Source organism: Microcebus murinus, chromosome 14 (assembly GCF_040939455.1).
Source record: "Microcebus murinus isolate Inina chromosome 14, M.murinus_Inina_mat1.0, whole genome shotgun sequence".
Classification (NCBI taxonomy): Eukaryota; Metazoa; Chordata; class Mammalia; order Primates; family Cheirogaleidae; genus Microcebus; species Microcebus murinus.
This window is the reverse complement of record NC_134117.1, coordinates 26248031-26375079: the sequence shown is the minus strand read 5'-3', so window position 1 is coordinate 26375079 and position 127049 is coordinate 26248031. Positions and strand designations below refer to the sequence as shown.

At 42.0% G+C, this 127049-nt stretch overlaps 1 protein-coding gene and 2 pseudogenes across 5 annotated transcripts; 1 reads left to right on the top strand and 2 right to left on the bottom strand.

Moving 5' to 3' along the window:
• Window positions 1–11288: 11288 nt before the first annotated feature.
• Window positions 11289–117373, bottom strand: DNMBP (dynamin binding protein). Of its 5 annotated transcripts, none has more exons than XM_012768350.3 (17): window positions 117245–117373; window positions 85537–85691; window positions 80898–81020; window positions 71922–73931; window positions 36686–36879; window positions 35748–35847; window positions 30535–30682; window positions 29940–29957; window positions 29349–29548; window positions 27459–27589; window positions 26390–26494; window positions 21342–21470; window positions 19884–20216; window positions 19303–19482; window positions 17083–17281; window positions 14011–14537; window positions 11289–12843 (listed from the first exon to the last, which is right to left on the bottom strand). In XM_012768350.3, exons 2-17 carry the CDS (start codon window positions 85679–85681, stop codon window positions 12658–12660), a joined length of 4728 nt encoding a protein of 1575 aa, XP_012623804.1. In that variant the 5' UTR covers window positions 85682–85691; window positions 117245–117373; the 3' UTR covers window positions 11289–12657. The 5 variants fall into 5 exon arrangements, with proteins under 5 accessions (XP_012623804.1, XP_012623812.1, XP_020136210.1 ...); XM_012768358.2 differs by lacking the exon at window positions 117245–117373 and adding an exon at window positions 107003–107654; XM_020280621.2 differs by lacking the exons at window positions 71922–73931; window positions 80898–81020; window positions 85537–85691; window positions 117245–117373 and adding an exon at window positions 54942–64076.
• On the bottom strand, window positions 22845–26377 carry LOC105873435 (Y-box-binding protein 1 pseudogene; annotated as a pseudogene).
• LOC142875491 (ATP synthase peripheral stalk subunit d, mitochondrial pseudogene) lies at window positions 70234–70711 on the top strand (annotated as a pseudogene).
• Window positions 117374–127049: the final 9676 nt, after the last annotated feature.

The window sequence follows — 127049 nt, the reverse complement described above, 5'->3', positions numbered from 1 at the left end:
CACCATGTCTGGCTAATTTTTTATATTTTTAGTTGTTTGGCTAATTTCTGGCTATTTATAGTAGAGATGGGGTCTCGCTCTTGCTCAGGCTGGTCTCGAACTCCTGAGCTCAAGCAATCCTCCCGCCTCAGCCTCCCAGAGTGCTAGGATTACAGGCATGAGCCACCACTCCTGGCCTGTAAAATAATAAATTTTAAGCCACTGAATTTGTGGTAATTTGTTATATCAGCAATAAGAAACTAATAATGGTTATTATTTATTATTTCCAAGTAGCTCTGATAAAATTAACAATGTTGTTCAACTAAAGTTAGTTTAATAACAATGCACTGACCTTCTTTAAATCCCCCTGTAGTTCGAATTTGTAGAAAATCATGCCTTTTAAGCCCAGCTTTTTAGTTGGTTGCAATACTCAAGCCTGGCACCCTTTGTATGAAACTGCAAAGATCTTACTCAGTTTGATCACAGTTGGAGGTAATCTTCTCTTGGTCTCAGCTGAAAGGCTATAGTAAGGGCTCTTGTCAAACTGAGCTGGGTTGATTTCAATGGCAGCAGAGTGAGAGTCTCTCACCCTCTGCTTCCCTAATCCTTGGCCTTTGGGCTGGGTGCCATGGGACATGATTGGAGTGTGACTCCTCTTGCGTGTCCCAGAGATGCCTAGGCATAGTGGTGCCCAGGCATTGCTTTGTGACATGGTCCTGCTTAGTCTGCAGGCATGCCTGGGCTCGGCCTGCTCCCAGTGAATGTTTCCTGAACGAACATGTTGCTGCTACTCTAACCGGAGGCTCTGCTCCCTCCCACCAGCACCCCACAACTGACCTCTGGGAAAACACTAAATCTACTCTTCTTCTTGAGGGCCATCTCTTGAATGGTATTAAGGCACACACACCTAATGTAGCATGCAAAATTTACAATTCACTGCGGACAACCCCCTTTTGAAATATGTAAAACACTTGATCTTCACTAACAATTGCAGAAACTTCCAGTGGGTGGTGTGAAATAAGCCAGGGGCTCAGACAGATTGGAGACTGCTAGCCCCGCTCTGCGGCACACCTAGCAAAAGCAAGACAGTAAAAACTTCATCATGTGATGTATCAGTAGGTGAGAGAGTTTAAAATCCTGTGCGTTCTATGGTGACTAGAGAGGATTTAGGATGAAGTATTTAAAGCTTGAGGTTTCTTGGTCCACAGGCATAAGATTCTGCAAGGGAAACACAATTCAGAGCACAACTGTTTTCTACTAGGGCCTGTTCATGTCCCTGACTGTGAAATAAAACCCTTATAAACAGAATCCCAGCTTCGCAATTATTTAAAACAGAATGAAACAAAATCCAATCGTTATTGAAACTGTGCTCCTAGAGCTCACATTTCACAAATTTGCAGACCATCTCATCTGATTCTCACAATCTTGAGAGGAAGGGAGGCCAGGTGCCTGCATTTTGCACACGAAAGATTTCCACTGTCAGTCGCGGTTCTAGGACGTGTGGATGACAGCACAAATGAAGAGCCACTTCCAGACGGAAGGGGAGAAAAGTCGTGAGAGCAAGTAGGTGGGCAAAGTGGATTTGGACATTTTTTTCAATGTTTCCTTCTATTGTATCTGAAACATTTGACACCTCTCCTTCCTTGGATTTTGTAAATCCTATTTTTCTCCCAGTAAAAAATTCCACTTAAAAAAATTGCCTAGGCTGGGAGCAGTGGCTCAAGCCTGTAATCCTAACACTCTGGGAGGCTGAGGATTGCTCAATCTCAAGAGTTTGAGACAAGTTTGAGCAAAAGTGAGACCCTGTCTCTACAAAAAAAAAAAATATATATATCAAAAAATCATCTAGGCATGGTGGCACATGCCTACAGTCCCAGCTACTAGGAAGACCGAGGCAGGAGGATCACTTGAACCCAGGTGTACAAAGCTGCAGTGAGCTATGATCATGACACTGCACTCTAGCCTGGGTGACAGAGGGAGACTTTGTCTCTTAAGAAAAAAGGCAAGGGCCTAGAAGGCATCTAGTATTTAAAACAAAAAACCAAAACTCATCTTTTCAGAAACTTGCTCCCATCCCAACTATCTCGTTTGCCATCATTCCATTATTTCTTTAATGTCATATTCTTTTTTTTTTTTTTTTTTTTTTTTTTTTTTTTTTTTTTTTGAGACATAGTCTAGCTCTGTTGCCTGGGCTAGAGTGCCGTGGCGTCAGCCTAGCTCACAGCAACCTCAAACTCCTGGGCTCAAGCAATCCTCGGCCTCCTACTTTGTAAGATGCTTTTTTCCATTCTCAAGCAATCTTAGGCCCAAATCAGCTGATCTTATTTTTCCCAGGAATTGGCTTTTCTTGCCCTTGTCTGTTCTGCCTCCAAACCACCCTGTTGCCATTTAGCTTTCCTAACTCAGGCGGTCCCATTAAGAGCCCACAGATGGTTCTCATAAACTACTCTTCAAACCTAAATCCCTTGATTTGGATTTCATGCCTCTCCAATTTGTTTGTGTCAGGCAATGCTCTAGCATTCTATTTTTTAATTGACCAAAAAGTGTATGTTGTGCACATGTTTTAAAATATATAAATTGTGGAGTGGCTAAATTGAGCTAATTAACATGCATTACTTCATATGCTTGGATTATTGAGTCCTTTTATATTCAGTGTTGATAAGTAAGGACTTACTATTGCCTTTTTGTGGCTTGTTGTCTAGTTGTTCTGTAACTCTTTTCTACTTTGTGGTGAAATGATTTTCTCTGGTAGTATGTTTTAATTCATTCTTATTTTTAGTGAATCTATCACAGGTTTCTACATTGTGGCTACCATGAGGCTTATAAAAAAAAAAGCCATATAGATATAACAAGTTACTTTAAAGAAATGACAACTTACCTTAAATCATAAAGAATAGAAACAAAGAGGCCGGGCGAGGTGGCTCAAGCTTGTAATCCTAGCACTCTGGGAGGCCAAGGCTGGCGGATCCCTCGAGGTCAGGAGTTCGAAACCAGCCTGAGCAAGAGTGAGACCCCCGTCTCTACTATAAATAGAAAGAAATTAATTGGCCAACTAATACATATAGAAAAAAGTAGCCGGGCATGGTGGCGCATGCCTGTAGTCCCAGCTACTTGGGAGGCTGAGGCAGCAGGATTGCTTGAGCTCAGGAGTTTGAGGTTGCTGTGAGCTAGGTTGATGCCACAGCACTCACTCTAGCCTGGGAGACAAAGCGAGACTCTGTCTCAAAGAAAAAAAAAAAAAAGAATAGAAACAAAGAAAAAATGAGACCGTATGCTTTAACTCCACCCCCTTCAATTTTCACTTTGTCTCAATTTACATAGTTTTATATGACCTCTTAACAGGTTGCTGTAGCTAATACTGTTTTTGATTTTTCCTTTGGCCTTTGTACTATAGTTATGAGTTAATTATACATCACAATTACAGAATTAGAATATTCTGGGTTTGTGTATTTAATGTCACCAGTGGGTTTTATACCTTCAAATGTTTTCTTTTTGCATGTATTTTCTTTGAGATTAAAGAACTCCCTTTAGCATATCTTGTAAAATGAATCTGGTGATGAATTCTCTCATCTTTTGCTTGTCTGAGAAAGACTTTCTCTCTCCTTTATATTTGAAGGATAGCTTTGCTGGATAAAGTTTCTTGGATGGCAGTATGTTTACATTAGCACTTTGAAAATGTCCCACTCCCTCTTGACCTGTATGGTTTCCATTGAGAAGTCTGTTGCCAGATGAATTGAAGCCCCTTTATATGTTGTTCACTTCTTTTCTCTTGCTGCTTTAGAATCTTCTTTGTCCTTGACCTTTGAGGATTTTATTATATGCCTTGGGGCAGTCTTATTTGGATCAACTCTGTTTGGCATTTTTGGACCTTGCTGTAGCTAGATATTTATCTCTTTTTCAAGTTTTAGAAACTTTTCTGTTATTTCTCTGAATAAGTTTTCTACCCCTTGCTCTTGTTTCAACTCCCTCTTAAACACCAATAATTCTTAAATTTGGTCCTTTGAGGTAATACTATTTATTCTTTCCCCTTCTTGTCTTTTTTCACCTCTGTGTGTTTTCCAAGGGCCTGTATTCGAGCTCATTGATTCTTTCCTCTGCTTGACCCATTTTGTTATTGAGACCCTCTAATGGCCTTTTCAAATTCATCAAATGTTTTTTTTCAGTTTTGAGACTTCTGTGTTTTTTTATTATTTTAATATCTTTGTTTAACTTTGTTAAACTTCTGAATTGTTTTTTGGTGTTTTCGTGGAGATGACTGAGTTTCCTTAAAACTACTATTTTGAGCCGGGCGCGGTGGCTCACGCCTGTAATCCTAGCTCTTGGGAGGCCGAGGCGGGCGGATTGCTCAAGGTCAGGAGTTCAAAACCAGCCTGAGCAAGAGCGAGACCCCGTCTCTACTATAAATAGAAAGAAATTAATTGGCCAACTGATATATATATAAAAAATTAGCCGGGCATGGTGGCTCATGCCTGTAGTCCCAGCTACTCGGGAGGCTGAGGCAGAAGGATCGCTCGAGCCCAGGAGTTTGAGGTTGCTGTGAGCTAGGCTGATGCCACGGCACTCACTCTAGCCTGGACAACAAAGCGAGACTCTGTCTCAAAAAAAAAACAAAAAAAAACCAAAAACTACTATTTTGAATTCTTGCCATCTTGTTAGTCAGCAACTGGTTCCTTGCTGTGTCTTTTTGGGGAGGTCATGGTTCCCTGTTTGCTGCTGTTTCTTGTGGATGTACATATGTCTGTGTCTTTTCATTGAAGGGTTAGTTAGTTGTTCCAGTCTTCTCTATCTGGCTTGATTTTGCTTCCATTGGAAATGTTTGCTATGAGACTCTATAACTTACCTGTTTTCTTTATCTGCTTGGTCACTGGCTACTTTTTAGCACTAGATGGCACCTTACGCCCAGATTTGCTTTGGCTCTAGTAAACAAGCGTGCCACCCATTCCAAATGGGGGAGGTCTCAAAAAGGATATCCCAGTACTGTGGGAAGGCTGGCTAGGGGTTTGTGCCCAGGGAACCTGTGGAATCGGACCTCTCACAGTGTGGTGCTGTTGAACAGCCACTCTGATTTGGTGTCTCCTTTGGTTGAGTTATATTTTTATTTATTTAATTTAATTAATTAATTTATTTTGAGACAGAGTCTCACTCTGTTGCCCAGGCTAAAGTGCCATGGTGTTAGTCTAGCTCACAGCAACCTCAAATTCCTGGGTTCAAGAGATCCTTCTGCCTCAGCCTCCTGAGTAGCTGGGACTACAGGCATGTGCCACCATGTGTGGTTAATTTATATATATATATACATATATATTATTTTTTTTTAGTTGTCCAGCTAATTTCTATTTTTCTTTTTAGTAGAGATAGGGTCTCACTCTTGTTCAGGCTGGTCTCAAACAATCTGCCCACCTTGGCCTCCCAGAGTGCTAGGATTATAGGCGTGAACCACCACGCCCAGCTTGGTCTAGTTATATATCAGTTTTTAGGGCTGAGGATGGTAGTGCCACCTCCCCTCTTTGGCTCTGGCTGTCCTCGGTGTTATTTCTCCTTTTGGGCACTCCTGATGCTTCATGTGGGTTGTGGCAGGGACAGGTTTCCTGCCAGGGAAACCATGATGGTGGCGAAGCTGATTTTCCACTTTGATATTACTTTTTTCCAGTTTATAGACCATGAGTTGAGGGGCATTTTCTGCATACTTGGTGCCAGGCAGATGGGGAGGAGGAGTATTGTAGTTGTGGAAGTCATATTCTCTTACCATCTGCTCAGAGTTGTTTCATTTTAGAAAGCTTTCTGCTATTTCTTTTAACAAGCTTTCTATCCCTTTGTTTTTTTTTTTGAACGATGTCTCAAATATTTGATCTTTGTATGATATCCCATAAATCTCATGAGCTTTCTTCATCCCTTTTATTCTTTTTTTTTCCTCTGTATATTTCCAATCAACCTGTTTTCAACTTCAGATTCTTTCTTCTGCCTGATCAAGTCTGCTATTAATGTTCTTTGTTGCATTTTTATCTCAGCCATTGTATTTTTTAGTTCCAGAATTAAAAAATATATATATATATAATTTTAATCTGTTAAATTTATCATTTTGGTCACTTATTGTTTTCCTCATTTCATTGAATTCTCTATATTCTTGAAGTTCACTGAACTTTCCTAAAGGTCCATCAGAACAGGCCTGGAAGATGACACTAGTGCTTGCCTAGAGCCTGTGAGGGGCAGTGCTGTGCATACAGATGTGGGCCCTGGATGTGTGGTGGTGGGCTTGGGCCCCACTGGGTCTAGCTCACAGCAACCTCAAACTCCTGGGCTCAAGCAATCCTGCTGCCTCAGCTTCTCAAGTAGCTGGGACTACAGGCATACGCCACCATACCTGGCTAATTTTTTCTCTATATATTAGTTGGCCAATTAATTTCTTTCTATTTATAGTAGAGATGGGATCTCACTCTTGCTCAGGCTGGTTTTGAACTCCTGACCTTGAGCAATCCACCCGCGTCAGGCTCCCAGAGAGCTAGTATTATAGGCATGAGCCACCTCTCCCGACCAAGATCGTACTAATTTGCAGTCCCACCAATGGTATGTAAGCATTCCTTTCTCTGCATCCATGCCAGCATCTGTTTTCGACTTTTTAATAGTGGCCTTCTGACAGGTGTAAGGTGGTGGTATCTCATTGTGGTTTTAATTTGCATTTCCCTGACGATTAATGACAGTTGAGCATTTCTTAATTTTTTGGCCATTTGTCATGTTTTGATAAACTTCTGTTCATGTCTTTGTCCACTTTTCAGTGTTGTTTTTTTTTTCTTGATGCTTTGTTTTGAGTATCTTGTAGATTCCGGATATTAGTCCTTTATCAGATGCATAGTTTGTGACTATTTACTCCTATTCTGTAGGTTGTCTATTCTGTTGATTCTTCTGCTGTACAGAAGCTTTTTAAAATAATCAGGTCCCATTTATTTTTGTTGCTGTATTTGCCTTTGGGTTCTTAGCCATAAATTCTTTGCTTAGGCCCATGCCTAAAAGAGTTTTTCATACATTTTCTTCTAGAAATTTTATGGTTTCATGCCTTACATTTAAAAGTCTAGGCCGGGCGCTGTGGCTCACGCCTGTAATCCTAGCTCTTGGGAGGCCGAGGCGGGCGGATTGCTCAAGGTCAGGAGTTCAAAACCAGCCTGAGCAAGAGCGAGACCCCGTCTCTACTATAAATCGAAAGAAATTAATTGGCCAACTGATATATATATATAAAAAATTAGCCGGGCATGGTGGCGCATGCCTGTAGTCCCAGCTACTCGGGAGGCTGAGGCAGAAGGATCACTCAAACCCAGGAGTTTGAGGTTGCTGTGAGTTAGGCTGACGCCACGGCACTCACTCTAGCCTGGACAACAAAGTGAGACTCTGTCTCAAAAAAAAAAAAAAAAAAGTCTTTTATTCATCTTGAATTAATTTTTGTAAGTGGTGACAGATAGGAGTCTTCTATTCTGCATGTAGCTATCCATTTAGTGAATAGGGCTTCCCTTCCCCAGTGTATGTTGTTGTCTGCCTTGTTGAATACAAGGCTATAGTAACCAAAACAACATAATACTGATATAAAAGTAGAGACATAGACCAAGGGAGCAGAATAGGGAACCCAGATATAAAACCATATATTTACAATACCAATATCTACAATATTCAACTTAAAATTTTTATCTTAACCATACTAGTAGATATGAATTCATATCTCATATCTCATTGTGGTTTTATTTGCATTTCCCTGATGACTAATGATCTTGAGTCTTTTCATGTGTTTATTGACGGTTTGTATATCTTTGCAAAATTTCAAATCCTTTGCCCATTTTAAAATTTGCTTTTTGTCTTTTTATTGCTGAGTTATAAGTTTTCTTTATATGTTCTGGATACAAGTCCCTTATTAGATTTATGACTTGCAATTTTTTTTTTTTTTTTTTTTGAGACAGGGTCTCACTCTGTCACCTAGGCTAGAGTACAGTGGTGTTGTCATAGCTTACTACAACCTCAAACTCCTGGGCTCAAGCAATCCTCCTGCCTTGCCTGCCCAAGTACCTGTGACTACAAGCTCATACCACCATGCCCCGCTAATTTTTCTATTTTTTTGTAGAGATGAGGTCTCACTATGTTGCTCAGACTGGTCTCAAACTCTTGGCCTAAGTGATCCTCTCGCCTTGGCCTCCTAAAGTGCTGGGATTATAGGCTTGAGACACTGTGCCTGGCTGTCTTTTTACTTTGGTGTTCATTTAAGCACAAAAGTTTTCAATTTTGATCAAGCCCAATTTATCCAGTTTGTTTTTTTCCCCCCAATTACTGTAGTTTTATAGTTCTTTTAAGATTGTTTTGGCTATTCTGGGTATCTTGCATTTCCATAGGAAGTTTAGGATCAGTGTGTGTATCTTCTTAGCTTGGAGTAGATGCCACAGAAGGCTCCCAGGAGTGAACTGAGGACCAACATTATCTAGAATCCTCTACATGGTTGAGAGATGGATTAAGGAACTAGGCAGGTTATTTATTGGTAGTAGGCGCATTTTGGAAATTTCCTAAAAAAGTTACTACCTCCTTTGGGGCTGGGTGGGAGGGAACTCTCTACTGGCATGCAGGCCCCAGTCAGTCAAAAGATTGGATTTAGGGGATTAAAGTTCCAAGAAAACCAAAGGTTCAGGAACAGAGCCAGTAGGGTCAGGTCTCCACACAGCTCTACGCAGACCAGGGTTTGAAGGAGAGCTGGAGGTTACATAGCGCTTCCACGTGACCTAAGGCAATGGAGACTGGCTTAGTCTCTTATTTCTATTCAATTCTTCAAGATTTAAAGGACCAGTGTCTTCTGCTTTATTTTTTTTCATTTTTTATTTCCTTTGTTGTTTAGTGTCTTCTGCTTTAGACGAGGGATCCCATGGAACCAAGCTAGGGAGGATCAATCAGTGGTTTAGGCCAGAGTCATTTTGGTTGTGTATACACGAACTGGTGTGTTCAAGTGGGTTGTACAGCAGACGGGTTAAATAGGTGAGTTTGCTGTCAGAGACTAGGATTTGGATCTGAACTTTCCTATTTCTATCTGGGCAAACTTGGTCACGTTTTTAACCTCTGTATTGTTTGGGGGATAGAAATAAGATAATACAACACTTGGCACAGTACCTAGTTAAGTGAGTGGAAGATGATATTTTTGACAGACCCAGAGCTTCCCTGGCATAGAAAACTTTCTGAATCTCTTGAAGACTTAACATTGTGTACCATGGCATAGTCCTTGGAACCAAGGCACTCATATTAGCATCATAAAATACACAAAACTCAGTATATATAAATGACTGTCCCTCTCATATCCTAAGGGTTTTCCGTGTGCACTGCTTGGCCATTAGGCCTCTGTTCTGGTGCACTGATGTTACTGTGTAATTGGGGTGGATGCCAATGCAAGAAATGAAATTGTTTGACCTAATAAAAAAGTGAGGGGGGGGGAACAAGGGAGGAGGAGAAGGAAAGCTTGGCAGTTAGGGAAGTGGTGAGAGGGAATTTGAATCAGGGAAAGAGAGTAGGGCTTGACCCAAAACTTCAACTTCCTCCAGCATCAGTTCAAGAAAGGAATTTTTAAAGGAAGTTTTGCTTTGTGATATGTAGAGTTATCTTCTTCTTCCATATACTTAAGGAATCTTCAGTAAAGGTCTCTACTACTCCTGAATGCTTCGAAGTAGGTTTTGCCCTGTTTTGGATGCATGGAGGTATTGAAATAGGACAGAAGGCAAGAAAAGGAGGGTGGCTTGCTAAGGCCTTGATCTCGTTTGCTTCCTTGCATCTAATTTGATTCATTTACTCTAATCTCCTGCCAGATCTGCAGAGGTGGACAAGGAGTCTGATGGTGGCTGCTTTGGGTGGGGAGGCCGCTGTGGGAGCGGCAGCGACTGGCTAGACATAACCAGCTGTCCTGGGTGGTGCGTTCTCCATCCAGGACTGCGTTTCTGGGTTTCTCTTCCCCATGGTTTGAATTAAGAGTAGAACATAAGAAGGATCACAGAGTTGACTCTTGTAACACAGTACTAAGCACAAGGCCATATGTTTAAACCCTTTTCATACTTTAATTTCTTTCTACTTTCCAATAAGATGGCCTGTTGGCACTCACTTTCCTGTTCTCTTCTTTGCTTTTCCCAAGCTAGAAACCTGGGAACTATATATGCCAGAACTTCTGGCCGGTGGGACCAAAAGGGATGCAGAAGCTGTTATATTCACCTTGCAAGGGTGGGCAGGTGTGTGGTCTTGAGCAAGACATGAGTGTTTGTGGTGGTCTCTAGACATTACTCCATGTACTACACTACAGATAGGCCTGGAGCCTGGGGCTCACTTCTCTCCCCACACTGTGCTGCTTAGGGTTGGGGCAGGGGTGATGCATGTAATGCCAAACTGTCTTTCCTGTCCTTTTCAATGTGTCGTTTCTGACTTGTGCTGTAATCTCTCACCTGGTTTCCTTGGCTCTTATGAAGGTATTTGCACATGTGCATAGTTGTTCAAAATGTTTCTGTGGGAGGATGAGGGCTAGAAAGTCCTATTCCACGATCTTGCTGACACGCTGTTCTTGCACCCTGCATGTACTAACTCACTGAATCCTAACGACTCTGCGGTGGACGGTATCACCATTTCTGCTGCAGATGAGGAAAACTGCAGTGTAGTTTAGGCAAGTTGCCACACTCAGAATGTTAGGTGTTGGAAACCAGTCAGGCTTCAGAGCAAGGGGTACTGGCTGAGACAGCCTGCAGGCCCAAGTTTAAATTCACAATCCATCAGAAACTTGATGTACGACTTGGGCAAGTCAGAGTGTCTTTGGATCCCACTTTCCTAGTCCATAAAATTAAAGAGTTGGCCTGGATGGACCTACAAGCTGCTTCTTCACAGGCCATCTACTCAACTGTTTTCCATTCCTTAATAATGCTGGGTAATGGCTTCACTGTCACCCAGGTGTGGTCCTCAGTCCCACCTCTGCCACTTGTCCTGCCATTCCCTTCCCTGCCCTCAACCTGCCTGAACTGCTACTGAGTTGACCTTGTTTAATCTCTAGTGTTTCCACGTCTGTAATACTGGGAAAATTCTTGTCCCTTAGAGATTCCAGCTCTTCTATTATTAGAATTTTATAGTGCAAGATGGCTTAAAATAGTGTGGTTTTTACCATACAACAGGCAACCACCTGCAGCATGGACATGGTCTGAGAATATGGAAATTCTATCAAAATATTTGACAAAATGAATTCTGACCTGTTTCTTCAGTTGGCTTCTCCCATTTCCCCAGAATCGGGGGGTCACAATGGTCTGGGTAGACATGGAGGGAAATCAAGACACTTGTGGCCATTAGAAATGCTTTTATTTATAAAATAACTACTTAAATGTAAACATCTCTAAATATAAACACTCTCACAAGACTCTTGCACTGCTGCCTTCTGACCACGCTCAGCAGACACTGTGGATGGAGGAGCTCATGGGTGTCTCCCCAACTAGCCAGGAATTTAAGGCCAAATGTGCACCTGGAGGAGCAGGGCCTGGATCTTAAAGACAACATTCACAGTTCCCAGGTAGCCTTTGTATTTGGTGAAGATCTTAAAAATAGCAACCCTGCTAAAACAGAACTTCCAGGGGGAGATTCTCAGTGTAAGGGGTTACCTCGTATCTTCCCCAGACTGGCAGGAGGTGTGACAAGGCACTTTAGACTCTATTTGACCTTGAATGTTGTATCCGAAGTGTAGAGGTTGTGGTGAAATAGACAATCTTTTTTCCAAGTCTAGGATAAACTATAACACTTCTAGAATGGCTTATCCTAATCCAGATAAGTCACGTGTTATGTTTTCTGCATCTGTGGATGTGACTAAATGGATGATGGAGAAAGGCATCCATTTGCTCGTTGCAGCGCTGGTACTTTCAATGGACTGGCTAGAGCACTCATCAGTTACTGAGTCCAGGGCTAGGGGGCTACACAACGTCACCCACAGACTATAGAAAGGAAAGTTAATTGTCAGAAAAGTGTTGGTGACTGTGCCTAACAAAGACAGCTGAGCCTTTCAGATGAAGGGTCAAAGGAAAATCAAGACCCTAACCACTTCTGAAAAGCAGCGAGCAGCTGAATATTGTATAACCAATCTGGGAATGCAGTGAAAGAATATAGACAGTAGTATTTTAGGGACCTTAGAAATTGGGTAGTGTGACTGTGCTGGACACTGGAGGTGGCCCAGAAGCTCTGATCCACCAGGTTTGGCACAGTCCTGACAAACTCCTTCCCACATGCAGAAGCACAGCCCAGAAGGGCTCCCAGAGCCACAATTCCTCTCTTCATCCAAGTCAGCTGATCATGGAGCACCGGCCACCCCAAACTCAGTATGGTATAACCAATACCAACATGTTCTAATGCTATAGCACGAGGTCTTCCGATTGGAAATTTCTCACTTCCAAAGGCTGACTGCAGGGCTCACCTCTCTTCTCATGGTCACTAAATCATGTGCAAAGCCCCAGGGTCCATTTCAGCTTCTAGGAATTCTAGTGAGCATCAAGGTTGACAACCCAATCAGGGAGAGCAAGGCTCGTCCCGTGCCCCACTGTGCCGTGGTTAAGCGGATGTGGACAGGGCCTGTGTCTCAGGAGCAGGTACCCTCTCGGGAACCATTGGACCCCTGCAGACTGAAAGCAAAGGCAGCGAGGTAGGGTGGAAGGCAAAACAGGCTCAGGTGTATTCAGTTTTGCAGATATAACTGGATGGGACGTAGCCCTTCTTCCCATTAACTTCGGCCAGCCACCACTCTGTATTTCCTGTAATGTCTTTAAACTCGAGGATCTTGAGTTTCTGATTGGCTGACACACTCAGCTCATTTGGGTTTCGTGCCTTGAAGGTATAGACAGCAAAATAGACCTGTGCAAGGGAGAGAAAGTGAGTTAGGAAACAGAAAACCATTGAGAGCAACACTGTCCAAGAGAACTGTGGTGATGGGACAGAACGTTCTGCATTTGCCCTGACCACTGAGCCCTTGAAATCCAGCTAACTAGACAGAGGAACTGAGTTTTTAATTTTAACTAACTTAAATAGCTACCTATGGCTGGTGGCTACCACAATGGACAGGGCAGAAAGACAAAATTCACAACTTTTCAGTCTTTCAGATTTGCCTAAAGGGTGGAAGAAAGAATCTTCAGTTAACACAGAAGTTATGAATTAAAAAAACAAAAAACCCCAAACTATCTTCAAAGCAAGAAAGGATGTGCTGTTGGTGCCACAAAGATATGCCAAGTGCTCAGTGACAAAGGGAAGGGCAGGGACAGGAGGTGATGAGGCTAAACTGCATTCTCTGCTCAAAGTCAGGATCTAAGAAAGGTCCATTTTTCTCCCCCAACATGTCTATAACCTTTCTGGTTGGCAGGTGCAGAACTAGGAAGCCTGGGCTGTGAGCATAAGGGTCACCAGGGAAGCAAGTGTGCGCCAAGCTCCGCTGAGGATCTAGGGGAAAACTGGCTTCTGGAATCCAGATCTCAGCTAAGGCAACACTTTGACAACCCAAGATGTGACCAAGTCTTTCTCCAGGTAACTCCTCTGGAGATGAACTTAGACAAATCTTGTAACAAAACACACAAGGAAACTCACTGCTGTAAGAACAACAAATGGGTGAAGCAGAGGCGCCTCAGCTGTGAATCTGAAAGTGGCTTTAAAACATGTAGGTTTCAAATATTCAAGATAGAAAGGCTATACTCAAATCCACAAGACGGGAATAGGCCATTACAAAAAGAATGGGAAAATCAGGCAGAATTTCATTTCTAAATTCTAGAAACAAAAATAGTTATTTGAATAAAATACTAGGTTAAATAGTAGACTGAAGAATTAGCGAGTCAGAAGAATGGGAAAAGTTTTCATCAGAAATGTCCAATGACAAACCAGAAGGGGTCCAGGAATCGATGTGCAGGGTCAGCCATAGAAGGTGCCAAGGTGCTCACTCGTACAGCAGGAGTTTCCCTGTGTTCGATGACACCTGTCTGCACTCATCTCCAGGTCACCCCCCCGCCACCTGTGGCAGGCCCGGGATACACTCACCTGGTTGCCTTCTGCCTCACTGCTTTCTGGCTCATTTTTGTCTTCCAAGGCCTGGGGTGCTCTTGTACATCCTTTTATGAGGTCTTTGCCTTGCCCGTTTCGCCCTGGTATGGGGTAACCACCCATTTCTAGATGCCTAGAGTTTCGGTAGCTCCTCAGGGCGGCAGCGGGTTGGTTTGTGTCTCTGGCTGGATCTGCAGCGTCCCCTGGCATGGGCTGAGAGGCGGAGTCCAGCTCTGAAGGGCCACCCTCTGAATTACCCAGGTTCAAGGATGTGCTGAGAGTTCCTGGGTCGCATTCCCTCAGTGAGGATGCATCCTGAGGCTGCTGCTGGCAAGGCCCCGAGCTAAAGGACACGGCCATGCTGCCGGGGTTGAAGGTCAAGGTGCTGTTGCTGTTCTGCCGCAGGAACCTGGGCGAGGAGCTGCTGTGCTCTGACTCGGTGGAGGAGTGGCTGCCCACGGAGGCGTCGGAGCGGCGAGGGTTGTAGGGCTTTAGGAAGGAGCTGTACACGAAGCCTTTGGTGACTACGGGAAGGAAAAACCAACATCAAGAACTCTTAGAAGGATGGAGCGAGTGGGGAAGCAAAGCTAGGTCCTGAAAGGGCTTTAAACGTCCAATCCCAGGATTCGATGTGTGGGCAGATGAAAAGCTGAAGCTACCTGCCAGGTCCTTCTTGTTACAGCCTCGGAACACGCGTGACAAAGGGGCCTTGTGGGCAACTGAGAGGACGGTAGTAAAATCAACTGCATGCCTGGGAATGGGCATGTGAAGCAAACTTCCTACAAACTTCCTAGGATGTCACGTCACAGCTAAGGGGAAGATGTGACCAAAGTTTATGTTCAAGTACACCAAGGGTGGCCAGAGGGACTTACTGTGAGAACTCTACAGCAGGAAGCTGTCTATACTGGTAAGAATATACACATAGCGTGTGTATAGCATATGTTCACTTTATTAAATTGCCCAAGAGGATGGAGAAGGCCCTCCAGCTAAAACTGTTAAGTCACGTTGGGGACTGAGACAGTAGCCACAGGACAATTTTTTATAATTGTAACAGGCACATCTCTGTTTCCCTTGATCTCCAACGTATCTCCTGTACTCCCTGCGGCACACAGTAGCCCCTGCATAAATATCTGCCCAATGACTGGGAACCTCCTGGGCACATGGGGAGGCGAGAGGGTCTTATTACTTTACCTCTCAGGATTGAGCAGATAAAAACCCCAAGGACGGAGCAGCTTCTCAAACAGCTTGGAACTTTAAGAAGGATGTGTCTGACCCCGTCAGTGGCCGTCACCTACTATCACCCTGGGAAGCTCTATCCTCGCCCTTCCTTTCCCACTTCCAACCTCTACTATTCCAGGTAAGCAGAAGTGGGGAGAGGACAAAAAAATCCACAAGAAGCTTTTAAAGAAACCAAGAAATGCTAAAATCTTCAGTAATAAGTGGTGTGTCTGTAGATGTACAGACCCCTGTTATTTAAATTGTTTGGATTTGGGGGAGGCAGTCAAGTACATATATACCTCCCAATAGGGTTAGCACCCTATAAATAAACCCATAAATGTTTCTATAAGAAAATAGATGAGGCCGGGCGCTGTGGCTCACGCCTGTAATCCTAGCTCTTGGGAGGCCGAGGCGGGCGGATTGCTCAAGGTCAGGAGTTCAAAACCAGCCTGAGCAAGAGCGAGACCCCGTCTCTACTATAAATAGAAAGAAATTAATTGGCCAACTGATATATATATAAAAAATTAGCCGGGCATGGTGGCGCATGCCTGTAGTCCCAGCTACTCGGGAGGCTGAGGCAGAAGGATCACTGGAGCCCAGGAGTTTGAGGTTGCTGTGAGCTAGGCTGACGCCATGGCACTCACTCTAGCCTGGACAACAAAGGGAGACTCTGTCTCAAAAAAAAAAAAAAAAAAAAAAAAAAAAAAAAGAAAATAGATGAGTATGCAGAAAGAAATCCTATGATCTGCCCCAACATGGATGACCTTGGAGGACATTAAGTTAAGTGAAATAAGCCAGGCACAGAGAAACAAATACTGCATGAGCTCATTTATGTGGAATCTAAAAAAGTTGATCTCATACAAGCAGAGTAGAATAGTGGTTATCAGAAGCTGAGGAGGGGAGAGGTTAGTCAATGGGTACAAAGTTAGCTAGGAAGAATAAGTTCTAGTGTTCTATTACACAAACGGGCGACTAATAAAGTATATATTTCAAGACAGCTAGAGGAGATGATTCTGATATTACCACCATGAAGAAATGATAAATATTTGATGGATGTGGTAATTACCTTGATCATCATACAACATATATGTGTATCTGGCCATCCTATATACCCCACAGATATGTATAAATATTTCACATCATTGACAAACAAGGAACGTTCTAATGTCTTTGTATCATTCCTCCTAAAATTGACTCATCAACTTCTTTGACTCAGATAATCAAGCACTTAAAAATACACACGGCTAGTCACACCAGAAAGGATAAGCTATAATCATAAATAGTCTCAAAGCACTTTTGTCCAGGTTTTAGCAAACAAGTTCTAAAAAAATAACCTTGTTTTTCAGAGGTTTCTGGATTTTGGAACAAGGATCAATACTGAATTCTTTAAAACACATCTTTTTAAAATTGATTCCCTAAATTAGTCCTGAGATATACTGTTGTGGGGAGAAAACTAAAAAAGCAAACAAAAACCTATAGGTTTTTAATTCACACACGAAAATTTATAGAAGCTGGGAGAGGGCAGATTATTCTACGGTTTACTCAGAACAGGCTGAGAAGGACCAGGATCCCAGCAGGCAGGATTTACTGCCTGTAAGAGCTATAAAACACAGCAAGATACGTAATGAAAGCTCCTCTGGAATTTTTCAAAACAAAATACAACCCAAAACAGGTTTTGTTTCAGTAATGACCTGGGCATTACACTCACCAGAGACAGATAAAACTTTTAAGGTTACTTTTCCCTTTAATCAAAGACTCTCATGTTTTTTTCTGGCCTGGACAGGATTCAGGTATAGCCAAAACCATTCGTTCTTCATTTAGTTACATTCACCTGACAATTAAAATTCTTACCTCCATTGTCAATCAGCCAGCGGTTCTGACTGCCCATGGGGTCCTTCTTTTTGATGACACCCACCAGGTCACCTTCCAAAAGTGACACGTCCAGGTCTTGAGCAGCATTGAAGTTCCGTTCCGCCTGGAAGAGCTTCTCAGGGGGATACCTTGCCAGAAGGGAAGCCCGGAGTTCTTCTGACTGTAGCATGTAACTCGGCTGAAAGGAGATGAGAGAGGTGCCACCAACAAAAAGCCTGCCCTGGCCATTACCCCAGTGGCCGTATCTAATCCCAACATGTAGTCAGAGCCTCGGAAACAAGGCGATGACAATTAGTCATGAAACATCTAATGTGGGTAGAAGGTGGCTGAGTCAGCCCATGGGGCTAGGTAAAAATCATGGTCTCTTAGGCAATGTTTTGGTGCCTTTGGAGCTACAAGAAAACTGAACAGTCTTGCATCTGTTATCTCGTGACAAAAAATGATTAAAATGCTCCCTAAATAATCAAAACATCTAAGTAATATTACTAGGTTGGTCTTGTTTTGTTAGATGAACCTAAACAATTATCTTGACCCATCTATAAAGGTGGTAACATAAATGTCTATGTGATTATATGGAGCAAACAGCAGCAGTCTTATAGATTATGAGCCCATATAATCTGGTGCATCTTACTCTAACTTTTAAAATATAAAAGAATTGAGCTCAAAAAGAATATAAATTCAGGTAAAAAAGCAGCCAGCCATTAACTGTTTGGCTGTATTACTTTTTTCAATACATGAACAAAATTAGAGAGGCCTGACAAAACCAATATACCCTTAAATACTAACTAATCAATGTATTAATATATATTTTTTTGAGAGAGTCTCACTCTGGTACCATGGTGTCAGCCAAGATCACAGCAGCCTCAAACTCCTGGGTTCAAGCAATCCTACTGCCTCAGCCTCCCGGCATGTGCCAGCATGCCCGGCTAATTTTTGCTATATATTTTTAGTTGGCCAATTTTTTTTTTTATTATTTTTAGTAGAGATGGGGTCTGGCTCAGGCTGGTTTCAAACTCCTGACCTTGAGCGATCCTGTCTCCCAGAGTGCTAGGATTACAGGTGTGAGCCACCATGCCTGGCCAATGTATTAACCCTTTGCACTCTCTTGCTTTTTTCTCATTATCCACTCGACACTAACCACACTCAACATCCGTGTGCAAAGGGTTAATATTTTTTTTTTTTTTTTGAGACAGAGTCTCACTTTGTTGCACAGGCTAGAGTGAGTGCTGTGGCGTCAGCCTAGCTCACAGCAACCTCAAACTCCTGGGCTCAAGCGATCCTTCTGCCTCAGCCTCCCGAGTAGCTGGGACTACAGGCATGCGCCACCATGCCCGGCTAATTTTATATATATATATTAGTTGGCCAATGTATTTCTTTCTATTTATAGTAGAGACGGGGTCTTGCTCTTGCTCAGGCTGGTTTCGAACTCCTGACCTCGAGCAATCCGCCCGCCTCGGCCTCCCAGAGTGCTAGGATTACAGGCTTGAGCCACCGCGCCCGGCCCAAAGGGTTAATATTAACACTTCACTAACTCCTTTAACTGTGTGGGACTAAGATCCAAGAATACTTTTCAGAGGGCAGCTTGAAGGACATATCAAGTGTGAGAACACTACAGGTGGTCGCCATCACAGGTCAGTGGGCACGTCAGTGATGCCCAGTAAATGAGCATCTCTATTTATTATTCCCCATTTATTATGAAACACTTATATGGAGAGACAGAGCCAGGTCCTTCAATGTTGATGATGACACATTACTTGTACAGTGCTTCCTATGTGCCAGGTCATTTCTAAGTGCCTTTTATATATTAACTCATTTAAACCTCATAATAACTCTATGATGTAGGTATAATTAGCATCTGCATCTTAGAGATGGAGGAACCAAGGCACAAATGTCAGCGAGTTGTTCAAGGATACACAATAAGTGTCAGATGCCGGATGTGGTGGCACATGCCTATAGTCCCAGCTACTTGGGAGGCTGAGACAGGAGGATCCCTTGAGCCCAGGAGTTTGAGGTTGCTGTGAGCTAGGCTGACACTACAGCATTCTAGGCCCAAGCAACAGAGCAAGACTCTGTCTCAAAAACAAAAAAAAAAACCCAAAACCAGTAAATGTCAGTACCAGATTCAACCCAGGGTTCTGGCTCCAGCGTGCCCACTCGTAGCCACTAGGCCGTACTGCCCATCTCTAATTCCCTACTCACCAGGCCCAGGAGCGGCTTTCGAGCAGACTGGCGGTCAATGGCTTTCCTCTCAAATGGCTTTTTGGTAGCTGGAAGGGACTCTGGGAAGAAGGTGAAGACCTGGAGCTGCTGCAGCACTCTGCTGTGCTCCTCGTGGAAGATGGCAATAAGGTTCCCCTCCTTGCCGGCCTCTTTAAGTAACTGGAGTCCATGGGAAGAGCCGAGATAGAGGAAAGAAGAGAACACAGGTGAGAGATGCCCAGGACTGACAAAGTCTCTTAGAACCACCTGGAAGTTCCAGTTCAGCTGCAGTTTGCGGTGTGAGCTGCCAGCACGGCAGCAAGAGACAAAGCTCCCTGGGGCACTGCCAGGGCCGAGTTGGCTGGCTCTTCTAGGACTTGCTCCAGAGGGAAAGAGATGTTTAAAAAGCCACAGATTTCATGGCACCATCAAGGGATCAAGAATTCCTGACAGGCTTGTCCTAATGACACATTTAATCTATCTAGTTTGGATAATTTCTCAAACAGTGTTACTATGCATTCCCAGAAAGATACCAGGAGAGCTTCAGAGATGGCTTTCCTGAGGCGGAGTAAGGGACTCACTGAAAGCAGGGGCTTCAGCTGCTCCAGAGCCTGGTGCACGAAGTCGCAGTGGGCCTCGGCGTAGCCGTGGACGCAGCTGGTGAAGAGGCCCTGGGCGTACTGGTGGAACTTGGGCAGCTCGTCCAGCAGCTGCGCGTTCAGGGCCTCGTAGTTGTTCCGGGCAGACTGCAGCTCCTCCAGGGTCTTCTTGTCCTTCAACTTCTCTGCCCGCTCTGTGCAGTTGTAGAAGTCCAGGAGCTTGTCGAAGCGTTTCTGGACCAGCTTGTGGGGCCCTGTAAACATGCTCAGTAACTGATTTAAGGGAGAGATGACAAGCCGCTCTGTCCTCTCCTTCTGTAGGGATGAGAAAGGCACGTTGCTCAGTATCCTGTACTTGTGATTCTCCAAAACACTCCTAAGGCTGATTTTATTGTGCCAGTACCAGCTGCTTTGCTCCCAGCGTACATGCTAAGCCCATGCGTTTCCACGATGGTGTTCTACTGACCCAGCACTAGACTCGATGCTACTTACGTATTCCACAGAACTTTCCAATTGATACTTTCCACCAATTCCCACACACCAAAGAGTCTGCAAAATATGCTAATCCCAGTTTAACTCCTTAATTGTTAAATGCTAAACTGCACATTGATATGATGTGTGCATTACAAACCAGATGTAAGTTTATCTGGTAACATCTGTTACATGTAATAGGCATCTATACAGGTTGAATTTAACATAAATCTGCGGTATAGTAACTTTCACACACCCATAAAACCATTTTTAATCATAACTACTTGGTAATACTTTTCACTTTTCAAAAAAAAATTTTTTTTTTAAGACTGTCACCCAGGCTGGAGTGCAGTGGCACAATCATAGCTCACCGCAACCTCAAACTCCTGGGCTCAAGCAATCCTCCTGCCTCAGCCTCCCAAATAGCTTGAGACCACAGGTGTGTGCCACCATGCCCAGCTAATTTTTCTGTACTTGCAGAGATAGGGTCTTGTTATATTGCTCAGGCTGGTCTCAAACTCCTGGCCTCAAGTGATCCCCTTGCCTCAGCCTCCCAACGTGCTGGGATTACAGGTGTGAGCTACCATGGCTGGCTGAATTTTTCTTTCTATAGGGACAGATATTGAGGGTAGGGTATTGAACATGTAAAGAACATAAACAAGTACTTAGTAGCAACTCATTAAAAATAATTTCCTGTTAGAACACCTGTGAGCTCCCCAAGTATGCATGTCTCTAGCCTCAAGCCATCCAGAGAACTCTAAGAAACTGTCAAACCCTACCCATTTCTTTCAACTAGCAATTAAACAATCCCATATACATCTATCTACAATTTCCCAAGCAATTTGGCCCTAAAACACAACTAGTACTCCTGGTGCACAGGGCGTGTTTCTGTGGAACTGACTTTCACACGAGCTGATGTGTGAGATGACCTCGGGAAGGAGGCCAACCTTTGAAGAAAAAGTCACTTACAAAGTTTGTGAAGAGCTGGTCGCTGATGTAGCGATGCACCTTCTCAAACTGCTCCAGGTCTCGGTGTCCCCTCTCCATGCACACGTCCCACATACTCACGGCAGCCACCACTTTCACACACGCCGACTCCTGAAGCCAGTTAGAACAGACATGAGTGAGAACAAACAGAACATTCCAGCCTTTGTCATTTATCCTGTCTAGTAGGCTGGGACAAAAGGGTTGCATAATTCAAAATTTCCTCCCCAGTATAGTATTTTTGCTTTGAAACAAGCATACTCTCACAAACCATGATTTATGGGGGCACAGAAAAGTCCAAGACTTTAAATTACAGAAAAACTGGTGAGGGCTTTTGCCATCTCTTTAGCATTTCCCTATGTCCCTAAGGTGAGGGTTTCTTCATTCACCCCAAAATAAATAATCGCATTAGAACCAAGATGATTCCTACAGGATTATGACTGATGACCTCTCCTTGCTCAAGTCTTGGCTCACGCCATCACGTTCTCAGAGACGATGGCCCCAGCACCCCTGATTGGTCACCCGACTCTGGCACTCCCGAGGGTTCTTTCCTCTCTGCTGCTGCTGAATATGTGAGTGGCTACACAGTCAGCCCCTCCTGATTCATCACGACAGCTTTTTGCCTTTTTTAGTTTAAGTTTAGGGAATGTCCGTTATTTTGATATTAACACAAATAAAACCTAGAGACTAAATATTGAATTAGTATAAAGGGTAAACAAAGTCCCTAAGCTAAAACCATCAGTGCCTCATATATTGGTGTGATTTTCATTTTTATAACATTTTTAGACCTTTGTCCTTAAGTCTTGTATCTGTACATTTAAAGCCTGTGCTTTGTCAGAAAGATAAACTGGGGAATGTTCCTAATTTCTCTCCAGGGGGTGACCTAACGTGAAACATGATGTCCTCTTAATAAATTTAAAGGAATGTTGTAAAGTCCCAAAATACTCCATGCCAATGTAGATACCAGATTATTCAGTTGATGTCCCTCACTTATGTTCTTGCTGGTACTCTATTACTCAATCTATCTAACTGTATTATTTGGCAGGGCTTTTCATTTTATGTCAGTGACAAAACTGTACAACATATTCTCTTAATTTTTAATGTCAGCAGTCAGAACCAAACTGACCCATCCATAAGATGGCTGTCAATGTTACTTACATATGTCCCACCTTGAAATGCTATCCACTGTTGTTACAGAGATGAGCCTTTTAAGGGTTGGTAGCTCAGGTATTTGCTATGCATTGAGAAACACAGGGAGAAAATAGCCAACAGAGGTTATCGGAATTAGAGGGATTGTGGGAGAAAGTCTTAACAAGTGGCAAGGGAATATACTTGATAGTTGTCCCAATATTCGATTTTTTGTTTTTAGAGATGGGGTCTTGCTATGTTGCCCAGGCTGACCTCCTGGGCTCAGGTGATCCTCCTGCCTCTGCCTCCTGAGTAGCTGGGACTATAAGTGCATGTCACCACACCTGGCTCATGCCCCAATTTTTTTTTTAAATATTTAAGACCTTTATTCACAGGTGCTTTATAGTTAGTAGACTTTTTTTTTTTTTTTTTAGAAAAATCAAGTTGTAAACATATCAATTAAAAATGAAGTTCTTAAAAATCTCAACTTGAGGGAGGGGCTTGCCCGCCGCAAATGGGAATATGAACAGCAAGCAGGTTGGTTTGAGTCTTGGTTTAACAGTTCCCCCTGGTTAACAATGCTACTATCTACCTTACTAGGCCCACTCATTATGCTAATCTTAGTCCTTACTTTCGGGCCTTGTGTAATTAATAGACTAGTAGCTTTTGTGAAAGAACAGATAAACACTGTCCAGCTACTAGTATTGCAACAACAACATCAGCAGCTATGGTAAGTGCTATAGAACTAGAGCACCTAAGAGACCTTGAGGACAAGCAGGAGTGCTCGTCTGCTACCTAGAGAAAGGGGGGAATGTAGGGCAGAGGAATTTTTCCAATTGTCGGGAATGTGCTTAGGTGGGGCAATGAGAGCTAACTGCAAACTTTTGCTTCTGGTCATTGCTTGCTTGCTACACCGCTGTATGGGGAATTATGGGATGAGGTCATTGAAGCACGGGCGACTGGCCCATCAGGCAATAGAGGGCAACCAATCATTTTAAAGCTCAACGCATGATCCATGCGTGATCAGCTTGTGCGCAGCTTGTGCACCATGGGGATAAAAGGCATGCCGTTGTTCTGGTCGGGGTCCTTGCCTGTGAGAGTGGCCACTGCGTTGGTGCTCTGGGGCTTGGACCCTGGCTAGCCAGAAAATAAACCTCCTCTTGTGTGATAGCAAAAAAATAAATAAATAAATAAAATCTCAACTTGACTAGATGGGAAACAATTTAAAAACCCTTAAAGGCATATTGAGAAAAACCAGGCTTTTAAAAAAAAACATGTTAATTATTACCAAAAAAAGATGTACGTAGGTAAAAATAATAAAACCCCCATGCTGCACAGATTATGCAGATAGTTCTAGTTATCTGGTCAACGGGCAAACAGCAAGCACTTAAGGTCTTCAGCTCCAATCTTCAGTTCATTTCTCATTGCTGGAATTTCATACTCATTTCTTGTTATTGGATGACTAAATTAGATGACGTCGGGATGGTAAGCCAGCATTTGCTCAGCCTTGCCTGCTCAGCCTCGGGAGCAGATGAATTCTCAACTCTCGGGTCGGCTACTTTTGTCTTTTTCGCATCTTATGGTTTCGAGTTTTCTGGGCGTCTGCGCTGGTAACTGGTTATGGCGGTACCACACTGAGCCCTTGAAATCCAGCTAGGCAGCTGCTGACCTTGGGTCTCGTCTCCTTGATTCTCTTTATCCTCTTCACTGCTGTCCTCTCTGGGCTGTCTCTGGCGAGGAGGGCCCATGCAGAATCGTGGTCTGATACATGTTCTATCTTACTGATCTACCTTGTTCTCCTGCACCCTGGTTGTAAGGACTCTATACCACTTCTCCCTGCGCAGGATGGTTGGAAGACTGTGGTCAATGCCCACAGGGTCTCTGCACTTAGTAAGGTGGGAACCTTCGCCTGCAGTAGGGCCGGCGTTGTTGGGTCTGGCCTTGAGCATTCTCTGATTCCTCGTTCTTTTCCTCACTCTCACTATTCTGGTAAATCTGCTGGTAATTGCATGGAGGACCCCTGGCAACATGGATGGCATCCAAAATGGTCATGGTCTGCCACATATTTACTGCCCTGAACTGGAACTCCACCAGCACCTGTAATATTTGCTGCCTCTACACCTTTTCTCCTTCAACAACAGCAAACTCCACAGTCTGTCCATGTGTTACCCTGAGAAGGTACTTCCTGGGGTTATTCTTATGTGACATGTGGTTGAATGTTGCCTTGCAAGAGGACTGGCCTATCTCTAGTGACCAATCTCAGCTGCTTAATCACAAGCATCCTCATCATTTTATCCAATTGCTTGCAGCAGACACCCGCTGTAATCCACTGACCAGGTTTCATGAAGCTGTAGGGGCTAACACTAGTGCTGGACCACCACACAGACACCACTAGCTTTTTTTGATGAATATTTGGTTTTGGACTCCGTTTCAGCACTTCATCTTTATCCAACTCTTGTGCCAAATGCTTGTGATTGCAAAAAGAATCCATTTTTTTATCACATGACAATACGCTGTAGAAATGGTTTGCCTTTATGTCGTGACAGCAAAGAAATGCAAGCTTCAAGACAATTTCTCTTCTGGTGCTTATTTAACTCATGTGGTACCCCACCTGTCCAGCTTTTGGGTTTTTTTTTGGAGACAGAGTCTTGCTGTTCTGCTGCCCAGGCTAGAGTGAGTGTCGTGGCACTAGCCTAGCTCACAGCAACCTCAAACTCCTGGGCTCAAGCAATCCTTCTGCCTTACCTTCCTGAGTGGCTGGGACTACTGGTGTTCACCACCATGCCTGGCTAATTTTTTCTATATAGTTTTAGTTGTCCAGCTAATTTCTTTCTATTTTTAGTAGAGATGGGTCTCACTCTTGCTCCAGCTGTTCTCGAACTCCTGACCTAGAATGATCCTCCTGCCTCGACCTCACAGAGTGCTAGGATTACAGGCATGAGCCACAGCGCCCAGCCCAAAAGATCTCTTTTAAAGAAAGTTATTTTGTAAGATCAGATTTTCATGTGTAAGGGACGGGAGAATAGCATAGGCTTATATCATTCTATTAAATTAACAGACAAATCAGAGATAAGAATAGAAAGGATTCTAATCCTAGTTCTGACTTCATGAAGACAGCACCACCTGAAGCCAGGAAAGACCCAGGCCTACCTTATCTTCTTGGCTTCTCCAGTTCTCCAAAGCTACTTATAGTTCTAATACCTTTAGAAACCTTATATATAGCAACTTAATAAAATTGGGAGCTAAAACAATCAGAAAGCACTTCCACTAGAATATTCTCTTACTCTTACCATCTTACCCACTGCTTATTACTCTTTTTCTCTTTCCTGCTATATTCAACACTCAATCTTCAAACTGGTTTGGACAAAACAAGTGCTTCTTATATAACTAGATAGAGGAGACTTCAAGGTGTGTGTGGGAAAGGTGATGAAGACTGAAAGGAGGGTGGAAAGAGCTGGGCCACTGTAAAATTAATACAACAGGGCTGATCTTCTAAATGTTAACACACTGACCACCACGTGACTTAGGTTGGTTTTGAGCCCAGGGCGTCATGAAGCAAAACTCTGCAGTTCTTATTGTTACAGTTAATATTGACAATTTAATTCTAAAAATGTGGACTGTGCTGCATATAACTCATGCACAGAAAACAATAAAAAATAACAAATTAGAAATGATTGTTCTGTTTTAATAAAACACCATGGCCCAGGGAAAAACTTTTTGTCTAGTGTGGCAGTTAATGTGTTAACTTTAAAATAACCTCTAGGAATCCTAAAAAGGAGTGTGTGGTGGAATGACGAATCTGAGTTCAGATTACTCAGCACTAATTAAACAACACAACAGATGAACAGGACAAGGGGCAGAATTACACCCTACGTGATTCTAAGGAGGGTGACGTAGACTCTCACCCGGATATGCTGGAGGTAGAGAGACAGGTCTCGGATAAAAGACTTGATCAATCTTTCTTGCATTCGGAAGTTCTTTTCTGTTTCTTCGAATGCTTCATCTTTTATCTGTTTCAAAGTAAACAAACGCTGTTAGCAAATTTGGACTCTCCCTCAATCTATCTTATTGGCAAAAGTAGCTTTCTTAAAAGCATCTTCAATTCCAATTTTAAATCTCTGATGTTTCCCTGGATTGTACTGAATTGAGTTTAAACACCTCTAGGTGGCTTTGAAACATCTCCAAAATACATACAGGCCCTCCCACCTTCAAACTTTCTTTCCCTCTGCTCCTGAAGCAGACCCTCTGCTCTGGCCCTGCACCCTCTTTGCCATTCCCGGCACAGCTAAGTCTGCTGACCTCAGGAACCTTGAGAGGTTCCCCTGCCTGGCCCTCCCCTCTCCCTGTGCCAAACCTGTCCTCTTCCTGAAAGGCTCAGATTAAATCTCAGGCCAACATGAGCTCACTCTCATGGAGCTCTTGGTTTTCTAAATGTAACAGCATTTAGAGAAAAAAGTGCAAAACTTAGCAACTGACTATTTTCTGGCTCATATTTTCCATTAATCGTATCGTGTATGCATGGTATAGAATGACGTCTGGAGGCTTCAGGTCAACTCTCAGCATTGCTGATAAACTATCTGTTTTTCAAATCAATCTTACATTTATTTGTAACAGAAGGTATCCAATTAGGTGATCTCTTAAATCCCTTCTAGCTTAATATGTCTACAATTTTAGTTTTGTCTTCCCAAATAAATTTTAAGCTTCTTAAGTGTGTTGGAAACCACAATAATTATTTATGTCAACTAATGTGGCCTCCTAATTTGCCTTTGTACATGTTGCAAGCAGCTCACCGAGGCCCAAAGGGAGGGCTGGGGATGGACTCGCACTGTCAGTGGCTGCAGGCCCCACGTCCACCAGCTGAACAAAACCAGAGGCCCACGAGGGAACCACACCCACGGACACCAGGCGGGCTGCCCAGTGGAGCCCTGAAAAGCTGTCATACACACGCGGGGCCTTACAGTGCAGGGGTCTCACCTGCGGCGCAAAGCCAGTGAGGTGCTTCAGGTGACTGCTAACTCGGTTGGATTTCTTGATGATGGAGTGGATGTTCAGTTTGGAAATCTTCTCCATGAGGCTATCTTCATCACCCTTCCGGTACTTGAGGACTAGGGTGAGAATGGAAAAAGCACTGTCTTGAGAGTGAATCCACTAAAAAGTGAACACGAAAAGAGACTATCAACCCACACTGGGGCTGGCGCTTGTCTTCAATGAGCTTACGACTGAGCAGACAAAACATTAACCCAAATAATAATCTGCGGACAGACAGGACACCTGAGGCACAGTGGAGAGACACCGTGAGCAGCTGGGAGGAGGGCTAGGGCCAAGGAGGGAAGGTGGCAGAGCTGCGAGGGAAAGAACCTAAGATTCAGAGTCAAGGACTTCTGAGTCCAGAGCCTGGTGGGTCTGCCGCTTCATCAAGGCATGGCCTTAGATAAGCCATGTTACTTCTTTGAGCCTCATTTTCCTCTTCAGTAAAAAATAGAAAGATACTTGCCTCATAAGACCATCTTAAAAAGTTTCATATAGAAATAAGATACTCATACCCAATGGTCTCTCTCACACAGTAAAATGCTGTACAGCAGTGTTTGATTAACTTCCATGCTACCCATTAGACACCCTCTGCAGAACAGTCCAGAGATAAAGGTATAAGGGCACCAAGGGGCAGACTGGGTCGCAGCAAAAAGGCACATTCTGCTGTAGAAGAACCAACAGAAAGGGCTGGATGGCCAGAGAGCTTTAGGAGCCACAGGCAACATCTCATACTGATGTGGGTACAGGGCTGAAGTAAAGACAAAGGTAATGGTAACTTTAGATGGAAGTGGAAAGGAGCAGAAAGACAAAGAGGCTATACTATATTACAGATTCTTGAGGCCATGAATAAGTCAGGTTAGCACAGTCTCCACGCATAACTCACTGAGTGCTCAAATAGGGCCTTGAAAAGAGATTTGATGAAAGAGGAAAAAAGGCTCAGTTCATTCTGTGTTGTAAAGAAGGAGGGGTGGACAGGCAACAGATTGTACAGCATTGGGAGGGCATGTGAGGAAGGGCTCGTGCCAGGGAGGCAGGTCACGGGGGTAGGCAGGAATGGTAGGAGCCAGACAGATGGGCAAACTAGGGTTTTCTAAAAAAACACAGAAAGTGCTAACTCTAGTGGAGGCAGTAAGACATGGAGAAAACAAATCTGAGCGTGGACTGGAAAGCAGAGCCCTAAAGGATCTGACAAGGAAATCCCCCAAGCTGGAACTCTTCTGATTCATCAAGCATTTTCAAACCTGCCTTCCTCTCTCTCCAGCAAGACTCTGACTGCTACAAGCTTTATTACAGACGCCTATTTCCAATAGTCCACAGTTGTGCTTTTGTTATCATTTCTCCCCTTTTTTTCATATCACATTCCCCCAAATTCTACCACCATTTCTTCATTTCAGCCCTACTCTACCTAACATCTTGTCCAACTCTAGAGAAGTAATTCCTTTATTTATTAATTTATTTTTATTTTTTTGAGACAGGGTCTCGACTCTATCACCCTGGGTAGAGTGCAGTGGTGTGATCACAGCTCACTGCAACCTTGAATTGCTGGGCCCAAGTGACCCTTCTGCCTGGGCCTCCCAAGTAGCTAGGACTATAGGTGAGTACCACCACACTCAGCTCATTCTTTAATTATTTTTTTGTAGAAATGTGGTCTTACTGTGTTGCCCGGGATAGTCTTGAACTCCTGGACTCAAGTGACCCTCCTGCCTTGGCCTCCCAAAGTGCTGGGATTACAGGCGTGAGCCACCACGCCCAGCCTAATTATTAAGAATTCTTTTGAGAAGGAAAGCATTCTCAAAGGGCATACCTCCTTTTCAGCAATTATACTTTTCTTACCCAGATCCTTTCGACGTTTATATTCATTAATGTTAACGTTGATTTCCTTGACTGCAAGGACTGCATTGGTTAAAGGCACTTTATCTGGGTGGGATTCTGGGGTGGAATTCAGCAGCTCCATCAGCAACAGTGGGTAACGCATTACCCTCTGTACTGGTTTGATGAGGAAGGAGCCCAGGTTAATATAATTTGTGCATCCCCTATAAAAGAAGGAAAAAAAGACTCCAGTAGCTATCAATAATACAGTGCCTGTGGGTAGTATTGTTATTCTTAAGTATAGTTCTGTTCTTTTACCCTACTTTCTAATTTCATTCATTCAATAAATATTCATTCAACAAATATGTACTGGGCATCTAGTAAACAGCAGGTGCTGTCCTAGGTGCTGGGGATCTAACTGTGACTGTAAAAAGTCCCTGCTGTGGTGGAAGAGACAGGCAACAAACAAACACAGTGGTAAGTGCTATGAAAAAAATACAGCAAGGTGAGCCTACATCTAGGTTTATCTACAAAGAAAGAAAATACAGTCTTTTAAGGGTTAGGAAAAATCCTCTGAAGAAACAAGTTCCTACATCAAGTAGCAATGGAACTTACCATTCGTTGTACAGGCTCCTACAGGGCAGCGGGCAGGAAAAGAAAAGAGACAGCTTATTAGAGACATGTTGATTTTCACATTCTTCTCAGAACATACCTATTAGTTAGGGAAACAAAAATCACATGGGATAAAAAGGAAATTATGTTGATGGTGACATATCTAAAAAAACTTAGTAAGCCTCAAACTTTACTTTGATCTGCTTATCCGCACATTATACCTTTAGAGCTTGCCTCCCTAAGACCAGAAGAATCACACCCGGTGTCAAGAATGATTGTACTTTGTCTTCTCATCTGTGCTCTTATTCATTTGGCCCAGACTATCTTCCTGGCTGCTGCTTACCTGAAAATGCTAACTTAATATTTTGTATACACAGATAAAAGTGATTTAAAGAGACAAAAATAAAAGCAGGAAGCACTTAAGATGGCCATGATACATAATGGGAAAAGGATAAGTTACATAACAGGACATATATCATTTATGTTCAAAATAAGGCAGATAGATGTCATAGAAAATCAAAACGTATGCACAGGGTGACTTCTAAAAGGCAGAACTAAAGAGCTACTTCGATGGAAATGAAGTGTAGGAAACGCATACTTAAGATCTGCCAAGGAGTCCTGAAGATGCTTCTGGATCTTCTCATCCTTCTCATAGATCTCCAGCAGTGAAATGGCCTCATCGTGATTCTGGCAATAAACCTTGTACGTGCCCTCAAGCTCATCCCGGTGATCAAGAAACACAGGTCCTTTGGAATGTGCACAAACATACAGTGTTCTTAGTAACTGTCTTCTCAGTAGCCTAAATGCAAGGTACGTAGCCAAACTTTAGTAGCAATTAAATCCTATTTATTATAAGAAATAAGGGTATCCATCAAATTAATAAGAAATTTCCATGCAATAGCTTAAAGTTATAATCACATAAAAGCAAAATTTAGGGAACCATGTTATCCATGTGTTTATTTTTTAGAACACAAACACACACACACAGCCGGTGCCTGAAACAGTCTCCAGTCCCTTCCTAGTTAGGCAGAGCAAGGCATCTGCAAGCGCTGGCCCTGTAGGCATGTGGTCAGGAATCCATAGGGATCACCTTACTTTCTCATCTCCAGGGAAAATTAAAGAAGGCTCCTTCTACATACAACAGCAGTTTCTAAGTTTTTCTTTATGCATAAATTTAATACATATGACTATAAATAAAATTTATTATACTGAAATATCCATAACATAAAAAAATCCCCAATCTGTGATTTAATAACATGTACTTCCTTATAAGTCACTAAGTAACCAAATGCAACAATGAATCCAATAATCCCAATGTGTGAAAGCACACTTTCACAGTATGATGAGTGACATACACTGGTAACATTGTTTGCTTCTGGTTGAGTATTATTGAAATTACTGAACTTTCAAGATATCTGCAACAACTTAAGGTGATAGGAACATGTGACTTCAGTCGGTGACAGTCACAGGTACTGCTAATACTATGTGATTTATTCCCTATAATAAGTGTTAAGTTGTAGTTAGAAATTAGTAAAATGGGCCAGGTACGGTAGCTCATTCCTGTAATCCCAGCACTTTGGGAGGTTGAGGTAGGAGAATTGCTTAAGGCCAGGAGTTTGAGACCAGCCTGAGCAACATAGCAAGACTCCATCTCTACAAAAAATAAATCAGGTATTAACTGAGCAGCACCTAAGTGGACACATAGGTACTACAGTAATAGGGTATTGGGCAGGGGGGAGGGGGACCAGGTATGTACATACAGAATGAGTGAGATGTGTACCATCTGGGGGATGGTCATGCTGGAAACTTAGACTTGTGTGGGGAGGGGGGAAAGGGCATTTATTGAAACCTTAAAATCTGTACCCCTATAATATGCCAAAATAAATAAAAAGAAAGAAAATAAATAAATAAATAAATAAACCAGCCAGGCATGGTGGCATGTGCCTGCAGTCCCAGCTACTGGGGAGGGTGAGGCGGAAGGATTGCTTGAGCCCAGCCTGGGCAACAGAGTGAGGCCCTATCTCAAACAAACAAATAAATGGTTCTTCCTCTTGCCCTTCCTTCCTTCCCTCAGTAGACTGCATCCTTTCTCCTTCACCTCGTGGGCTCCCAGAAAAGTCCTCTCATCCTGGTTCCCCCTCAAATACGAGTTTGCTCACAGCTTGCTCTGCAACTACTCTCACCAGCTGTGCTGCACACGGCCCTCACGGAACCCCATCCCTTCCTGCCTCTGTGGTGTCGCCTGTTCTCTCTGCTGTGTCCTACAGAGGTCCCTATTCTTGCGAAGATAAGTTTCCATTTAATTTCCTTAATTACAGTTTCTTTCTGTAAGAAAGACTTGATTTTTTCCATAAACATCACCTCACGCCACCTCGTCTGCTCCTGCAGCCTGACAGACACAGCAGCGGGAGTGGGCTGGCTCCTTTTTGATCTTCACAGCCACTGCGGAGTCACTGAGCCACCAATGTCTTTGTTTTTTTGGAGACAAGAGTCTCACTCTGTTGCCTGGGCTACAGTGCCGTGGTGTCAGCCTAGCCCACAGCAACCTCAAACTTCTGGGCTCAAGCAATCCTTCTGCCTCAGCCTCCCGAGTAGCTGGGACTACAGGCATATGACATCACAGCCAGCCAATTTTTTTCTATTTTTAGTAGAGACAAGGTCCCGCTCTTGATCAGGTTGGTCTCGAACTCCTAAGCTCAAGCTACCCTCCTGCCTCAGCCTCCCAGAGTGCTAGGGTTACAAGCATGAGCCACTGCACCACCCGGCCTCATCATCTTCTTTACCTTGTTTCACCATCCTACATTGGTCTGCCTTGTTTTCTTTCATTTTCCTGTTCCTTACCTGCATTCTCAGAATGTTCTCTATCAGACAGACGATCTTTCATACCCCTCAATTCGCTGCTCTTAACCCACCCCGATGGTGACTATTCTACATCAACTATAAACTAGCCAAGCTACACCTTAATCTCCAGTGTTTTCCAAACTGTGGGCCATGAAATTTACTTGATGGGCCATGATCAGAACTTTTTTTATGAAACAAAATGGAATAGAAAACACGGGACATAGTAAAACTAAGCACAGGCATACATACAAACACATATCCTGAGTCACTGTGTAGAACATCTCTTTCTGTGGGACGTGCTCACAATAACGTAAAAGCCAGCCCTTTCCACCTCGTTACTGCATACCCAGAGCCCCCGGTGCTTCCTGCTCATCCTCTAACTCAGTGGTTCCACAAAGCTTTAACTTGCCTTTCTTTAACTTCTCAGAACCTTATCAGATGTCCAAAATCTCGTCCTTTATTAATTCCCCACTGAATGCACTGCCCGGCCTTTTGCTGGAGACGGGAGCCACCCCGCACAGAGTGCTCGAGTGGCCTCAGCTTCCCCCAACACTCACCGCACCGCCTGCCTCCCTCCTCTGTGGCGCTCGCTAGTCCCTGCCTCGGTTCTGGGCCTTTCCATTCCTAGAACTCGCCACCACTTTTCTGTAAGTGTTTTCGACACACCTAAGTCTGCTACCCAATTCCTTGTTTCACATAGGACAGGAAGAGAAGAAGAAAACATAAACACAGATCTTACGGGGATGGGATTATGGATATAAGATCAACGGTAGGAGGCGGCCCACTGCAACGCCTTGCAAGGCCAAGGCTATGTCACTTAGCAGTGTGATGTGACGTGGCGGGCTTCTGTTTCCAGGAGACAAGACCACCTCAGCGCTGAGCAACTCTCACAAACCTTGAAACAAAGCTGACTTTTATAAGGACAGCTCAAACTCCCTTTGTGAAACAGATACTTGATGACTGACCCAGACTGGATGCTGGTATGAAAAAGGGGGAAGGATCTCCCCAAACTCTGAGAATGGTCTCTGGACGGACACCCTCCCAGTGAGGTGGTCACCTGACCCCTGACGGTATCCGGCCCATGCCACCAGCCGGTTCCCACTATCCGCCTTCTACGAGTGCTACGAGAATAAACCTGCTTGAATGTCAGATGGCGTCTAAGACTCATCCCTGACAGGAACTGGGCTGAAGAGAAGTCACCCCTGGGGAAACTGAGAGCCCCGAACATGACAACACATAATAAGCTGGAAGAAAAATGAGTAATTGCTTGATTAATAATTAACTCCTTTTAGATACCAGTCAAATTTCTCCCATTTCTTTCATATTTCAAATAACAGATCTACACATACTCATCTCAAATGACTTATAAAATCTTATAAATTGGCTTTTATGCTTTATCATTATATTAAAACTGGGTCACCATGACTTCCTTCAGCTCAACTCAATGTCTGCTTCTCCTTCTTCGACCTGCCTGACCTCTCCAGCTAGGCCGAGAGCAAGGACCCCAGGCTTCGCTTTCTCTAGCCATTCCGGAAAGTGTGAGACACACAGCTCCACTCTGTACGTAGGCTCATGATGCAAGACTAGACGGCAGAAAGATCCAAATTTGAACATAGTCCCATCGATTATTAGCCACGAGACCTCGGGCAAATTACCTTCTAAGTCTCAGCTGCCTCATCTGAGAAATAAGATTAAGAGCAGCTAGACCTCAGAGGGCAGTTGTAGGGAACACCTGAGATCCAGCTTGGCATATCCCGGGAGAGTGTGCAGAAACACTGACCGTGCTGTACTGCCCCTTCCTGCAGGAGGGCAGCGCTCTGTTTTGTTGCTCTGTCTATTCTTCTCCCAGGTGAGTCGGGTAAACACTGCCTATTCTAAACCAACGTCTCCCCCATTCCCTCTTCTAGCTATCAATGTAGGCTATGTGACCTCAGTATCTATGTGACCAGTTCTGGCCAATGAGACATAAAAGGAAAAATCTGATGGAGGAATTCTGGAAAAGGTTTGCAAAGCCTTAAAATGACACTGGGGTCACTTTTTCCTTCAGCTGGATGTGTAGTGTGGTGGCTGGAACTGTGGCAGCGTCTTGTAACTATGATTCCAATAAAATAGCAAAATAATAGGCCACCGCCTCCCATGCTGTACCAGGGCTGGCATCATGACAGTAGAATATGGCAGACCTGATGCTCTGTCACTTCTGACACCAGGTTGTAGAAGACGCTGCAGCTCCTGCCTCAGGCTTGCTCTCTCTCTGGCCGCTCACTCTGGGTGGCTCGTGACTCATGCCATGTTCTGAGGAGCGTCCGCAGAGAGGCTCGCATGAGAAGGCACTGAGGCCTGAAGAGCTGAGTGAGCTTTCTTGGAGGTGGATCCCTGAGCCCAGGCCAACAGCCTCACTCCAGCCTCATGAGAGCCCCGGAGCCAGAACCACCCAGCTAAGGCGCTTCCAGATTCCTGACCAAAAGAATCTGTGAAGTAATGTGTGTTTAACCTTTTAAGCTTCTAAGTTTCAGTGTAATTGTTACTCAGCAAGAGAGAGCTAGTAAGTTTCCTTGTGCATAAGAACTAGATGAATGTTTTAAAAATATTCTTGACAATGATCCACATAAATACATTTTAAATCATGACTTGGTGTGTGTGTGTGTGTATGGAATGGAAATAAAAGTTTCAAAAAACAGTAAACTTATTGCTTACGATACATTCTGACATTTTCTATTTTATTGAAAAATATGTATGGGGTGCAAACCACTAAATTGATCTCATGACCCAGGAACAGGCTGCAACCATCAGTCTGAAAAACGTACTACTGCCAACGTCCTATACCATCTCAAAGCAATGTGAGATACAAGAAGCAGGGGCTCAAATAACCTCTGAACTAAGTAACTAAAACTGCATTTTCCTAGCATAACTACTCAGTATCAGGAAGGCCCCTTCCCCCCACCCCTCTGAAACAACGGCAGGGGCTCATACCTACAGCATCGCTGACTTCCAGAGCAGCCAATAATTGCTTTGAGACTTTAATCACCATCTGCATATTTCCAAAAAGTCCTTCAAAGTCAATGTTTGGTAGCTGAGAAAGGGAAATAAAACACAAAAATGCATGGAAATGAAACCAATGGCATATCATTCATGCTAGGAATATCTCAAGGATTGTATAAAAAATGCTCAAGATCATTTTCTTCACTCACTTTCTCAAAGTTTCTAGAATACAAACATCCAACATTAGTGTCACCCTTTGTCCTTGATCCAAGTACTCTCTGCTCTCCCGACCAGCATGTTAGTAAAGTAGTGACTATGGAACCAATTTGGTTTATAAATACACTGGGAGACAAACTGCCCCCAGCACCCATCTGATGGCACTGCCCACTGGCTACAGAAGTACTTGGGTGTGAAGGCTCCAAGAGTATAACCCAAGCCAAGCCCAGGTGGTCAAGTAACAAGCAATAAAGGCTGTAAATTCCTGAGATACTGTTACCCTTTCCTTACCATCTAGCACCTAGAAAAGCCCAAGCACATGTCGGTAAGGGTTTCCCAAACAAACTCTGTATGATCAGATACTAGAGCCAGGGAACCCTTACCCTGACACTTTGTTATATTATCACACGACCTTCCCAGTAGAGCCACGATTTGGACTCCCTGGAACCATTTTCAGGAGCCATAGAAATAGGAAATGTCCTGGGAGTTACTGCAGTAAGGCTGGTAGGTTAACAGCAGACTTGACAAGTGACAGGATGCTTAGCTGATGACGGCACGTATTTTGGGGCCTTTGATTAAGAGCAGCAGCAGCCACAATCACAGCCTTCATTTCAAACTCAATAAATCTCTGTAGTGAAAGCTCCCACATCCTAGTGCTCCCGGCTTGGAGGGCCACATTCCAAGTCAAGCTAACTGTCCCCCACAGCTCCCACCTGTGCCTGCTGCAGGGGTACCATGATCCGCTCAATACACATGTCCAGATCCCGAATGTAGTCTCTTTCCGTCTGAAGAAGTTCTTCCACCACCTTGGCTCTCTTCTCCAGCATCCTCTGCTCTGGGTTTTCAGTGGACACTGACCCGGGAGGGGCCACCAGTGATGAAGACTGGGAGGAGAGGAGCGTCATTTCTAGAAAGGAAAAGAGAACCGGTCAGCAGTTCTGGGTGTGCAAGTAGGAGTTTCCAACAGTTTGAGTCACAAGAACACATTCCTTGAGAACGAAAGATCTCACTATTGCCGACCACCAGGAAATCTGATCGCATGGGGCAGTTCTAAACAGGAACAGCTGAAGCACTTAGGAAGCCATTCCTACAGAGAGTACTTTCCCGACATGTACAATACCATTTTGAGAGTTTGTCCTAAAAAGGAGTAGCTGGCCCATTTTAGGAGGACAAATCAGTGTTTACAAGCTCCTTACAAGAGAGGTTGAAAGGGGTCTGGCTTTACCAAGACTTGCTTTCCCATCAAGCAGATATAAAACCTGTTCTGTGATATCAAGTAGCAGAAATAACAAGCTAAAAACTAGAAATATAGATATAGCATTTAAACGAAATATTATGGAGAACATAAAATAATGCCAACTAAGCATAAACCAAGAATTAGGGATTATCTGAGAACTAGGTAACTGTAGGGTCTATCATTTTCCAGTCACTCCAATGGTGGATTAACATTAGTATATAAAGAAATAGGTAAAAATTGTTTAGATTCTCCCTATGAAAACCTTAATCAAGGCCAGGCATGGTGGCTCATGCCTGTAACCCTAGCGGAGCTCAGGAGTTCAAGACCGGCCTGAGCAAGAACAAGACCTCGTCTCTACTAAAAATAGTAAAATTAGCTGGGCAGTCCCAGCTACTTCGGAGACTGAGGCAGGAGGATTATTTGAGCCCAGGAATTTGAGGTTACAATGAGCTATGATGATGCCACTGCACTCTACCCAGAGTGACAGAGCAAGACACTGTCTCAAAAAAAAAAAAAATCCTTAAAGACTCACAAAGCAGGTTTTGCTACTTAAAATGTCCTAGAAGACAGATACAAACCTACTATACACATGAAGTTCTTTAATGGTATTTTCAATTAAAAGAACCTCTAAGAACTAGACTACATGATTCTAAAAATGAAAACAAATATGTATCTTGTCACTAACTTTTACAGTTACTTAGATATATGAGAGAGTTATTTATAAACATGGGACAGCATTTGTTCATTTAAAATGAACATTAAACACCAAAGTAAGAAATCAGAAAAAAAAATTAACACTGAAGCAATCTCTGCTTAGTTTCTATCAAATTCCTTAAGATCCTGGCCGGGCACAGTGGCTCATGCCTGTAATCCTAGCACTCTGAAAAGCCAAGGCGGGTGGGTCACTCAAGGTCAGGAGTTCGAGACCAGCCTGAGCAAGAGCGAGACCCTGTCTCTACTAAAAATAGAAAGAAATTAATTGGCCAACTAACAATATATAGAAAAAATTAGCCGAGCATGGTGGTGCATGCCTATAGTCCCAGCTACTTAGGAGGCTGAGGCAGTAGAACCACTTGAGCCCAGGAATCTGAGGTTGTTGTGAGCTAGGCTGATGCCACAGCACTCTAGCCCAGGCAACAGAGAGAGACTCTAAAAAAAAAAAAAAAAATTCCTTAAGATGCACATAAGCAATTACAAATTTGGTAAGTAAATACACTAGTAAGTCTGAATACAATCAAAAGAACATATTTTCCCCAGATTTAAGCAAAAATACAAATGTTCAAACTACTTATGGAAAGTTATACTTTCACAGATTTTATTCTCCAAAAATTTTTCCACTGCCCCTTCCCTCAAAATTTGGGAATTCCAGTGCAACCCAGATTCTGTTTTCTAAAAATCATTCTCCACTAAAAGGAAGCAGGGTTCTTTGCAGAAATGGCTAATTCCAGGGCTGGGGCAAAGAAAGTATAGATGAGCCTGAAGGGGCAGAAAGGAAAGAAGTGCTCAATAACATGATGGGGACATGTCAAAAGGACATGGGAGGCAGCCTGAAGGCTCCCACTGGCCAAATCTGAGTATCAAATTAAACATTCTTTTTTTTTTTTTCTGAGACAGTCTCACTCTGTTGCCTAGGCTAGAGTGCTGTGGCATCAACCAAGCTCACAGCAACCTCAAACTCCTGGGCTCAAGTGATCCTCCTGCCTCAGCCTCCCCAGTAGCTAGGACCACAGGCATGCACCACCATGCCCAACTAATTTTTTCTATATATTTTTAGTTGTCTGACTAATTTCTTTCTATTTTTAGTAGAGACGGGGTCTCGTTCTTGCTCAGGCTGGTCTTGAACTCCTGACCTTGAGCAATTCTCCTGTCTTAGCCTCCTAGAATGCTAGGATTACAGGCATGAGCCACTGTGCCCAGCCTAAACATTCTTATTTTATTCAGTGGAAATATTCAATTCTACTGAATAAAATAAGAATCTGTAAGTACATAAATAATTAGAGTGAAGAGAAACCTCTTTCTTATGGAAGAATGTCAACTCCTAAAGAATAGAAGAAATGAGAGTTAGAAAATCACTATTTTGCAACCATCAGAATAAAATTTGGTTCAGGCAGGAATCATCAATGGATGATTCTGGTGCTGGGGTCTGATAATGATCAGAATATCTGCATAGTTTTGAAATACATATTACAAATTACTTATTAATTACAAAAATAAAAAAAATAGTCATTATGTATTAGAAGTGGATAACATTATAACTGAGTAATAGAAATTAACCACACCAATAAGGGGCAAACAGACATCATGTGTTTCCAAACGTCATGTCTGGAAACAACATGATATCCCTTATGTAGTATCCTAGTCAAAAATGTATAATCTGAGACGAATCCTGAGGCAACATCAGACAAACTGAGGATTTGTGTACTTCAAAATGTCAATGTTGGCCGGGTGTGGTGGCTCACGCCTGTAATCCTAGCACTCTGGAAGGCCAAGGCAGACGGACTGCTCGAGGTCAGTAGTTTGAAACCAGCTTAGATGAGACCCTGTCTCTACTAAAAATAGAAAGAAATTAATTGACCAACTAAAAATATATATACAAAAAATTAGCCGGGCATGGTGGTGCATGCCTATAGTCCCAGCTACTCAGGAGTCTGAGGTAGTAGGATTGCTTGAGCCCAGGAGTTTAAGGTTGTTGTGAGCTAGGCTGACGCCATGGCACTCACTCTAGCCTGGGCAACAAAGTGAGATTCTGCCTCAAAAAAAAAAAAAAGTCCGTGTCACAACAGACAAAGGTGGCCTGAGAAACCATTCCCAATTAAAGATAACTAAACAGATGACAACTAAATGCAATGTGTGATTCTGAACTGGATCCTGATTTTGGGGGGAGGGGGGATGACACAAAGGACTTAACTAGGACAACTGATAAAACTGGAATATAGATTGTTAGATAAATGAGTAAATCAATTTTAAATTTCCCAAAATGGCAAATCTATCATGGTCATGTAGAGAATACCCATGGTCATACAAAATACACACCAAAGTTTACTAAGGGGCATGATATATACAACATATTCTTAGATAGTTCAGGAAAAAAAAGAAAAACTATACAGGGGGAAGTTTGGGGGAGAAAAAAGGGAATGAAATTAAATACTGGTGAATATGAGTAAAATGTATACAGGAAGTTCTTTGTCCTATTGCAATTTTCTGTATATTTGACATTATTCAAAATAAAGGTTTTTTGTTTTTTTAAGACAAGGTCTCACCCTGTTGCCCAGGCTGAAGTGCAGTGGCATCATCATAGCTCACTGCAGACTCCAACTCCTGGACTCAAGCAATCTTCCCGCCTCAGCCTACCAAAGTGCTAGGAATATAGGCGTGAGCCACTGCACCCAGCCCAAAATAAAGTTTAAAAAGACATAATGGAAATATATTTTGAGTTTTTTGGTAGAATGGCAAAATTTCAAGCATTACTCTCATTTTACCACAGTGTTAAATTATAAGTTAATTATAATATATGTAAATTTTATTTTTAATGGCCTTGTTTTAAATTTTCTTTGTGAGTTCAAAACAATAGACTTCCAGTCCTAAATATGGTCCCATTTTGGCAAGTTGAGAAAAGAAACAAATTTTAAGTATAAGATTAAAAAGCTCTGGAAAGGGAGAACATTTATTGAATTCCAATAACATGCCAGATGCTTTAATAGATCACATCCCTGAACTTATTTAATACACCAAAATTTTAAAGCAGGTATTACTGTCATTTAATAGATAAGAAAACCAAGGCCTTGAGGTTGACCAACTTGTCTGAAGTTAGGTAGGAGTAAATGGCAATTCTGGAATTAGAACCTAAATATATTTAAATCCAAATCCTATATACTTAATCCTGCACCATTTTGTTACCCTAGCCTGGAATCTCAACCAGAAAAGGTCAGGGGCTTGTTTGCTTCAAATCTGAAAAACTCCCTGGAAATGACTGCATTCTCTCCTGTGAGTTCTATTAATTATAGCAGCTGAAAGCATAAAGCACCAGCAAGCACTTACTCATCAATTGGAAGCCAGATTGAGAGACTGAAAAATAAATGGTAATGATTCTTATAAACTATCAGCATGCCTTTTTTTTTTCCCAGACGGGGCTTAGAAGCTCTTGAACAGCCTTCAAAAAACAAAATCCAGAACACTTTAGTGGGATTAAAAACCCCTGTGGGATGTTTTCACTAAATTCCAGTTTCCAGGGCACCAATCCTGAGATTCTGATTCAGCAAATCTGGGTGGGACCTGGGTATCTGCAATTTTAACAAAACCTGAGATGTTTCTGAAGATAACAGGCGAACTTCGGGTTCTACAAACATATTAATACTCAAAAGAGTTTTCAAAGATTAATAAAGAATATCTGGTTCGAAATGACTCCAAGTGTAAAACTGTTTTTCCCTTATTCCATATATTTTCTAAGAAAAAAGTCTGCTCTAAAATTTTAGGCGGCCTTCAGCCTCAGCCAGCGGCAGTGGAACCAGGTTTTGAATCTTGCACTTCCCCACCACGTAGCTGAGGAGCCCTGGAAAAGTCCATTTTTACCTCTGGGCCTCAATTTCCTCATCTGTAAAATAAGGATAATAATATATGCTTTGCAGAGTAGTTGAGTAAATTAAACAAGGTTAATGACCCAACAAAAGTTAGTTCTTTTCCCACCATGGGCCAGAAAATGCCGGCTGCACCAGATTAAGGTAAAATGCACTAAGTAGAAAATGCCCTGTGGAGATTCTAAAATTCTACTTTTCTATAAGAACAATAACATCTGGGGATGAGCAAGCTCATGGAGGAAACTGAGGCCCGGTATCGACCAATCAATAAAGCGTGTAGACGAGCTCTCACTTTCAGCCTAGGAAGGCCCTGCAGGTGTTCAGCAGCTGGGGCTACTGCACAAATTGACTTTCCGTGCTAAAACAATTAGCTGTGGACATTTTTTTTTCCAGTGGTTGCTCCTCTCCCCCCAGTCCCGATTCCATCCGTCCTTCTCAAGACGCCCCCACCCCTTTCTGGTTCGTGCATTGTCGCCGGGCTCACTTCCCCAGTCTATCACACACTTCAAAGCAGAGTTAAAGAGCAAAGCCACGCACGCTTCCCTCGCCCCGGAGAGCTGCGGGCTCTGCCGCTGGCGGGGAGAATCCCGAGGTCCCAGCCGGCCGCAAGTGCCCCGGCGCGGGCACCGGAGGCCGCGAGTCCCGCCCCACGCCCGGGACGTACCTGCAGCGCCCGAGCCGGCGGCCAGCGGACGTGTGGGTCCCGGCGTGAGCAGGGGGCGCAGACCCTTCCCAGGGCCCTGGAATGCTCCTCAACCCCTCAATCCTTTGTATAGGACAGGCATTTCCCCCAGGCTTCCCATATTTACATATGAATCGCCCGAGTCAGCCGGGCTATCTCCGCGGGGCTCGCGCTAAAGGACGGAGCTGGAACCCGCCGCTCGCGGGAGCGACTTGCGGGCCGGCCCACTCTGCTCTTGGCTCCTCTCCTCGGCCTGCACCCTCGAAATCAGATTACTGTCTTTTACCCTTTCGACCCTCTGCTAAAGTGTGTGTGGGGTTTTGTTTGGGGATGGGGAAAGAAGCCCTTTTCAGGGATGAATTCCAAAGGCCGATTGGTCTCTACTGATGAGAGGCCAAACTGAAAAGTGGCAGCACTTGCCCACCTTGTCCGCCCCAAGGCCCCCCTTTCCGGGGTCTCTCCCCCAGGGCTTTGCCGAGGGACCCCGGACCTCCTCCTTTGGGCACCGAAGCGGATCTGAGCCGGGCGGGTCCTCGTAGGTCAGCTGGCAGAAAGATGGCAAGAGTGAGGATTAAGAGAAGGAAAGAAAAAAGAGAAGGAAAAAGGAAAGGAAAACCTGCAAAACCCCATACACACTTCTATATAAACGTATAATAGGTAAGTGCACAGAAAGGTCTGGAAGCAGAACACACCAAATTTGTCACAGAGTGTGCCTCAGGGGAGGACCTGGAATTTGGGGTAGAAGTGGCCATCAATGGGGCCTTGAGCCCAACCATCTCCCAAGAGCATAGTAATTAAAAAAAAAAAAAAAACCTGTCGTGCTAACTCAGATACCTTTCTACTGGTGGAATTTTAAGCGACCTGAGAGAAGACAAATTTTGGTAATAAGCCCTTCCCACTGCTTCTAAAATCCCACCACTAACTGGTGAGGCTTTATTGGATGGCAGGCTCCAGGGTTGTAGCCTCCCTCCATGACCTAATGGGGATACTTTTAAATTTATTTTAACAAGTATTTATATGGCACTTATTATGTATGTCATACACTGTTCTAAGCACCTTATGAATCCTCAAAATATCCCCATTTTGCTGATGAGGAAGAGTAACTGGCCCAGTTAGGCAGAAGAGCTGGATTTGAGCCTCTCCCAGCTCCAGAGTCTATGCTCTTGACCAATAGCTATTCTGCCTCCAGTTCTTTTCCCAAGCACCAAATCATGTGAGTTATTACCTAGAATTCCACTTCTGGGTTTTTGCAGCTATCTGGTTGCTAATGACGGATTGGTGCAATTTTAAAACACAATTTAAGCTAATCTTCAGAGCCACAGTTCACACACAGTAAGACTGTGAACAATAACGTATATGAGCACATGTGCACATGTATTCACATGATTTATCTATAAAACCCCTCTCAATATAACATAAATTATAAATCCCCAGACAGAATCGAATCTAGTCATGTCATACATAGTAAATACTCAGCAGTATTCCAGAAAATTTATGGAAGAAATTGTGTGAAATTAAAGGAAAGGCCTATTTTATCATGTCATTTGATTTTAAAAATTAAAATAGAGGGACAAAGAGGCATAAGGGAGTAGATAAAAACTTTAATACTTCCTTTACTTTTTAAAAAAATCAAATCTTTTAACCTAGAAGCCCACTTTTGGGAATTTATTCTAGGTAAATAATAGGACAACTGCACAAATATGTTCTTACAGGGAGGTTCACTGAGATTTTTAAAACTTTAGAAACAACCTAAACAGAAACCACCAAATTTCCTCAAAAGGGCCTGGGTAAATAAATGATGGCATATCCACAGAATAAAATACTATTATAACCATTAAGATAGAGATTTATGTTTATTAATAGAAAGAGATCTAATAGTGTGTTGCTGAAAAAAAGCAAGTTACCAAACAATTTATCAAAGAATTGTAGTTTTGTTAGCAGGGGAAAAATATTTTAAACGTACATTTTTGAAAAGGAAAAAGTGTTGAGGGGATAGAAACTCTGATTTTTCTCCCTTTCTTTTCACTTATTCCCTTTTCTAGTATTTCTATGGTGAACATGTAATATTGATATGACAAAATAGTAAAGTGGGAAAAAAAACATTTGCTATAAAATGATGTTCTAATACGCGGTCAGTTCCCAATGACCCTGTTAATCCATTTCAAACTCTTTCTTCACTTTTTAATAACCTGAGGTTTCTTTCCTGACCTATCAATCCCTTTAAATAGGTGAAGAAAATAGGTAATAAAACACTGTTGAAATACAAATTTGTGAAAGACAGACAGACAGACCACAATTGCATGCTAGCAGTCTCTAGAAGCAGCTCTTTTGTAGCAAAGCCTGAGAGGAAGCAATCTTCCTGTAAATTGCTCATCCTCCCTCTCCCCCAGCCCTGCCTGCAGAAATCCTAAGCCCTGGTTTTCTGTGTCACCACATCAGCCAGCCCACCCAGCCCCCTTTGCTTTTCCTTTATCACCTACTTTCGGTCTATTTGGAGAAATTTTATCAGCTCTATGTAAAGCATCCAGTGCTGTGGCCACTCTCTTTTCTGCAGGCTCACAGCAGACTCTTCCTGGACCCCCAAACTTCAGGGGTGAATGTATTTAGGTCCTAAATCTCAACAGCAACCAAAAAAACTTTCCCGGTGGCTTTTGCTCAGTAACGCCTGCCGCTTTTGGCAAGCAGCCTCTACTAAATCCCTGCTAGAAGGGACGCCACCTCTGGAGACCTAGCTCAAAGCTTCCCATTTCCCCTCTCTTTTCCAGGTCCCCATCTAGGCAGTCAGAACACGAACGGGAGCCAAGGGCCCACATTCCAAGAGCCCACAACTTCTTATCCTCCAGTACAGTGAGTTTAACACCAGGAGCACCTGAAATACCATTTTTGAACACTCACCTAATACATATAACTTCTGGAGAGGCGTGATGTGGGTGTGCTTAAAACTGTGAGATTATTATTTTTTCATCTTTAGGTTGCACAAGTAAAATAATCAAGGGGCAAAGATAGTTTTTGTAAAACAATAAGAAATGGATTATCACAGTTTAACCAGCAATTTTGAGTATGATGTCAGCCAACAAAACTTTACATGAAAAGTGTTCTTTTTTATTTACTTATTTTTCTGTTTTGATTGATTGATCGAGACAGGCTCTCACTCTGTCACCCAGGCTGGAGTGCAGTGCAAGTGGCATGATCATAGCTCACTACAGCCTCCAACTCCTGTGCTCAAGCAATCCTCCTGCCTCAGCCTCCTGAGTAGCTAGGACTACAGGCACAGGCCAACAGTGCCCAGCTAATTTTTAAATTTTTTTGTAGAGATGGGGGTCTCACTATCTTGCGCAGGCTGGTCTTGTATGTCTTCTCTAGATGAGTGTGGCCGTTTCCATTCTTAATATGACAGTGATGTTTCAAAATTCACTCGTCTACACAACACTGGCTATTTTTCTATCCTACTCTATAAAATCAGACTTTCTTCAGTTTCTTTCTATAAGGTGGTTTACTTTTTATTCCATCGACTTGCTCTCATAACATTTTATGTATCCTTTATAACTGTTCACCCTCTACCCCAAAAAACTGGTTGATCTAAATTATATACTTAAGTTTTAATTGTAAAAAAATGTAAGAATATTTAATAGAAAGCTACCAAGCAAAGTGCTGGGAGATGAGGCAAAGGTACAGAAAGTTGAAATGCCTGCAAAGCTTTCTTTAGTTTCAGGCAAGTCACTTTATGTGTCTAAACTTGAGCAGCAGGACAAGTGGGGTTAAACTAGATGGTCTTTAAAGTTATTTCCATTGGAGTGAATGACTCTAGTTGAACAGGCAGGACATAAATTCATGAAACAGAATAATATGAAATGGAATAAACTTAAGTGTTTAGGTTATATTTATTTAAAAGGGTGAATTCAATCTCTCAACATAAAGATTACTGTTATTTCTAATATTTTGATGGTAAAATCTAATTAAACCTAAGATATGGGTGCAATCACTTCATTTCCCCCTCCTCCCCCACTGGTTTTGACTTCTGGGAAATAACTGCAGTTGCTACCAGATCTGGAAAGGGCAGCAGGTGCAGTGGATACAGCACTCAGTAAGTCAAAAGACTCAGCTCTGGTCCTGCCTTCCCCTCCCAGCTGTGTTGATCTCGGATGTGTTACACAACTTCGCTGGGCTGCTGTTTTCACGTGTGTATATAACAAAAGAATTGGGCCTCTTTTGGTCACTTCCAGCTCTAAATTCTTATATGACTTCCCACTCTTTTACATCATTTACCCCTTTCAGCTTGGTATCAGCACAGTAGCCTCTAAATGGTTCCACAAGGAACATGCTTACTATGTGAGGCCTCTTTTTGGAGGCCAGTTAGTCATTTCCTCTCAGAGAGCCAAGAAATGGCCACTTGCTGCTATTATGAAACCTGTAACAACAAGGTTTATTTGTTTCCTTATCATTCCTTGAACATGACAAGCCCAGCTTGCCTCTGAGCCTTTTCCATCCTTGCTGCTCAGCCACTGTCTTCTAAGGCTCAACTGCCAGCTTCTCCATGAGGGCTTCTCTACTGCTCGGATTATTCTGTGCTCTAAATGTCACCTCTCAAGTGGCAATAGAAAATAACCCTTGCTAGTTATCTTTTTTTTTTTTTTCCAGACAGAGTCTCACTCTGTTTCCCCGGGCTAGAGTGCCATGGTGTCAGCCTAGCTCACAGCAACCTCAAACTCCTGGGCTCAAGCAATCCTTCTGCCTCAGCCTCCCGAGAAGCTGGGACCACAGGCATGTGCCACCATGCCGGCTAATTTTTTCTATATATTTTTAGTTGGAAAATTAATTTGTTTCTATTTTTAGTAGAGACAGGGTCTCGCTCTTGCTCAGGCTGGTTTCGAACTCCTGACCTCGTGCGATTCGCCTACCTCGGCCTCCCAGAGTGCTAGGATTACAGGCGTGAGCCACCGCGCCCAGCCTACCTTTTTTTTTTTTTTTTTGAGACAGAGTCTCATTCTGTTTCCCCGGGCTAGAGTGCCATGGCATCAGCCTCGATCACAGCAACCTCAAACTCCTGGGCTCAAGAGATCCTCCTGCCTCAACCTCCCAAGTAGCTGGGACTACAGGCATGCACCACCATGCCCGGCTAATTTTTTCTATATATATTAGTTGGCCAATTAATTTCTTTCTATTTTTAGTAGAGATGGGGTCTTGCTCTTGCGCAGGCTGGTTTTGAACTCCTGACCTTGAGCAATCCACCTGCCTTGGCCTCCCAGAGTGCTAGGATTACAGGTGTGAGCCACTGCGCCTGGCCGCTAGTTGTCTTTTGATATATGAGTTCTGGTACCCCAAATAGAATACCTCACTTGACAACAAATATTTACTAAGCACTTATTAGATGCCAAGTACTATGTTAGATTCTGTAAACACCATTTTCATTCACTGTCATAATAGAGCTTAGACTCTACTGGACTGTCCCACATACCTGAGATATACCTAATCTACAGCGTGTAGCACAGTGACTGGCACTTAATAAATGGCAGCAATTAGTGTTACTTAGCAGAATGCCCCAGACATTGCTTTGCTATGATTATGATGTTTCAGATTCAATGAAATGCAATATATTTCATCTATTTGTCTCAGCTTATGATCACAAGAAAAGAGTTTCTTTTTTTTTTTTTTTTTTTTTTTTGAGATAGAGTCTTGCTTTGTTGTCCAGGCTAGAGTGAGTGCCGTGGTGTCAGCCTGGCTCACAGCAACCTCAAACTCCTGGGCTCAAGCGATCCTTCTGCCTCAGCCTCCCGAGTAGCTGGGACTACAGGCATGCGCCACCATGCCCTGCTAATCTTTTATATATATATATTAGTTGGCCAATTAATTTATTTCTATTTATAGTAGAGACGGGTCTTGCTCTTGCTCAGGTTGGTTTCGAACTCCTGAGCTCAAAGGATCCACCCGCCTCGGCCTCCCAGAGAGCTAGGATTACAGGCGTGAGCCACCGCGCCCGGCCGGGTTTCTTGATACTGTGGAACGGAGTCTGCTGTCCAGCCATGCCACAAACATGTATCTCCTGCTAGAGATGACTACAGCACTGTCACACCCCTGTGGCTTGGCAGCCTGGTGTTTATGCACAGCTGTGGGCACTTCCTGGTGTCCCAAGAAATATCAAATTGGAAAACAATGTCTGAGGTATGAGGACGGGGGTGTCAGGGTTCTGAGCTCCCCCCTGGACATGCCATGATATTGCAAGTTGGCTGCTCTGATTCACCTCCTCTCCCACTGCGCCTCTTAAACTCCTGCGGTCCATATGAAAGAAGATAAATTACATCTTCCTATCCTACCTCAATTTGTTGCCTTTCCTTGACATCTCTTGGTTTTACAGAGACCTGGGATCTCCCCAGACCAATACTCCTTCATTGTTGATGGAACATTATACAAAAATAATATAGGTAATGGCTTCGGAAGAAAATAGCCTAGCTTCTTGAGAATACAACTCATGCTCCAAAGAAGCAAGGTCTTTGAGTTGGATGGGAGTTGGCAAGACTGGAGCATTCTAATCTCAGAAGAAGAGTAACTTATTTTCTCTAAAGCTTTAACTATCTCTCAAGTTTTGAAGAAATATGGCCCTCCATTTACTTCCTCTTGGCTCCAGATATTTGCTCTTTCCCTCTCTTTTGCCTCTTATCTTCAAACGAATGATCATACCCCGATTTTTAAAAAGTAAACCAACACATGGGAATTAACTTTGTTCAACTCTGTGCCCCTGCAGTTACAATCACATATCTTTCATGCCTTCTGCAAAAGGTCTTGAAAAAGTGGTCTATATGCCCTCCCTCTACGACCTCACTCGCCAGGTTTCCTCCTCAATCCTTTGAATTAATTCTGTATTCTCACTCTTCTAGTGAAATTGTCTCCTCGGTCAACCAATAACCTCCTCAACAAATCCAATGGCATTCTCCTTGATTTCCCAGGGGCAATTGAAAGTGTTGGCCACTGTCTCTTTAAGTTCTCTGATTTTCTCCAGATCTCCTCAAATGCTTTTGCCTCATCCTTCTTACTGGCCTCCCTCCTGCTCCCGCCCCACAACTGTGGGCATCTGCTAGGCTCAGTTCTCAGCTGCCTACTCCTTTCCCCAGGTGGTCCTTTCCTCCGAGAACACATCACTCAGTTTCAGGGTTACACCTACAGAGGTGACTCACGATGTACAGGTCCAGCTCTGACTTCTGCCTCAAGCTCCCGTCCAAACTCTCATCTGGCTTTTAAGATTTCAATACTCTAGTTCTTTTCCCCACTGTATTCCTCACCACCTTCCACACACATCTTTGTCACCACAACTCCGTATCCTTTATTTTTTGAGACAGACTCTTGCTCTGTCACCCAGACTGGAGTGAAGTGGTATGATCATAGCTCACTACAGCCTCAAACTTCTGGCTTTAAGCCATCCTCCCACCTTGGCCTCCCAATTAGCTGGGACTACAAATGCACACTACCACACCCAGCTAATTTTTTACATTTTTTGTAGATATGGGGTCTCACTATGTTACTCAAACTGGTCTCAAACTCCTAGCCTCAAGCAATCCTTCTGCCTCAGACTCCCAAAGTGCTAGGATTAAGGCATGAGCCACTGTGCCCAGCCCATAACTGTATCTTTGCTCATAAAGTTTTCCCAACCAGGAAAGTTCTCCCTACTTCTCTCTGCCTATCTCAGTTCTGTTATTTAAGTTTTAGCCAAGTTCAGACATCTCCCAAAAGTCTTTCCTAATAACTCAAGCAAAAACTGGTCTTTCTCCCTTTTGATTGTCCATAGTATTACTGTATATACTATAAACTTCTGTATTAAGTTGTTCATATTTTTATCTTTTGTCTCTTAAACTGATCTGCATGGAGGAGGTGCCTTCTCTGGATATCCCCGAAGTGTGGTACACTGCCAAGTACAGACACTAATTAATAAATACCTGTTGAATTGCATTCAAAGGGGCTGTGGGATCTATGTGCTGGCATATTAATAATAGGCCTGAATATAGACTGTTGCTGCAGAGACATCATGTTCACATATTTGTAAAGAAAAGAAACCTTGAATATCAGAGTCCCCCCCAACTGACCTGTTTGTATAAACACTAGCAAAAGTGCCTTTAAATCTATGCAGGTTTTCCTTATCTTGAGAGAAAAACAAAACAGAAGATTTTCCTGCTCCACTCTAATTACAATCCAAACTTTTAAGGAATTGCTTCTATTTCCTTATCATTTCCCTCCTAACCTCCCAGTGATAGCTCTGCCTCTGCCTCTATTCCCCACCCACCTGCCACAGGCGAAGGTCTTTCCCCACCCATGTCCTCTCCCGTAAGGCTGCGGTGTATACCGTGGTTGCACCCTCCTTTCGCAGCTCCGCCTCTCCACTGCCCTGACGCCCAAACACAACACTTCTGCTCTTCTAAGTTCATTTATGCAGAATGAATCTGTGGCTGCACTTTTAGCTTCAACTGTGGCGATGTAGGAAAAGCCCTGGCCTGGGCTTCAAGAGACCCAGATTCTGTCCCTGATCTAACGCTTGGCTGAGTTACCTTGGACACACATTTCAAGTCTCTGAGCTCTGTCTCCTCATTTCAAACATTGTTTACTGTGACTCACACTTTACATTGTGACTTGGTATATACACACATACATTTACATAATGCATGTATATATGTCTATACACATGTATAAGTAAGTATTAAGGCATTACATGCTTACCTTTACTACATATGATGTACTATGAAAGCTTTTTTTTGAGACGGTCTCACTCTGTTGCCAGGGCTACAGTGCATCATAATAGTTCCCTGTAACCTCAAACTCCTGGGGTCAAGTGATCCTTCTGCCTCAGCCTCCTGAGTAGCTGGGATTAAGGCATGAACCAGCATGCCCAGCTAATTTTTCTATTTTTTTGTAGAAACGGGATCTTGCTATATTGCCCAGGCTGGTTTCAAACTCCTGGCCTCAAGTGATCTTCCTACCTTGGCTTCCGAAAGTGCTGGGAGTATAGGTGTGAGCTACCACACCTGCCCTGAATGTTTTTTTAATTCACTCTTATTTTTTAAAAAATGCCAGTTATAACCTAACTTGATATACTTCAAGACCCAATCATGAGTAGTTACACATTATTTATAAAAACACTGGATTTGTTGATATGTAAGATTCCTTCTAGTAATAATGTAAGAGGATCCCTACATCATGGCCTTCCAACCCTGAACCTTAAACCTTAATTCTTATCTGAATCTCATATTTTTCTCTATAAGAGCTCTTCATTTAGATGTCCTAATATCACTTAAGTTCAACACAGATAACATGGAATTTGAAACACCAGGTCCCCTTCCCATCATAACTATTTATATTATTAGCAAGTGCAAAACCTTAGTGCCAACCCTAGGTCAAGTAAGGGTGGGGCAGCTCACATTGTAATATCCTTCCCACTGATAACTACTAACAACTCTTTATAAGATATTTGAAAGCCTATATGTAAGCACTGAAAAGCCATCACAAGCAGGCAGAAACTAGAAAGCATCTGACTCAAAACAAGGAAAGGAAACTTATGTAGGATCCATATTTATCCAGCTCCCCCCAGGGCGCTCCCTAGTCTTTCACTGCAGGAGAATGAAGCAAGAGAGGAGAACCAACAAGTGGCCTCTTGCTGGGCTGAGGAGCCAGAGCTTCAAGTCTGGGGCTCTGAAGAATCTTAATGGGGAAATCCCAGAAAACAGGAAGCCACAGAGAAGAGAGCCCCAGAATCTGTGCAGAAATTCCCCTCAAATCCTCAAGCTATGCATGCAGGTGATGCAGCTCTAAGGAACCTGACAGAAAGCACCACTGGAGGCTGAAAGAGCCCAGCAAATGTGCAGCCACTGTCTGGTGCTGGAAGACAGACTTTGAAATGTGAGTTCTTCCAAGTTAGGAGGTTTAAGAAACACTTCCAGTTTTCCACTGAAACCTCAGAGGAGTTGCACCTTAGGCGTAGGGACCACCTCTCAGGAGGACTAGGGGCCACAGCCTAGGACTAAGGGCAAAACCACAGCAGACCTGCCTAACAAACCTCACATGGGGCCTCCCCAGAAGGAACTATAGGGCAGGTGAGGAAAGAGGCCTGGTAGACAGTCTGGGGAGCAGCCACTAAACAGGGCTGTGTCTCTCCACTGAGCAGCGGTGGGGTGGGGAGGAGTGGACAAGGAGGAGGGGAGGAAGGGATGGGGCACTCCACTAGGACAACTAAACTTGAGGTGCTCACAGGTCTCAAGGCGGATGTCCATGACTGTCAATCTGGATCTCAGAGACGGGGGACCATGGAGTTACAGTCTGGTGGGGCAACTTGTAAAGGGGAAGGGAGGTGTGTAGATTAACAAAGAAATGTTAATTTACGAGCACCTACTATGTTCCAGACATGCGATTTATTTGGGAATCTGAACAAGGGAACCCAAAGCTCCAAGAGATTAAGTAATTTGTCTAAAGCTACATTATTGGCAAATGGTGGAGCTGAGATTTTCTTTTTCTTTCTTTCTTTTTTTTTAAAGAGACAGGGTCTCATTCTGTTGCCCAGGCTGGACCCCCATTGCACAATCAAAGCTCATAGGTCACTGCAGCCTCTAACTCACAGGCTCAAGGGATCCTCCTGCCTTAGCCTCCTGAGCAGCTGGGACTATAGGTGCATGTCACGAAGTCTGGCTAGTTTTCAAAAATTTTTTAGACATGGGGGTTCTCAGTGTGTTGCCCAGGCTGATCTAGAACTCCTGGCCTCAAGTGATCCTCCTGTCCTGGCCTCCTGAGTAGCTGGGATTACAGGTGTGTGCCACTGTGCCTGGCTCTGGAGCTGAGATTTGAACTCAAGGCAGACCCCATGCCTGTTTCCTTTCTGTAATTTCTATTGTTACTGTGTAACATTACTGTGTAATGTTCAGGAAGGGTGAGGGTGTGTGCTGTGAGACAGCCAACAAAGAATGTTAGAAAGCAGAAAGAGTTTTAACAAAGACTAAGATTTTGTTACAAGTTGAGGATGATACCAGGGCTATAAAACGGGGTGCCAATTAAGCTAAATATGAATATACTTTCAGAAGTTAAGTCCTCAAATAAAGAGCTGTAAAAATGGAGGATGATAAGAGGTGGAACTGAGCGGGTTTCAGAGAGATCATAGGGCACATTACAACACTGCAGAGAGAAGGGTTTGACTCTGTTAAGTGAAACAGAATAAGCTACTGTGATTACACTTCCAAGGCTTGCTACAATAAGGAACTAAAGACAGGAAACAAAGTTCACGAAAGGAATAGATATGGGGGAAGGGAATAGGAGCAATACAAAAAGCGACATAAGGAACTTATTTATTTTTCAGTTGGAAGGAATTTAGAAGTCATCCAATCCCTATCATTTCAGAGAGAAAAAGCACCTAGAAAAAAAATGACTAGCTGCTAAATACCACAGCAACTAAAGCTGGGTTTGGTTTCATTTTTATCTTTATAAACCCAGGTTGAGAGCCTGCTTTGTCCCTGGAAATTCAAGTTAAATCATGCCCATGTTGGAAGACTACAAGATGAACCACTGGCAGTTCCAGGATCACAGCAGGGCTTATCTTTTTGGTCTTTAATAGACCCCAGTACAAACCCAACCAGCTAGTCCATTCTGAAGGAGACCTAGGCGAGAAACCTTCCACTTAGGTGGAGGGTATGAGGTGGAATTTCCTGATTGTTCACATTCTCTGACTCTAACCCTTATCTTCCCGTCAAACCTGGACTCCCCCAAATTGGGCAGAACCAGAAAGGCTGCTTGGCATGAGGACAACATACAACATGAAAAAAAGAAAAGGTTTACCAGGGAGTCCAGTAATTATAAAAACAACACAGCAAAAATAAAGTTCATTTCAGAGAAATAAAGAAGAAAAGATACAGTGGCAAGAAAGAAATAATCTCTATGTGATAAAAGACTTCTACTTTTCCCATTTGACAGATAACTTAGTTAAGGTTTGGTGAGATGAAGTGATCTGAATTCCTAACATGTACAAAGCACCTCATTGTGCTTTGAATCATTTTCCGAATTCCAGTAGAGCTTTAGTGCTCATCATTCACCTACGATTCCTGGAAGTCAAGGAATGAATAATCTATAAAACGAGACAAGTCTTCTTTCCCACTAATGTCTAAAGAAGTTTAGGGACTAAGAGAAAAAAAAATGCTAGGAAAATAGATTTTAGCTTGGTGCCCCGACAAAAGGAACACAAATATTAAAGAATGGAGAGATATGAGAGATTAAGGCACATTTTGAAACCAAGAATAAATGCAAGTTCCATGGGAATGACATATGACATGTTACATACTCACAACACTATTTAATCTTGCTCTGTACAAGGCCTTCCAAAGGAACTGAATCTCTAAGGTTGTTCTCACTCAAGATACATGTGATAAGAACTCCTGGGCACAAGTTCTCCTGGTACCTGCTCTGACCACCCTTTTAATCTATTTTCATGCTTTATCGTTCTAGGAAGGCTGGGTTCATACCTTGGGTTTTCTTCCTGTTCTGCACAAACTCTGAGCGTCTCAGGGTGCTGGGTGCTGTGCGGCGGAAACAACTATTCCTTCTCCAAGTCTCTGGGCCATTTAATTTTCTCTCTTCTTCTAGATGCCAGGTGTTCATCTCCAATGAAGGGCTCTGAGAATTCCTAAAATAACATCTTACTTGCCCTCCCCTAGAGTACTGATTCTGCAGACCATCTGGGATGAAGCCACCCCCCACCAGTGTCATCCGTCCTGGTTTGTCAATGTCATTATACTCCACATTCTCCATGTGATGGAAAAAATCTGTTCCTCTGTAATTATGGGATTCATACCCATTGTCTGCAAATAAAGTATTATAGCCTTTATTTTCTGTATCAAAATCACCCTGATCCATGCTATGAGTCTTTGCTTTGGGATAGATTTTATCATTCTGATAAACATTCCTGTCCCATTTATAGTATTTGACAATTTTTTTACCTCCATTGATACCATTCAGATCTAAAAACTCCACAGACTGACCATCATAACTCTCAGGAACATCATATAAATTGTCGAGGTCTCTATAATAAAAATTAGTTTCTGGACAATCCTCAAGATTATAATTAAAATTCCTGTAGTCCATATCCCACATTTGAGGTTGACTTAAATTCCCCAAGGAATCATCCAAACTCCTAGAGCTTGTCCATCGTTCTGCTTTTGTAGAGTCCTTAGAATTCTTATGATCTACAAAGCCATTTGTCCCTCTGTATCCTCCAGCTCTCCGAGTCACATCTGGGCTTCTCATAAGCCAATTATCCTTCGTCCCACGGCTGGGAGTCCCATAATCTGAATTTTCTGATCTCCTGTAACCATCACAGCCTATGTGGTACACACGGTCCTTTCCACTTCCATTTGCTTTCCTGTAGTTCACGTAGCTTGGTTCACTCTGCTCAAAATCCCAGTATCCACAATCCCTTTTTCTGTAGGGCCGATTCTGCCCCTTGGCCCAGTACCTGGGACCCAAGTCATTTTCTCTCTGAAGTTCATCCAGCTCCAGGGTACACTTCCTTTCCCGTAGACGGCTGCAGTCTTTGTACTCCCAGCCAGAGCCCCAGTGCCTTTTCTTCTCCACTTCTCTTTCTTTGCTAGTCTCGTGGGTTTCACACATATTCATTGTGCTTAAAGACACAGGTTTTCCATCTCCTTTCCATGGGCTGGGTTGGGCTGTGGACAGGTGCAGTCGAGCCTAAGGCTGGATCTATCCTGCTTAAAATGTCTCCCACAGCACTGAGAGACTCTTCCTGTTGGCTGGAGCACTGGAGAGATGTGGCGTTATTTCGACCTCAGGATCCAATCAGTGAGCTACTCTATCTTTTCCCTGGGAGGCCAGAAGATAATTATTAACTAGTTCATGTGATTGGAGTTGGCAGCTCTGTTTGGCGGTTCCCTCAAGCTGGCCAAACTGGCTTGACTGCTTTACTTGCTGTAGACAGAAACATTCTGCTACTCTAAATGCTTTGCAGAAAAAGCAGTGTGAGGGAGAAACAGCCCCCTTTCAAAGCCCCAGGGTAGGTCACATATCTGTCTCATCTGTCTCTTTGATCCTTTAGGAAGCCACCAGGGGGATAAATAAATGCTCTCATGTACAGCTTGAACCAGACTTCCATTGCCCGTCCTTTAAGTCCACCCTCCTAATCTGTGGACATCTGAAACCCTTCAGGCCTCCCTTCCCTTCACCTAGAGGCAGAACTCTTCCTTCTTTGAGTGCTTTGCTACTATAGGGTTCAAGTTACCAGTGAGTGTACACTCAAATCACAAGCCATTTAAGATCTCGTCTGCAGACACGTTCCCACAGAAGGAAGAAAAAGTACTTCCTTTTACTCCAGTCTGGTATATGGGTAATTTTACAGTGTAAAAACGCTTCTCCAGAGAATAGAGTTGTGTATACTTTTGTATTTCTCCAGATACATGTCATGCCAGAGAAGCATCAAAAACATTCATTTCCTAAATCTCTTTTCCAGCTATTAATTCATACAACATATTTAGGAAGTAGAGAATGAGGCCAGAAATCAGAAAGGCAGGTATAAAATGCCGGTTTGCATGCAACAAACATTAGACAAGGCCAGGAGCAGTGGCTCACGTCTGTAATGCTAGCACTCTGGGAGGCCAAGGCAGGTGGATCGCTCAAGGTCAGGAGTTCGAAAACAGCCTGAGCAAGAGTGAGACCCCGTCTCTACTAAAAATAGAAAGAAATTAATTGGCCAACTAAAAATACATAGAAAAAATTAGCTGGGCATAGTGGCGCATGCCTGTAGTCTCAGCTACTCGGGAGGCTGAGGCAGGAGGATTGCTTGAGCCCAGGAATTTGAGGTTGCTGTGAGCTAGGCTGATGCCAGGGCACTCTAGCCAGGGCAACAGAGTGAAACTCTGCCTCAAAAAAAAAAACCAAAAACATTAGACAGATACCTATTATATATGCAGCATTGCGGAAGACAAAAAGAAGAACACATTCTTCCCTGCCTTATAATGCAGGAGCAATGCACTATAAGGGAAGATCAAGTGTGATAAGTGCTGTATAAAAACACAAACAGCTATGGCAACAAAGCAAAGTCCCTGGTGTGGTGGCTTTGTGGACAAAACAAAGTCCCTGGCCACTGGTGGCTTTATGGACATGGCAGCATTTGAACAGCCCTTTTGAGGATGAGCAGGATCTCTGCAGACTTTCCACACAGAGGACTAAGAAATGGGGAATAGTTGGAAGGCTGTAACATGTGGGAAAAGTAGTAAGAGAAAAAGCGTGAAGGGGTGGGTTGGCACCATCCCAAAGGACATAAGTGCTGTTTAATTTATTAAGTGGACAGTGAAGGGTTTTGAGTAGGGGAGGAACATGCTAAGAGACAGGTCTTAATGAGATTACTCTTTTAGCTGTCTGGGCATTTATTAGACGTCTGGGAATGATTCCTTGAACTTTTATCTAATCCCTATTTATAAAATAATATAAAGGACCCTCAGGAGACCAGGGTTATATGCTTTGTTAATAATTAGATGTTTACTCTTGGGTAAACTAGTTATTCTCTCTGGGACTCAATCTACCCACCTACAAAATGAGGCAGTCGGGCTCAGTGACTGCTCTGATCCCTCTGGCTTTAACAATCTACCTACGGTTCTATTTCACCTTTCCTCAAATACCTGATATGCTATTAGGTGCCTTTTGGATTCTGTACTGATAGTTACCGGAGGACTCTCTACATTGTCCAGTCTTCTGATGCTCATGGGAGGTTTCTGTTCCTTTGCTCTGTTCCCTGGTACCTTCCCGACCAACAGCCCTGGCAGTCCCGTGTTTTCAGCATGTACTGTGTGCTGTGCTCAGCCGAGGGAGTTAATTTAAGTTTTCATTTCCATTTTCACTACCCTGCAAGGATGGTGCATATTACCCTTATTTCACCACAGATAAAGAAATCGTTTGAGAGTTTGAATAACCTGTCCAAGATCACATAAGCTAGTATATGAAAGGGCCGTGGTTTGAACCCAGATCTGTTTGACTTCATGGCACTAGACTAGGAAGATGATCTTAAAATGTAGTAAAACCTTTCCTTCTTGCCTCCCTTCAAGAAAAAAAAAAAGATGAAAATTAAAAATTTAATAAAAAATAAATAAATAAAATGTAGTAAAACCTTAACTTCCCTCAAGCCAAGTGAATAAACAAGTAAACGCTGTCCTGGTCTAACTCAGAAGCTGACCACTACTGATGGAAGTCATGCACCCTTTCCCATCCCCTGACTCCCGTTCTCTCTTTGCCTTAGGTCCTGGCTGACCTACCCCGCCCAGAGCTGGACCCCCCACCTGACCACAGGATGCACATACACTGGTACAGTAACACACAAGGCGGCCCCCACTGACTCGCTCAGTGACTATAACCTATTGCCTAGACCCAATAGGGACTGTGATCTGATTCAGCAGACCAATAGGAAAACAGCATTATTTGGGACAACAGCCTTCACCGTGAGTTACAACAGAGTGACAGTACAATATGGAGAGAACACAGAGAGAAAGAAGAAACAAGACACCTAGAAGTTCAATTTCTGCTAATAAACAGTTTGTAGCTATGCTTAATCTCTGTGGCTGTCAGTTTTCTTATGTGGGAAATGAGGCAGCTAATGGTTTCTTTGCCACTTTATATCTAAAATTCTGTGATCCTGCTTATTTCCAACCCAATTAAAAGTAAAGAGTAATCTTCCCCTAACTGTTATGGAAAACAAAGTTCTCTGTAGCAACTTGTTATCTTTGATAAAGAGGGTATAAGAAAAACACACCTAGCAAATCAACCAAGAGAAGAGATAAAAGAAAGGACTAAACCATAGGGAAGACGGATACTAGTTATTATCGCTGAGTAAGTGGAGAGTGAATAGTTGGTTTTAATAGGGGGCCTCCGCCCCTCCTTTTCTAAGTCCTATGGGCTTTCGAGTATGAAAGACAATTTGCAAAAAGGTGTCAACTTCCCCAGCTCTAAGTCCCCATTACTATGGCCCAGATCTAATCAAAGGCTGTGTGTGAATGGGTTGCTATTTTTGAGTGATAAATCTGTGTACAAAGAAATGAGGCTGAGGGAAAGGGGAGAATAACTTCCTACTTTTCTCAATGCGAGAGGACTGCTGTTGAAATATTAATACAACCCTGTAGACAGTCACCCTTCCCTTGGCGCGCCCCTTGACTTTACACGACAGCAACACTCCACTGGCCCTTTTCTGCAGCCCTAAGCAGAGGGCAGGTGCATCTGTCCTACACCCAGGATGGACAGAGACGCTGCCACATATTCCAGAAGTGACGCTGGGCCAGCAGGATTTGGGAGGAGAGAGAAAAGAGGGAGAAAGCAGAGGAAAGGTCAAGGAAGGAAAGGGAGAAAATTATAAAACAAACAAACAAAAAAACCAAACAAGAACATACAATTCCCTAAATGCCTCTGTAATTGTCCATGCCATTCTGGCAGTCTAATGGTCAACCCCTCCTCACTTTCTAGGATTCTGCCCCAGGGACACTTGGATTCCTACAGTCCTTGCTATTTTCCAGAGCCTTACAAACCTCTCTCTCATCTAACCTATGTTACTTCAGAGTACTTGCTTATTTCCTTTTATTATACTGAAAGTTCCTTGCGGGCAAGGACCATGTCTACCTTTTCTTCCATTCTCCAGCACAGCTCTGTAGATGGGGGGTATACAGTAGGTACCTAAATGTTTAATGATGATGCGTGCAGCATTTATTTAGCACACACTAGATGCCAGTAGAGGGCAGTCTAGCTTAGAAGTTAAGAGCACAAGGTTTGATAGCCCTGGCTTGGAATCCCAACTGCCAGTTACTAGCTGTATAATCTTGGGGAAGTTATTTAATCTCTCTAAGCCTATTTCCTTATCTTTTCACTACCAAACCTGCCATGCTACTGCCTCTGAACCCATATGCTCTGGATCTCCTGGTAAGGTGGAGGAACTGTCCCTGTTCTGATCTCAGGCCACTCTCTCTGTTGGTCACTGGATCCCTGGGTCCCACCCCTCCTGACGGCTCACTCAGTTCTGGCAGTCAAGCCCTGTCTCCTGTTTATCCAACATGCCCACTCGAGCGGATCAGTCCCGTGAGCATGTGAACCGTGCTGATGTTTCCCATGTTCCAAACAACTCCCTCTGACCCCATCCATGTCCGCTCTGTCTACTGTCCCGTTTCTTTGTTTTCTCTTACAGCAAAACTCTTTGACAGACTTCTGAGCATGCCAAATGCTCCCCACCTCTCCTTCCTTACCTCCCATTCTCTCTTTAACCCACTGCAATAGGGCTTTTCTAAAAGAAACAGGATTTTGCTTTATTGCCCAGGCTGGTGCACAGAGAGACGACCATAGCTCACTGTAACCTCAAACTCCCAGGCTCAAGCGATCCTCTTGCCTTAGCTACCAGAGTAGCTGGGACTACAGGTGTGTACCACCACACCCAGCTAAATTTTTTTACTTTTTTGTAGAGACAGGGTCTTGTTATGTTGCCAAGGCTGGTCTTGAACTCCTGGGCTCAAGCGATCCTCCCCTCTCAACCTCCCAAATTGCTGAGAATACAGGCGTGAGCCACCGTGCCTGGCCTCCAGTAGGGCTTTTGTTTCATCACCATCACTTCAGTGAAACTGCTCTTGACAAGGGCACCAAATCCAACGGTCATTTCTGAGACTGCACCATACCTGGCCTCTCAGCAGCTTTTGCAACCCGGTCACTTTCCCTTTCTTGCAAGTGCTTCCACTTGACTGGCTGCTCTTCTTTGCTGGCTCATCTCCCATGTCCCCCATGCTCCTAAACATTGCAGTGCCCCAGGGCTAAGTTCTGGATCATCATCTCCTATATTCTCTATCGCCTTGCACCCAGTAGGAATTCAGGACTACTGACATGACCAGGAATGTGGTTTTGACTCCTATGTTGCGGCTGCTCCTCAGGCTGAGGGCTAATTGGGAGGAGCTGTAAAGCAGACTCCATTGCTATGGCTACAGAGGCTGCTTGGAGAAGGGTCTGGAAATGAGAGAAGGAGGCACCTGTGACAGAAAGGTAAGTTCCCCAACTGAGGAAGAAATAAGCATGGGTGAGAAGAGATGACTGACTGGGAGAAGTGGGGCAAAAACAGGAAAAAGAATCTGGGGGCTCTGTAAAAGTAAATAAAAAGACTAGGATATACCAACATAAGATATGCTCTGGGTGATTCTGATATACTCTGAAGGGTGTGAATGTTCCAAATGGAACAGGTTCAGTCTGAGCCTCTTCTCTTTCCACGTACCTCTGCTCTCTCTTTGGAAGTCTCACTAAATGCCATGGCTTTAAATAATGTTTACGTGCTCTCAATTCCCAGATTTAGGTCTCCAGCCCTGAACTTCCCCCTGAACTCTCGGCCTGTGTATCAAGCTGCCTGATCAATACTTCTACCTGGATGTCTTGCGGGCAACTCAACTTGACATAAGCAAAGCTGGGCTCCTGAGCTCTGCCCTGTCCCCCTTCCCCACCAACCTGCTCCCCCAGCAGCCTTCAATTAATGGCAACTCTGATCCTTCCAGGTGCTCACTTCAGCGTCATCCTTGGCTCTTCTCGTTCTCTTACACCTCACATCCAATCCACCAGCAAGTCCCACTGGCTCCAACTCAAAATACGCCTAGAGCTGAGCACGCATCACCATCTCCACAGCTGCCGCCCTGGTCCAGGCTCAGCGTCCCTTGCCTGGGCCACTGCAGCAGCCTCCTAAGTGGTCTCTCTGCCTCTTCCTGTGTCTATTCACAAGTCTACAGCCAGAGTGCCTCTGTTAAGTTTTAAGTCAGGAAATATTACTTCCATGCTCAAAACCTTCTGGTGGCTTCTCTTCTTACTCTGAATGATGAACTACAAGGCCTGTGCCGTTGCTCTGGCTGAACTGGCCTCCTTGCTATTCCTCAAACAGCAGGCAGAGTCTTATACTTGCTGTCCTATCCATCTGGAACAATTCCCCATACCCTCAAAAATGGCTTGGCTGGCTCCTACAATCTCACTCTTCAGGAGGTCATCTCTGATTTCTTTCTCCATAGATTCTTTTGCCTTCTAACATATTATCTATTTATAGTTTTACTTACTTATTGTCTCTCCCCATAAGGGCAGAGATCACTGCTGTAATTCCAGAACACTGCCTGGAGTCTAGCAGGTGCTCAATAATATTGGCTGAATAACTGTCCTGTCTTTTGAGTCTCTTTTGCTACATCTGGTAAATGGTAAAAGAAGGCAGCACACTCAGATAGGGGTGTGATGACAGGAATGCTCATGACTGAAGGTCTCAGGCTAGCTGAGAGTTCTTCTACAGTGCAGTACTGCAGTGCCTCAGTGAAACCTGAAACCTACACTTACAGTACTTGCATCTATTCCAGCTTCTCCACCCTTCTGCCTGGAGCTGAGAGTGAGGAAATGTTTGCAGAGCTACAGTACAAACTGCTACACATAGTGACTCACGGGTCAGTTATAATGTGGCTAACCATTTTAAGCTATATTTCTTAACATACGTTAAACCATCTATCCTAAAAGGAAAAACTAATTTCTGTCCTGAATTGACATAGACTATTAATGGGTTCCGGCGATGGTTGCTGTTTAATATCAGGATGAAATCCTTTAGAAATAACTGAGCCATTTTTCACTGAGCCAACACCCTGCACCAAATGCTATGCAAGTTGGAGATATTTGCTTTTTTCTTATGTGGTGAGAAACTAGAAAGATTGTTATTTCCTTTACATAAACTTTCATCATCTTAGAAGACTACAAACTGATTTGGCTAGTTCACTCTATTATCTTTCCCTAGTTTGAGAAATAATTTTTTTTAGTTTTTTTCCTCCAGGCACAAGACCAGTGCAAGAGAAAGAATTCTTACATCTGAAGTATTCCAATGAGTCTTCAGAATGACAAATTGCTTTTGTATATAGAAAAACTATACTTTCAAATTTTAAAAATCTGTCTAGAATATTATGTATCACTTTAGTATAAAAATTATTCCATATCAGTAATTCTCTAACTTGTTAATCTATTGTCTCTCTTTAGTGGAGCTTAGATCCCACCCAATATCTTGCTGAAAATATTACTTTCCTGAAAAACATATTCTAATTTAATTTGCAACAATCATCATTAAAAATTACTCTTAGAGTCTCTGGTCAACCTTCCCCTTGGCGTTACCTTAAAGGCTGGGAAGAGGGAGGTTTAGGAGCAAGGTTCCTGATGTGGAGGAGGGAGGCTGACTCACTCTGCACTTAATCATCCACTCTACTCATTTAGCACAACCGGGTCCTGGCCATGACCAACATCGACACTAACTCTATGGTCACGATTCCAAGGCAGCTAGTCAGACAGGATGGTTAACTATAGAAGTCAATATCAGTATGCTCACTAGGGTTTCAAAGATATACAAATATGAATGATACTATGACTATGTCTTTTTTATTAATCAATACGGAGCCAGTACCTGGCTCATAGTACGTGCTTAAGAAATATTTGCTGAATAAAGAAATGAATGCACACCTTACTCATCAAATTCAGGCATGTGAACCTCACCTAGAGATAGAAAAAGACAGTAATATGCTAAAATGAGACTCTCTCAGAGTGACACTATGTAGTTCTATTTAGGGACTCTAAAAGTCTGAGGACGATAGGGTATTGGGCAGATGGGAGGGGGGAGGGGGCGGGTATATACATACATAATGAGTGAGATGTGCACCATCTGGGGATGGTCATGATGGAGACTCAGACTTTTGGGGGGGGGGAAATGGGCATTTATTGAAACCTTAAAATCTGTACCCCCACAATATGCCGAAATTAAAAAAAAAATGTATAAAAAAAAAAAAAAAAAAAAAAAAAAAAAAAGGCCGGGCGCGGTGGCTCACACCTGTAATCCTAGCACTCTGGGAGGCCGAGGCGGGCAGATTGCTCAAGGTCAGGAGTTCAAAACCAGCCTGAGCGAGACCCCGTCTCTACCATAAAAATAGAAAGAAATTAATTGGCCAACTAATATATATAATATAAAAATCAGCCGGGCATGGTGGCTCGTGCCTGTAGTCCCAGCTACTCGGGAGGCTGAGGCAGCAGGATCGCTTGAGCCCAGGAGTTTGAGGTTGCTGTGAGCTAGGCTGACGCCACGGCACTCACTCTAGCCTAGGCAAGAAAGCGAGACTCTGTCTCAAAAAAAAAAAAAAAAAAAAAGTCTGAGGACGAACCCTTAACGTTTCTACTACTTCAGGAGTCAGACAATCTAGTCATCAGATTTTAAGGTACAGTGTTTTAGATATGAACCTTAACCTGTTAGTAAGCAACTCATTTGACTGGAAGCTCCTTGAGGGCAGAGAGCACATCTGTAATGTTCATCACCATATACACTGCCCTTAGCACAATGTCTGCCATACAGTAAAAAATAAACATGTCCGTATTTCCTGGATGAATGGGTGACCGGCCTGAATACCATTCTAAAGCCCATAAAACGACACTTTCACTTCCCAAAACACAATAATCACAAATACCATCTAGTGTTCTACCCTGACTCCACATGGCAATTCCAAATTTATTTTATTTTTATTTTTATTTTTTTTGAGACAGAGTCTCACTCTGTTGCCCAGGCTAGAGTGAGTGCTGTGGCGTCAGCCTAGCTCACAGCAACCTCAATCTCCTGGGCTCAAGCGATCCTTCTGCCTCAACCTCCCAAGTAGCTGGGACTATAGGCATGTGCCACCATGCCCAGCTAATTTTTCTATATATATCAGTTGGCCAATTAACTTCTATTTTTATAGTAGAGACGGGGTCTCGCTCTTGCTCAGGCTGGTTTCAAACTCCTGACCTTGAGCAATCAGCCCACCTCAGCCTCCCAGAGTGCTAGGATTACACGTGTGAGCCACCACGCCCAGCTGGAAATTCCAAATTTAAAACTCCCAACAGTCAGAGCCAAACACTGGCTTACCCAGAACTATTCATACTAATAACTGGGCTTTTTATTTTCAATAATTGAAGTCTAGGTTATTTGGACCAGCCCTCTCATAGGAAAAAAGCTTTAAAAGTTAGCAGAAATATAAAAATATCTTCTTAAAACCATCAATATTCTGACAAGATGGTTAAAAAAAAAAAAGCATAGGCCAAAACCAAAGGGAAAGCTAGAACCCAGAGAGGTAACTGACTACAGGAATGTCCTGCCTACAGCACTTGCCAGTCCCAGGAAACCTAACTTTTTGTTTGACTAGCCCACTGAGAGAAGAGTCAAAAACTCAAAGCCAACTGTTCTGTTGCTTGCCCTTGTAATCCTAGCACTCTGGGAGGCTGAGGTGGGAGGATCACTTGAGGTCAGGAGTTTGAGACCAGCCTCAGTATGAGCGAGATCCCATCTCTACTAAAAATGGAAAGAAATTAGCTGGGCAACTAAAAATAAAAAAAATTAGCTGGGCATGGTGGTGCATGCCTGTAGTCCCAGCTACTCGGGAGCCTGAGGCAGGAGGATCACTTGAGCCCAGGAGTTTGAGGTTGCTGTGAGCTAGGCATTCTAGCCTGGGCAATAAAGGAGACTCTGTCTCAAAACAAACAAATGAAAAACTCTCAAAGCCCAGGCTTTTGCAAGGTGAGGAATCTAAAAGGAGACCTTTTCTATAATATGTTAGAATTCCAAAGAACTCTTAAGGGTGAACTGGAACTGGACCAGCCCTCTTGTGAAATTACAGCTGGGGTTCCAACACCTTGGTCATCGAAGGTATAGGGTATATCAAGCCTTGAAATTGGTTTAAGTTGAACCTGGGCTAAGAACAACTAGTGTTTCCATGTAGAAATTCCTTCTTGGCATTTCTTGGAAAATGTACATGTCTTTCTAAATCCTAAGAAGAATCAGTTGAAAAATCTGGAAAACAAGAGGAAGTACTAGAATTCTCCTGTGAGAATAAAGCCTAATAATAAATGTAGAGATGTTATGGGGTTTGAAGGAACCCACCAATGTCAAATTGAAAGCAAGACCATGGAATACTCTAAAGTTGACATTTCCATGAATGAGGAAATGGTTCCCAGGTCAGGGGCAGGATCTGAACAGTTAGTTTTGCTAGTAGTTGCTGTGTTATCTATGTGTTTATAAGCGTGTGTGCTCATAGCCCTGTGTGTGCTGTAAAACATTCTTGCAAATAACATAAATATTAATAAGCTTATTTGCATAGTATGCTTTACAAAAATCTTGTGATGATCCTAGAAATATCAAGTTTTGGAAGCAAAGTCAGTCTTTAAATTGGCAATTCTGACACCTGATTCTGTGCAGTGTTAAATCTTGCGCAGAGAGGCAAATGTTCCATTATTTGGATACTACCCAACAATGTTTGCCCAGTGTTTTCCAGTGCTTAATGTTTTCTATAGGTCATAGTCCTCTGTAAATATTTTAACAGAAGAAATGCAAAGATAAGATGAGAATAATGTTGTGAAATACTCCTATACAAAATCAGAAACTCATCCAAAATCTGAATTGGCAAAAGCAATGTCAGCAAAGTGAAAATCAGAACAAGCAGACAAAATATTTTCATAGTTAAAAAGAAAATGAGCTTACATGAGCCCTGCCTAGTGATGCTCTTGGATACATCCTTAACAATTCAACCAATGTCAATGTAAAATAAAAAACTTTTTTTCTAAGTCTGGAATAATAGTCACAAAACAAAGATCAGTACTATTCCATAGGGCAACTCATGCTTTGTGTATTTAAAATTCTATTTTAAGAATAACTTTTAAATACTAAATATTTGTGGTTTAATTTTTCAATGTTTAAATGATTTTTATTTGATATTTATTTTGTGCTAATGTTCCCTTCTTTTAATGTTTTATATTAGTAAATGTCTTTTATCATGTTACTTTTCTGATTCTATAAATGGTCTAGAGTTATGTAAGATGTTAGGTTGGAGGAGCTGACTTAAGAGTATATGAGAGCTCTGTATTATTTTTACAACTTTTCTATAAATCTAAAATTATTTTAATAAAAGTTAAAGATGCTTTTAAAATGTTCATAATGGGAAGGCTGTGTATGTGTGGGGGCAAGGAGTATATGGGAACTCTCTGTACCTTCCCCCCAATTTTGCTGTAAATCTAAAACTGCTTTAGAAAAGTCAAGTCTTGGCTGGGCGCAGTGGCTCATGCTTGTAATCCTAGCACTCTGGGAAGCCCAGGTGGGCGGATTGCTCAAGGTCAGGAGTTCAAAACCAGCCTGAGCAAGACCTCGTCTCTACTATAAAAATAGAAAGAAATTAATTGGCCAACTAATATATATATAAATTAGCCGGGCATGGTGGCACGTGCCTGTAGTCCCAGCTACTTGGGAGGCTGAGGCAGTAGGATTGCTTGAGCCCAGGAGTTTGAGGTTGCTGTGAGCTAGGCTGACGCCACAGCACTCACTCACTCTAGCCTGGGCAACAAAGCAAGACTCTGTCTCAAAAAAAAAAAAAAAAAAAAAAAGAAAGAAAGAAAAGTCGAGTCTTTAAAAAAAAAATGTAGACGCCACAAACCTCTGCAAGAAAAAGAAGAGAAAAAAAATAAAAGTAAAATAATTTAAATAAATAAAAGGTCGAGAACACTTTTACATGTTATGAAAATATGTAATCATATCACAACATTTTTGTTCATAATAACAACACACCATGCATTTTCGTGCAATCCTATCACAAGAAATGTATTTGCTATTGATTATGGTCACTACTATTATTTAAGAACATGTAAACAAAGAGTTTTAATAAACCACAGAGTAAGTTATAATTTAAGAATCATCAGGAATTTCAATTTCTTTTCTCTAAATTCCAAAGATTACTAACTTTCTGGAATTTGGAAACATCAGCTGACCACAACAAATGAGTGACAGAAACAAATGCAAATCCCCTCTGGACTCAGGTGCCTTTATCTCATCACCTCAGGTCTTAAAATTTTCCAAATACTACGCCCAGGACACAGTAAAAGATACCCAGACACACAAAGAGTTTAGACTGCATGAACCAGACCCATGTGACATTAAAAAGAGTCCCCCTAAGACTATCTTAGAATCATACACAGACTGTAAAATAACTATGCTCACCATGTGTGAAGAAAATAGAAAACAAGTTGAAAGATAGCTGCAAGACACAAGAACTACAAAACATTAACATACCACATTATGAAAAAAAAATAGAGCTTCTAGAAAATGAGTGCTCATGACTTCATAATTTTAGGATCTTAAAAAAGGAGCAATAGCTACAATAAAGAACCTCACAGTGGGTCTGGCCCAGCACTGGACTATTTTGCTACATTAACTATGACTGAGAAGGGGGGTGCATCTCTGTGCTGGCAGGTGCCAGGTCCCCAGTAGGCCAACTCAAAGTAACAACAGAAGGAGGAGATCTTGGAAAACTCTGGGAGATGGAGCAGGTAATTTAATCCAATTTCATCTAGTTAAACAAAATTCCATTGATCAGGTATTTCACGAATCTCTGTCAATTTCTCACATACCACACCAGGTATGTGGGAAATTACACACTGACTAACAGGTAGTTATCTGTCTTCTCAGTAAGCAAATAAACAACCAAATATAATACTGGTCAGATTAGGAAAATGCTGTATTGAAAGTTCTTTAAATCTCAGGCCTTAAATTTCAAGATTAGGTTTTGTACAGAACTAGATTACAGGAATAAAGTCTAGTTAATCAAACTGATTAACTTTCACTCTTTTGAGAGACTGCTTATATTATCAGATACACCTTTTATGAAGACACAAAAGGATAACTTTAAGAGGAATTGTCCATGATTGCAAGGAATAAATACTTTCATCACATTAGCAATAGATATAAACAATACATCTATTGAAAAATCAATCAAGTCATCATTAACATACCCAGAGCTGTATTTGGTGGATTCAGATTTTACAAAGTTTACCTTATTGAGACTCTACCCACCTACTGTAGGTTTTTTTATCTAGGCTTAATTATTAAACTAGTCCTGAAAAAGTCAGATGAATAAAAAAGACACACCAGTCCCATCACACAGTACCAGTCCATTAATCCATTTATCCATTTTAAGCACAGAAGACGTAACATTTCTGTGGAACACTATTAATTCTCAAAAGTGCCATTATTGGAAATATTGGAAAATTCCTGCCACCTGGAATTTGGGAGACTTTTGTTCTTCCAAAAGTCTAACATGTATCTAATGCAAGAATAGTTTACAGGTATATCTTGAAACTTGTAGGTAAGGGAAGTGATGGAGAATGCTGGAGTTTGTTGTGGCTCTGGGGATGTAACACCCAGCCAGCCAAACGGCCCTCAGTATTCCTTTCCAGGCGCTCTGAAATCAAGGTATCTGGAATTTCCCCAAGGTCTCCAATACTCATACTAAATGAACACCTTTCTGGGGATATGTTTAAGCATCTACCTTTGTGCTGCAGCTTGAGGGTAAATGTTGCTACTGCCCTTTTCAGCGTAGTGACCAGCGGCCCAGCTGTCCCCTAATCAATCACTCAGAGTTTGCTCTGTCTAGGACCCTCCTGCTGCCACATCTCCAAGTCTGCAGTAGTTCCCTTAGAACTGTGCCCCTGTGCACAACAGCCCTTTCCTGAGCATATTTTGGACAGAGGTTTCCTCTCTTTCTGCAATACCATCTGCTTTCCATCTTTCAGAAAATCACTAAAAATTTTATTATTATATACATAATTATATATTATAATATACAAAATTATCTATATTATATACAAAATTATGTTATTCCAATAATGCTCTTTCTTGCTGGAATTTTTTATTAAACATCTTTCACTGGTGGATAGTTGAGATCAGTAAAGGATCGCAGGATGGCTAGGCGAAAACTTGTTCTAAAAGCCATAGACAGGGTAGCTTTTGGAAAGATCATAGCCTGAAACCAAAAGACATTGCTAATTCCCTGAAATCTTGGAATGAGACCCTCACCCCCAGGTTGGCTACTCTACCTGAGAATCCACCAGCTACTGACTGGGCTTACTACAGGGCCAATGTGGCCAAGGCAGGCTTGGTGGATGACTTTGAGAAGTTGTTTAATGCCCTGAAGGTTCCTGAACCAGAGGATAAATATACTCTCAAGTGGATACTGAAGAAAGAGATGTGAAAACATGTGCTGAGTTGGTGTCTCTTTCAAAGGCCAGGATTGAGGAATATGAGAAACAGCTGGAGAAGATGAGGAACATAATTCCCTTTGATCAGATGACCACCGAGGACTTGAATGAAGCCTTCCTAGAAACCAAGTTAGACATGGAGAAGTAGCCCTAGTGGCCTCACCAGCCAATGAAGAATTGAGTCTGGGAGGAAGTTCTGGCCCTTATATTACACACTCTGGACATTAAAAATAAAAATAATTATGTAGTTAAAAAAATTATTTTTCATTCACTTTTAGAGACCTAAGGTAGGAGAGGCAGCTGTGTGTGCCCAGTCTGCCGTCCTGTTCCAGGCTCTCTATACCACTATCCTTCTGCTCTTATTTCTTATTCGTGTCCTGCTAGTCCTAGATCCCCAGGTTACTCTTTATTATTTACATTCCCGATGACATCTCAGCTCAGAGGTCTCTGGTACTCAGGCTAAAAGTGATGTGCAGTCCCGTTCTCCCTGGGCCCTAGACCACTTGCTGTTTGTTGCCTCTCTCTCTTACTCTTTCTACCATATAAATTATTTCTCTTATGAGTCTGGTGAACGTGAGCGAAGTCTTCTCCAGAGGCTGATCATCCCCAAATTAAGGGACAGAATTTGAATTTCTGAATGTGCAGGTAGGAAGCTAGGAAGCAAAACTGTAGTAGTTAAAAATATAAGCTTAAATCCCAGTTCCCTTGGCAAATTACTTAATCTCTGTAAGCCTCAGTTTCCTCATCTATAAAGTTGCCATATGAATAATCCCTGTACCTTTAAGGCTGGCGATGAAGATTCTTTGTGTAAGCAAAAGGAGCTGGACTAATATGCTAATAAATATTAGCTATTATTATTGTTGATGAAATCTAGTCCCTGGATCACAAAGATACATGACACAGTTTTCTCATGAGTCTTAGCCTGGAAGTCTAGTCCTTAATACAACCTGGTTAAAGAAAGTTATATTTAGGGATGACTAAACCAGATGATGGTAGAGAAAAAAAAAAAAGAGAGAGAAAAAAATTTAAAAAAAAAAAATGTAAAAAAAAAAAAAAAGAAGGAAAGTTTATTTAGGGACCTCCCATCTGCACAACTGTGGATGCTGTCGCAGTACAGGAGGTGTAAATGTCAACAGGGGTATAACGTCTCTGAGGGTTGAGATTCTTTATCTGAGCAGCAAATGAAGTCGGGAAGCTACCATGATCATAGGATATACCAAGACAGAGCAATCTATTAATAACTGTGGTGACAGAATACACAATCAGGGAATAAAAATGTAAATCATTCTTTCTTGATCAAAGATGGTAACATACCCCTAAAACACATGGGTAGGCCGTTACCTGGACTTGAGTATCAAGAAACCAGTATCTATTATCCCCAGATCACTTACCTCTAAGTTCCTGGAGTTCCATATTCAAACTTTCAATGTTACTCTCACAGAACTCGAGATTCTCAAGAGTCTCTGCCCTTAATGATTCATCTTGCTTTTCCTCCAGCAGTAAGTTTAGCTCCTCTTGAGCCCTGTTGTACATGTCCAAGTCCTGCTCCATCTCCTGAATCTTCACCAACACTAGGGGACAGGGGGAAGTTTGGTCCAGATTCTTTCCCGTGTGCGCAGGGCCCTCCTTTTCGAGGGTCTCACAGCCAGGACAGTGACGGATCAGGAGCCTGGGGGACGCAGTGTTCATTCTCCGCTGTGCCGAGGGAGGCAGGGGAGCTGGGCGAGAGGGTCGCACGGCCAAGGGTGGTGCAGGTTTCGGGCTCTGGTCAACCAGCAGGTGGGGAGAAGTGGACGCTGGGGTACAGGGACGGGGTGGCGGTGGCCTTAGGGCCTTTCTCCTCTCGGGCAGCTCCTGCTGGGTGATTGACTTTGAGGAACCTCGGACAATATCCTTCTCAGAGTTAAAGTCCATGATGGAAAAGTGGCGTAAAATTTTATCTGGCTCTGTGCCAGGCCCTGCCAGGCTCTTCTCAAACTCTATCAGTTGTTGTGTCAACTTAGAATCCAGGTCAACACCGCCATCTTCCTGTGAAAGCGTCACTGCCTCCACAGCGAGCCCCTTGCCTTGCGGACCAAGCTTCGTCTCCGATCTCCCTGATGTGGAGTAAAAGCTGGACACGTTTTCTTTGGGTATAAGGTGCTTTTTAGCACACCTTGCTATGCCCTGGAGCTGAGAGCTCAGCTGGCTGGGTTTGGCCACCTTTGAGGCCGAAAGCGAGGAGCCCCTGTGAAGAGGGGGCACCGGCCTCTGAAGAGCGTTCGGCTGGGAATACGCTCTTTCGGGAGGTAGGCTGCTGTAGTCTCTAGTCCTTGCTTCCAGAGGAAGAAAGTCAGAGTACTGTTCTGAGCGTGGGTGGCTCCCTCCAGCTGTAGAGTAATACTGGCTTTTCTGCAGTCTGGGATGAGAAGGTCCCTGAGGTTGGGAGGAAATACCATTGGCCACCTCCAAAGGGTCAGTCGTGAAAGGGTCTTTGGCAAGAGGCATTTCGTGCTCCACGTCTGGGCTTCTTGGGGGCTCTCCTGAGGTGCCTTCATCCTGGTAAGAGTTTATGTTTGCTTCATACTCAGAAGTCAGATGACCTAGGGGAGAGGTGGATGTTTCAGAAATAACATAGTTGGACTTCTCTGTCTCATACTTGCAAGATTCATGTCTTTGTTCCTCTACTACTAAGGAGTCTTCCAAACAATCCAGAGAAGTATCAGGGACCTTGGCAAGGTTGCCTTCCTGAGGCAGGACCATGTTTTCCTCCACCCGTGCATCAGGACATAACTTCACAAACCGGTAAGGAAATATGCCTGTCCTGCCCTTCAGCAAGCCTTCCAGCCAGCCATCTTCCAAGGTTGCCAGAATTCGGATTTTATCTCCAACGTCAAAATCCAGCTCGTTCGGCTCCAGGGCTTGGAATCTGTAGAGGGCGATCCCATAGGTTCCCGGCTGCCCATCATCCTCATCTGGCCCTCTTTCTTCTTCTTCTTCTATGGGGGTATCCACTTCACCGTTAACAAAGCCATCATCTTGATTTCCAGAACCTACCAACTCATCCACAGTCCGCAGGGGCCCCAAAAGCTCTACAAAACCTTCCGGAAAAATGCCTCTTCGGCCGTCTAACTCCCCTTCAAACCAGCCTGGTTCAGGAACTCCAATAATGGTAATCACATCCCCTTCCCTGAAGTCCAACTCCTCATCCAGCTGGGCAGAAAGCCCCATCAGGGCCCGGGCTTGTCCCATGGAATATTCAGGAATCTCAAGCAGGGCACTCTGGGAGTGCCATCGCTGGCTTTGTGAGGAGAGGCAGAGCTCGCGGACACACGACGATGGGAAGAAGCCCCGTGCACCCCAGCAGCTTCGGCCCTGCAGCCAGCCTGCAGTGGGAGTGCCATCGAGAATCACAAGGTCACCTGCAGAAAGAGAAACAGAGAACAACCTCAGTCATCACCCCAGCAGGATGTTATTATAACTAATAGTGCAACTCATCATTTTAAACAACTACCAAATTCAAGGAAATATACACCTACGGTTTAAAGAGCATGAATGCTTGTGACAATTTAAATTAATGGAACATTTCCTATAAACCTGTGGTTCTCAAAGAGTGACCCATGAGGAACCCAAGGGGTAGGTCCCCGAAATCCTTTCAGAGGATCTGTGAGCTCAAAACCATTTTCACAATAAGACTTTATCTACATTTTTCACTGTGTTGACATCTGCAATGATTGTGCAAATGCAATGGTGGGTAAAAATGCTGTATAAACCAAGGCAGTGGCACCAAATTACAGGAATTGTCACTGTATAGTCACTGTATTCTTTACCACCCTGCACTCATGGTTTTTAAAAAAGACAGGATCAGTTAAAAACATCTTTGATAAACCAATACAAATAATTCATTGTGACAATATGGGAATTACACATAAAACACTTTTACTGGCTGTCTCAAGGAGAAGTGCTTGAGCTGAGTTACAAGCTTGACCAACTGCTTGTTTTCAGAGAACACCATTTTATGTGAAAGAATGACTGACAGACAACTATGGTTATTCAGGCTTAACTATCTGGCAGACGTTTCCTAAAAATGAAAGAAGTGGTCTGTAACATCAAGGAAAACAAGTGACAATACTTGCTGCCAATGATAAAATTCCAACCTCCAAGCAAAAATTAGAATTTTGGAAAACTTGTACCTCCTACTGTGAGTGTGACAGCTTTCCCATACTTAAAGGTGTTTCTGATGTATCACTATAAATATTGACAGACATAATCTTTGATATTGTATAATGAAATGGTCAACATTTGGAAAAACTGAATAACTCACTGAATGAATATTTTCCAATGTATGACATTATAAAATCATTCAGGGCTAAAAGATTCATTCTAAAATCAAGATAAATTAATGGATTTTAGTATAATAGTAGAAAAAGTTCACTGATATAGTGACATAGATCCCACATTGCAATTATCCCTTAAGAAACTACCATTTGTTGCATTTTGGTACAGTATCAAAGATGAATATTCATAATTATCTGACAAAACTTATTAAAATAACCCCTTTTGCCTCCCATTACATATGTGTATGAGACTGGATTTTCTTTATATACTTCAACCAAAACATATTGCAACATACAGAATATAGATGCAAATATGAGAATCCAGTTTTCTTCTATTAAGTCAAACATTAAAAAGATTTATAATCAGGTGCAGTGGCACATGCCTGTAGTCCCAGCTACTTGGGAAACTGAGACGGAGGATCACTTGAGCCCAGTTCAAGTCCAACCTGGGCAACATTAGCAGATACCTTGTTTCTAAAAAAACAATAAACTGTTTTAAAAAAATGTAAAAAGATTTACAAAAATGTAAACCAATATCACTCCTCAGTAAATTTTTGTTTGGAAACCTACAGTTATTTTTCATAAAAATATGTTATTTAAATTAATATGTAATGGGTTTTTTAATGAATTGGTAAGTTTCCAGTTCTAATAACTAATATGATAAATATCATTACATATAGGCCAAATAAGCAAAAGCTCTTTGGGGGGCTCTCAATAACTTTTAAGAGTGTGTAGGGATCCTAAAACTTAAAAGTTTTCTAGTCAATGGTGTCCAGCTTAAAAAAAAATTTTAAAAATAAAAACACAAAAACCAAAAGTTTGAAAAACGCTGCTATTAACAATGTTACTGTAACCCACACCACTGGATCAGTTTATAAGTGACAAAAGAATAATATATAGCCCTTTGGAAAGGGTTCATCATTAATTTAATTTCTCACACTAAATTTTATTATCAAATATGTAACAGTTAAAGAAGTTTTCAGGAATGGGTTCTTTGTTTCAGGTAAAGGTCATGAGCAGTCAGCTCTTCATTCATTTTCTCCGTAGTTCTTGAGCTGTCCCTATCCTGAAAATACATTATGAGATCTTAAAAGAAGGTTCCAGTAATCAGCGCTTTTGTTTTTGAAAATAACCACTCTTCAGGCTATCTTCACAAAATATAGGCTCAACGGTTAACATCTGTCTTATTGAAAAACTTGAGGTAAAGAAAGGATAACAGCACAGTATCTGTCTCTGGAAAAACTATAAAATTCTAGTCATATGATTTACCTCAGTTTTTTAAAAAAATGACTCTATAATTTCGTAATCAATTGTTTTATAACAAACTCTTAATTATCTGATTATAAACCATTCATTTGTGGATTATCAATTTTAATCTTATAGTTATGATTAAAGTTAATCTTAACCATAATCTTATAGTTGAAACCTTCCTCTCACCGGCACCTAATTCGACTTTCCTTCTGTGAGCAGAGGTGCTCAAGAAACGCAACTGGCCCAGGTAAAATAAAACTGGTGTAGCAAAGCATCTAGCAAAACTATATAGGTCATTTTAAAGTCAAGCAGGTTGGAAAACGAGGTTATCTTTTAGGCTCTTGATTTTCATACGCTCTTGATTTTTTTAAACAAGAAAAGAAATTATCACTTGTACCACTAATTCTGACATTTGTATTTCTGTATACTACACAGCACTTAACATAAGGTTTTAGACTCAGTGGGAGATGCCCAATGTATTTTCATGGATTTAATATTATTTTGCTTAGATGTTCCCAAGAAATAGGGTCCTATATTTCTATGTTCCTTTAAATTATGATCCCATATCCAGTGGTCAGAGCTTGGGGTCCTGAGAATTACAAGCGATTTTTCCCCCAGTGGCCCTAAGGCCATCCACTGGGGCCACGGAGGGAACTCACTGGTGACCGACAGCTGTTCAGACACAATGGGCCTCTTGGTGAACAGGAAGAATAAAAGCGTGCCATAACTCCCACTCTTCTGGCTTTGAAATGAACTGGCTTTCTTAAAGCTGTAGAATTATAATATTCTCGTAGTTTTGCTAGATCTCCATGAACCCATCTAATAGGGCTTGTTCTCCTGTCCATTTTCAGCAGGGTAACTTTTGATAATGTTTATTACCTAGCAGACCGTCATTCTGTTGGTTATTTCTCCATAATAAAGGTGAAGTTTCAAACAAATCACAACTTACACCCTGGAAAGCACTTTAGAGATCATTTAGTTCAAGGACCTTTTTTATAGCCCTGTTATTGAGTTTGTCTGCAAGAGTCTCATTTTCATCAGAAAGAGTCACGCAAGGGATTCCCCTGGGGTCCTAGGTGCTTCCTTAGGCATGAAGGCTGCCTGGTGGTCATTTCCAGACTTCTGAAATGTTAACATGAGCAGCTCCTGCAATAGCATGCCCAGATTTTGAGAACAGAAAAATAGGATGTGTGGTGTGACCCTTAGGGTCAGCCTGAGCCTTTGGTTTACGCACAATTAATCCAGTCACACTGCTTGTTTCCTCTGGTTGGATTTTTTATTTGAACAGGAAATGTATGAGTCACAAAATGATAAGAACAAATGCACGTCTTCTTAGAATGCAACATAAGCAGTCTGACTGCAGTAGTAGGACCCTCCCCGACTCCTCCCATGGCTCTCTCTGAATGCTCAGGGAGCTAGGGACATCAGGCAGACTGACCACAGAAGTATCTTATTTAGATTTCCAATCAAGCCATGTCAGAACTTTAATCCTGATGTCGCGAACTCATGGCATCCTAAATTTATAATACATATGCTTTGACTGATAAATATCATTTATTGTTTTTTTTTTTTATTGGCATTTTTGTTTTGGGGGAGGAGATGGCCTAGAACCATGAGATTATAGGCAAGGGCTAAGCATTCTTATCCCTTGTGAGGCAATTATTAGTGATATTCTATCACTCCCGATAATACTTACTAATTTTTTTTCTCTCCTCTTTCTCTGGTTTCTTTGTCTTTTCCTTGATATGCTCTCTTGTTTCCGTTTTGTTTCTGTTTTTGCTTTTTTTTTTTTTAACTTTTACTTTTTTTCTCTTTCTCTTTTCCCCCTCTCTTTACTACTGGCCACCTGTGTTGACCCTTCCTCTAAGAAACAGTCTTGTTTTTCAGTGTAACTGTAACTCAAAATACAAGGCACAGTCCAAACCGACCGGATGGCTTATGGAAGAGGAGGAAGAGTGACACCTGCTGGAGGAACCACTGGTGGTTCTGATTCCAGACAGACTCTCCCGGGAAGAATGGACATCCCCACGAACCTTCACGGAACTATCTGTGCAACCCAGGAACTCAGGTTAAGGCTAATGAGAATGGCTACTATTTATCCAGTGCTTACCTATTGCCAGATGCTTTATATGTATAACCTCATTTAATCCCCACAATTACCCTGAGGTGAGTATTATCATCTTCATTTTATAGACAAGAAAACTGAGGCTTAAGTAACTAGCCCAAGTTTATAGCTATTAAGGACCCTCAGAATTCTTACCTCCTAAGCTATATTGCCTGCTCTAAATACATACATACATAAATTATATATATATTCATATATATAATTTTCTTTCATTAATCCTAATGATACTTCTTAATAGTAAATAAATAACAATTAACTAAAAAGGCACATGGTAGAACACAATGGTACTCTCACATATTCTTCTAAGTCCCCTCCTGACACACTCCATCGCCAATGTTTTGTTTACACAGAAGAGGAGAAGCTACACTACACTGAAGGTTACTAAGGAGAGATAAAGCTACAACAGCGATCAGGATTAACAGTACCAGAGCACAGAGCAAAAGGAATGTATACTACTCATGAACTGAAACACTGAGCTAATGGCAAAAACAGTTTTCAGTCTAGGGAGTAGAAGGGTCATCCCATTAGATCTGAAAATCGGGAAACCTAGACTCAAGTCTGATAAACTATATGTGGTATGAAACAATACATGCATTTTTCAGTCATTGTGTTTCCAACTAGCAAAATTAATACCTGTTGACATGACCTGTCATGTATAGAAAACAAGAGGAATTAAAATTGCTCTGTCTTAAGCTAAGTTTCCCAGAAAAATACAAATGGCATAGGTCCACCTAACTCCCCCAACCTCAAAGGCTGGCGTTTTCCAATAGGGAGACATACGAGCTGAAACAGACGTGAAAGGCATAGAAGGAAAGCTGTCTGGCCCATGATTATTGGCAATAGAGTATCACAGAGGAGAGAACAAGATAGAACCACTGATAATTAGTACATCTCTTTCTCTTCCCTCCTTCCCTACCTGCCCCCCCCTGCTCCGCATCCTCCTCCTTTGGAGTTCACTTACAACTTTAAGCTTATTAGGCTTAATTGGTTAAAAGGTAGTCAAGATAAGATCTACAGAGTCCAGGGCCTGATCTGACCTTGAATTAATCTTAGTACAGGTAACTCACAGGTCTTCCTGAGAACCTTTCAGATGGCCATGCTATCTGATTAAAATCCAAGCTACCCACTCCCTCTGCACAGCTCTGGCGGGAGCCTCTGTGTTCTTGCCCTCTCTCTGTTCTATCTGAGGCTTCTCTGATGTGGACTACAGACCTCCACTGGGAGAGCTATGAGTAAGGGCAGATCAGGTCCTTGCTATAATCTCTTGATCTATTTCTTCCCAACGTTCATTAAGCAAGGAAGTATACAGAACAGAGGCAGAGAATGAGTATAAAGTAAAGCACAAGAAACTCTCAAAATAGATCTTGAGGATTAAGGCCAAAATCCAATATTCCTTTCTTCTCGCTAAGTGTTAGAGAAGTTTGTTAGGTTTTTCTGATTATGTGTGAGTGTGTGGGGGGCGGAAGGGGGGATAAGAAATTAAGCCCACCCCTTTTGCGCCATACTCAAAAGAGCAAGTAACAATATTAGTAACAAACCTACCATTTTGGTGACTGAGTCATCACAAAATTGGATTGATCACAACCCTCAGTCTACAGAACACTACTGGTTTCTCTGTTTACACAGAAATGTATAGACTTAATCAAGTACACTTTTTGAAATGTATATATAGTTCATGTATCTTTCTGAATGCAAGAAGTGAGAAATACTTGGAATACCACCGAGAGATGACTATGACTGTTTTAACACATTAACTGACATGTGAGTTGTGTTTAACTCATGCTAGTTTTGAGCCTGCGGCCTCGTGAAGCATATGAAGACTCAATTCTCTGAAACAAACTGAATAAGTAAGTTGAGAGTCACATACAACTCAACTGGCATGCAGCGAAAAAAACTGATTCTGGCACTGCATGAGTTGCATAGAAACTGAGAAACTCACGTGCAGAAAACAATAAAATATAACAAATTTTTCATTAAATTAGAATCATTTTGTTTTCAAAGTTTTTACTTTATTTTTGTAATAAAACACTGTGGCCCCAGGAAAAAAATTTTTTTCTAGTGTGGCAATCAATGTGTTAAATCACTTTCTTTTAAACTGGCTCTGAGGAGCACTTTTATAACATTATCTAATGGTGGAAGGTAATATGGGGCTGGTTTGCATCTGTCTCTTAATTTCTATATCGAAATCTTGCTTTACCATATGCATTAATAAATAGTAATATTGTTAGCAAAGTAGCAAAGCCATACTAATTTTTATGGGGAAAAAGATAAATACGTAGTCTGAAGTGTAGCACGGAGGCAGAGGGAAGATCATGCTGGACTTAGAGTGTAAGTTCACATTCTGAGGCCACAACTTCTCACCTGCAGCTAGCAGTCTTTGAGTCCCACTCTCATTATTTATAAAACACAGTTACTAATGCCCATTTTGCAACCTCCCAGCTCTGTGTTGAGGATCAAATGAGAATGCACTTGTGAGAGAATACTGTGAAAACTGTAAAATGTGACTAAAATATAAGGCATTATTATTGTCCATACTATTTTAGTACTGCTGAGGACTCTCTAGAGGTTAGCCACTTATAAAAATTAAAAAATTTTTATAGTTGATCTAGTTGTCAAAATGGGCAGACTCCACCAATCTAATTCTCCAACAGGTTACTCTTTGATGAGCAGCTTACCTCGATGGAGGGGAAGACTGTTCAACTCCTGAGATGTAAACTCACAGATGCAGACAAACAGTCTCTCTCCCTCTTTTAGACTGGGAATGGTCACAATTTCCACAAAACTGCTGGGGAACTGTCCTGAAAATAGAAGAAAACATACTGAATATTGAAATTCAATATTGAATACTGAATTTCCTTTTAATATTGAAATTTCTTTTTCTCTCTGTGTACAAGAACATTTTTTTTCTGAGTCCATTTATAGACCCTGATTTGAAAAATCACTGAATACTCATAATTGGAGATCTACTGTAGAAAAAGGACAGCACACAATATTAGATGGATGCAGAACACAGAGAACACAATGCAATTCCATGAGCATTTACTGGGAACAGTGGTATATGCAAATCATACCGCAGAGGTCTAATCTAGACATAAGGTCTAATTCACACATAAATAATAATAAATAATAATTAAACCCTGAAAATCCCTGAAATCCAGTGTCACAATATAGGTACAAATTCCAATGGAAGTTCAGAGAGGGTAGAGAATGGGTCAGGAAGAACATGAAAAATTTTAAGAAAAAGATAGCATTTGAGTCTGAAGATGGGTAGGGTTTTAATAGGTGGTGGCAGAAAGACAGGGAAAGAATAAGAAAGTTTGATGGATTCTACATTCTAAACATGTCCTGTGTGTCCTCTATCTCCAGACCCACCCCCTTGGTACGAAATGTCACCATCTCTCACCTGGATTACTCCCACAACCTCCCGACTGCCCTCCCTGCCTCCAGTTCTGCCCCTTCCTATCCCTCCTCAATCTATAGCAGTGAGTTTTCCAAAGTTCAAATCTGACTGTGCTCACAGCACTTCTCATAGCTTCCCATTTCCTTCAGTCCTTACCATGGCGTATACTACCTTACCATACTACCGTGGCAACTGCCCTCCACCATCCAGCTTCTGCTCCTCTCTCCTGTCCACCCTCCCCCAATTCAGCCACTCAGACCCTGTCCTGAACTTCCCTCTGTCCCTCCGTGTTCTCTCTCTCACTCCAGGGACTTTCAACAAACCCTACCCTCTGCCTATCCTCTTTGCCCTGCTAACTCCTACTCATCATTTTTGTCTCAGCTGAGATATCATTTCTGTGGGGAAATAATCTATTCATCTGCCGAATGTGAGTTAAATGTCAAGAGAGTCCACTCTAAGGACAGTTTAACATACTCTGACACAGACTTACATAAATACAAGGAGTCTTCTAAAAGTCCATGTAAAATGGGTATTATGCAAAAATTATGTACAGATTTCAATTTTTTTGGCACCAAAATAAACTCAATACTAACTTGTTATAACATGTTTAAACAGGATCTAGTGTGTGGCACTAAAAAGGATAAGATATCAGTTTGAAAAGAACCCCCGTCAGAGCAACATGATTTCTGCTAAAACTGAAGCCAGAACAAACATCAAATTTATGGTGAAGCTTGGGTGGAAGAATGGTCAAACCACTGATGCTTTACAAAAAGTTCATGAGGACAATGCCCCAAAGAAATCAGCATTTACAAATGGATAACTCATCTTAAGAAGGGACAAGAGGACGCTGAAGATGAAGCCCAAAGCAGCAAACTATCCACATCAATTTTCAAGGAAAAAAATCAACCTTGTTTGTGCTCTAATTGAAGAGGACCAATGATTAACAACAGCCAAACTTAGACATCTCAATTGGCTCAGCTTATACAGTTCTGACTAAAAACTGAAGTTAAGCAAACTTTCCACTTGATAGGTGCCAAAACCATTACGCCCAGCTCAGCTGCAGACCAGAGCAGAGCTTTCAATGGAAGTTTTACACAAGCAAGATCAAGATCCTGAAGGGTTTCTTCAATGAATTGTAAAAGGAGACAAAACATGGCTTTACCAGTAGGATTCTGAAGACAAAGCACAATCAAAACAGTGGCTACCAAGAGGTGGAAGTGGTCCCGTCAAAGCAAAAGTGAACCAGTAAAGAGCAAAGGTCATGGCAGCAGTTTTTGAGATGCTCAAGGCATTTTGCTTGTTGACTTTCTGGAGGGCCAAAGAATGACAGCATCTGCTCATAATAATGAGTGTTTTGAGAAAATCAGCCAAAGCTTTAGCAGAAAAACACCCGGTAAAGCTTCACCAGAGAGCCCTTCTCCACCAAGACAATTCTCCTGCTCATTCCTCTTATCAGACAAGGGTGATTTTGTGAAAGGTTCAATGGAAAATCATCAGGTCCACCTTACAGTCCTGATTTGGCTCCTTCTGACTTCTTTTTATTTCCTAATCTTAAGAAATCTTTAAAGTGCACCCATTTTTCTTCAGTTAATAATCTAAAGAAGACTGCATTGACATAGTTATTTAATAAATTTCCAGGACCCTCAGTTCTTTTTTTTTTTTTTTTTTTTTTTTTTGAGACAGAGTCTCGCTTTCTTGCCCAGGCTAGAGTGAGTGCTGTGGCGTCAGCCTCGCTCACAGCAACCTCAGACTCCTGGGCTCAAGCAATCCTCCTGCCTCAGCCTCCTGAGTAGCTGGGACTACAGGCACGAGCCACCATGCCCGGCTGATTTTATATTATATATATTAGTTGGCCAATTAATTTCTTTCTATTTTTATGGTAGAGACGGGGTCTCGCTCAGGCTGGTTTTGAACTCCTGACCTTGAGCAATCCGCCCGCCTCGGCCTCCCAGAGTGCTAGGATTACAGGCGTGAGCCACCGCGCCCGGCCGGACCCTCAGTTCTTTAGGGTTGGATTAAATGTCTGCTACCATCACTTACAAAAGTGTCTTAAACTTCATGGAGCTTATGTTGAGAAATAAACTTATATTTTCTATTTTTACCTTTTAATTCCATTTTTCCATGAAGTTTTTTTTTTTTTTTTTTTTTTTTTTTTGAGACAGAGTCTCACTTTGTTGCCCAGGCTAGAGTGAGTGCCGTGGCGTCAGCCTGGCTCACAGCAACCTCAATCTCCGGGGCTCAGCGATCCTACTGCCTCAGCCTCCCGAGTAGCTGGGACTACAGGCATGTGCCACCATGCCTGGCTAATTTTTTGCATATATATTTTTAGTTGGTCAATTAATTTATTTCTATTTTTGGTAGAGACGGGGTCTCGCTCAGGCTGGTTTCGAACTCCTAACCTTGAGCAATCCGCCCGCCTCAGCCTCCCAAAGTGCTAGGATTACAGGCGTGAGCCACCACACCTGGCCCCATGAAGTTTTTAAAGTCCCCTCATACATGCAAGTTAAGGATTGGATGAACATAGGTGTGTGTCATGCAGGGAAAGCTTCCACCCTTCCTTAGGCTAATTAATGAAAAAGAAATTGATGTTAACATACATTTTAAAGAATAGAAAAAGCTAACCAGGTGCATGGAATATGGAAATTCTTTTTTTTTTTTTTTAAATAAATTTGGGCCAACCATGGATCTAAGAAGCAGTGAACAAGACGAATCGTGCTCCCTTGAAAAGAATGAGAGAAACATTGCTTCTTGGCCTTTTGGCTAAGATCAAGTGAAAAATGAAAGAAAGGGTGGAAAATGGTAAAAGAAGACAGCTACAGAAAACAAGGTGGAGAGAGCCTTACGTTCCATTATCTGAGGTAAAGTTGGTTGTGAAAAGCAATGGTAGGCCAGGTGCAGTGGCTCACGCCTGTAATCCTAGCACTCTGGGAGGCCGAGGCGGGTGGATTGCTCAAGGTCAGGAGTTCAAAACCAGCCTGAGCAAGAGCGAGACCCCGTCTCTACTATAAATAGAAAGAAATTAATTGGCCAAATATACATAGAAAAAATTAGCCGAGCATGGTGGCGCATGCCTGTAGTCCCAGCTACTCGGGAGGCTGAGGCAGGAGGATCCCTTAAGCCCAGGAGTTTGAGGTTGCTGTGAGCTAGGCTGACACCACGGCACTCACTCTAGCCTGGGCAACAAAGTGAGACTCTTGTCTCAAAAAAAGAAAAGAAAAGAAAAGCAATGGTAAATAATAGGGTTCTAGGCCAGGCACGGTGGATCACGCCTATAATCCTTGCTCTCTGGGAAGCCAAGGTGAGTGGATCGCTCAAGGTCAGGAGTCCGAAACCAGCCTGAGCAAGAGTCAGACCCTGTCTCTACTAAAAATAGAAAGAAATTAATTGGCCAACTAAAAATATATAGAAAAAATTAGCTGGGCATGGTGGCGTGTGCCTGTAGTCCCAGCTACTCGGGAGGCTGAGGCAGAAGGATCGCTTGAGCCCAGGAGTTTGAGGTTGCTGTGAGCTAGGCTGATGCCACGGCACTCTAGCCAGGGCAACAGAGTGAGACTGTGTCTCAAAAAAAAATGGGGTTCTATAGAAGGTACTAATGCATATTTTGAGAAGAGAAATAATAACACTGAACAAAAGAATAAAGACTTAGGAAGGGAGAAGGAAGGAAAGGAAAGAATTGGATAGGAAAATGCCGTGGCAGCTGGTGTCGGACCATTCAGCCTCTTGAAGGAATCACTAAGGAGTGATGGAAAGACAGAAATGTCCCCCTCCCAGGTGGAGACCACAGTAGGAAACAGAAGGCAAACACAAAAGCCCAAGTTTATAAACTTGGGCTTCCCATTTAGTCTTTAATTTTAATACGGTCAGAAGGCAAGGACTAGGGTGCATTGTGTACATGAGGAATGGGGGTCTCTTACCTGTAACATCCTCCTTCTTTCCTAGAAGCCAAAACTCATCCACAACTGCCAACACCTCAACAATATCTCCCACAAAAAGTGGCAGCTCTTCTGATACACTAGGGCAGAAGTCAAAAATGGCTCGAACAACCGAGCCAGCCTCCATGTTTTATAACCTGGAGAGAAAGACCAAAAAGAAACAGAAAGCGTCAATATTAAGACATTGTAATATAGATCTGTTTCGTGAGAATGATAAAGCTTAAGATAGAAAGAGACACTTATAATGAAGTCAAAGCTAAGCAAATAAGTTTATACTTTATATATTTTTTTAAAAACCAAAGTACTTTTTCATTTATTTCTCTAAAAATATTAATTTCTTCATATATTTTTCATTTGAATCCCAAAGGAATTCTAGAATTTAAAAAAACATAACCTGTACCTCTGAGTGACATAATAGATTCAAGTCAGCAAATGTAGGCTTTTCAGAATGCCGGGAGAGGGCAGTAAGGAAATTAACATTCTTAAAGCACCAGACAACATGATACTTTTAAAATATAGTATCTAAAAAGTAGGGATTTTAGATATGACATTTCATTTATTTCCCATAACCATCTTAAAGATTAAGATACTATAAGGCTCAGCAAGGTCAGAAAACATAATTTATCCAAGAGCACAGCGCTCAGGGCCATGACAAAACAGGGGTCCTCAAACTTTTTAAACAGGGGGCCAGTTCACTGTCTCTCAGACCGTTGGAGAGTGCGCACTGTGGGCCTGGGACGAGTTGGCTGTAAGCAGGACAGGCAGCAGTGGCAAAAACACCCGGAGGGCCGGATAAATGTGCTAGGCGGCCCACATGTGGCCTGTGGGCCATAGTTTGAGGATTCCTGACATAAACTGAGGGACTAAGGGCATTTCTGGCTCCTACCTACTGGGACTGTGTCTGCAGAAAAATATAACAAGGCCTAAAGAACTGCAGCAAAGCCACGCCTCAAAGGCTGAGATTTAAAACATAATGAAAAGTAAAACTTCATAAAAAAAAAAAGGAAGTGCTATGTAGATGGTGCCTCCAGGCACGATTTAGTACACTATCCCAGATCCAGTGTGATTTTAGTTCACAGAAGTCTATGGTCCAAACTGGGAGCATGTCCTTGCACTGTCACAGTGTCTGTGCTGTAATAACATACTGTGCCTATTACCTTGACACGTGTGGCTGCGGAACCCATGTATGGGCTGCAGCAGTGGAAAGAGAGGACATAAGTAGAAGACATAGTCCACCCCTAGACAGTCAGCCACGATTAGTCCTACATTTCTCCCCAGGTCTTTTACAAGGAACAGCTAAAGATCTCCGGAGTGTCCATGTCTATTTCTCTTGATTCACCTTAAGAACTCACTTGGTGTTAGTAGAGATAAGGATTCTAACTTTCATTTCACATTCAACTATAATCACATCAAAAAGCATTAAGTGCCTAATTACAAAAAAAGATGGTTGTAGCTCTGTTAATTTATAACCTAAGAAAACACTGATGTGGTCAGACATATTAGGCATAGGATAAATGGTTCGGCATATTAATGAGAAGTACATATAAGATTTTAATGAACCATGCAACACAATTAAACATTACCTATTTAATTTGTACTGTTGAGTAAAAGTAGCTTATCTTTGTGTTATTGGAACTGTTTTCTCTTTATTTTTATTATCTTTAAATTTCAGAATATTATGGGGGTACAAATGTTTTGGTTACATAAATTGCTTTTGTACCATTTGAGTCAAAGTTATCAGTATGCCCATCACCCAGATAGTGTGCATTGTACCTGTTAGGTGTGAATTTACCCACCCCCTCTTCCTCCTTCCCACCTGGAACTTTTTTCTAAAATGAGATGACTTGAGTTCACAGTGGAAAAGAGAAGTGGTTAGTAGTATTTCTCACATCCTCTGTCTTCTCCTACCACAGATTTTCTTTAAGCATCACAAAAAAATCTAATTATAATTATATGCTAAGGAGGCAGCATGTGTGACTGTAAAACACTAGGCTTCTGTAGTCAGAGACCCAAGCCCAAATCCCAGCTCCATGATTTTTTTTTTTTTGAGACAGAGTCTCGCTTTGTTGCCCAGGCTAGAGTGAGTGCCGTGGCGTCAGCCTAGCTCACAGCAACCTCAAACTCCTGGGCTCAAGCAATCCTCCTGCCTCAGCCTCCTGAGTAGCTGGGACTACAGGCATGCGCCACCATGCCCGGCTAATTTTTTGTATATATTTTTAGTTGGCCAATTAATTTCTTTCCATTTATAGTAGAGACGGGGTCTCGCTCTTGCTCAGGCTGGTTTCGAAGGAATCCGCCTGCCTCGGCCTCCCAGAGAGCGAGGACTACAGGTGTGAGCCACCGCGCCCGGCAACCAGCTCCATTATTTATTAGTTATTTCACCTTGGACATACTACTTAAACTCTCTTAGCTTCAGTTTCCATGTCTCAAAAAATGGAGATAATGATACTTTCATAATAATTAAGAGGATGATTACGATGATAAAGTACTTATAACAGTGCCTAATATCTACTGAGCACTTACTAGGTACCATGCATTGTACTGTGTACTCATGGAGTCCTCAGAACAATCCTTTGTATAGTATTGGTTCGCATTTGGCAGGCAAGGACACAGGCTCAGAGAGGGGATGTGATCTGCCCAAGGTCACACAGTAAGTCAGAGGTGGAATGAGAGCTCACATGTGTCTGTCTCCAAAGCTTACCCGGTTTGCTAATAGTGTGAAAGCACCTAGGACAGGGCTGGTAAAGTCGCTGCTCAGTGTTAGCGGGTTATTACAAAACATCATTTCCATAATCAACTACAAGCTCAAATCTGTGTCACTGACATAGCATCACCAGAGAACTTGCTATTTCAAGTACATAATCTGTGTAAACAGTATAGCACTTGCCATTTCAACATATCGAAACTTGGTTAATTTTGAACATGTTTAACAACAGACGTATACTTCTCTGACTTCTTCAATATACTTCTTCAAGATACTGAACATGATTTGCTCTTTGGCTGATGGATGCAAGTTCATTATTAAGATTATGCATTACGGTATTGTGTTGTGATATATAATACCCGGATTGTGCAACTTTTAGGCCTTTCTCTGTTCATGTCAGCCTACACTTTGCTCTCAATTTAGTTCCTCTGTCCATTTTCCCACCCTCTTTCTATATTGCTGTTTATAATTTGCTGGGGACGGGGGACCACACATATACCATCAAAATTGTTAAAGTTCTCAGATAAATAAAAGTAAACAAGCTCTAAACGGGAGGCTAACAAACTCTTCGGTGGTAAAAAGGACATGTGTTAACGCCAGAGTTTTTCAACAGTGACTTTTTATGTGCTCTGAGGCCCCTTTCTTATTTTCTGGCTGTCTTCCAGAGGACTGAAGTTGCCAGATGTCAGATTTCCGCATAAGGGTGGTGTCCCAAGTGTTGTTTTTTTTTTTTTTTTTTTAAACCAAACAGTATTTTGCAAACCTCTTAGCCATCTATATGTTATTAAAACAATTCCTCTAGTTTGGGACAAGGTAGATATTATTTTCCTTCTTATACTGTATTTTCTCAAATTTCATCTCATTGTCAGACTATATAGATACCTCATTATCTAAAATATCAAGTAAAGAATTAGCATAAACCCCACAGGATTACTTAAGAGCTACTCTGTTCCATTAAGGAGTAATCCTTGTGACCTGAAAGAGTTAAAGCTTCTCCCTGAGAACCTTTTCACTCCACCAGAAAATGACTCAGAAGCAGAGGAGAATCTGGCTCAATAAATACTTTTGCCGACTGACCTCCTACTCGATTGGAATGAGTGCGTAATTCCCGAGAAACACACACCCTAGAAGGGTACTGAAGTCAGAGCCTCGCTAAATTACATGATTCATGTGTGAGACCAGAAAGTAGGTCTTGATGTCCTCTATTTCACGTATTATATGATGAATTTCATCTGTCTTCTCTGCCCTGTACACACTATGAAAAGCAACTATTATTATCCATGCCAGGGCCATTTGAGAGGCTTGCGCATGTATTTTGAAACTTAATCATAAATTGCTTCTATAAGCTGTTCCACCAACTCCAGATGGAAGTAAAAAGAACTTCAGAGGAAATCAGAACACAGATGGGCTTGAGAGAAAGCAGAGGAAATTGATGCCTGTATGGCACGATTTCAGGGACAACAGAAAACTTTGCTGTGAAAATACCACCTCCTTCCCTCGCTGCTGAATGCCTGCATTTCTGCCTCTGGAGGGTCATTCTGCATTTGAAACGTAAATATCCTTGGAAAGAAAAATCCTTCAAACCCTTTTAGAATGTAAACTCTGTGAGGGAAGAGAGTGTCTGTTTTGTCCAGTGGTCTACAGCAGTGCCCAGCACATTAAAACATTTACACATTTTTGGTAAACAAATAATTTATTGAACTTTCAGAAAATACATGAAACTATATCAAAATCTCAAGTTCTACTTATCTAAAACTAAAATAACCATCCCTTCCCCACAAACAGTTTTAGTTTTCAGCTTGCCTGTCTATGTATGACACTGGCGTATAAATCTTCCCAATTGAGCATTAAAACCTCAGACTTCTTCATCGTCTACAGCTGACAGTACACTAATAACAGCAGCTCCCATGTGAGTAGCTACCAGGTGCGAGGAGTTTGAATCATCACAATACTGCAGTGTGGACAGCCAGGCTCTGGAGGCAGGGTGCCTGGGTTCAATTCCAGCACCGCCACTGAGTAATCTACTCAATCTTAACCGTTAACAAATAGCTAAGCCAGACCAGGATTCAGGGCTTTTTTTGCGTTGTTTGTGTTCTTTTTACCACAAACATCGCTTCTTTTAAATCTCATTGGTTCTTCCTTCCAAACGTTCTAGACTTCCATTTTTCTGTTTCTCCAACATTGTATTATGAAATTTTTCAAACAGCAAAGTTGAAAGAATTGTATACCCACCACTTAGATTCTACCATTAACATTACTCCAGTTACTTTATCACGTATCATCCATCACTTTATTCCTTTATCAATTCATGTTATTTTTAATGCATTTCAAATATACACATATTTTGATGCATTTCAAAATAAACCACATTTCCCCCCAAACTTCAGCATACATATCTTAACTAGAGTTCAATATCTGCCTAGAATTTTTTTAAGTATCTTTCTCCTCTCCTCTTAGTCAACGTTAAAATTCTTTTCTCCCCACTAAAATGTCAGTTCATCTGATTAATCTTAACAAAATGTCAATTTTTACATATTACTCAGTTGCTTAAAAATTTACAAGGTCAGCCAGGCACAGTGGCTGACACCTGTAATCCCAGCACTCTGGGCAGCCAAGGTGGGAGGATGGCTTGAGCTCAGGAGTTCAAGACCAGCCTGAGCAACAGCGAGACGTGACGGTACTGAGTGGTCAAATTTATGGAGACAGAAAGTAGAATGGTGGCTGCCAGGGGCCAGGGGGAAGAGGAGATGAGGAGTTAGTGTTTAATGGGTATAGCATTTCACTGTGGGAAAATGAAAAAGTTCTGGAGATGGATGGTGGTGATAGGTGCAAAGTAATGTGAATACTAACACTACAGAACTATATACTTAAAAACAGTTAAAATGGTAAACTTTAGGGTTATATATATTTACCACAATAAAAATATTTTTTAAAAATATATTTCATAGGCTGGGTGCAGTGGCTCACGCCTTTAATCCTAGCACTCTGGGAGGCTGAGGTGGGCGGATCATTTGAGCTCAGGAGTTCACGACCAGTCTGAGCAAGAGCAAGAACAAGACCCCATCTCTACTAAAAATAGAAAGAAATAATTGGCCAACTAAAAATATATAGAAAAAATCAGCCAGGCACAGTGGTGCATGCCTGTAGTCCCAGCTACTCAGGAGGCTGAGCCAGGAGGATCTCTTGACCACAGGAGCGTGAGGTTGCTGTGAGCTAGGCTGATGCCACAGGACTCTAGCCCGGGCAACAGAGTGAGACTCTGTCTCAAAAAAAAAAAATGTATTTCATAAAATGTGAGAGAATGTGAAAGAAGGCCTGAGAGACTTTGGCAAGTTTTTATAAGCAATATATCTGCAAGTCTGGACATGTTTTATTAAAAATCTCCTGAGATCACAAACTATAAACTTTTACCCTGATAGATACTGATAGCAAATGGCTTAATAAGTAATTTCCAACAAGGCCTTTGCAGTCAAGGTCTGCTTTTGGTACAGACTGAGGATACTGAATATCTGCCTTCTAGTCTGTCCTCCCACCTGCCCTGTGCTGGTAGATCCAGGCTGACCCTCAGGAACTTCCTCAAGGCCTCCCTGGCCTATGGCTTCCAGCTGGGTTCAGCCAAGGGGTAGCACCTGCAGGAGCTCTGAAGGCAGATTGGTGTTTATTCCCCTGACGCCTCCCTGCTGAGCTGTGAGGTGGCTGCATAGCTCTATTAAAGGCCACAGCTACCATTAGAAGGCCCCCTCAAAAGAGCTCTTTCTCTTATGTCAGATAATCATCTATCTCTTCCCCTGCCCCGTCATCAGGAGTGGGGTAGCCCTCCTGCTAGCCTTGGTATACACTACAATCCTTTGTTATTTTCCCTAAACTTGTCCATTCTGTTTTAAATGGGTCCCCCTCAAATTACCCAATTTCACAGTGCCTTTTGTTTTCTGCTGGTCCCCTGAGTGATAGATACATGCCCAAAAGGATTTATTAGGATTTGTAAGAACTATGCATGAAAGGAATGGGGACGGAGTATAAAAAACTATAAAAATAGTTTCCTAAATCCACCATTCTAAATTCAGGTGAGAGATAAGCACTAAAGATATAAATTTTGAAGCCTTTAAAAAAAATATTTAGAAAATGTAATGCCTGAGTTTACTGCACCCCCCCACCCCAGAATTAGCCAGTATACTCTTTCAAAAAGCACTGGTGTTACCTTCTACATTCTTCCTAATATTGCCCAATCTATAATATAAAGTCTTAGCCAGGTACAGTGGCTCACACCCAATACCAGCAATTTGGGAGGCTGAGGTGGGAGGATTGCTTGAGGCCAGGAGTTCGAGACCAGCCTGAGCAACATAGTGAGACTCTGTCTCTACAAGAAAATAATTAGCCGGGTGTGGTGGCATGCACCTGCAATCCTGGGGACTTGGGAAGCTGAGGCAGGAGGATTGCTTGGGCCCAGGAGATCGAGGCTGCAGTGAGCTATGATCTTGTGCTACTGCACTCACTCCAGCCTGGGCAACAGAGCAAGAAACATTTCTGAAGGGGCTTCCTTAACTAAAAGATAACAGGTGCCATTCTCCTTTCTTGTTTGCTCCTACGAAGGAGAGTGCTGGAGCTGCGCAGGCGCGTCTCTGCCTACCCGGGACGAGCTGGGACAGAGTTCCTCTTCGCAGGGGCCCTCCAGTACAGGTTCCTTCAAAAGAATATGCTTTCGTGAGCACCTGGAAATTTCCTTATGTCTTGAAGCTTAACTCTCCAGAAAACATTACCATTTGGGAATGAGAATCCATTTAAAAAATGTCAAGTCCCAGCAATGAGAAAGAAGGAACATTTAACCTCAAAAGCAACTGCACATTTCTCTTGTACGTGACGACATAGGGCTAAATGAAGAGTTTCTTTCCTTTGCGCAAAAGGATAAGAGGTGTCAGAAAATGAAACCTAAATCTGCTTCAGGAAGGAAGGAAATGAGAGAAGCTAGGAAAGCAGCATTTCCTCCTCTGGTTTATGTCACTGGAGTTCGTGCTGGACAAAAGGTGGCAGTGACAGCCAGGTGATTCCTTAGAGAACTAGGAACAGACGAACAGGAAAAGTGGAGCCCATCTTGACCACAGCGTCCTCACACGGCCGAGTGGCACGGCCTGGGCCACCTGCTGCCCTTCAGCTGCAAGGCCACCCCACCTAGCATGCTTCTGAGGACTGCAGCGCGCACTAAGCGAACTCTGGTTCAACAGGTTGTGCCATGTTGGGCTGTGAGAACAAACCTACTCTGGCTTAGGTGAGATGATCAGAGAAACCAGGGCAGAAAGGTAAAGAAATCTGTTGTCTTGCAACCTGTACTGCAACACTTTGCTTATTTCAAACTGGTCCCAAGTTGGAAGACAACAACCCCAGATGGGACAAGATACATGTCAGCGTTTCCACCAGTCATGGGAGGGCCTCTCAGTCCTTCTCAGGATTTAAACTGAACCACCCTTGTCTACAACAACCGAACACTTCCACCAAATTTTTTTTGACAAAAGACATAATTTAAATTAAGAAAGCTTCAGGATAGGCTGGGCACAGTGGCTCACGCCTGTAATCCTAGCAGTCTGGGAGGCCGAGGCAGGCGGATCGCTCAAGATCAGGAGTTTGAAACCAGCTTGAGCAACAGTGAGACCCCCGTCTCTACTAAAAATAGAAAGAAATTAATTGGCCAACTAAAAATATATTTTAAAAATTAGCCAGGCACAGTGGCACATGCTTACAGTCCCAGCTACTTGGGAGGCTGAGGCAGAAGGATCCCCTGAGCCCAGGAGTTTGATGTTGCTGTGAGCTAGGCTGATGCCACGGCACTCACTCTAGCCTGGGCAACAAAGTGAGACTCTGACTCAAAAAAAAAAAAGCTTCAGGATCGACTCTCATGGTACAACAGTTTTAATTAACTTACAGTTTCCATGCCATTCCCAATAAACTGATGTTTTTCCTCCCTTTTTAGTTTTTGAAAAAACTGCATATATCTCTATATCAAATGTGTCTTCTTGACAAAATTACACTGGTGGAGGGAGGTCCCATGATTACTATCTGAGGATCTATGAAGTTTGAGGAAATTTACATTAAAGAAATATTTTCAAATGGGTTAACCTAGGAGGCACTTAAGGAACATTTCTTCAATCATGCATGAATCTCAATTATGGGTGGAAATTTAAGAACCACTGACTCATAACTAAATAAATTGGACATGTCTGAGCTAAGTAGCTTAGTGACACATTAAAATTAACAGCTCCACCGTGGTGTATATATGTAATAAATGCCCAGATAATATGTATGCGAGCAGTTGCAAAAGTGCAGATTAAGGAGAAACTATAAAGTGAAACTTTAGGGTGTGGCTGCAGATAACAAGGCACACAATACACATGTAAAAACATGCAGTTTTTAAAGCAGTTTCCAGGAGAGGCTGAGAAAATTTATTAGCCCAGTGTTCCAAGTTATGAGGAACAAATGTTACACAGATCTGCAAAGTAGGCATCTTGTTCCTTTTCCTTATCTGTTCCAAGTACAAGCTATTGTTTCTGCTACAGAAGATTAAAAAAGACATGAGGAATTTCTCTACCCTTCAAGCTATTTTAACATGTAAAATATTGTTGATATTTTGGAAAGAATTAGCAAAAGAATTCAGAAAACTCTCTAAGGAAGAAAAATCGAGAGGAAACAAACTCCAATTGGAGCTAAAAATATCTGAGACCAGTCTCAGGATGGGAGATTTTAGATCATTTTAAGGAGTACCAATGTCCAAGCACCACAGAAAGCAGGGACTAGCAGGTTTATACAAACAACAAAACTACAATGTCACTTGCCTTATATAGAAACCAGAGCCACTAAACTTGAAAGGAAAATGTATACATGGAATCTGCTAGTAGTTTCTATTCAAGATGAACCAGATAATATGCCAAGACACAGCAAACCCAATGAATAGCAGATTCCTTAGATGGTGTCGGTGACAACAATTTAATGTCCTAAAACAGGAGTTCAAACCTTTCCCTCTCCCCATAGGGGACACATACCTTTCTTAATTTATTCAAGAAAGCACATTGGAATGCCAGTGAGTAAAGCTGATACTATTTCCAGAAAAATCTTAACCCACATGAATTATTAAAGTTCTGATTTCAAATTTTAGTTATCAATTATTAGTAATAATCGAACACAACACACCAGGCACTAAAAATATCCCAATGATATGCTCTGGTAAAGGATGGCTGGCTTCTCACAAAAGCTAGGAAGAATATATCTGGTGGGAAATGCACTAAAATGATTACAATTACTTTAAGCTGAATTTTGGGAAGGAGAGAAGAAAAAGTACATAGCTCCAGATACAAAACTGCAAGATAGGATAATATTCAGGATAACATTTGATGAAAATAAAGAAAAGAAACTGCAAGTGAATCTGAAACAATACTCAGAGGTTAGGATATCCATACAGTATATCAAGGCCCGGAGTATAAGCAACAAAGTGTGTTTGAAATTGTAATACGAGAAAGTGAAAACAGTCTGTCACTCTTGTGGCATGTTGGACCTCATCCCTAAAATTCAACAATGGGAAGGTTCACGAAGGTTCACCTCCTATAAAAGAAATCTCTGGCAGGAGAAGAGGAGCAATAATATATGTAAAGAAAATAATATATCCACATGGAAACCTGTGACTCTGGGGGTGAGACACTGCAAATAGTAGCCAGTTTAAGATAAAGGGAGAAACAAACAGGTGGGAGATTTATATCAGACTGCCATGATAGAGAACAAAGATGTTTTAATAGTATAAAATTGATACAGAAACTAACAATAACATCTGGTAGTGGACATAGCTGGAATACCAATTTCCTAACAAACAGCAAATGCCTACACTCACAGGTCAACTATGTCCCAGAGACTCCACAGAGTCTTTTGCTGGGCTGTCTAGGCAGCTAGCTTGTCTGATCATTGCAATTCCTGCCTGGAGGGGTGCGGGACATAGTTCATGACTTTGCTCCAGTTCTGCATATTGTTTTGTTTAGCGTTTTTTGTTGTTGTTGTTAAATCATGCATAGAATTTTGTCAAATGCGTTTTCTGCATCCACTGAGATGATCGCTTTTTCCCCTTTTGGGTAATGTGGTAAATTACATTGATTTTCAAATGTTAAACCAACCTTCCATTCCTACTTGCTTATGATGTAGTATCTTTCCTATATATTGCAAATTTTGACTTGCTACTATTTTGTTAAAGATTTTTACACCTAGGCTACCAACGGATATTAGTCTATAACTCTCTTTTCTTTAAATGTCCTTGTCAGATTTGCAAATAAAGATTAGGCTAGTCTTATAAAATGAATTAGGAAGTGTTCCTTCCTCTTTTATTTTCTCCAAAAGTCTGAATATTTGATAGAATTCAACAGTGAAATAATCTGGGCCTGAAGAACTTCAAGTGAAGTTTTTAAATTAAAAATTGAATACCTTTATCAAACATAGGATTATCCAAAATTCCCCTTTCTTCTTGTCTCAGTTTGGTATGATGTGTTTTTCGAAAAATTTGTCCAGTTAATCGAAACTGCCAATTTACTGGCATAAAATTGTTTAAAATATTCCTTTATTAGCCCTTTAATATCTGTATGATCTATGATAATATTGGAAATTTGTGTTTCTTTTTTTCTGAGACAGAGTCTCGCTTTGTTGCCCAGGCTAGAGTGAGTGCCGTGGTGTCAGCCTAGCTCACAGCAACCTCAAACTCCTGGGCTCAAGCAATCTTGCTGCCTCAGCCTCCCAAATAGCTGGCACTACAGGCATGCGCCACCATGCCCGGCTAACTTTTTCTATATATATTAGTTGGCCAATTAATTTCTTTCTATTTATAGTAGAGATGGGATCTCGCTCTTGCTCAAGCAGGGTTTGAACTCCTGACCTCGAGCAATGTGCCTGCCTCAGACTCCCAGAGAGCTAGGATTACAGGCGTGAGCCACCGCCCCCCGGCCTTCTCTTTTTTTCTTAGTCTTGCTAGGGGGTTATCAATTTTGTTAATCTTTTTGAAGAACTAACTTTTGGCTTTGTTAGATTTCTCTACTGTCTGTTTTCTATTTCATTGATTTCTTCTATTATCTTTATTTCCTTCCTTTGACTTTAGGCTTAATTTGTTCTTCTCTTTCTAGTTCCTTAATGTGGAAGCTTAGATAACAGATTTTAAACCCTTCTTTTTTTCTAACATAAGCAGCTAAAGCCATGAATTTCCCTATAAACACTACTTTAGCTGCATCCCACAAATTCTGATATGGTGCTTTCACTTTCATTTACTAAATATTTTCAAATTTCCCATATGATTTCTTCTATGAACTATTGGTCATTTAGAAGTGTGTTGTTTAATTTCCAAATATCCCCAAATCTTTCTGTTATTGGTTTCCAGTTTATTTCTGTTGTGGTCAGAAAACATACTTTGTATTATTTTAATTATTTTAAATTTATTGAGATTTTTATGGCACAGCATATGACCTATCTTGGTGAGTTCTCTATGTGCACTTGAAAAGAATAAATATTGTGCAGTTGTTGAGAATAGTGTAAATGTCAGGGTAAGGTGACTGATAGCATCATTCAGATCATATATATCCTTCCTGATTCTCTTTCTTTTTTTTTAAAGACAAGGTCTCACTCTATGATCCAGACTGGAGTGCAGTGGCACAAAAATAGCTCACTATAGCCTTGAACTCCTGGACTCAACCAATCTTCCTGCCTCATCCTCCCAAGTAGCTAGGACTACAGGCACACACCTCCATAACAGACTAATTTTTAAAATTTTTTGTAGAGACACTACGTTGCCCAAGCTGGTCTTGAACTCCTAGGCTCAAGCAATTCTCCCTCCTTGGCCTCCCAAAGGGCTGGGATTACAGGCATGAGGCAGTGTGCCCAGCATTCTTGCTGATTTTTTATCTACTTTCTCAGTCAATTCTGAGAAAGGGGTGTTAAATCTCTAGCTCTTATTATGGATTTGTTTCTTTGTCAGTTTTTGCTTCATGTATTTTGAAGCCTTGTTATTAAATAACTACATATTTAGAATTTTTGTATCATTCTGATGAGTTGACCCTTATATCATTATAAAACGTTCCTCTTTATCTCTGATAATATTCCTGACCTTGAAGTCTACTTTGTCTAACATTAATATAACCATCTCAGCTTTTTATGCTTACTGATTGTATGGTGTATCTTTTTCTATTTTTTTTTAACTTTCAACATATCTATGCCTTTACATTTGAAGTGTATCTCTTTTTTTTTTTTTTTTTTTTTTTTTGAGACAGAGTCTCGCTTTGTTGCCCAGGCTAGAGTGAGTGCCGTGGCGTCAGCCTAGCTCACAGCAACCTCAAACTCCTGGGCTCGAGTGATCCTTCTGCCTCAGCCTCCCGGGTAGCTGGGACTACAGGCATGCGCCACCATGCCCGGCTAATTTTTTATATATATATCAGTTGGCCAATTAATTTCTTTCTATTTATAGTAGAGACGGGGTCTCGCTCTTGCTCAGGCTGGTTTTGAACTCCTGACCTTGAGCAATCCGCCCGCCTCGGCCTCCCAAGAGCTAGGATTACAGGCGTGAGCCACAGCGCCCGGCCTGAAGTGTATCTCTTTTAGATAGCTTATTGTTAAGTCTGGCAATTGATGCCTTGAAATTGAAATATTTAAACCATTTACATTTAATGTAATTACTAATATGGTATTTGTTTTCTATTTGTTCCATTTGTTTATTCTCTCTTTCTTGCCTTCTGCTGGGCTAATCAAATATTTGTAGTGTTTCATTTCATTCCCTCTTTTGGCTTTTTAGCTAAGCCTCTGGATTTTCCAAGTGGTTGTTCTAGGGATTACAATATGCATCCTTAATTTATCACATTCTTCTTAGAATATATACCACTTTACATACAAGGTATGAACTATATAACAGTAAAACTCCATCTACTACCCCATCTGTCCTTTCTGTTACTGTTGTCATCTATGTTACTTCTACATATTTGCAATGGTTTTAAAGTATCTCCACATTTTTTTGTTGATACTTTTCTCTTCAAAAGGGGTAGCCTAATTCCTCTCCTGAGTGTGGGCTTTAGTTAGTGACTCATTTCTAACCTACAGAATGTGGTAGGAGAGACAGCCTGTGATTTCCAAGACCATATCATGAGAACACTTGGGCAGCTTTACAGAAAGGTTCACGGGTGGAGGAACTGAGGCCTCCTGCCGACGGCCAGCTGAGTAAGCATCTTGGAAGGAGATCCTGTAGCCCCAACAAAGACTTCAGATGACGGCCTACACCTTGATGGCAACCTTGTACAGACTCTGAGCCTGAACCATCCAACTAAGCCACTCCTGAATTTCCAACCCACAGAAACTGTGATAAACACTGTTTTAAGCCACTAAGTTTTGGGGTAATTTGTTACATAGCAGTAAATAATCAATACAATTGATTTAAGTTTCCTGTATGTTAAATCCATCATCTGGGTCATCACATGGTCTGCTGTATCTTTTTCTCTATAGTATAGATAACATTTTTGCTTGTCATATTTTCACTTCTTTGTTTGCTAGTAATTTTTATTGTATGCTAAATTTGTAGGTAGTATGTTGTAGATCAGGCGTCCTCAAACTACAGCCCGCGGGCCACATGTGGGTGTTTTTGCCTGTTTGTTTTTTTATTTCAAAATAAGATATGGTGGCTGGGTGCGGTGGCTCACGCCTGTAATCCTAGCTCTCTGGGAGGCCGAGGTGGGTGGATTGCTCGAGGTCAGGAGTTCGAAACCAGCCTGAGCAAGAGTGAGACCTCATCTCTACTAAAAATAGAAAGAAATTAATTGGCCAACTAATATATATAGAAAAACTTAGCCGGGCATGGTGGCACATGCCTGTAGTCCCAGCTACTCGGGAGGCTGAGGCAGTAGGATCACTTGGCCCAGGAGTCTGAGGTTGCTGTGAGCTAGGCTGACGCCACGGCACTCACTCTAGCCTGGACAACAAAGTGAGACTCTGTCTCAAAATAAATAAATAAATAAATATGTGCAGTGTACATAGGAATTTGTTCATAGTTTTTTTTAAACTATAGTCCGGCCCTCCAATGGTCTGAAGGACAGTGAACTGGCCCCCTGTTTAAAAAGTTTGAGGACCCCTGTTGTAGATGATTGAGATTTGTCTTCCTTTAATGAGTACTGACTTTTGGATTGACAAGTAGTTACAATTACTGGATGATCCCCTTGATCCTGGTAGGTTTGCTTTCATGCCATGTAGGGTGGGTCTACCTTGATTTTGTCCTTAGTCTCAAAGCAAGGCCTTTACTACAGGGTGTTGTTATCACTTCGAAAGTTGTCCTCTCTGAGGTCTAAAAAGAATGCCTCAGGCGCTCATCAAGGTCTCTCTGTTCTGGCTTTTTGTTACTCTACTCTGCACTGTGCTCAGGAATTCCAACATTTCTGAACATTGTGCATCTTTGAGCATCTTTGTTCAACTCACAACCCCAGAGCGGCCACTCTCTGTCAGGTCCCACCGAGTCTTGCCCTGTGCATGCCCGGCCTACCGGGTATGGGAAGGAAGAAGAGCTCTAGTGATGTCTAAAATTCAGTCTTCCAACATCCAGGTGGAGGAGAGCTTAGACTAGGTAAAATAGAGTTTAGGTAAACAAAGAAATAATGTCTTTACAATGCAGTGTGGTGAATTAAAATTTGTACTAGCAACTCTGAACTAAAACAAGTCAAGGATCACTGAATCATTTGAGTGCCATAATTCACAATTGGTCCCCACTCCTCTAATAGTATCTTGACATGCCTGACGTTTAGCCATTTCTATACCCACATGCATTCACCTCTGTATTCAAGCTTTATTCAGCTATTTCTTGTGCTTATAATATATACTCTAGTAAATGGAATGGCTATTCAGAAATCGTCATTCTCTTGTAAGAACTACACATCCTTACAAGATGTGTAATTATGCGTGTATAACGTATATTATTATATAGGATTATATGTCCCTCCCCTTTACTGTGTACTTGTGCAGTGCCTCCCTCTGTGGCAGAGCATATTCCCCTGTCACATTTCAGTTAGACGTGGCCAAGTGACTTGCTTTGATCAATGGGGTGTCAGTGGAGATGACATAAGCAGAGGCTTTCAACCATGCTATGGTGTGGCCTGTCCTCTGGAGCTCCTGTAATATGCCATGAGAAGAGCAGGCCCCAGAATGAAGGCAAGGAAAACAGACCTGAACCCAAATGGAAGCCTATAGGGTTCAGCCTGGCTCAGCCAAACTGCTGTGTGCCCCACTCTTCTATCAAACAGACACAGAACTCTTTTTTGTTTTTTTTTTTTGTTTTTTTGAGAGAGAGAGAGAAAGAGAGAGTCTACTTTGTTGCCCAGGCTACAGTGCCATGGCGTCAGCCTAGGTCACAGCAACCTCAACCTCCTGGGCTTAAGCAATCCTGCTGCCTCAGCCTCCCGAGTAGCTGGGACTACACAAACGTGTCACCATGCCTGGCTAATTTTTTTAATATATATTTTCAATTGGCCAATTAATTTCTTTCTATTTTTAGTAGAGATGGGGTCTCACTCTTGCTCAGGCTGGTTTTGAACTCCTGATCTTGAGCAATCCTCCCACCTTGACCTCCCAGAGAGCTAGGATTACAGGCATGAGTCACCATACCCAGCCCGTAACTCTTATTATCTGTGTTAACTGTTATCTTTTGGATCCAACCTAAATGATACCTCCTCTATGAAGCCTACAGGATAGTCCCCATCTCCTGCATGCTCAGGAGGGCAGGGATTCTTTTTATCTGTTATATTCGCTGGTGTCTACAAAGCACGTAGAGTACTGCACAATACATGGTACTCCCTCCATAAATATCTGCAGAATGACTGATTTAACACACTGAACTACTTTAACTTATACATCAAAATACATATTCACATTCCCAATGATCAGACTACTCTTTCCCATAGAGCTACATGGGGTCTCACAGGCCTCACTTCCAGGTTCGGAAGTTTTTTAGGCATTTTTGTTTGTTTTTTAGGCGATTGGAAGCACCTAAAGATTTTGGAGTAGGCAAATTATAATGGTTAGAATTAGGATTAGTTGCAAATGAACAAACATGCCAAATAAAAGAAAAAGGAAAAAAGTGTGTTTGTATGTGTATATATGTAAATAAAGGTTTTTTTTCCAGATGAAGACAAAGATATTCTAAGGAACATCATTATTCTGGTTGTTTCTCTTCATATCATTTGTTAAAGAAAGGTTTATTGGGACATAATTCACATACCATACAATTCACCCATTTAAAGTGTACAATGGGTTTTTAGCATATCCACAGAGTTGTGTGACCATTACTACTATCAATTTTAGAATATTTCAACACCTCATAAAGAAATTCCATACCCATTAGCAGTCTCGTCCCATTTCTCCCCAACAAACTCGCTTCTCTCCAGCTATAGGCAAACACTAATCTATTCTCTATATAGATTTGCCAATTCTAAACATGTCATATAAATGGAATCATATAATGTGTAGTCTTTTGTGTAGTCTTTCACTTAGCATGTTTTTAAGGTCTTCATATCATTTTCAAATAGAAATAGGATCAGCTTAAAACATACATAATAGTTAAGAGCATGGACTACAGGGCCAGACTTGGATCTTCACCCTGGCCCATCCTTTATTATAATTACAGGACTTGGAACAAGTTACTTAACTTCTCTGTGCTCTAATTTCCTCATCTGTAACACAGGTTTCATAATGGAAACCTCATAGGGTTACAGTGAAATTTAAATGAGTTACTAATGTATGTAAGCACTAAGAATAGTACCTCACATATAATAAGCATTACACAGCTGTTAGCTATAATTATTATTATCTTCATTAAAGAGAGGAGAGTTGTGAATAGACATACTCAAAATATTTTTCATAGTACTGGGAAGTGTTTTGGTATTTAATAGGTTTTGGGGTTTTTTTTTTTTGAGACAGAGTCTCACTCTGTTGCCCAGGCTAGAGTGCTGTGGCGTCAGCCTAGCTCACAGCAACCTCAAACGCCTGGGCTCAAGTGATCCTCATGCCTCTGCCTCCCAAGTAGCTGAGTAAGACTACAGGCATGCACCACCATGTCCAGCTACTTTTTTCTATATATTTTTAGCTGGCCAACTAATTTCTTTCTATTTTTAGTTTAGCCTTGCTCTTGCTCAGGCTGGTTTCAAACTCCTGATCTTGAGCAATCCTCCCGCCTTGGCCTCCCAGAGAGCTAGGATTACAGGCATGAGCCATCATGCCTGGCCATGGTTTTGAAAAGAAGTATCTTAGAAGGGAAAAATGAGGAATGACTGCTAATAACTACAGGTTTCTTTTTTCTTTTTATTTGCTTTTGTTTGGTTTGGTTTGGTTTTTGAGACAAGGTCTCACTTTATTGCCCAGGCTAGAGTGTAGTGGCATCATCATAGCTCACAGCAACCTCAAACTCCTTGGGCTCAAGCAATCCTCTTGACTTAACCTCCTGAGTAGCTGGGACTACAAGTACTAGCCACCACTCCTGGCTAATATTTTTTTCTTTTAATTTTTCGTAGAGACAGGGGTCTCACTATGTTGCTTAGGCTGGTCTTGAGCTCCTGGCCTCAAGCAATCATCCCACCTCAACCTCCCAAAGTGCTAGTATTAGAGGCCTCCCAAAGTGCTAGGATTAGAGGCGTAAGCCACTGTGCCTGGCCAATATAAGGTTTCTTTTGGGGATGATGAAAATGTTCTGGAATTAGTGATGGTTACACAACTTTGTGAATATACTAAAAACCACCAAATGGTAAACTTTAAAAGGATGGATTTTATTGTATTTCAAACATCTCAATTTTTAAAAATTTATTTCAGAAATCTCTATACTTCAAGCAAAATAGTGAGGGCACATGAATACTCTGCCTTGAAAAAAGCTGGAAACTTAAATAGCTTCCCTATTCTGCCACCCACACCCACTCCTGCCCTTGACATTTTTCCTGCACTCATGTGTTTTCTGTAATTGTGTTTTATGCCTGCTCTAGGGTAGGCAAGGAGGGCAGGTAATATAGTGTTTGATTAAATGAACATTCACTGGGTCACTGATGCTACATAAAAGAGCAAATTTTAAAAAAAGAAATCATATTTGCTACTTAATTATTAAGTAATAACTACACACATTAACAGTTAAGAGCTCAGACTCTAAAGACAGAGAATTAGTTTCAATTTCTGGCACTGCCATGTGTCAAGCTTTGTGACTTTCCAAGTTCCTTAAACCTCTCTGAACCTCAGTCTGTAAGCTCATCTGTAAACTAAAGATAATAATAGGAATTTAATTCATAGAGTGTCATGAGGGTTAAATTTGATAATGTAGATAAAATATTTAATACATTTCCTGGCAAACAGTAAGTACTCAGTAAACGTCAGCTACGAGAACAGCGATGGAGGAGGAGGAGCGAGACTGTCATCATCACCCAGACTGAAGCATAAATAATGCAAATGAGGCAGCAGGCTCCGGGTGCAGCTGACTTCTCAAAACTGCTGCGTCTTCTTGAGAGGAAGGGGGAATTATGTGACTCTTTGTGGTTTCTGGGCAGCAGGACAAAGCAACTGACATCCCCCTCTACTCCAAGCTCTAAATGAGCTGTACATTCGCAGCAGACCCACAAAGACTTGGCAGCAGTTTACAAATGAGATCCCTGCATATGGATCCAAGGAAGCCTTTGCCAAATGCCTTCCAGTAATAGAAGAGGGATGTGAAATTAATTTATTTACTATTCTACAAAAGATCCTGTGCTTCTAGGAAAAATATCAACACTATCGTTAAATCTTTTAAACACATCAAGCTATGACTCTCACCATCTTTTCTTTGGGACTACTGCAATAGCTTCCTAAATGGCTACCTATCAGTCTTATCTCCCTTTTTCCTATTTTCCATATTACAACTAGGATTATCTTTTTTAAAAACTCTTTTTTTAAAAAAAGAGATAGGGTCTTGCTATGTTGCCCAGGCTGACCTCGAACTCCTGGGCTCAAGCGATCCTCCTGCCTCTGCCTCCCAAGTAGCTGGAACTACAGGCATGTGCCATGGCACCCAGCCTGAAAAACCAAATTTCATACTTCTCTACTGCTTGAAGTTCCTCAAAGATTCTCCATCCATCACGTGTAGGAAGTGTCTGAAACTCCTTTATAATCAGTAACAAAGCTCGTCATGATCTGATCCCTGCCCACAAGTTTGGCCTCATTTCCTGATTCTCTCCACCTACCAAATACCCTAAGCTCTCACCTGAAGAATACTGGCAGTTCTTTGCAAGGCCATGTGTACCTTTGCAACTATTCTTTCTTCTGTCCACAAGAAAAACACCATATTCAAATACAGAGTTGAAAAATACCAGAGTATTTGTTCTCATTAAATATAAAGTATAATACAGCATTAAAACACACATTATTACAATACAATTACATCTACAGACTGCTTTTCCAATACTTTCTCTCTTATATGTAGTGTTGCTACCTGTGATCAGGTGTGAACATGAAGTGCTTGTTATTGTTCTCTGACCACTGCAAGGAAGAATAATCAGTTAACTAGCAAATGACCTCTGATTAACACTTTTACTATGAATAATAATTATAATTTTTAAGCATTTGAAGTCCCAAGAAGAAAATATTAACCAAGCATGAATCCCACCTACGGAATAAAGTTTGAACATACTGGTAAAATTCAACCCAAAGATTTTCATTAATTTACTGATTGATATCAGCAAATCTCTTAGAAGAAATTTATTGAATGCCTTCTTTTTCTATGTTTTTAGTCTTGGTTTATTAACCATGTGACTATAAAACTAAATAAAATATTGACATTGAGATACTTTATCCTTACAACCTTCAAATCATTAAATAAATAAATCCAAACATAGTTTCATTCTGCAGCAATTTTCATTCTTTTTACTTTTAATATTGGTTCATGACCCTGCAAAACTATCACAGTTGACTAGCAGGTTAAGGCAGCAAAACTAAAAGAAAAATAAAACTGAATTTCTTCATGTCTACAGTGGTCTAGATATTATAATTACTGAACAACATCTAGACAGGCAGCAGAAAGAACAAGTGATGAAAACTATGGTTCTGGAAAAACATACATATTAGTATTTTGCTCATAGCCCAGCTAGCTGCTCACAAATAAAGGACTCCAACAGGCACTAAGTCTAGTTTTAATGTAAACTCATTCTCCTCTTACCTGACCCTAGGGATTCTCAGACGTTTCCTGATAAGCAGATCTAAACTGTAAGACAATAATATCCCAAGGAGGTTCTGGCACTGAGCCCCAGAAATCCTTAAAGCAACAAGCACTGTCTAAAGGAAGAAAAGCAGAGTACTTATTTTCTTCACAATTCTCTCCCTGAAGTCTAGGGAACATGAAAACGCCTTGTCAAAGAGAAGTTATAAAATTCCTTCGGAGAGAGAATGTTTTTAAACAGAGATGGTCTGCTGTTGATAATGTCATTCCCTGACACCTTGAACATTTTGGAAGACTCTTCAGAAATGACCTTAGTGCTGGACCAAACTATAATACGTGGGCCAGTGAATCCTTTCTATTTCTGGATGCCTGAATAACTTGGAAACTCTTACAGTGAGTGACAGATTCAAGGGTGAGGTAACTCACTACAGAGACAACAAGCCTTTAAAAAAATTCAGAATGTGAAAAACTCTAATAAAACAAACCAGTTTCTTCAACAAATAAATTGCAAGCAAATAAATTGCAAGATTTTAAATTTAAAAAGGGAAACTTACAAATTAAGAGCCACTTAAACACATTAAGCAAGCCAGGCATGGTGGTGTGTGCCTGTTGTCCCAGCTACTCCGGAGGCTGAGGCAGGAGGATCGCTCGAGCCCAGGAGTTCAAGGCTGTAGTGAGCTATGATCTCGCCACTACACTCCAGCCTGGGCAACATAGCGAGACCTTGTCTCTAAAAAAAAAAAAAAACAAAAACAAAAAGAGAGAGAGAGAGAAGAACATTAACTAAATGCAATAAGCGTACCTTTCTTGGATCCTGATTCAAACAAATCAATTGTTTAAAAAAATGAGACCATGGGAAATTTTGAACATTGACTAGAATTTTCATTATATTAAGGAATTACTGCAATTTTTTAGGTGACAATAATGGTATTGTTGTCATATGTAAATAAAAGGGAACACTAGGCCGGGCGCAGTGGCTCACGCCTGTAATCCTAACACTCTGGGAGGCCGAGGCAGGCGGATTGCTCAAGATCAGGAGTTCGAAACCACCCTGAGCAAGAGCAAGACCCCGTCTCTACTATAAATAGAAAGAAATTAATTGGCCAACTAATATATATAGAAAAAAAAAATTAGCCGGGCATGGTGGCGCATGCCTGTAGTCCCAGCTACTCGGGAGGCTGAGGCAGGAGGATTGCTTGAGCCCAGGAGTTTGAGGTTGCTGTGAGCTAGGCTGACGCCATGGCACTCACTCTAGCCTGGGCAACAAAGCGAGACTCTGTCTCAAAAAAAAAAAAAAAAAAAAGGGAACACTAGTTTTTTTTTGTCATTAGAACCAGAAGGTCTACAAAACGGCAAAAGGAGGTGGAATATAGAAACCAACTCAGCTTTTTATATATATATATATATTTTTTTTTTTTTTGAGACAGAGTCTCACTCTGTTGCCCAAGCTAGAGTGCCATGGCATCAGCCTAGCTCACAGCAACCTCACACTCCTGGGCTCAAGTGATCCTCCTGCCTCAGCCTCCCGAGTAGCTGGAACTACAGGCATGCGCCACCACACCCAGCTAATTTTTTCTATTTTTAGTAGAGACAGGGTTGGTCAGGTTGGTCTCAAACTCCTGACCTCAAGCTATCCTCACACCTTGGCCTCCCAGAGTGCTATGTCTATCCCTTTTATCTTGCTGTTATTACATTATTGTTGTATTACATACAGTAGTCTCCCCTTATCCACGGTTTTGCTTTCCATGGTTTCAGTTACCCATGGTCAACTGTAGTGTGAAAATAGGTCAGTAAAGATATTTTAGAGTAACAGAGAAAAAGATCATATTCACATAACTTTTATTATAGTATACTGTTATAATTATTCTAGTTTATTAGTTCTTGTTAATCTCTTACTGCACCTAATCTAAACTGTAACTTAAACTTTATCATGGGTTGTACGTATAGGGAGAAACACAGCACGTATAAGGTTTAGTACTATCCTTGGTTTCAGGTACCCAATGGGGTCTTGACAGGGGATACTGTATATTAGCAGATTTGGCCCAGTCTTGAAGGCTAGGCAGCTAAGTTTAAGGGTTGTTGGGGGAGTTTGTGGGTACCAATAGTAAGTGCCCAGTAGTAGAGCAATAAACTGAAGCAAGCCTTTCAGGAATATGAGCCAAGCGATGATCTCTACAGGAGAGACCTGGTCTGTGGCACTGGCCTTAAGGACAGCATTACGGTGTATTTTTTATTTTTCTGTACAGTGCTATTACTATGACTTCAGACCTTGCTTTAGAATAAACTGACCAGGTACACGAGCCATGACTGCTCATCATGAGACTCTGAACTAGATCCAGAACACTTATTGTTCAGAAATGACAAAAGCCAAAAAGTTTCTGCGTTGCTGGGAATGGGAGGAGAGAATGAACTAGAAAGGGGTGTGAGGTTGGGGAGTTAAGCACAATTCGGCACATCCATTGCAACTTTTTCTGCTGATGGGGCAGGCTCATTTATCCTAAGAGAATCACCTCGTGAAAACAATGCAGTGTGTGTGCTGGGCCCAGACCCAGGCTAGAATGTCAGCACTGATTATTCTACCCCCGTCCCTCCTCCCACCGTGTGTTCGTCAGCAACACAGATGCTCATATTCTACTTTCAGGAAAATGTAGAGTCCCCAGGAGGGGCTAGAACAGACCTAGAGAAATGAGCTCTGTGTCTGGGTTGTTGGTGGCGCTTACAGTGTCAAAGAGGAACTGGGGATTCTACAGGCTTCCTGAACCCAGGCATCGAAACGAGGCTAAGAGAACTCTGTTTCCTCACCCATACCTTAGGCTTCCCTCCTGTGGATCACAGTGCTTTTTTATGGGTTGACTCACTTATAGACTCATTTCTCAGGGGAACAAAACAAGGATAAAGAACTTTCAGGGGAACAAAACAAAGATAAAGAACTTTCTAGATGAGGGATGGGGAAGGCAGACTGCAGCATTTTAGAAAGTGACAAGTGTTGCTACAAAATAAAAAGGCAGAGCAGGGTAAAGGGATGAGAGTGAGGAGGGAAGGCAGCTGCACATTGAAGCCACCTGCTGATAGGAAGGTTAACCCAGGATTCTGCCACTTTCTGCTATTTGTTAGCACACGCCTGTACCACACGGCACGCTAGCGAAATGTGACTGGGGAACCAAAATAATTGCTTTGGGTTTTATTTCAGAGTCAAAAGAAAATAAATTACTATTTTCCCCATTCTATTTATTTTCTGAAAGTGTGGTCTGAAGGAGGGCAAAACTGGGGGATGGAACTGAAGCAAAGTGACACCAAATGTCCTTCTCCTCCCCTCAGGCCCCCAGGCTAGTCTTTGGTCTGCTGGGATCTGGGCTGTGACTGCTCCACATTCTGACAATGACTCTGGGCTGTTTGTGCACAGAAGCTCCCACGGGCAGAGCCTGTTCCAAATTGCAAGCAAGCTGTCACCCACAGCTATAAATTAATTATGTCTTTCTTATTGGGGTTTCCCCCCAGAGGACCAATCAAAGCAAAAAGAACAAGAGTTGATGGCCTAACCCCAAAAAAGGAAGGATGATACAAAATCACACAGTGCAGTTTTGTCTCTTTGCCCCCAAAAAAGACCAGAGAGAGAGAAAGAGAGAAATAGCCAATATTTTAACAGGGGTTGGTGTTAAAAGGCAGGATTACGGATTTGCTTCTCTATATTTTACAATTTTTCTACAATGAAGAACAGCAATTTTTATAATTTGGAAAAAACAGCTAGCCTTAAAAAAAACAACAACAAACAAAAAGAGGAAGAGATGGCCACGAGAATTACCTGCCCAACACCCTCATGTTTACCTTGCTGCAAGACTACCTATGGCTCTACCTGCAGAACTCTCTCGGTGTTTCTTGAAATTTACTTAAGATTTATACCTGGAATAAAGACTGATCCAGAGTAAGGAAACTGTAATTTTACACATCTTATATTTATAATCATGCTGACGGCTAAAGTTGTGATCGTGAGTATGGCTCTGTCTCTCATTCTTCATGCCAGCTATTTAAATTCTGTCTCTCAATGGTAGGAGGAAAAAGCTGACCTAATCATGAAATAAGCTTACCCTGGGTTGTTTACCATAAATCCATATAGGCAGCATTCAGAAATATTGGGGTCTCTTATTTATCTGTTTGAAACAACCTCAGCTAGGCTTAGGATTTGGTATGCAGCCTGCCTGATGACGTCGTTTCCCAGAGGACAGATCCTAAAAAATATGTGATAAGGCGTATCACCTATTTATGATGAAGACTTTCAGTGAACTAGGGATAGAGGAAAATACCTCAACTTGATAAAGGTTACATACAAAACCTAAAACAAACACATGAAATGTGAAATCTTTTTTTTTTTTTTTTTTTCTTTTTTTTTTTTTAGTTGCTTATTTGCTGTTGCAGAAATGTGAAATCTTTAAGACTGAAAATGAGACAAGGATGCCCAGTAGAACAGCAACTGTTATGACACAGTCCTGGAAGTCCTGGCCAGGTATAAGGAAAGAAAAAGAAATAAGAAGTATAAGGAGAAGGCTCTGTATAATCCAGTTTTTTGTTAAAACAGAAATACAAAGTTTTGAATTAATTAATATGCCATGCTTGCATTTTTATTTCCTGCTGTGGAAAAAAACAGTAAAAAGAGGCAGACATAATTTAACCCCAAATAATCACAAAACAATGTAATTTATCAAATTAATTAATTTAATAAATGTATTAATTTATTTAATTAATGGTTTACTTTGATTAGGAGTATAAATAAAATTGTATTAAAATTTTTTTAAAAAAGTAGAAGGATGGGAAAGAAGCAATGAAACTATCACTGTTTTCAAAGGATATGATTAACCATCAGAAAAAAAAAAAACAGAAATCAACAGACTGAATAAGACAGTGGTACAAGACTGTTAGATACAAGATCTGCTTACAATAATCAATATATTCTTTCTCTTAAACTACCAATAACCAACTAGAAAATAATAATAAAAAGAAACATGATTCACAACAGCAACAAAACTAGGAAGCATTTAGAAATTAATTTAGCCAAGAATATTCTCCTAGACCTTTATGGAGAAAATGTTTATGTTCTAGTACAGGATTTAAAAATGAGCTGGTAAAGTACATATTTAGGAATAAAAGGGCACGATATCTACAATTAACTCAAAAGGATCAGGGAAAAAAGTACATAGAAATCTAGGGAGGGAGTAATAAAGCAAATATGGCAAAATCCTAACATTTGGTGATTCTGGGTAAGGAATATGTAAGAGTCCTTTGTACTATTCTTAGAACTCTTCTGTTAGTTTTAAATTATTTCCAAATTTTAAAAAATGCTAAGAAAAACAATCTGAATACATGGAAAGACACATTACAAGCTCCTGGATGGAATGAGTTACCACTAAAAAGATGTCAAGCCTCCTCAAAATAATTTATAAATTCAATATAATCCCAATAAAAATCTCTCAAAAATATAACTTTTGAGTAACATGATAAACTTATTCCAAATCATATAGGGAAAAATAAATTTTGGCCTGGGAAGAGCTAAGTAAACTTTAAAATGAATGACTTGCTGTGCCAGTCATCAGGACATACTACAAAAGTCACTGTATATGTTGTCAAACTCTATGGAAAAAAAAGACACTGTTATAAAATCAGAGCAATAAAGTATGAAGCAAGAACTGACAAACTAATGGAACAAAATAGGGGCTTAGAGATAGACAAGTATATCCATGCAAACCATATATGAAAAGGGGGTACCACAATTCAAGGGAGTAAAGCATGAATTTTTTTTTTTGAGATGTTAGTAGAAAAACTCATTAAATAGGAAAAAAAATAGGGCTAGATCCTTAACAATACATGCAAATGTAGGCTCTAGAAATACCAAAGTCACAGCTATTACCTAGGGATTGGGAAGGGCTTCTTCATCAAAACTCCAAAAATATAAACCATAAGTCAAAGAGTTCATCTATTTGATTACATCAAAATTAACAATTTTTCTTGATCAAAGAACAGCAAAGACAGAATTAACAGATGGCCAAATAAGAAGATATCTGCAAAGTCTAAACATAATAAGGTGTAAATATCTATACTGTAAAATTACTTCTGCAAGTAAACAGCAGCAACAAGAAAACAGATATCAACTTCAAGAGAATGTGGCAAAGACAGGAATAAGCAATTTACAGAAGAAGCTATATGTATAAGAGATACTCAAAATCATTAGTAATCAAGGAAATACAAGTTAAAACAGTAAGATATCACTTTGCACTTAGTAGGCTAGAAAACATGGAAGAGCTGGTGGACTGTGAGGATATTGGACCCTTCACACGCTTATGGCAGGACAGAGACTGGTGCAGCCACTGTGGAGGGGAATCTGGCACCATGTAATCAAATTCAGCCCTTGCATGCCTATAATCCAGCAATTCCCTTCTGAGTACACAGCCCGCAGAAAGAGTATACAGCTTCATAAGTGCACATGTATGAAGATGCTCACTGCAGCAATATCTGAGGTGTCAGGGAGTAGGGACAGCCTGAGTATCCATCCGGTACACAGAGAGCAGGTAGGTAAAGACTGTGGTGGATGCACACGCCACGGAGCAGAATGCAGTCTTCAGAAGCAGAGAACTAGACATACACATAGCAACATGGATGGATCTTAAACAACAGTACTTAGAGGAAATAGAAGGAAAATGAATTAAAGCATTATAAATTAAAATGCATGCATATAAAACAAACACTCCCAGTTTGTGTGATCCTAGATGGACAAAAAGAAACACATTCAGTGCATTGGAATGAGTACCTATGAGGCATGAGGTGACTGGGAATGGGATAAGAGAATTAAAAACAAAAGCAATCTTTCAGATTCCTCGCGTGTTACAAAAGAAAAATTCAAATGACCTAGAATAAACACAAAATTAGAATTGTTTCCTTCCCAAAAGTTCCCAATTTTCCTAACAACAAAAGCTGCTCTGGTTGCCAGCTCTGTTGATGAGTAACAGCTTTTCATCCTTTTTTCAATCAGGAAGGGAAAATTCAGGGATCAGCAGAGTCCGGAAAGGATCAGCAGAGAATATTTACGAAACTGTGTTTTTTGTTCTCATGACCTGACAACCTGACTGAAAAGACCTGATTACCTCTTGATTTGGGATGATTCAGCTAAAGGCAGGCTGGTGTCAAGTTTTCAGGTCATTTGAACTTATTTACTTTTAGAACCTCTTCCTACATCTCTTGCCTCCCTGTAGAAATATCTTGCACCACTTGGAATCTTAAAATTCTTGAGCTAGAGGGGGGCCCAGTTATTTTATAGAGGAGGAAACAAACGCCCAGAGAAGAATTATGGTTTGGGGTCACACAGCTAGTATAAAAAGGAAGGTGTCCCTGATTCAGCCCTTGTCCCATTTCTGTCTATTCTCAACCCAGCAGCTGGGATGATCCTTTTAACACATAAGTCATCAAGAGCTTCACTGTTCAAAACCCTCCCTTCAAAAGCCTTCCCTTCACTCACAGCAAAGGCCAAAATCCTTACAATGGCCTGCACTGATGTGCCCTCCCCACTCCCACCGCCTCTCATCTGTGGTCACTTCCCCCTCACCCACGCCACACCGCCCTGCCACCGTGACCTTGCTGTCCCTCACACATGCCACACATGCTTCTGCACCAGGGCTTAGAACCTGCACATCGTCTGCCACCTGCTCACTCTCTCCATTCCTTCAAGTCTCAGATCAAAAGTTATCTCAGTAGAGGCCTTCTCTGACCCCTCTGTATAGAAAATAAACCCACCAATATACACACACGCTTACCATCTCCTGCTGACGCTGCTTTAAAGTTCTCCATAGCATTATGATCCTCTGACCTTCTATCCATTCACATATTTATCATCTGCCTCCACCCCACCAGAATGTCTGTTCCACAAGGGCTGAGTCTGTTTTGCTCACCACTGCATCTCCTGCACCTACGACAGTGCCCCGCACATACAGTGAATATTTGTTGAATGAATGAATGAGTCAGGACCAAAATCCATGCCTTCGGACCCCTAGCACAACGCCCTGCCTGCCCTGCTGTGCTGGTTCAGTTCTTGGTGGTCACATCCTTCAGTCAGAAGAAAACACCTACAAATCTAAAACTGAAATAATACACGTTCGCTACTCTATGTCTATTTTGCCTCCCATGGCTGCCTTTTATATAGCACTGAGGATAAAGTACCTACCCAAAAGTTAACACCTGGTTTGTGTAACAGCTGTTTCATTACAGAGCTTCCAAGTGATCTCATTTTATGGCTGCTATTCATACTTTAGACCCTCTGCCTTTCTAGGCAAGAGACTGATAGATATGTCACGATTAACTCCTGAACAACAAGACTAAGTTAACCAATCTTGAAAATTAGCTTATTCAGATGTTTTCCTGAGCTGGGTATAATAAGGAAATACTACTTCATATTAATTGAACTGATGTTGTAAAACTTGCCAGAAGTATGCTGAATGAATTTAAGGATACTTTGGCAAAAGACCAAGCGCACTTGAGAATTTCACAGGAGATAATCTTGTAATAATGCCATGTTGTACATTACTGACTTCATACATTGACTTCAGAAATGACAGAATAATAAACCTGGACAATAAGTCAAGCTTTATACCTGGCAATAGGTATGCAAGATTCATTTGTATTCACTCCATTGTAATTGCTTTTATCATTTAAAAACATTCTCCTAAACACATTTAACACTGAAGTAGCCATAGTTTGAAATATCACTTTTTTAGCCCAACACTGATAAAAGTGATTTGGAGGGTTGGGAACAAGAATGAATCTGAAGCTTTACCATGCATCATGCAGAAAGGATTTCCTTCTGAGATGGAGGCTTCCTATACTACAGTCTCCAAACATAGATAAGATAAAAATCTAAACCTGGTCCACTTAACTAACCCTTTTTCAGAACCAGAGTCTCATGGAGTCTTTTCTCTAAAAATGAGTATCTACCCTTTGTTTTTAGGAGATCTTAAATGCTGATTCAAGAATCATGATTTACCTTGTTCTCTAAGAGAAAAAGTAACGTAAGTTCAGTCAGTGCTTGAAGGAGGGTCTGCAGTGCAATGTGGATGAAAGAGAAATGTGAAGAGGGTCTCTGCAGGTAAGGGGGACCTTCAGAGAAGAAAGGAGTCGGGAAAGAGGCGAAGATCAAAGGAAACTAGAAGGAAAGGCTCTGCCTGGGACTGCAAGGAGAATAATAACTGGGACATATTTGGACAGAGTGTCCATAAAAATTATCACTAATCTCAGCCCCAAATGCACACAATATGAACACTGTATAAAAGTCATCTTATCGCATTTTCTGAGTCAGAACATTCTTGTTTATTGCAAAAGTTATCTGTGGCACTACAGGGACCCCATTCCCAGGCCATACTTGAGCTGTTCTCCACCATGCACAAAAAAACCACTCCATTCCAGTCTCTGAATGTAAGTAAATGTAACACTGAAGTATCTGTAATTTGAAAAATCTCTTTTCATTTATTTTAGCCCAACACTGACAAAGTGACTGAGAGAGTTGAGAATAATGAATTTGAAGATTTGCTATGCATCATGCAGGATCTTTTAAAAACTTTTTTTCTTAAATGTTTCTGTTGCCACAATGAGCACCATGTGTTTCAAGTTAACGTCCAAAATCAGAGAACTCTAGAGATGGAAAGGGGTCTCACAGGATTCTTTAATTCAGAGAAAAATGGGTGCTGAACCCAACTAACTTGTTCATCATCTTGATTCTATTCATGCTGTGAGAGTAATAAAGACAGCACTGAGAAATGATGCCTACATGCTGTCAGGTACTTTGGTCTTAGAAAATACTACCGGTACTACAAAGTAATCAGTCCTACTCACCCTCTGTAACTCAGCTATGCATACAAGCAGACGTAAACTATGCTCAAACCCTAAATATTAGCATGTATTACCGCTAGCTTGCCACATACCACAGCATCACTAATTATGAAAAGTGTTTGAATGCAAGATACTCTTATCTTATACAGTAAAAGAATTACTGTAAAACAGACCTAAAGGCAAGTTACCAATGTTATGAATAACGTGAGTGCCAAAAATACCCTTCATTACTGTATAAATGAGACAGTAAAGAATGAGACTGCACTTAAAGTTTTGTTTGTGCACTTACGATGTAACTCTATACCCCACGCATTCTTCACGGCTCCTTATTTGCATCAGACCCTGGCCTGTTTGGTAACCCCAATACTGCTTTATTCAAGTGACAGCATCATTAGCCTTGGAGACACTGATACTTGGTGGACATCAGTACCTGCAACAGGAATGCAGGTGTCCGTGGGTATCTGCAAAACCCCACCATAACCAAAGTTTCATCTCCAGCTCAACAGTCTAACTCTTGCTCAGGAAACCCTGCCTGCCTTACTCGGAATCACGGGCTCCTATATCGACTGGACGTGTGGCTCTGAGCATCAGTAAGATAAGGGGGCAGGGCTAACGCCGAATTCCTTCGCCAGCTCTCAATCCCGCCTCGCTGCCCGAGTGGCAGGGCGGTGCGGTGAAAAGAGCCCAGGGCTTGACACCATCTTAGAAGCCCACGTCCGCATCCCTCCGCTCCCCCTCCAACTCCCGAGACCCGCCGGGCCGTTGCGAGGCGGGCGCGAGGCGGGCCCACGGCGCCCACCGCCCTCGCGGGCTCCCGGCTCACCGAGCGCAGCGCCGCCGCAGGCCCAGCCGAGCGGCGCGTCCCCCGGGGCTCGGGTACCCTCCGCCCGGCCCCCGACGGCGACCCCGCTCCCCGCCCGGCCCCGGCCTCTGACCTGCTCTCCTCCGCCCGGCGGTCCCTTGGCGCGGCGGCCAGCTGCGGCCGTCCGTCCCGGGCCGCTGTCACCTCTGTCCCTGGAAGCGGCGGGCGGGTCGATCCCGTGTGACTCAGCGCGCCGCCCCGCCTCCCGCCCAGGCTTCCGCCCCGGCCGCCCGCACGGCCCCGGGGGCGCCGCGCTCCGCTCCCAGCGCGCCCACCCCCGCCGCCCCGCGCGCCCCCTGGCGGCCGGCCCGGGCCCGCCCGCCTGGCGACGTCAGAGGGCGGCGCTCGGAGCACCTCCGCCCGGGAAACTGAGGCACGACGGCCCGCCTCCGCCGCACCCCCAGACCCGGCCAGTCCAGCTCTGCCTCAGTCCTACGTGCAGCCCCGGCTGGGGGCGAGTTCCTTTCCCCCTTGCTGTTCCCTCACCGCCCACACCACCCTGCGACCCAGAAAGAAGTCAAAATTCCGCTTAGAGAAGTCCAATTCAATTCCTGTGTGTCTGTGAAGCTGTCTTTGCTGCCCTGAGGCAGTTTCCTTTATCGTGTCACACAGTTCTGTCTGTCCTATGCCCCCCACCGTCCCCGTCCCGAGGAAAGTCTCTTGGGACATCTTTGAGATTTTAAAAGCAAGAAATGGGCCGGGCGCGGTGGCTCACGCCTGTAATCCTAGCACTCTGGGAGGCCGAGGCGGGCGGATTGCTCAAGGTCAGGAGTTCAAAACCAGCCTGAGCAAGAGCGAGACCCCCTCTCTACTATAAATAGAGAGAAATTAATTGGCCAACTGATATATATATATAGAAAATTAGCCGGGCATGGTGGCGCATGCCTGTAGTCCCAGCTACTCTGGAGGCTGAGGCAGAAGGATCACTCGAGCCCAGGAGTTTGAGGTTGCTGTGAGCTAGGCTGACGCCACGGCACTCACTCTAGCCTGGACAATAAAGCGAGACTCGTGCCCATCAATCAAAGAATGGATTAATAAAATGTGGTATATGTACACCATGGAGTACTATTCAGCTCTAAGAAACAATGGTGATATAGCACACCTTATATTTTCCTGGTTAGAGCTGGAACCCATACTACTAAGTGAAGTATCCCAAGAATGGAAAAACAAGCACCAGATATATTCTCCAGCAAACTGGTATTAACTGAGTAGCACCTAAGTAGACACATAGGTGCTACAGTAATAGGGTATTGGGCAGGTGGGAGGGGGGAGGGGGGCGGGTATATACATACATAGTGAGTGAGATGTGCACCATCTGGGGGATGGTCATGATGGAGACTCAGACTTTTGGGGGGAGGGGGGGAAATGGGCATTTATTGAAACCTTAAAATCTGTATCCCCATAATATACCAAAAAAAATAAAAATAAAAAAATAAAATGCTATTATGCTAAGAAAAAAAAATAAAAAAAATAAAACTGGGCAAAAAAAAAATAAAGCGAGACTCTGTCTCAAAAAAAAAAATAAAAAAAAATAATAATAATAAAAGCAAGAAATGGTAGAAAGCAAGAACTGGGTAGGGCGGAGAGAACACTTCTGTCTCGTTGGTGCATCCTGCCCCCCACACCCCCGGAGGACTCCCTTTGTGTACTAAAGATCACGAAGCTACACTGCTTGGCTGAGTCGCTTGAATCGCTGTGCAAGTTTCTGGGATCTGCCTAGAAGATGCTGAAGAGGAAATGCAGCGAGTCTGCCACTGCATGCACAACAGAGATGCTCCTTTATTGCAAAAATTTCATTGGGATACAGTATATCGTTTCTTCTTTCTTTTGCCTTTTAAAAATTGTGGTTAAATACACACAACATAAAAATTACCATTTTAACCATTTTCAACTGCAGTTTCAGTGGCGTTAAGTACATCCACATTGCTGTGCAATGCAACATCACCACCATCCATCACCAGAGCTTTTTCAGCTTCTCAAACCGCAACTCTGTACCCATTAAACCACTAACTCCTCATTCCCCAGCCCCTGGCAACCACCATTCTACTTTCTGTCTCTCTGAATTTGACTGCTCTGGGTACCTCGTATAAGTGAGATCATACAATATTTGTCCTTTTGTGACTGGCTTATTCCACCTAGCATAATGTCCTCAAGGTTGATCCATGGTGTAATATGTGTCAGAATTTCTTTCTTTCCTTTTTAGAGCGGAATAATATTCAATTATATGTATATACCACATGTGTTTTACTTTTGATGGATATTTGGATTGTACCTTTTAGCTATTCTGTATAATGCTGCTATGCACAAGGGTGTTGTGAAAGTTGATCAATGAGAATCAGGTCGTTCATGCCATAAGTGAAACACAGTCAAGAAGCCAGGGGAGAAAAGCACTCAGGGTACAAAACATCATTCCAAGAATGTAATTTTCTACAAGCCTGACTGCTGAAACTGCTTGTTGTAACCTAAAGCCAGTTTTATCTATAGCTTCTGAGATAACATGCTACAACTTTAGGACTAATTATGCCCACCACCTTCTCTCACCAGTCACAGCTTGTCAACTTCCCAAACCCTTACTAGTGCCAATGAACTTTCTCAAAGAGCAATAGTAACATTTCTTCTTTTTTTATAAAACCTCTAACCTCCTCCTTTGCTCTTTGGACATAAGGAAGACCACTAGATCTGCATGTATGCATGTATGCCCTGAATTGCAACTCTCTCTTCCCCAATAAACCATTAGAGATTCGTCTCTACATTTTTTTTTTTTTTACTTAGTGTACAAATGTCTACTTGAATCTCTGCTTGCAGTTCTTTTAGGTGTATATCTGGAAGCGGAATTGCTGGATCATATGAGTATTCTATGTTTAATTTTTTAAGGAACCACCATACTGTTTTCCTCCTTTGCTTTTTTTTTTTTTTTTTTTTTTTTGAGACAGAATCTCACTCTGTTGCCCTGGCTAGATAGCTGTGGCATCAACCTAGCTCACAGCAACCTCAAATGCCTGGGCTCAAGCAATCCTTTTGCCTTAGCCTCCTGAGTAGCTGGGACTACAGGCATGTGCCACCATGCCCAGCTAATTTTTTTCTATATGTTTTTAGTTGGCCAATTAGTTTCTTTCTATTTTGAGTAGAGACGGGAGTCTCGCTCTTGCTCAGGCTGGTTTAGAACTCCTGACCTTGAGCAATCCTCCCGCCTTGGCCTCCCAGAATGCTAGGATTACAGGCATGAGACACCTGATCTTGGAATGTTTTAAGTTAAGAACTCAAATGATCTATTAAGTAAATTGATGACTTGCAGGTGTGGTTTAAGCTTTGTCTTGCATAAGCTTAGGCCTGTTAATGAGTTACAAAGGATACATCCAAGAAGGGAGGGGAACAGACAAAGCAGGTCTGACCTCCTTTCTCTTGGCCAGCAACTCAGCTTTAGGGTATTTCTGGAGTCCCCTTGGCTAAGAGGGGGGCTCCCTTCAGTCATCTGGGGGGCTCAAAATTTTATTTTAGTTCACAAATCCAACCTAAACTCATTTCCTTTCACCTAAAAGTGAATTTCAGAATGATCTGATTACTGAATCTCAGTCTTTGGAGGTGGGTTCTTTAGCATGTACACTAAAGTTTAAGAATTACTGTCCTAGGGTATTGCAAAGATTCTAAATCATCAAAGGCAAAATCACATTTTTTCACTCATCAGCAAAGATGTACCGAACTTCTGTGATACAACAGGTATTGCGCTGTGATTGGAATTCAGCCTAACCAAGGCTGACAAGCTCCCTGACCTCTTAGAGCTCACATTCTAGAATGTAGTTCCAGACAACAACTAAATCAACAAATGATAAACCAGATACTCACGGGGTGTGGTGAGTGCTATGAAGGAAATAATCCAGATGATACGATAGATTAGATCATAGAGAATTAAACCCTAATGCCCTTTGCATCCATTGTTTGTAATGAATTAACATCTCCTCTGCAACAAGAATGGTAAAAGTTATATACAGGCCTTCAGAAAACTGAGAAAATAATCCATGTTCTGTGGTTTACCTGAGGAATCTAGGCTGATAAGGGCCAAAGCAAGGGTGGAAACTTCTCTGAATATTGAGGTGGTTAGAGAAGTCACCTCTGGGGATGTAACATTTACCTGAAACCTGAGTAAGAAAGAATTGGCCAAGTAAAGATGTAGGCTTTTCAAGTAGGAGAAACTGCAGGTGCAAGGAATGAAGTGGAAAGCAAGTTGGTAAGTTGAAGGGACTTGCAGGGACTAAAATGAAAAGGATCAAAAGTGGTAAGTGTGTGTGGAACTACCTTGTTAGCAGTAAGGACAATATCTGCATTCTAATATTAAAACTAATTAACATAATGGGCTTTCCCCCCTAGATAATCCTCAATAACCTAAAACACAGATTGGCTCAATTCTCATGCATTTTGATTACTCTAATTGATTAAAACTGTTTGGGTGTGTCATCCTTTGATCTCATGTCTGAACAGAAATCCAACCCGTCAGGATGTACTGCATCTGAAGTTCCATCATTGATACAATGACCTGCATCACCAACAGCATGGCTTGGCCCCAGATCAAAGCCAACTCCCTCTGGCTTCCCCTGCAATGTACCACGTTACAGCTGTGAACTGTTGTTAGCAATGGCAAGCTGATGAGGGTAGCAAGCTGCTGAAACTAATCAAAGCTGACCTTGCTCGTGGTGCGTCAGCCAGCTGTTAATCCTGGACTAGCCAGGGGCCTGGCTCCAGACGGGAAAGCAGTGCAGATAAAATACAGTTAATATATTCTTATTTCATTATTAAAGAAGATGTCCAACAACTTAGTGGTAGAATGTAGAAGACACCGGTTTGCATCCTAAAATGTTATGTATCACATGGAAATACTATTAACTATTCACCAAAATGGTACCAGAATGCACCGGGAAGTCTCATGGCCGAGATCCAGAAAGGTGATAATAATCCAGTTGGACAGAGGTGGGCAGAGGAAGTCCAGTGCCCTCACAGGGAAGGGAGGAGCCCAGGATGGTTTTAACAGAGGGCATCTCTCTGGTGGACTTGTGGTAGGGCAGGGTCAACTCCTAGAAGACAACAGAGGCCATTTGGTTCCATTTAGGAATAGATCCTGGTTAGCAAGAGGAAAGCCAATTCCTGTTCTGTTCTTCCTAGAAGAGGAAGGACCCTGTGGGAAGCTTCTGAGTTCTTAAAAATGAGAAAAGACTATTATGCATATCTTCAGGTCTGTTCTTATATATATTTTTTATTTCATCATATTATGGGGGTACAAATGTTAAGGTTACATATATTGCCCTTGCCTCCCCTCCCCCCTTGAGTCAGAGCTTCACGTGTCCATCCCCCAGGTGGTGCACATCACACTCAATATGTAAGTATATACCCATCCCCTCCTCTCCCCTCCCACCTGTTCAACACCTGATAAATGTGTTCTTTTTTTTTTTTTTTGAGGCAGAGTCTCGCTTTGTTGCCCAGGCTAGAGTGAGTGCCATGGCATCAGCCTAGCTCACAGCAACCTCAAACTCCTGGGCTTAGGCAATCCTCCTGCCTCAGCCTCCTGAGTAGCTGAGACTATAGGCATGCACCACCATGCCCGGCTAATTTTTTCTATATATATTAGTTGGCCAATTAATTTCTTTCTATTTATACAGTATAGACGGGGGGTCTCGCTCTTGCTCAGGCTGGTTTTGAACTCCTGACCTCGAGCAATCCGCCCGTCTCGACCTCCCAGAGTGCTAGGATTACAGGCGTGAGCCACCGCGCCCGGTCAAATGTTTTCTTTTTCTTTTTTTGACATTTTGGTTACATTTTTTGTCTTTGCTTCTCCCTAGGAAGGGCTAGAGGTAGGCCCTTCCCCTCCACAATGCTCACCACATCCCTAAGATGTGGGTCTACTCCCCTACCCCCCAAATCCCTGGTAAACACTACCACCATTTGAGCACCATAGTTTTAATCAGTCAGTACCAATTTGATGGCGAGTACATGTGGAGCCCATTTTCCTGATCTTGTGTCACCTCACTTTGGATAATGGGCTTAAGCTTAGTTCAGGATAGTATAAGCTGTGCTAGCTCACTGTCATTTCTTAGAATTGAGTAATATTCCATTGTGAACATATACCAAATTTTAATTATCCACTTATGAATTGACTGGCGCTTGGGTTGTTTCCATGTCCTTGCAATAGTGAATTGTGCTGCCATAAACATTCGGGTGCAGATGTCTTTATAATAGAGTGTCTTATGCTTTTTTCGGTAGATGCCTAATAGTGCTATTGCTGGACTAGAATGGTATTTCTATTTTTAGCTCTTTAAGGTATCTCCAAATTCTTTTCCACAAAGGTGGCACTAATTTGCAGTCCCACAGTAAGAGTGTTCCTGTCTCTCCACATCCTCGCCAGCATTTGTTGTTTTGGGATTTCTTGATACAGGCCATTCTCACTAGGGTTAGGTGGTATCTCATTGTGGTTTTGATTTGCATTTCTCTAATGATTAGAGATGTTGAGAATTTTTTTTATGTGGTTGCAGCCCATTATTTTGTCTTCTTTGGAGAAGTTTCTGTTCATTTCCATTGCCCATTTCTTGATGGGGTTGTTTGATTTTTTCTTGTTAATTCTTTTGAGTTTTAGATAAATTCTTGTTATTAGACCTTTATTAGAAGTGTAGAGAGCAAATATTTTCTCCCATTCTCTGGGTTGTCTATTTGCTGTAATGATAGTTTCCTTGGATGTGCAGATGTTCTTATGTATTGATGTACTGCTGCCTTCTCCTTCTATCCACTTGCAGAAGTCTGAATTGGTTTAATGGAGAACAAGGAATTCTTTCACACTCAGAAGGAAAAACCAAACAGGCAAACAAATAAACAAATCTACCTTAAATGCAAATGCCTATTTGAGGCAACACTTTGGGAAAAACTCATTATCTTTGTATGTCCATCAAGATATATCTAATATATCAGATCTTTTTCTATTTCCATACAGAGACAAAAGAGAGAGAAAGGATTTAGGGATCTGGAAGGAGATGGGGAAGGAAGGACTGGAAAAACTGAAATACTAAAGACAATTTTACAGTAAATGTTTGTTAGGACCTGGCCTTATGCAAAGATCTTAGCATATACTACCTTTTTTCTTTTTCTTTATTTTTTGTTAGAAAAAATATTTATTACTCAAACAGAAGGATTCCCCATTTGAATAGAGTCAACACTTTTTAAAGAAAAATAATTTATAAGTTATTTTTCTTTTCTTTTCTTTTCTTTTCTTAGTTGTCCATATTAATGAAACAAGATAATCAAGTTCATCTTTTCCTTTTCCAAATGACATTGGTTGTTTTTTCTTAGCACATCTTTTTTACTTTATTTTTTTTTAAAGACAGGGTCTTGCAATGTTGCCCAAACTGGTCTCAAACTCCTGGGCTCAAGGGATTCTTTCACCTCAGCCTCCCAAGCACCTGGGTCCTTAGCATGTATCATGACAACAACCCAACAAGGTAGTTATTGTTATCCTTTGCTTATAAAGGAGGAAACTGAGGCTCCATGAGGTTAAGTTGCTTCCATAGTCCTTCCCACACTTTAGTTGTTCCTATACCACTTCTTGTCATAATCTTTTACTCTTCAGAAAACCATCATAATAATTCTTTTGGTTTATTTGTGTGTTTTTGAGACAGGGTCTCACTATATTGCCCAGGCTGGCCTCAAACTCCCATGCTCAAGCAATCCTCCCACCTCAGCCTTCTGAGTATCTGGGATTACAGGCATGTGTCACTGCAGCCAGCTCTATTGTAATAATTCTTGACTAAAGGGCATACCACCTGTCCATTTTTTAAATATTTCTACTTACATTTACTCACTTTTGGGGTGGGTAGGAAGGGGCAGACGATGTGTGTTGCTGCAGTGACAGATGCACTGAAGGCCCTGGCTTCACCGCAGTGCAGTATATCAATGTAGCAAAACTGCTCTGGTATCCCCCATGAATATATACAAATAAACAAAAACCAAATTTACTCACCTTGTGTTTTAAGGGAAATTCTGTACCACATCTATAAATGAAAAAACAAGTAGAGACTGCAATTCGTATGAGGTCATCTTTAAAATAAATACAAGGGAGGCCGGGCGCTGTGGCTCACGCCTGTAATCCTAGCTCTTGGGAGGCCGAGGCGGGCGGATTGCTCAAGGTCAGGAGTTCAAAACCAGCCTGAGCAAGAGCGAGACCCCGTCTCTACTATAAATAGAAAGAAATTAATTGGCCAACTGATATATATATATAAAAAAAATTAGCCGGGCATGGTGGCGCATGCCTGTAGTCCCAGCTACCCGGGAGGCTGAGGCAGAAGGATCACTCGAGCCCAGGAGTTTGAGGTTGCTGTGAGCTAGGCTGACGCCACGGCACTCACTCTAGCCTGGGCAACAAAGCGAGACTCTGTCTCCAAAATAAATAAATAAATAAATAAATAAATACAAGGGAAACAAAACTGTTAGTAAATTCTAGCTCTGAGCCTGAGGCTTACTCTCTAGTTGTTAGAAAGTAAAACTAGCCAGTGTTAGAAAGTTAGGACCAAAAGAAACTTTCTCCTTGATGTAATCAGAAAGATCTAAAGAAATTGATATAAGAATAATTTTTTCACCAAGAACTATATTGCCCAGGCTGTGCATCACGCAAAATTGGCTCTGTTTGACCTGAATTGTCCCTAGAAACATCTTGAGTACAGCTTATGATTCTGCACCCGTATTTTGGGAAATACCTCATTTGTCCACGATGTCACAGTGTGTAAAGGGCAAGGATAGGATTCGAACCACCACCTGCCAGGTTCCAAAGTCTTTCCATTGTGCTCTTTGCATTGTGCAATGTGGGCTCCCCACTCAGCTAGTTGTGAAACTTTGCTCCAAATTGGCCTTGTTTGCCTTTCCTCTGCATTATTTTATCCTGGTGCATCTATGAGGCTTAGTAATGTGACCTTTAATGTCCCTGCTGAAAATGTGTCAACAATTTATCCCACACTCCTGAGGAAGCCAGACTCCCGTGGGCCTGTGCTGCTTGGATGCTGTGCTTCTCTCGGTCCCGGGCTGCATGACCTGTGTGAGCAGCTGGGCCACGTTGCTGTCTCTTGTCCACCTTGTGGCCAAGTTCATGCTCTCATCCCCACCCTCCATATGACAACGATCTGTTTGAAATTAATGTGCCACGTTTCACAGAAGTGAGTCATCCAACTTCACACTGTACACCGTACACATCAGTTCCTTAGCTGAGCAAAGGAGAGCACTGAACGCTATGTGGATTAGGATTCTCTGGCCTCCAGCAGGGCTGGTCTCCATCGCCTCACACACTGTGGTGAAGAGTCGTCCCCCTCTCACTCTCCTCACAGATGGTGAGTTCACTGAAGGCAGACTATTGGATTTATCTTTTATCCCTAGTGTCTAGCAAAGGGCCTGGGACATAGGTGTGCCTAATAAATGTTTATTGAATGGTCGCGTTCACTCAAGAGTCACGGTACAGGATATGAAATCAGTATGTCCAAGAGCTATCTGAACCCCCAGATTTATTGCAGCATTAGTCACAGTAGCCAAGATATGGGATCTACCTATGTGTCCATCAGTGGATGAATGGATGAAAGAAATGTGGTAAATACAATACAATATTATTCAACCATAAAAAAGTCATTGTCATTTGTGACAATATGGATGTACCTGGAGGACATAATTAAGTGAAATAAGCCAGACACTGAAAGACAAATACTGTTTGATCTCACTCATATGTGAAATCTAAAAAAGTTGAACTCACAGGAGTAGAGAGAAGAAAAGTAGTTACCAGAGTCTGGGAGGGGAAGGAGGTGGGGGAGATGGGGAGAAGTTGGTCAATGGGTATTAATTTGCAGTTAGAAGAAATAAGTTCTGGT

Excerpts from the sequence above, each read along its gene's own strand:
- DNMBP (XM_012768350.3), bottom strand. The coding sequence starts at position 85,681 with ATGGAGGCTGGCTCGGTTGTTCGAGCCATTTTTGACTTCTGCCCTAGT. Across the intron at positions 35,848-36,685 it reads TACCCCTGCAGCAGGCACAG|CTACCAAACATTGACTTTGA; the intron begins GTGGGAGCTGTG and ends TCCCTTTCTCAG. Across the intron at positions 14,538-17,082 it reads CTGGCTGATTGACAATGGAG|TCACCAAAGGCTTCGTGTAC; the intron begins GTAAGAATTTTA and ends TCCTTCCCGTAG.